At 43.7% G+C, this 141,277-nt stretch overlaps 3 protein-coding genes and 1 long non-coding RNA gene across 6 annotated transcripts in view; 3 read left to right on the top strand and 1 right to left on the bottom strand.

Annotated features, from left to right (window-relative positions):
• The window catches only part of TTC3 (tetratricopeptide repeat domain 3), a 53,614-nt gene extending 27,268 nt beyond the window's left edge, over positions 1 to 26,346 (top strand). The window contains exons 16-46 of the mRNA XM_066314170.1: positions 1 to 35; positions 724 to 834; positions 1,771 to 1,908; positions 2,400 to 2,483; positions 3,409 to 3,521; positions 5,592 to 5,718; positions 7,878 to 8,000; positions 8,135 to 8,236; positions 8,588 to 8,680; positions 9,065 to 9,129; positions 9,708 to 9,844; positions 11,160 to 11,471; positions 12,310 to 12,573; positions 12,813 to 12,859; positions 13,592 to 13,648; positions 14,653 to 14,729; positions 14,841 to 14,993; positions 15,197 to 16,037; positions 17,140 to 17,205; positions 17,648 to 17,797; positions 18,656 to 18,795; positions 19,495 to 19,563; positions 19,837 to 19,933; positions 20,260 to 20,360; positions 21,004 to 21,097; positions 21,651 to 21,749; positions 23,293 to 23,696; positions 24,209 to 24,314; positions 24,403 to 24,615; positions 24,809 to 24,898; positions 25,424 to 26,346. The exon at positions 1 to 35 is cut by the window's left edge and continues 88 nt beyond it. Of these exons, the coding sequence (XP_066170267.1) occupies positions 1 to 35; positions 724 to 834; positions 1,771 to 1,908; positions 2,400 to 2,483; positions 3,409 to 3,521; positions 5,592 to 5,718; positions 7,878 to 8,000; positions 8,135 to 8,236; positions 8,588 to 8,680; positions 9,065 to 9,129; positions 9,708 to 9,844; positions 11,160 to 11,471; positions 12,310 to 12,573; positions 12,813 to 12,859; positions 13,592 to 13,648; positions 14,653 to 14,729; positions 14,841 to 14,993; positions 15,197 to 16,037; positions 17,140 to 17,205; positions 17,648 to 17,797; positions 18,656 to 18,795; positions 19,495 to 19,563; positions 19,837 to 19,933; positions 20,260 to 20,360; positions 21,004 to 21,097; positions 21,651 to 21,749; positions 23,293 to 23,696; positions 24,209 to 24,314; positions 24,403 to 24,615; positions 24,809 to 24,898; positions 25,424 to 25,531 (4,616 nt within the window). The 3' untranslated portion in view covers positions 25,532 to 26,346. The remainder of the gene's footprint in view (positions 36 to 723; positions 835 to 1,770; positions 1,909 to 2,399; positions 2,484 to 3,408; positions 3,522 to 5,591; positions 5,719 to 7,877; positions 8,001 to 8,134; positions 8,237 to 8,587; positions 8,681 to 9,064; positions 9,130 to 9,707; positions 9,845 to 11,159; positions 11,472 to 12,309; positions 12,574 to 12,812; positions 12,860 to 13,591; positions 13,649 to 14,652; positions 14,730 to 14,840; positions 14,994 to 15,196; positions 16,038 to 17,139; positions 17,206 to 17,647; positions 17,798 to 18,655; positions 18,796 to 19,494; positions 19,564 to 19,836; positions 19,934 to 20,259; positions 20,361 to 21,003; positions 21,098 to 21,650; positions 21,750 to 23,292; positions 23,697 to 24,208; positions 24,315 to 24,402; positions 24,616 to 24,808; positions 24,899 to 25,423) is intronic.
• Positions 26,347 to 27,071: 725 nt separating this feature from the next.
• Positions 27,072 to 44,605, bottom strand: VPS26C (VPS26 endosomal protein sorting factor C). The gene is made up of 8 exons (XM_066314179.1): positions 44,455 to 44,605; positions 39,598 to 39,741; positions 37,753 to 37,902; positions 35,924 to 36,004; positions 34,093 to 34,167; positions 33,156 to 33,306; positions 30,386 to 30,538; positions 27,072 to 27,504 (listed from the first exon to the last, which is right to left on the bottom strand). The coding sequence occupies exons 1-8, from the start codon at positions 44,509 to 44,511 to the stop codon at positions 27,422 to 27,424; spliced, it is 894 nt and encodes a 297-aa protein (XP_066170276.1). The 5' UTR covers positions 44,512 to 44,605; the 3' UTR covers positions 27,072 to 27,421.
• A 58-nt stretch (positions 44,606 to 44,663) lies between these two features.
• Positions 44,664 to 45,723, top strand: LOC136358225 (uncharacterized). 2 transcript variants are annotated; one of them, XR_010743029.1, is made up of 2 exons: positions 44,664 to 45,081; positions 45,164 to 45,723. It is a non-coding gene; the product is annotated as an uncharacterized lncRNA (long non-coding RNA). The 2 variants fall into 2 exon arrangements; XR_010743028.1 differs by having other exon boundaries at positions 44,664 to 45,088.
• Positions 45,724 to 62,440: 16,717 nt separating this feature from the next.
• Positions 62,441 to 136,669, top strand: DYRK1A (dual specificity tyrosine phosphorylation regulated kinase 1A). Of its 2 annotated transcripts, XM_066314172.1 has the most exons (12): positions 62,744 to 62,884; positions 86,178 to 86,256; positions 114,476 to 114,681; positions 125,515 to 125,607; positions 126,635 to 126,823; positions 127,502 to 127,649; positions 128,976 to 129,262; positions 130,384 to 130,530; positions 130,844 to 130,984; positions 131,211 to 131,517; positions 131,960 to 132,084; positions 133,133 to 136,669. In XM_066314172.1, exons 2-12 carry the CDS (start codon positions 86,247 to 86,249, stop codon positions 133,754 to 133,756), a joined length of 2,277 nt encoding a protein of 758 aa, XP_066170269.1. In that variant the 5' UTR covers positions 62,744 to 62,884; positions 86,178 to 86,246; the 3' UTR covers positions 133,757 to 136,669. The 2 variants fall into 2 exon arrangements, with proteins under 2 accessions (XP_066170268.1, XP_066170269.1); XM_066314171.1 differs by lacking the exon at positions 86,178 to 86,256 and having other exon boundaries at positions 62,441 to 62,884.
• The last annotated feature ends 4,608 nt before the right edge of the window (positions 136,670 to 141,277 follow it).

The following is a 141,277-nucleotide window of genomic DNA, read 5'->3' as shown; positions in this document are numbered from 1 at the left end:
CCCTGGTGAGAGCCTTGAGTACTCCAGAAGTAGTGGTGAGCTCTGAAAAACAACCTGGCCTTTAGGAGAAACTCAGATTTATGCATTCAGCACCCTCCTTCCTTTCCCCAATCCTGATGATTATTATTATTAATTATATTATATTATTACATTACATTACATTACATTACATTACATTGTTACATTATGTTATTACATTAGATCAGATTAGATTATTACATTATATTACAGATATAATATATATTTATAGATTATATATAAATAATAATTTTTATTAAAATAATAAAAAAATTATAAAAATAATTTTATTATATATATACTTAGATGTTATTTATATTGTATTGCATTGCATTTTATTGTATTATATTGTATTGAATTGTATTGTATTATATTTTTAGATAATATTTATATGTGCTACATATTTAAAATATATATTATAGCTATTTTATATTTTCTATGATGTTATACTGTATTATATTAATTAGATTATTATAATACAGTGACACTGGGCCAAGCATTTTCCTGCAAATTATGAGGAGAGGGTGGAAAAACAACCCAGCAACAGCCCAGGACGTGTTTTGGGTGCAGTGTAAAAAAATTTTTTTTCAATTTTTAAAAACGTTCAAATTCTTTTAAAAATATAATTATTAAAAAAAAAAAAAAAAAAAAAAAAAGGAGAAAATGTTATTTTCATTTGAATTTCCTGTCTTTTAAACACTGCAGGGGGATTTGAGTCCAGATGGCCTGGAGGGTGATGGATCCTCAGTGGACAAGGATCAACAGAAACCCATTTTATTGCCCCTGATGAGAGCCTTGAACACCCCAGAAGTCACGGTGAGCTCTGAGAAACAGCCTGGCCTTTAGGAGAAACTCAGATTTATGCACATTGCCACGATTTCCTGCAGGAATTCATTGGTGCTGAGCCCAGAGGAGGAGAATTTCCCTTCAATATATGAATTTTGTCATGTTTCCAACAGCCATTCCACAAAATCGGGGTATTTCCAAATGTTTCCAAACTGGGAAATAACCAGTTGGAATAAACTCAGATTTATGCATTCAGATTTATGCCCTCCTGCCTTTTCCCAGAGCAATCCTGATTATTATATTATATTACATTATATTACATTACATTACATCACATTATATTATATTATATTATTACATTACATTACATTACATTACATTACATTACATTGTAACATTATGTTATCACATTAGATTAGATTATTACATTATATTACAGATATACTATGTATTTGTAGATAATATTTATAAATAATGTTTTTATTAAAAATAATAAAATTTTTTTAAAAAGAATAATTTTATGATATATATTTAGACGTTATTTATATTGTATTGTATAATATTGTATTGTATTATATTTTTAGATAATATTTATATGTGCTACATATTTAAGATATATTATAGCTATTTTATATTATGTTATACTGTATTATATTATATTAATTAGATTATTATAATATATTGACACTGGGCCACTTGACCAAGTGTTTTCCTGTAAATTGTGAGGAGAGGGTGGAAAAACAACCCAGCAACGTGTTTTGGGTGCAGTGTAAAAAAAAATATTTTAAATCTTTAAAAATGTTAAAATTATTTTAAAAAATATAATTATTTAAAAAAGAAAAATAGAAGATTAAAAAAAAAAAAAAAAAAAAAAGAGAGAGAGAGAGAAAACTCAGTTTTTGCTTTTTTGGAGCACTTTTTTTTGCTTTTGGAGCTTTTTTTAACTTTTTGCTTGCCTAATTCCAGGTGGATTTCAACTCTCTGCCAGAGCAGGTGAAGTCCCTGGCTCGGGTGGGCTGCAGTGCCCTGCTGGAGCAGCAGTGCCACGAGGCTGAAAAAGCCTTTTCCCACCTCCTGAGCCTCCTCTACAACTCAGGATTTTCGGTAAAATCAGCAAAATTCCCTCCTTTGGAGGATTCTGCCTCCACCCCCCTGTGCCACTCTTCCCTTCTCACCAAAATAATCGTGATTTTATTGAGTTTGTTGGCTTCTGAGCCAGATATTTTGGGGGTGTTCCACACACTCACACATATTCCTAAATATTCCAAATTAAGGTTTTTGGAAGGGTGGTGCCAAATATTTGGGTCAAATGTTGTGGGTTTTTTTAATTAAAACAAAATTGTTGGTTGGGCTTGATGATCTTAAAGGACTTTTCTGGGATTCTCAGAGGGACCTTGATTCATGAAGGGTAAAAAGGATTTTGATGGCAAATTCTGGGAAGTTTGGTGCCTGTGCATCTGAACTCAATCAGCTGCTGACCCAAAAGTCATCCTGCATTTCTCTTCATTAATTTATAGTATTTTTACTGTGTTTTTGTTGTGCTGTGCCTATAATTTAACTGGATTTTTTGTGGTTTTTTGTTTATTTTTTTTTAGCATTATATGAATATTCTTAATATTAATTATGTTATATTCCTCTATGGACATGCCAGTGCCCTCCTGGGAATAGGACATCCTGCGGTAGGATATGAAGTTATTTTGTATTTTCATTTATATAATTTTATTTAACTTTTTTTTTTAATTATATATATATTATATTATAGAAATAAATATATTTTATATAAATTTAAATATGTATACATATATGTGTAAATATATAATTATATAAAATAGATACGAATTTATTTGTTTATTAATTTATTTTTATAGATTTGTTTTATATTTAAATACTGCCTTAATTTCAATTTCTAGCCCAGGCAGTTTCCCATCCAGTTTTTGTATTTTCATAACTGAGAGGATGAGGGGGGGGAAGGAAAGCTCAGGACACATTTTGGAATTGTGCAGTTAAATATTTGGGACTAAATCCATGATGGTTTGGGATGATTTAGGCTATCAAATAAAATTTCCTTGGTAAGCCTTCAAATGAGCATCACAAATATCAAGAAATTACACTCAATAATTTTTATTTCTGCTCTGCACTGGTGTTTTGAACGTAAATATTCTGCTCCTAAAACAAGAGCCAGGAATTGCTTTGGGCCCTGGAAAATGCAAAACCAGCACTGGGTGAAGGTTGACTTTTTTGGGATGTTTCTTCCTGCAGTGTTTGGGAATAATAATAATAATAATAATAATAATAATAATAATAATAATTATTATTATTATTATTATAATCAGTGTCTTACACTGAATTTAGAAACCTGAGCTCAGTCATTTAATTCCTTTACATTACCCCGAGTCTGTGCTCACAGAATAAACAGGTTTTTTTGGAAAAACAGAAAGGGAATTTCTGCCTGTGATCACAAGGGTGTGTAATTCCATTTACTGTTCCTGAGGCTGATCAAGGAGCAGCACACACTGACCCAAACTAAAGGAGGATAAAAGACCCAGGAAAAGTGGAAACATTCTGCCAAAACTCCCATGTATTTGTGTCTGATTTCTTTTGAAGGCATTGGCAAAGGCTGAAGATCAGTTTAAGAAAATAATAGATGAATATCCAGAAGAAAGTTGTTTTTGTTTGGCACACTATGGAATTGGAAGGGTTTACCTCAGGCAAAACAGGTTGGTCTGATGGAAAAGGTCAGGGTTTGTTGGGAAAAACCTTTTTATTTGAGGAACTTTGCTTTGGGTGAGGGGAGGGTGGGCTTTCATTTTTCTGTGTTATTCATTAAATCCATCCATCAGGTGGATTTAATGCAGTGGATTTAATAGAATGGATTTAATAGAATGGATTGAATACAAGGGGAGGTTTGTTGCTGATGGGAGCTGCTGAAGGGAGCAGATTCGAGAGAATATTTGGGATTTATTCCAAATAAAACCCAAATATTTGGGCGTGGGGGAGAGCTCAGAGGAGAAAAACAAACCCTTTTTGTTCTGGAGGAGGAAACCATCCTAAAGAAATCCGAATTTATCTCATCCCTGGGGAGCTGGAGAGTGACCTTGGGCTGAGATAAGGCTCCAGGGAGTCCCAGATTCCTTGGAGCAGATAACCAGGGATAATTCCCTGAGCTGGCACAGCCCAGAGGAGACAGGGAGAGCCTCAAATTTAGGGACAGGACAAGAAACAAAGTGAGAGCAAAAAAGCTGGAGCTGCTCCCACCCATCCAGGGATTCCTGGGGGAGTTTTGGGAAGTGTGGAGAGCCCAGGAATTTTGGCTGCCCTGGGGGCAGGAGCTGTGAGAAGCTTGTGGAGGGATTTTTGGGATACCCCTGGGTGCTCCTGGAGGGATTTTTGGGATATCCCTGATGCTCTGTGGGATCCAAATCCCCCCTAAAAGCTTGTAGTGGTTGGTGGGAGCTCCTTATCCAGCTGTGATCCTGCTCTTCTATGAGAGAGAGGAGAAATTCCATGGAAAAGCTCCAAAGTGGAGGTAAAAACAGGGAGGCCACTTCCTAATCCTTCCCAGGAAACGCTCAGTGTGAGGAAAAAGAACTTTCTTGTCCATGAAAATAGAATTGGAGAGTGGGAAAACAAGAGTAAAACAACTCAAATCCCCTCTCCCCTCCCCTCCTTTAGGCCAGGCTGGAATTTATTCCCTCATTCCCAACTCCTCTCCCTCTGAGCTGCCCACAGGGATGGGGAATTGGGGAGGTTTTTTCCCCCACTGCTCCTCACAGGGAAAAAAAAAAAAGAGGATATTTTGTGCAGGATGTTTTTCCTTTTATCCCTGCTTTCCTTGGAGGTGCCAGTGCCTTGTGCCTGGCTCCAGCTGGAATTGGGGCTCTGCCATTCCTCAGGGAATTGTCCCCACCTCCCTGGTCACCTTTGGCCAAAATCGTGCCAAACAAAAAAAGTTTTGATGCCAAATAAAGAAGTTTTGATGCCCAATAAAGAGGTTTTGATGCCAAACCTTCTCCCTTCCTCTTGTGGAATGGCTAAAAGCTCCTGCTCAGAGGGAATTCCTCCTTCCTGGATGCACTCTGGGATTCCTGTGGGATTTTCTTGGTAGTCTTGACCCTCCCCAAAAAAGTCCCTGCAGAGGTGACAACACCTTTGGGCAGCCTCATCCAGACAAAGCCATTCCCAGTCTCTGAACTCAGGGAAAACCCAAATCCAGGCAGCAGAGTGCTGTGTCCCACCTGTCCCTGGGGGCACAGGCACAAAGAGAAAGCAGAAGAAAAGGACAGAATAAATCAGTGTAAATCAAAATAAACCACAGAATTTCTGCCTCTGATCAAAGCCACGCAGTTAAATTTTGGAATGAACCAAGATTTTGTGCAAAGCTCCTAAAAAAAAAAAAAAAAGACAAATCATTTCCAATTTCAGGCTGAATTCCCATTACCTGTGGCACAGCACAGAAACTTTTATCTTCCATGGTTTTAGACTCTCTCTTCAAATCCACATGATTCCTACAAAAAAAACCCAAAAACCAGGACAGGGGCACCAAGGGTTTGTAAAAGTGCCTGTTTTGACATCTCTGGACAGGTTTTGACATCTCTGGAGAGTTTTTTTTTTACCTCAAAGACAAACAGAATGTTAGGAGCCAGCTGTTCTCTCCTCATCCCTCATCCTCTCAGTCACCACTCCTTGCTCCTGGGAGGAGAAAATGAATAAAATTTGAGGAAGTTCCTCCTAGGAGATCTGAGTTTTGGTGTTTTTTTTCTTTTTTTGGGACCTGTTCCAAATTCCAGGTTTCTTCATGCCCTTGACCAATTCCTGAGGTCAAAGCTGATGGCTGATTTTATGATTGTCCCTGGAGTTTTAACGTGGCCAGGAACAACCCAAGTCATCGAGGAGACACGAATAGAGAATTTACAGGTAGGATTAAAAATAAAAATAACCAGAAAATTTCTGCAGCTGCCTGGGAGGATCCAAGGGAGGGTGGGAATTTGGGAGCTCTGAGACTTTAGAGGGATTTCAGAGCACACTGAGGCTGAAATTGCAGTTGGGTAAATTTGCAGTTTTATTTTTTTCCACAATGGGAACGGTGCAGGGGATTGGAGGAGGAGCAGTCTGTGAGCTCACCACGTGTGGAATTTGTCATTTAGCATTTATTGTTTGTCACTGAGCGTTTTTGGCATTGATCAGTTGTTATTTATTGTTTTCAAGTGAATTAATTTATCGTTTTATTCAGTCAGTTTGTCATTTTATCCATCAATTTTTCATTTTTTAATTGATCGGCTTTCATTTATCATATTCAATTCATTAGCATTTCTTCAATTTATTTATCTTTTTAATTTATAAGTTTTTCCATTTATCATTTTAATCATATTTATATTTTTCATTTATCGTTTTTAATTTATAATTTTTCAATTATCATTTTCAGTTATAATTTTGATTACATTTTACTTATTTTTAATTTATAATTTTCATCTTTATTTACATTTATATTTTTATTTATGTTCTAATTTTTCATTTTTATAATTTTAATTATAATTTTTCATGTATATTTTTCATTTATAATTTTTATAATTTTCAATTCTCAATTTTCATCTATCTTTTTTAATTTATCATTTTTGTCATTTTCATTTACTTTTTTCTTCCTTTTTTTAATTTCTGATTTTTTTCATTTCTCTTTTTTTTTTTCATTTCTTCAACTCTCATTTTTTCATTCATCATATATCAGAAGTGTCCAGACAGTGACCCTGAGTGTCACTGTGGCACTCAGTGACAAGGTGGGGATGTGTCACAGGTTGGATTTTGAGGCTCTTTTCCAGCCCAAATAATTTCGGGATAACATTTGCTTCCCTTCCTTGCACATTCCCAAACTTTTAGGTGTGAACACAACAATTCTGGGGAGAACCAGTTAAAACTCTGAGTTTTGAACTTGAAAATTTAAAACTAAAATAACTTCTCTTTTTCCCCGTGAGATAAAACACTCACACCAAACAAATTTAATAATTTAAAAAGGAGAGGAGGTAAAAAAGTTACCAAATTAATCAAAATTTATAATGTACAAATAAAAATGAGGGGTGGCAATGTGTAATTTTAAGTTCAGCAGTTCTTTTTGATTTTAAGTAACTCTTTTCAAACATCCTTAGGAGCAGAGAAGAGATAAACCAGAGTGACAAACCCAAATTTTTAAGAAAAATAAGAATATATATGGGGAAAAAGAGAACTTTCACCAAGTAATTCCTGGATAAAACATTGGGATTTACGTGGTAAAATTCCCAGTTTGACTGGAAAAATCTGGCCCCAGGAGCTGCTCTGCACAGAGGGAATTTTGGATCTTGGAAAGTTTTTCTGTGGATGGATTTGGCCAAAATCCCCAGAGCTGCAGAATTTGTGGTAGAAACAGCATTTTTGGGGCTTTTTCCTACCAAAAAACACCAACCTCAGGATTTCTCCCAGTCAATCTGGACACAGCAATCCATCATCTGGGATCTCTGGATAATGCAGATTTCTGCCAGGGTTTTTCAGGGTTCTGCTCTTGGTGATGGTTTATTAATTTGGGCTCAATTCCAGCCCTGCCCTGATTTCACTCTGGTGGGTTTTTCCTCTCAGAAATTATCCTGGGAAACTTCCCTGGTTCCCTCCCAAGGTCTGAGCTTCATCCTTAGCCCAGATTTCCAGGTGGGACAGTCTGGGAATCTTCAGAAACGCCCAAAAAAAACCCTTCATTTTTTTTTTTTCCCATAATCACTTTTATCATTTGGCCAATGAAAAAAAAAAAACCCTTTGGAATGGGTGAGGATGTGTGGGACACTGGCTCAGGATAAACCTGCATTTTTCTGTGTGTGTGAAGCTGCCAACACTTTGAGAAATCCCTGGAATATTTTGGCCATAAAAGGCCAATCTTCCCTGGCTTTCCCTACAAAAAAAGTTGGGGTTTTTTTGGGAATTAGTCACTGCTTTTCCAAAAGGGATGTGTTTCGCTGCAGTCCCCAGGAATTTTGTGAGTAGAAGTTGAATTTATTTTTTTCTCCCTCTCCCTGGTTTCTGTGCAGTTTGTCTCTCAATAATTCTGTGTTTTCCAGATGGCTTTAAGGAATTATATTGAGGAATGTAAATTCCCTCCAAAGCCAGATGCTGTCTGTCGATACCAGCAGTGCCATGGCTACTCCAAAATCCAAATATATTTTACAGACCCAGACTTTAAGGTAAACTTTCACTTGGGGAAAGGTTTGAGAGGTAAAACTTGGGGTATTTTCTGCCTCTTTTTATATGATCTGCTCAGCTGAGCACTGCTTTTTCTCGTGGTTTGATTTAAAGCTGTTCAATTTCTCATTTTTAGGGTTTTATACGTATTATTTGCTGCCAGCAATGCAGAGTGGAATTCCACATCAGCTGCTGGAAAAAGCTGAAAACAGCAAGCTACAGTGATAAAAATGATAAGGTGAGGCTTTTTCCAGACTGGAATTTTTAATTTTAATCATAGCATTGAGAGTTGTAAAAGAATTCCACAAAATTCAGCAGCCAGAATAAAACAGGGAAATCAGGATTCTGGAAGTTGACTCTTGGGTGGGAAGTTGGAGAAGGGAGTAAAAGAATAAAAGATGCCACAGATTTTTTCCATGATTTTTGATTTTCAGCCCTTCCCAAGTAAGCTCTCAGGAAGAATTTATGATTGTGATTCCTTTAATTTCTTTGGTCACCTCAAATTAAGGAATGAATTTGTGTCAGGGCATAAATGGTGTGTGGATTTCAATGCCTTTGTTGAGTTGAATTTGTCCTTTTTCTCCTGCAGGATTTCCTTAAGGAAATGTGTTTTACTCCTGATTGTAAAGGCCTTATTTCAAAAATAGTTATTTTTGATTCTTCTGGGGAGATAAAATGTGAAGTAAGTATTTTAAATTACTGGTCATCTTTTAGATGAAGTTATTTATAATATTAAGGGGGATAAAGCGAAGGTGAGAATGTAACTGCAAAATACAAAAAAGGAATTGGGCTGCCTTAACTCCAAAGTGTGAAGATAATTTAGGAATATTAATTTCCTGTTCTAGTGGAGCAGGAATTGCCTTCTGGTGTTGGTCAGATTGTCATGGATGGGGACTGAAATGAATTCAATAAAGTCAATAATCCTTCAGGAATAACTCCCCAGAGCCACAGGAAGATGGAGGATTTTCCCCAGGGCAATATTGACCTGAGAGGAGCAGAAATGGTTGTGGGGTTTGTTGTGTCATAACCCAAATTTTAATTCCTGTCCTATCCCTTACATTGGTAGTGTGAACAAAAAATTCCCAAACCCAAGGAACCACCAAAGGCTTGTGTAAAACAGAAAACTTCAAGGTAAGGTTTTGTCCTGTTTAAATCAATCTGGGAGCAAAGCAGGAGGGATTTTTATGCCTTTTTACAAACATTTTGGGAAGTTCTCCTTGCCCTTTGCCTGATAAACCAGGTAAAACCCATTATAATCCAGTGGTAAAAGCATTTAAATTGCTCCACAAGATTTTTTTTGTGTGGATGTTTAGAAAGTGTAAATAAAAATGTATTTCATGCTGCTGCTGTAGTGATTGATAACCCAGACCTTTGACATAACTGAGTTTGCAATATTTTGGTCAAGTGGCCTTTAAATAATGAGGACTGAAGCTGAGAGGACAAACAAACCAGATTTTAAAAAAGCAAAGGAATAAAATGTTAATATTTGGTTGAAAATGCTGAGTTATAAATTAAGACTCAGACTATTGAAGCCAATCCTAATTTTGACATCTTTAATGGGAGTAAAAGCTGTCACATCTTGATATTTTTATGAAGTTTTGGCTTCTAAATGAAGGCCACATTTATTCTATTTGTACTTTTCAGTGTGATATTTCACCTCAACTTCTGCCTCGCTGCTGAATTTTGGTGGGCTTTTTTTTTTTTTGCAGTCTTAGGAAGATAAAAATGAAGCAAGAAAAAAAACAGCAGCGAAAACGAACGCGAGAAGCGAAGAGGAATTCTGCCAGGAAAAATGCTGAGGAAAACCAGGAGGAAAATGAGCAATCCCAAAACAGTCAGCACAGGGGTAGGTGGAAATTTAGGGAATTTTTTTGGGGCTGATTTCTCCATGGGAAAATGGAATGGGAGGTTTGGAGGTGTCTAGGGAAGGAGGTGGCATTCAGAGCTCTGGGCTGGGGACAAGGTGAAGATACAAAGTTTGGAGAAGGTGAGGATCAAAGTTTGGGTTTGATGATCCTGGAGGCTTTTTCCCACCTCAGTAATCCTGGGATTGTGTGATTCTGAGTTAGCACAAAGCAATGGGATCAACATCCTGAATATCCCAAGTTCAGTTACAGCACAGTCCTCATACTGAACATCACCCCTCTGTGAAAAATCTGCGTTTTTTACTTGAGACAAATTTTATTTCAATTCTGTTTTTATTGTCCAGACAGCTGGGGGATGTTACTGTGTGGTTTAATTACTGTGTGGTTTAATTCCTTGTAGAAAACTTGGATTTTTTTTTTTTTTTTTTTCTGGAGAGGGGAAAAGCTCCAATTCTAAGTGAGCCCATTGAAAAGGAATTTCAGGAAAAGCACCTTGGGAAACTGTTAGAGAAAAAAAACCAACCTGAAATTAAACCAGATTGATCTTCTACCTGCAAGCGACTTGAAAAGTACATTTCAGATGATTGGGGAAAATCAAAATATTTCAGTCTGTGACTTTGTAGGCATTTAAAGCTTCATTTTTTGTCTTGCTGGATGTTGGCTCCTCCACATTCCAGAGCTGGGAACTTTTCCTGCAGCTTCTCAGGGCCAAGGAAAAGGGGAGATGTTGGAAAATTTATTTTTTTGTTTGTATTATCAACTTGGGATACAATCAGTTTATAATGTTCTGGGTGTATGTTTCTTTAATCCCATGCTTGGGCTTCTCTGGGTGCTCAATGGCATATCCTGAAAATTTGGGAGATTTTGGCTTCCCTGTGGGTTTGTAAAATCACATTTATTTATTTGTTTTGTTTTAAATCTTTGCTGTCTCCTTTTCTCTGGCTCACTTTTAGTTGTGACCCTTGGAGCCAGGGCAGGGCACTGTTGACACTGTGACTTCAGCCTAAAATCTGAGCAAGTTGTTTGTTTCTTTAAACAAAAACTAAAGTTAAATAAAAAATTTAAAAAAAATTTAAAAAAATTAAAGCAATGTTGGATCAAAATCACAATGCTCAGGACAAATGGCAAAACCAATTATTTAAATCCTGATTTTTTTCAGTGTAAAGCAAATAATTAGAAACACCACTTCATCCAAATTACCTGTGCTTTTAGGTTGATCTGAATTGTGGTCAGGACATGAAATCTTGCTGGTTTTGTGCCTTTTTTTTTTTTAATTCCATCATTTTAATTTTCTAGGTGGTGGCCAAGATTTATATGCTGGGGACCAGGTCCTGCAGCACCTCTGGCGGAATTCCCAGCAGATCAAAGCTGCTGTCCCTGACTCTGCCAAATTATTAAAGGAATTCCTGGCCTGGGGAGTGATCAGAGAGGAGGATTTCAACTCTTATTCCCAAATTAACACTTCTCAGGAGGTGCTGGAGCGGCTCCTCAGCTCCTTAATGCAGGAAAAATCCCGAGTGAGGACCAGGGGCTTCCTGCACGTGCTGAGCCAGCTGGGAGAGGTGGATCCCAAAGTGCACAAGTGGCTGCAGCACCTGGATAACCTGGGTGGGTTCTGGGCAGCAGGAGCCCCTCTATTTTCTCTTTTATTTTCTCTAAAATTCTCTGATTTCCTACTTTTCTGCCTTTAAAACAGCGAAAGAAAACTCCTCCTCTTCGTCCTTTTCCCTGATTTCCAGAGGGAAAAGACAAACCTGGGTGAGCCAGGAGCTCTGCCAAGGGTTTGGCCATGCAGGAAAGAGAAAATACAACAGTTTTAAAATCATCTTAAAATTCCAGAATGGGCAGAAATGCTGATGTTTGTAACAATAATCTGGTTTTGGAGAGTAAATAATGGTGGTCCATTATCTTGACTCTCATGTGTTACTATGCATTAAACTCCCAAAATCTAAATTTCCAAAATTCCAACAGTGGGGTTTTGCCATTAGACTTGGAAATAATTTTCTGCTGGTGCTCTGCAGTTTGCTGTTGGATTAATAATAATAATAATAATAATAATAATAATAATAATAATAATAAAGTGGAATTTTGGGGTTTGAGGTTCTTCCATTTTGCTCTGTCACATCTCTGTCCTTCCAAGAATTTATAAATCCAAATCTTGTTGTTACTGTGCAAATAATAATTGGTGAGAGTAGAGTTTATATCAACCCTTATTCTTCATTTTTTAAAATTTGCATTTCCAAGACACAAAAGCTCTCACATCATCTGTACATTTAATTTCTAGACCGAAGCCTTCCCCTTTGAAGAGTTTCGTGTTTATAAAATGAATATAGCATTAAAATGAGATATTCCTCTTCAATAAAATGAAGAGGAATATCACATTTTAGGCGCTAAAAATTCAAAGCTGGAATGAAATATTGGGATATTTTTTTTCCATCTTTTTCAGGTCAGACAGCTACAAAAAACTTTCTCCTTCAATATGGCCAAGTTCTAAAAGAGCTTGATTTTTCTATTTTAACCCCACTGTGGAACCAGAAATATGGCAGTAAATTTGATTATGTGGCAGCTGATGGTGAAAAGCAAGAAATTTGTGATTATTTCCTCACCCCTCCCCTAGAGAAATCCCGTTGTTTTATATGGCTTTTAGAAGAAAACAGAGAACATTTTCCAAGCCTCCATCAAGCTTTAGATGAATTCTTTGATAAAATGGGTGAGTGGCAAAAAGGGGATCAGACAATTCCAATAAAAATTCAAATTTTCCAATAAAAATTCATTTTTTTATTGCCCAGTTTTTAAGGTTCAGGTTCTGCAGCTGCAGTTTTGGAGCTGCTTTGGTGGCGTTGGGTAAAGGATTAGAACAAATAATTTCTGTGATTTCACAGTCAGATTGTAAATTAAATAAATGGTTATTATTTCCATCAATCACCATGACTTTTATCCTTTCAACAGATGACCCAGCCATTATATTAAAGAAGCAGGGAAATGAAAATTTATCAGTAAGTGAACTTCATTTCTGTTTGGCCTCAGCTCAAAAAGAACTTTATTTGCTATTTCAGAAAAGGAAATGTTTTGCACCCTCATCCTTCAGACTTATTGGAGATTCAATCTCTTGCTTTAGCTCCCTTTTCTTAAATTATTTGATATTTGAATTATTTAATAATAATTTCTCAAGTGAGCCTCCTTCTGAGTCACTTTTGGATTGGTGTCAGCATTAAAATCCATCCCAATTGGCCGAAATAGATTTTGTATTTCAGTTAATTCTGTGTTTGAGGCACCCTCATTTGAAGTTCTTGCCTGCAGTTAAATTTACCTTTAGAAATCCAAGATTAACTTTTGATTCAGAATAATGCTTTAGAGTTAATTAATTTAGCTAATAATAAATGCTGTTTTAATGTACATATTAATAAAATTTAGAACTTTTAATATACCCATAAATAAAATTCACATTTTTAAATGTACACAGAAATAAAATGCAGATTTTTTTTTTTGGTTTTTTTTCTAATTTTTCATTTCATGAATTGGGAAAATCCAAGAATGAAATGAAAACCAGCACAATGAAACTGCTTTGATTTCAGTGTTACAGCCTAAAAAACCTGTATTTATTCTGTTCCTGTGATACTCCAATCCTGTTAAAGAATTCAAATTCCAGTTCCTTCATCTTTTGTTTTTCTTGGAAAACTGAAGCAACATTTGCCAACCCTGTGCCTTCATTTTATTTTCTCTTCCAGAATAATGAAATCAAAGTTAAAAACAAAAACAGGAAGAAGAATTGTAAAGATTCAAAGGTCAGTCACTTTGGAAGCTGCTAAAGCAGATATTACCAAGCAGATACCACTTATTTTCTGTTAAAAACTCACCTAAAAATTGGGATTTTTTTACAATTTCTGGCTTTCAGATGGATAGGAGCAGTTTCTGTAAATACCTTGAGGAGACTCCTTACTGAAGTAGCTTTTCCTGCAGTAAAATTAAGCTGTGAAGACTCAAAATGATACAGTTTTATTAAAACTTATCACTATAAAAGCTGTTATTAAATTTATTTATGACTAACCTTGGCTCTGATTAGAGGCACGTTTCACTGGCTTAATTCTGAATTATTGTTGTCATTTTAATGTGGGAAGATGAGAATTCAGTGCAAAAATTCCATTTCATGCTCAGAAATATTAGTAATCATTCATTATTTTATAGATTTTATTGGAATATTATTCTACCTGAATTTTCTGCTGCCTTTTGGAGTATTTTAATTTATTGAAAACCTCAGATCCAGCCTCATGCCCTCACCTTTTTATCACTTTCCTAAAATTTCAGGAGTAAACTTCAGATTTTTCCTCAGGATTTTTTTTTTTTTTTTACTTAGGTGCATTTATTTGTGCATTTCTAAATTATTAGGTAATAAAAAGGAAGACAACTGAAATGTCTGTAATCGTGTGGACAATAATAACCAGAGTCACATGTGGAATTAGGGATAACTCCTGCTTGTGCTAAATTTGTTATAGCCTCAAATTTTAAAGAAAGTTCTATTAAATTTTGATGAAACTGGTAAAAAAAGAGGGATTTGGGGCTGAATATCCCAATTTCTTTCCCCCAAATAAGTTCTGAAGAAGAAATTAATAACTTTAAATTAGGAATTTTGTTGCTGTGGCTTAGCACTGATAATTTTACAGTGGAAATTTTGATCAATGAATTTAAAGAACAAATTTCAGTGTAAATAGGCTCCTCCTGGTCTTTGCAGCGGATTATTTTACACGAGCTTTTGTGAGGTAAAAACTAAAAGAAATCTGTTTTTAATTAGTCTATTTTAGTATTATCCAGTGGAGTTAGTACAGCACCACGAGAAGAAGAGAAGATATTTATAGAAGAAAATAATTTGTGAGTATTTGATTCTCCTTCTGTTGCCTAAATTCCAGATTGCTGGAGAAGAATCCCTTAAAAACACCAAGGCTGTGTTAATTTTATTTTTTTTTCTTTCTGATTTTTAAGGTACAGAGATTTACAAAATGAACCCTTTGCAATCCCAGAATGTCTCCAGGAACAACTGGAGGAATTCGAAGCTCTCTATAATGTTTCAAATAGTAATAATTATCAAATAAATAATAATAATAATCCAGATCCAATCTGTGAGAGTTTATATGAGTGAGTATAAATTTCTGTACTCAGCAGCTTCGGGGAGGGGGGGTGATTTTACTTCATAAATTTAATAATTTTTTGCATTAATTGGAATCCTCGTGGTCTGATGTGTGTAGTGTGTCCGCGAAAGAATGGACTAGTGTTTGTTTTAAAAGTACATTAAAATTTTTTAATTATAACAATTCTTTTTTTTTTTTTTTTTTTTTAAGTTATTTCTCTCAAATCTTGGATCAGCATGGCCCTTTGGAAATTAATAATAAATTACTGGTTGGGGAATATGAAAATTTCCCCGAGGAAACTCGGAAGGTGGTGGAAGACCAAGGCGGCTTGGAGCCCTTCCTGCTGAAATCCCTTCGGTTCATCATGGTGGATAATCTCATTGGTTTAAGGAAGCACTCGGTCCTTTTTGAAGGAAATCCAAGCAGGAGTGACCCCACGAATAAAGAGGAAGATGATAAAGCTGGGGAATTCCAAGGGAATTCCTCCCACAGCAAGCTGCCCTTGAACCCCTACGCGCAGGAATTCAAGCCTCAGTCGTACCCTTTGGAAGCCCCTTTATCAGCATGTCCTGATTTAACAGATTATGAGACTCTGCCATATTTACCCTCCTCCTTCCCTGCTTCCTGCCCTCCTGGGGATCCTCTGGAGAATGAGGATTCCTTGGGGAGCCAGGAGCCGTTTCCTGCTGTGTTATTGAACGGCTTTGATCCCGCTGACCCGGCCGTGTTCCTGCCCCAGAGCTCCTGGGGTTATCAGTATGGAATTATGCCCCTGGCACAGCCTGCAGTGATCTATGCTGCTCCTGCAGCTCCTCAGGAGCGTCTGGGATCAGCCATTCCACCTGGAAAATACAGCCCTGAGGGGTTTGTGCTGGCTGGAGTCCAGGATTCCCCCGTTTGGGGCTGGACAGGGAACTCTGATAAGGAGGATTCTGCTTTTCCAAAAGGGGCAGATAAAGCTGAGAGTGGTAAAATGGCTGAAAATAAGGAAGGAAAGAGAAATAAAGCTGGGATGAAGAGCAATCCTCACACCAGGATGGTGGCTGTTCAGGTAAGGGGTAAGAAGGGAACAATGCTGGGGAGATTTTTGAGGCCACTGGGATGAGCAGAGGGCTGGAGCAGCTCTGCTGGGAGGAAAGGCTGCCACAGCTGGGATTGTTCAGCCTGGACAGGAGAAGCTTTGGGCTGAGCTCAGGGTGGCCTTGCAGAGCCTGAAGGAGCCCCAGGAAACCTGGAGAGAGACAATTCCCAAGGGCTGCAGGGACAGGACACAGGGAATGGCTTCACACTGAGAAATGACAAGTTTCAGTGGGATGTTGGGGAAAAATCCTTCCCTGGGAGGGTGAGGAGAGGCTGGGCTGGAATTCCCAGATTTGCTGTGGCTGCCCCTGGATCCCTGGCAGTGCCCAAGGCCAGGTTGGACATTGGGGTTGGAGCAGCCTGGGACAGTGGGAGGTGTCCCTGCCATGGCAGGGGTGACACTGGCTGATGTTTAACTCCCCTTCCAACCCAAAGCATTCCAGGATTCCTGAGAACTTTCAGTTTCAGTTGCTGCCACTTTCTGGGATTACTCACTGTTCATCTGTAACTCTTCAGAGCCGCTCACTGAATTTTCTTGTGCCCAAAGTTTTTGCAGCTCTTTTCCCTGTGTACTCACAGAGGGAATTGCTGCACGTAGGATTCAGCTTCTCTTTAGAGATGAAGTCTCTAGAAGAGACACAAACTCCTCCTGTGTCATTATTTTTCCTTTTGTGATGAGTTCAGGGATTTATTTTCACTTCCACAACATCTGAGGATTTGGATTTGTGGAGGAGGCTCAGGGGGGACCTTCTCACTCTCTACCAGTCCCTGACAGGAGGGTGAGACACTGCAGGTCTTTATTTTTTAGACTTTCAGAGTATGGCTTTGTTTAAAGACTCACAGAACTCCCTGAAATTGCTCGTGGACAATGAAATCAGGGAAAGAATAAAAAAAAATCCTTTTCAGAATCACCTCCACAATGTTTCCCTACATCATTTATAGGCTTGGATTAGAGTTTGGATTTGTAAAACCCCTTGGTAAGGTACAAAAGTTGCAACCAGAGCAGCTCATCTGTGACCTGAGAAGATTTTTAATCAAATTTTAATTATCTTAATTTTTATTTTGTGTTGTAGGTAAATCAGGAAGTCACTGATAGGGAAACCAATACTTCACCTTTCCATCCATTTGAAAATCAACAAGTAAGTTCCCTGTCTCCTGGTTTACATTTCTCATGAAGGATCTCAAAGGAATGCCCAAAAACTGAACAGAGAAGAAATGAAAGTTCTCTGAAAACAACAAGGTTTTAACAGATATTTTGGGTTGTTTGGCTGCTTTTTGTGTTCTCTGATGTTTTTGGAAACATCACCCAGCCCCACAAGGAGATGATTTTTCAGCTTTGCTCTGCTGTTTGATTTTTGTTCTGAGAGCTTTGTTCTAAGCTGTTCAGACGTTGAATGTTTATGAAATATTTCCTCTCTCAAAAACCTGGATCTAAATACTGTGTTTGGGCACAGAGCCAGCTCAGAGTGGTGTTAATGGCAGGTTTATGCCTGTACCAGGAGATAAAAGTGAGAAAAGGTGGCCTTTGAACTGGTGACAGGTACAAATCCAACTGGTTTTTTGTAACTGATTAATTTTCAGGGCGATATTCTCCGCATGGAAAAGGAGCACCAGGTGTTGAAAGAGCAGCTCAGAGAAGCAGAGGAGAAATTTGAGCAGCTACAGAGCAGGAGCTCGGAGGAAATTAGTGCTTTGGAAGAACTCCTGAAAAAAAATATTGAGGAGACTAAGGTAAAGCTTTTCCACGTGGATCAGAGGTTGTGGAATCCCCTGGAAGTGTCCAAAGGCAGGCTGGACAGGGCTTGGAGCAGCCTGGGATGGTGGGAGGTGTCTGTTGGTTTGGAAAGACAGGTTTGTGCTGAGGAATGAAGGCAGGAGCCTCCCTTGGAATGGAGAATGTAAATCCCCTCCCTCTGGATTATTACAAATTTGAAATTAAGGGGCTCTCGGGCAAAGATATGGGAATAGGAATAACAGTTTTTTACTAGGAATATTAAAAAAATACAGTAAGACAAAAAAACCCTGCCAGAGTCAGAGCACAGCCTGAGCCCTGTTGCTGTTCAGGGTGTTGGTGCCAGCCCAGCCCAGTCCTCCTGCAGTGACAGATGTGGTTCTGTTGGAGCAGAGATGATCCTGTCCCAGGGTGGAGTTTCCCTCTGAAGCTCCAGTGGTGCTGAGCTGGGGCTGGTCTCCTCTGGGAATCCAGTGCACACAGGCTGTGCTGGGTTCTGAACCCCAGGGCTGATCCAGGGGGGAATGCTGGGCTTCTCCCCCTGGGTGGAGCCTCTCCCCGTGGGATGATGGGATTGTCTGAGCCCTGCAGTGAGCCTGGATGGCCCATGGACAGCAGATACCCCTGGGGGAGGATGGGTCCTGGCAGGGATAAAGAAACACTTTTAAAACTGGTTTAACAGCTGGTGATAGGATACAAACTGCTGGTTACATCCTGCATTGCAACCCAAACATCCTTCCCACCCAAACCATTCCAGGATTCCCTGATTGAACACAAATATCTTCAGTCTGCTCCAACTTTTATTTGAATAAGCCACAATTTTCAGGATTTTTTTTTTTCTTCTTTTCTGCCCTCAGGTGTCCCAGAACGAGCTGGATTGGTTCCACCAAGACTCAGAAACACAAAAGAAGAAATGGCAGCAGGAGAAGAAAGAAAATAGAGAGAATTTAAAAGCACTGAAGGGCACAGCTAAAAAACACTCAGACACCAATGACAGGTACAGCTGTAAATAGATTTACATCCCCTCATTCTGACAGTCTAAAAGACTTCAGAGCTCTTTAAGGAGATTTAATCCTTGGCTGTGAAAGCAGCCAGACATTTTCTCCCAGTGTTAGGCTGAAGTATGAACATGGCCACTCCCTTATTTTGAATTTTTTGTCAAATTGCAGGTAAACATTTAAAAAATATCTGTTAGATAAGTGATAAAACTGATTCAGCAATAATTCTCTTAATCAGATTGGACAATTCCTACTGTATTTTAATGTCCTCTCTCAGTTTTCAGAGCCCAGACCTTGCTCCTTGAATGCCTTTGTTTCATCTTCAGTCTTAATTAACTTGGGCCAAATCTCTCCTGAGAAATCATCAGCTTGTTTTTACATTAATTACTGCTTTATTGGCAAGAAACTAAAATTTATTGACAAGAAATCAAAATTAAAAATAAAATAAATAAAATTAATTTTATTAGCAAGAAATTTAAATGTATTTAGAACAGAATCCATGAAGAGTTTGGGTTGGGATGGATCTTAAAGACCATTTAATTCCACCTGACACTTCCAGGGCTGGGAATTCCATAATTCCTCTGGGATTAAACAGGATCTAACCCTACAGATTGTCCTGATGCTTACAGAGGAGCACATCCCATATTTGCCAAGAAACCTTTTCCACAAGCAGCTCAAGAAATGTTTCATTCCTGCAGGTATTTGAAGACCATTGATGACAAGGAAAAACAATATAATGCTTGTTTAAATACATTTCTGGAGACCAGGTAAAACTCACGTCCCTTTCAGCAATATTTACATTTTTTCTGCTTCACTTGGGGGAAAATAAAACCACTTTAACCATATTTCTTACTCTAAGTTTGCTTTTACTTGCCACGAGTAAATATTAATATTTTTAACAAAGAAACCATTCCCTCATCCATTTCCTCTGATTGCATGACACTGAGTAGCTGTAAAAAACCCCTCTAAAATGGCATAAATTTTAAATACTGCTCTGCTGTCAGTGGCACTCAAATATTTTATTTCTTTTTCTTTCACAGTAATAAATTTGCTAATGAGAAAAGCAAATTGGAAGAGCTGATAAGAAAGAGTCAAGGTGACAGCCAGGAGTGTGAGAAAAGAGCTGTTAAAGCAGAGGTACAACCCCCCAAAAAAAATCCCTTCAAAACCTTTTGTGGAGTTGTGCTGATTGGAGATGGGAAAAATGATACCAAAAATATTGATTAAATATTGGAAATACCAGGATGGAAATTCCACTTGAAAATTCCTCACTGTCAGAGCTGTTTGTGCACTTTGTATCCTCAAACTCTTCTTTAAATTCTTACTAAAATCTGGTTGAAGGTTTTCTCCCTTTTTTTTTTTTTCTTGGATTTTAAACTTTCTTGTTGGTTTCTTTTGGGGTTTTTTTTTGTGGGTGTTTTGGTTTTTCTTGTTTGGGTTTTTTTTTTTTTCTTTCCCCACAGATCTCAGTGCTCCAGACCTGGAAGGAAACTGAAACCTGGAAACTCAAAAGCAACATTGCCAAGGCAGAAGGAACTCTGAGGATACTGAAGGCACAGAGCAGGTACTGGGAGTTCCCACCAGGAATTCCTCTATTCCTGCTTGTCAATTAATAATAATTATTAATCATTGTTAAATAGGTAATATTTATTTTGTATTTTATAATGACACCAAATACAGTTTTTATTTTATCTTCTCTAGCTAATTGAATTTTAAATTAAATATTTATATAATTTATAAATTAAAATTGTATTTTAATATAGAAATTATATTTTAAATTAAAATTTAAATTTTTAAAATTAGAATTTTATGTAAAATATTACAATATTATTATTAAAGTACACAGAGTGGGGGGTAAAGAATTTTGCCCCAAACAAAATGTAGCTGGAAATTGAGTCTCATCCTTCTCCTTGTGTCTTTCTGAGCTGGGAAAATCAGATTATCTGGGTAATAATAATAATAATAAATTATTGTTGTTGTTATTATTATTATTATTATTATTATTATTATTATTATTATTATTATTATTCCAGTGATTCCTGCCCAGTATCCCTGGAAAAGGGCTGCAGTGGAACTGATTTCCACCTGAAATCCCTTGAAAACTTGAACTGGGATTAATTGTTGTGGGAGGAATTGTTGGGACACCAGCACTGGTGTTAAAAATATTGGGAATGTTGGAGTTTAACTGTAAACCCTCAATATCCCAGCAGCTCACCCTCAGCAGCTCCTGTGTTGAAGTCCCAAGTTGATGCCTGGGAAATATTTATTTCAAATGTCAAGAAACAACTGGAAAAAGTCGAGGTAAAGTTTCATTTCTCTCCACGAGCTTCTCAGTTAAACTGGGAAAAGGAAAACCTTAAGGAAAACCTTGTATTTGTTTCTTAAAACAACAAAAAATCTTTTTTTTTTTAATTACAAAAGAAAGAAATGTTGGTCATTTATATAAACGGATAAATTCAATTTTTTTAAAGGTAGAAATCTGCCCTTGCTTCAAAATTGGGTCCCGCTTCCACAGCCCTGGAAGTGTCCAAGGCCAGGAGGAACTAAATGGTCTTTAAGATCCATCCCAACTCAAACTCTTCAGGGATTCTATTCTAAATACATTTAAATTCACTGCTAATAAATTTAATTTTTTTTTTATTTTTAATTTTAATTTATTGCTAGTAAATTTAACAACTCGATTTTTTTTTTTTTGGTGGTGGTGACCTTTAGAAATCCACAGAACTTGTCAAAAACAAAACCAACAGGAAACTGTCTGAGAAGTTCAGCTGTCCAGTGTGATTTTTAAGGAAGAGGGAGCTCAGGCTGATGCTGGTGTGGAGGATGTTGATGGTTTGGTTTTCCCCTTTTGCAGGCTGAGTATGAAGAAAAAATCGAGCTGGTGAGAAACGGTGCCCGGAACTGCCTGAGTAAAGTGGAAACTGTGGATTTCCTTTTTCCTCAGGGATTTGTGGTGAGTATCCCACCTCCCAGAGCAGCCCCCAGGCCTTGGAATGTCCCTCAGCAGTGCTGGAGGTGGCCAGGGACAACTGGAATGTGCAGCCTTGGACACTGCCTGCAGCCAGGGGATGCTGCAGAGGAGAAGGGGCTGGGGAAGGGCAGGGAGCAGCTCCTTCCCACCTCCTGAGAGGGGCTCCAGGTCTGTAAATGACACACTGATGGTTTTGGCCATTGTGGGGTTCCTGTAGCACCAAAATCCTGGAATTTCAGGATGGTTTGGGTTGGAAAGGACCTTAAAGATCACCCAGTTCCAACCCTCACACCTCCCAATGTCCCAGGCTGCTCCAGCCCCAGTGTCCAGCCTGGCCTTGGGCACTGCCAGGGATCCAGGGGCAGCCACAGCAAATCTGGGAATTCCAGCCCAGCCCCTCCTCACCCTCCCAGGGAACAATTCCTGCCCAAGATCCCATCCAGCCTTGTCCTGCTTCAGCTCAAAGCCATTCCCTGGCTCCTGTCCCTCCATTTGTTGTCCCAAGTCCATCTCCAGCTCTCCTGGAGCTTTTTTAGGTACTGGAAGGAGCTCTGGATTTTTCTTGAGATTCTCCAGGTTGAACAGCCCCAAATCAATTGGGAGAAGCTCCATGATGCAGAATCCCAGGATCCCTGAGGCTGGAAAAGCCCTGCCAGCCCAGGCTGTCCCCCCTGTGCCCACCTTGTCCCCAGAGCTCTGAGTGCCACCTCCAGGGGACACCCGCAGGGATGGGCACTCCAAAGCTCCCTGGGCAGTGCCAAGGCCTGGGCACCCTTTCCATGGGGAAACTTTCCTGAAGGAATTCCTGCCCCACCGTGTGGCACTGACTGCAAACACCACCCTGAGCTCCCAGTTCTGGGAATAAGAACAGCCCCAAAAATCCTGGTCACAGATATTTTCTCATGGCCCAACAGCTCCACCCATTCAAAGTTCAAATCCACTCAAATCACCCCTCTGATTGTTCCTTTAAATTTTTTTTTTCCTCTGAAAATCCTGGTTGATGGGTAGGGTTTTTTGTTTGTTTGGGTTTTTTTCTGGGTGTTAGTTAAATTCAGGGCTCTGGTCTGTTTTTTTATTATTACTATTAATAATAATTAATTATTATTTAAGATTTTTAAATTATTATTTTAATATATTTTTTATTTATTTATTATTTACAATACACTTTTCCTAGGCTTCTGCAAGTCTCCTGTGTAATTCCCCACTTATTTTTAGGCCTGTCCCTTTCTATTTGTTATTAACACAGAATATGGAGACAACTTAATCACCACCAATTTAGTGGGAGAGAGCAACTTCTGTGCCTCTTGTTTTGCATTTAGAATCTCTTTTTTCCTGCAGTGAAACCTTTTAGGAGAGAAATAACCGTGAGGTCAAAGCCCTGATGTGTATGTAAGGGAGTTTTTAAGATAAACTGATGTCACCTTTGAGATCCTGGGCACAGCCAAAGCTGTCACAATTTCCACTGTCCCAGAGTCGATCAGGATTTGTTTTTCATCATTTCCCTGTGAACTGTGTTTGTTTCTAGGCAGTCCCAGGCAGACCCCCCATGTGTGACCCTGCCATTGTCACCTACGCCTCGGCTCCTGCACGCCCCAGTGCCCTTCCTGCCTTCTCCAGTGCTGATGGAAAAGCTCCAGCCCAGCCTCCTCTGCAAGCCCAGACTGCAGCTAAACCAGCACCTGCCACCTCGGAGGCTGCTTCTGCCGCTGGGAAAACGCTTCCCAAAGCTGCAGAGGGCTCACATTGCAGTCAGCTCCCACCATCCCAGCCCTCAGGGAGAGCTGGGAGTGACTCCCAGCGTGTCCAGCACAGCCAAGGTCCCTCAGCCCTGCCACCGAGGCCACCTGGAGCTCCAAACAGCAGCAAGCTCCCTCCAGAAGTTGGAAATATTTTAGCCCAGCTCCAGAGTATATTCCCAAACTGCAGCAGGTACTGGATTGGAGGAGGTCTGGGATGAAGTGGGAAAAGGATCGATTTTGTTCTGATAAGGGATGATAAAGGATGGTAATCTGCTGATAAGGGGTGGAGGGACAGGACCCAGGGAATGGGTTTAAACTACCAGAGGGCAGGGCTGGATGGGATTTTGGGAATTAGGAATTGTTGGCAGGGTGGGGAGAGCCTGGAATAGAATTCCCAGATTTGCTGTGGCTGTCCCTGGATCCCTGGCAGTGCCCAGGGTTGGGCACTGGTGCTTGGAGCAGCCTGGGACAGTGGGAAGTGTCCCTGCACTGAGGGTTGGAATGAGCTGAGCTTTCAGGCCTCTCCCAACCCAAACCATTCCATGATTCTGGGGATTGTTCAGTTTTGTCCTGTTCAGCTGAGACTCATTGAGAGCAGCCAAAGTTCCTGGGAAAAGCTGGTGTGTTTTATCCTGCTGGGATCAAGCAGGGAGCCTGCAGTGCTCTCCAGGGACCACCCCTGATCCTTTCCTGTCCCTCCAGCTCCGACCTCGTCACCTTCATCAGGAAAGTGCAGAGCAGGAGTGGGAGCAGCCTGAGCCCCGAGGAGACCCTCAGCCGCACCACGGAGCTCATCCTGGACCACCAGGTACTGGGGCTGCAGCTGCTGCTGCTCTGCCCGTGGGCAAGGCAGCAGCTCAGCCCCAAGGCTCACAATTCCTCTGCTCCCTGTGCAGGCAGCAGCTCCAGCAGGCAGAGCTGCCCCTTCCCTGGGCTCTGCTGCCCCAGCCAGGAGCCGGGAATTGCCCGCGGCAGGAACCGCTCCCGGCTCTCCCCGGGCAGCACCAGCCCCTAAAAATTCCTCCAATAAAAACCCTTCTCAGCCCAACCTGCAGCCCTGGGGAAACGCTGGAGCTACACCGAAAACCAAATGGAAAAAGCAGGACAATGTAAGTTTTTCTGCTGTTTGGGTGGAATTGTTGCCACGAGCTTTGTACGAGACGTGAAATAATCTCAGGGGGAAAAAATTGTTTATTTTGTGTACAAAAGCTTGGTTAAAGTCGGTGAGCTCGTTAGTTGAGTGGAATGTGCAGGTTAATTGCTGATGGCTGTTAAATAACTGAGCATTCCTTTGCTGGCCAGGCCTCCAGTGAGGATCCCTGCACCATCTGTCACGATGAGATGGGCAGAGACTGCTGTGAGCTCGAGTGTGGCCACCACTTCCACAGAGAGGTGAGCTCGTGTTCCTCATCTCCACCTCCTAAAAACAGCCCCTCGACCCTCCCCTGACCCTTCAGTGCCTAAACAACAGGGCACAGTTTCCTTTTCCAGCCTCTGGCCCCCAACCTTCACCCCCAGCCTGACTGTCAGAAAACTTCAGGTATTTTTAAAGTGAAGTGATTCTTCAGAGATTTGAATTTGGTTGGGATTGCTGTCAGCACACTCAGGCATTGGGTTCTCCCTGAAAACTCTGTGTTTGCCTTCTGATGCTGGAAATTCATGAAGTAGAAACACCAGGATTATGTTGGAGTAACTCCACTTTGCTGTGACTTTTCTCCTTTACCTTTTTTTGGTTTTAATGCTGATCCGTTCTCGCGGAATTAAATTTGATTAGAGCAGGAGAATTGTTCTCCACCCCCAAATTTCAGTGCTGTACAACTTGCTGAAGAGCTTCCCCATCAGCACCAACAATTTCTCAGCCTCCAGCTGGATTCCTCTTCCCAAATTCCCCCTCTGAAGTTTTCCCTGTGCCCGCAGTGCATCCGAACGTGGCTCAAGCAGCATTCCACCTGCCCCATGTGCCGTGTCCACGCTCTGCTGCCCGAGGACTTCCCGGAGCTTCCTGCCTGGAACAAGTACAGCTGAACCTGCTTCTCCTCCTCCACTTTAGAATTCAAGATGTAAAAAGGGGCTGCAGCACAACCTCAGTGCTGGGGGCACAGGACAGAGCCCTGGGTTTACTGGCCGTGGGGACAGCCTTGGGGTTTGACTCCCACATCCAGGATTTCTCCTGGTTCCTGCCTAAAGCTGTGGAGTTCAGGGCTGGCAGCACACAAAATGGGTGCATTTTTGGCTAAGGGCCATTAAAAGTACCAAATTCTGTTACCTGAAAGGCCAGTTCATCATTCCTGTGAAGATCCCCTCAGATTTATCCCAACAGCAAACAAACAGAAGGATGCTCCAAAGGATGGAGCAATAGAATTGGAAACCAAGACATTCCCTTCCTCTGGCATAAACAATTCAGGATTCAGGCCCTGTGTGGTGTTTGCAGTTCTTCTCTCTGCAGAAATCCACAGCTGAAAATTCAAATTGTTTAAATGATGACTTTTAGTCACATTTTAAAGTGAGAATTTTAAATTTTTCACATGGATCTTTCATCTCGAAATAGGGTTGAAATTTGAATTTCCCCCCCTTGATCTGTTTAAATAGGAAGGATTTTTTTTTTAAAAGGATTTTTTAAGTGACACTTCCTCTGTGTTTTGTGTAGGAATGGTCTTAATTAAAGGAATTGTCCTAATCCAGGGAGCATCACGTGGATTACGAGCTCTTGGCTAATTCCAGGGATCACCTGTTCCCCACACTATTACATCTCCTCCAGCTGAAGTTTTAAACTCTTCTCTCATTAATCAGTGTATTAATTACTGTTTGATTAAAAAAATAAAATTCCTGCTGCAGTCAAACACGTTGTTTTTGTGTTGTATTTCTGCTCTGAGTTAGGAGCGAGTAACTACTCTGTGCTGTAGAATTAAGGCCTAAAAATTCCAGTACTGGAATCCTTTTTCAGCTTCTAGTCTTTTTGGGGGGCTGCAGCTCTTCCCCAAATCCCCTGTATTGTCCCTGGTCTCAGAGGAAAGTGCCAAGTTCCAGTAAATCACATTTTCCTCCCCCTTTCCAGACACTGAAATGAAAATTTCAGTTTTTTCTTCCCAAAACACCAAGGCCCAAACTGGAATTACATTTTCCTGCTCGGTGATGCTGCTGGATAAACCAAAGGAAATAACTTTTCTTCATTTTCTTAATTAATTCTGCCTTTTTAGGTGCTTATCTACATTTCCAGTTTCTACAATACAGACTGAGCTTGCCTCTATCCCACATGGAAAACTAACTGAAAAATCCACAAGTTGTGGCTGTTCCCTTAAAACAGCATCAAAATCCACAACCTGATTTTCTGTGTTGGGAAGGTGATTTCTTACTGAATTACTTCTCCTTAATTCACAAACACATTAATTTATTCCTCCGGCACCAAAACTGTCCTTGGTGTGATTTGAAATCGCTCATTTCCCACCCACCTTTGGGCCAGATCCCACAGCAGCACCTGCCAGAGCTGGAGCATCGTTTTTTAGACCTTCAAAAAGCTTATTTCCCATTCTGGCACAATTCCCATCCCCTCCCAGAATGGCTCTAATGGGATTTTTGAGTTTTAATGGGTCCTCAAAAGGGACTTTGGAACAAGTATTCCAAAATGAAATCAAGAGAGAAACTTTCTACATCCTTGTACAAACTGTAGAAAGCTACAGAACGATTCCTTCAGGATTTACCTGAGGAAAATTGGGGGAAAACCAGAGTTTTTGAAGGCAGCAGGATTGGGAAATGCAGAGAGGCAAAGTCTTGGCCACGTTTCCAGAGCAGTGGAAGCACAAGTGCCCACAGGAAGGAAGAAGTGAGGAGGCTCCAGCTGAAGTCAGGCATGGATAAAGTTCCACTTCCTCTCCCAGGAATTCCCAGGAAATCCTTCCCTGCTGCTCCTGTGGCTGTTCACATCCTGCAGAGCTTCAGGGGGAAGTTCTCTGTGATGAGATGGTCGTCGTGCAGCAGCACCACGATGTTCACTTCAAACTCTGGGGGAGAAAACAGAATTCCATGGGAAGCTGCATCCCAGCAGCAATCCTACTCCAATTCCTGAGGAAAACTGAATCCCAGCAGCAAACCTACTGCAATTCCTCAGGAAAACTGAATTCTAGAAGCAATTCTACTTCAATTCTGCAGGAAAATTGAATCCCAGCAGCAACAAAAAAATTGAATTCTAGCAGCAATCGTACTCCAATTCCATAGGAAAGTTGAATTCTAGGAGCAATTCTACCTCAATTCCACAGGAAAACTGAATTCTAGGGGCAATCCTACTCCAATTCCTCAGGAAGGTTGAATTCTAGGAGCAATTCTACTTCAGTTCCTCAGAGAAGTTGAATCCTAGGAGCAATAAAGAACTGAATTCTAGCAGCAATTCTACTCCAATTCCACAGGAAAACTGAATCCAGCGGCAATAAAAAATTGAATCCCAGCAATAAAAATTGAATCCTGGCAATCCTACTCCAATTCCACAGGAAAGTTGAATTCTATCAGCAATTCTACTCCAATTCCTCAGGAAAACTGAATTCTAGAAGCAATTCTACTTCAATTCTGCAGGAAAATTGAATCCCAGCAGCAGCAAAAAAATTGAATTCTAGCAGCAATCCTACTCCAATTCCATAGGAAAGTTGAATTCTAGGAGTTCTACTTCAATTCCACAGGAAAGCTGAATTGTAGGAGCAATTCTACCTCAATTCCACAGGAAAGATGAATCCAGCAGCAATAAAAAATTGAATCCTAGCAATAAAAAAATTGATTCCTAGTAATTCTACTCCAATTCCACAGGAAAGCTGAATTGTAGAAGTAATTCTACTTCAATTCTACAGGAAAATTGAATCCTAGCAGCAATAAAAAATTGAATTCTAGCAGCAATCCTACTCCAATTCCATAGGAAAGTTGAATCCTAGGAGCAATTCTACCTTAATTCCACAAGAAAACTGAATCCCAGCAGCAATCCAATTCCACAGGAAAACTGAATTCTAGGGGCAATTCTACTTCAGTTCCTCAGGAAAGTTGAATCCCAGCAGCAATTCTACTCCAATTCCACGGGAAAACTGAATCCAGCAGCAATGAAAAATTGAATCCTAGCAATAAAAATTGAATCCTAGAAATCCTACTCCAATTCCACAGGAAGTGTGAATTCTAGAAGCAATAAAAAATTGAATTCTAGCAGCAATCCTACTCCAATTCCACAGGAAAGTTGAATCCTAGGAGCAATTCTACCTCAATTCCACAGGAAAACTGAATCCAGCAGCAATAAAAAACTGAATCCTAGCAATAAAAAATTGAATCCTAGCAATAAATAATTGAATCCTAGAAATCCTACTCCAATTCCACAGGAAAGCTGAATTCTGGAAGCAATTCTACTTCAATTCTACAGGAAAACTGAATCCCAGCAGTAACAAAAAAATTGAATTCTAGCAGCAATCCTACTCCAATTCCACAGGAAAGTTGAATTTTAGGAGTTCTACTTCAATTCCACAGGAAAGTTGAATTGTAGGAGCAATTCTACTCCAATTCCACAGGAAAGATGAATCCAGCAGTAATAAAAAATTGAATCCTAGCACTAAAAAATTGAATCCTAGCAATAAAAAAATTGAATCCTAGTAATTCTACTCCAATTCCACAGGAAAGCTGATTTCTAGAAGCAATTCTACTCCAATTCCACAGGAAAACTGAATTCTAGGAGCAATCCTACTGCAATTCCTCAGGAAAGTTGAATCCTAGCAGCAATAAAAAACTGAATTCTAGGAGCAATCCTACTTCAGTTCCACAGGAAGGTTGAATCCCAGCTGCAGGATGATGCAGGAGCTCCTGAAATATTCCTGGCAGAACCTCACCCAGCCCTTGGAGCATTCCTAGAAAATCCTGCTTTATTCTAATCCTTGGGATTCCTCTGGATTGTTTTCTCACTGATAAATTATAACAAGGAAAAGAAGATTCAGACATCAAAGAACAACATGTTTTGGGAAAGACACTTCCACCAGGATGGTGTTTAAAGCTTGGAGTGGGAGAATTCCAGGACAGATCCATTCCCTGGTTCCAGCAGGTAACAGCCTCAGGAAATGAAACACTGGAATACAACAGGCCTGAAACTGGGAAACAAAAATTCCAGAGGATAATCTGCTCTTAGATACCACATTGTGTCCTTCAAAATCAGTATCAGATCATTAATCCTGGATACAGAAGAAAAAGCCAGGCAGAGTTAATAAATGAAGGGAAGCAGAAATCAAAATAAATTCAAATTCTCGCTGCAAATTGCTAGTGAAGAGCTTAAAATGGCAAAAAATTAAAGAATATTATTATTTTGGGGAAAACCACTGCAGACAGATTTTGTGCCAAGAGATTCCAGCAGGATGAAAGGAAAAATACAAACCGGCCAAGTGGATTCTTGCAGTACTTATTTGAAAAAATGAGAAAAATATTTGGTTTATTAATAAAAATCAATAAAAACACTGGATTTTGACACTGATCAGCTGGGAGGAGCACGTGGTATAGATAAAAGAAGTCACACCCTGACCAACCCTGCTGCTTTCAGCAGGAGAGTGGGGAACAAAAAGGAGAAGAAATGGAAAGTGGGGTTCTCAGTGGTGAGGAAAAGGAGGAATTTTATCCTTGGACTATTCCTCAGGTGTTTAACCCCGTGACCTGCACTCCACTGCTCCTCCTGTCCCCTCATGATGGAATTTTACTGTGTTCAAGTGTTGGGGCTGTGTTTTCTCAGTGGGAAAGGAGCAGGATTTGGATCCAGGGCAGCACAGGGATGCCCTGAGCTCCTCCTGCAGCACCACGGGATTTATCCCCTCACCTGCCCCGTGTCAAGGGAATGAAACGTGGCCACTCCTCCCAGGAAAACGCCTCCCCAGCACTCACCCACTTTGAAGTTGGTGGTCTCCAGGGTGGGGCAGGTGAAGAGCCTGGGGAACACCATGTGGATGGGGATGGGGAGGCCCCTGCAGACGTCACCATCCGCGATTTGGATGTTCTGGATCTCGGTGGCGTCCCTGGCGTAGCCCTCGGCACAGCCTGGGCAAAGAGGGACAGAGAGGAGCTGCTGGAATGTCACCTGAGCCCCTGGAAAAGGCTCCCAAAATCGAGTGGCAGCACTGGGGTTGGAATAGAGGTGGGGGATATCACACTGTCGCTAGAGGACGTGAAAAGAAGGACATTCGCACGATCAGAGTGAAAAAGAAAGGAAGTTTATTTGGGATTTTGATTTATGTAATAATCTTTGGAGTTTGGTCAGGGATTGGAGGATGAGGCTGCCACCTCTCCAGCCCCACTGGCCAAACTAAATGTCTATCAATTTGTCCTTCCTCCAGGAAAGGAAGACAAAAAGGTTTTCGAAACATCTTTTTTTTTTTTTGTTTATGTTACGATGCACGAAAACTCTGGTGCAAAGATGTAAACGTCAGAAGGCTGGAAAATTAAGAGTGACATCACATGGAGCAAAATTTTAATTAAAAGGCTTTGGATTATAGTAATATCTATAATGCAAGATGGAGGGTTTAGGGTGTAGGCTGAGTCCTTCTTTTTCACCTTCTTCTTCATGGGTTTGGATGGTGTATTATCATTTTATTTATAATAAAAAATCGGCCTTGCTGACCACGGGTGATTGGTTATTGGGTTAAAAGTAAAAATAATTTAGGTGTCATCTTGTAATTGGACAATTTATGCTTAAAAGACTTTGGACACAGAGACCCTTGTTAGCTAGAACTGACAACTTGTGAGTTGTACTATGGATAAGAATTAATAAACATCTGAGTCCAAACACGAAAACTGCATCTCCTGGGCCTTTAATCCCAGCTCTAACAGAAGAAAAGAGGATAAAAAACCCACAAGGAGGGAAATGGAGGGAGATGAGAGAAAGCAGCAGCCAAAACTGACCATGGAGATAGACCAGGATTAAGGGGGAAAACTGAAGTTTTCCCAGAAAACTGGACTGAAGGTCCAAGTTCTCCCAGAGTTAAAGATCAGAGTGATAATTTAAATTAACATTGGGGCTGCTCCTCCAAAGTACAAACCCTGCAAGGCCTCAACGCTCTGGCCTTTCTTTCATGCTGTTCCCTGTTTCAGTTTAAGTACTGCTCAGTTTAAATTATGTTGGTTTAAGTTCTGTTAAGTTTAGGCCCTATTAAGTTTATGTTAAATTTAAGTTTTAAGTGTTGTTAAATTTAGGTGAGGTTACTTTTAAGATCTGTAAAGTTTAAGTGATATTTAGATTAATGTTCTGGCAATTGAAAATCCTGTTACATAATATGTAAGTTTTATTAAGTTAATGTAGTTTAGCATTTCCTTTTGCCAAAATTTATCCATATTGAGGTTACGTATTTTTTAATTTAAAAATTAAATGGGTTCAGGCTCCAAAGTGGAGTGATGTCATTTAATGCATTTTTAAAACAAAATGCATTCAATCAATTTTTAAAACATTCTTAACAACAGCAGTTAAGAGATGCTTAAGCAGCTAGAAAATAAAAGGAAGGATCTTGAAATGACACATGTCTTTTGGATAATTAGAAAAGAGATGTTAAAGCATGTAAGAAGTCAACTATAAATATAAAAAATTAACAATTTCACATCATGTAATCAATATATCAGCACTAATCATCATAGGAAGTTGAGATAACACCTTTCTAAACTATCATGTGGTTATGACTTTGAGATAATAACACAAAAACCCACTAAAACAGTTCACAACCAATAACAGCCATGATGTAGAGTTGTAACTGACTCTTCTGTGTTATCTATGGAAGATAAAACAGCAGAGATTGTAACGAATGACAGAACTTTCCATGAAATCCAGGGCACAATAAACTGTATTTTCTTGTATCTATAAACTGCCCATGCCCAGTGAAGGGATGCAGGAATTCCTGTGGGCTGTTCCCTGCCCTTGCCAGTGTCTTGGGTTACACTCAAAACGTAACAAAAAGTGTGTTCTGTTATCATCTGCTGAAACCCCTTGGGGAGGAGTTTTCCTTTATCCCTTCCATGAGCCATTCCTCATAAATCCAGGGTGGTATCCTCTGTCAATGGGCAGCTGTTAAACCAGCTGGGGCCGTGTTCTTTACCCCTCCCAGGCCCCATCCTCCCCCAGGGGTATCTGCTGTCCATGGGCCATCCAGGCTCACTGCCGGGCTCAGACAATCCCATCATCCCACGGGGAGAGGCTCCACCCAGGGGGAGGAGCCCAGCATTCCCCCCTGGATCAGCCCTGGGGTTCAGAGCCCAGCACAGCCTGTGTGCACTGGATTCCCAGAGGAGACCAGCCCCAGCTCAGCACCACTGGAGCTTCAGAGGGAAACTCCACCCTGGGACAGGATCATCTCTGCTCCAACAGAACCACATCTGTCACTGCAGGAGGACTGGGCTGGGCTGGCACCAACACCCTGAACAGCAACAGGGCTCAGGCTGTGCTCTGACTCTGTCAGGAATTTTTTTGTCTTACTGTATTTTTATATTAATATTCCTAGTAAAGAACTGTTTTTCCTATTCCCATATCTTTGCCCGAGAGCCCCCTTAATTTCAAAATTATAACAATTCAGCGGGAAGGGGTTGACATCCTCCATTCCAGGGGAAGCTCTGGCTTTTCCCTGGCAGACACCTGTCCCTCCAAACCCAGAGAGACCCCCAGGGCTGGGCTCACCACAGGTCTCCACACGCACGAGCTGCAGCTCGATGCTCTTGACGGCCGCCTCGGCGCTCTCCACCACCAGCTCCCCCGTCAGCGGCTGCGTGATCACACAGTTGGTGGAGTTCAGGTGCCCCCTGATCAGGAATTTGGGAAGGGAGGCTCTCTGGAAAAGGTTGGAGGGAGGAGAAAAAAGATGCCACTGTGAAAGATGCCTTATGGGAAGTTATTGAAACAAGTGGGAAGTTCCCCGCAAGTTCTGAAGTTGAACTCAAGTGTTGAGAAATTTTTCGTGCAGCTTAAATTTATTTCTTTCACTCTGTATCAGGATTTCTCCTACAGTCTTCCCCCTTGACATGCATCCTTTCTGCTCTTCCATCCACCCCATGGATGGACTTTTCCTGGGAAGAACTGGCAGAATTTGGCTGCTGGAATTCATCCAGGAGCTGGAGCTGTGTAGGGAAGGAGGTGGGGACACCTTCCACTGCTCCAGGCCTCAATGTCCAACCTTGGACACTTCAGGGGCAGCCACAGCTTCTCTGAGAATGAACAATTCCTTCCCAATATCCCATCTCAGCCTGCCCTCCTTGAGGCTTCCCAAAGCCACAGAGGGCTGTAAAAAAAGGCACAACCAAGGTTCAAAATGCACATTTTTCAAGGCTCTTGCCTGTCCATGCTAGGGAATGTTTTCCCTTGCTCCACTCCCATCTTTCACTCAGAAAAGAGATAAAAATATTTAACCACTCCTGAGCAAAGTTCCACCTTCAATTGGTACCCACAGTGCAAGAGATGAGGCAGAATCACTGGATTGCTTATAAAAGTGAAAAAGGAAGTGGAAAAATAAAATAAAAGAGCTAATTATCTATGAGGCAGAATTCAATCACTCCTCTGCTCTCACTCAGAAACACACAGACTTTACATTTGAAATAAAATAGTAAGAAAATCCTTTTACCTCTTTAACATTTTGCAGAGTTTCTGGAGTAATGGTGAAGTCCACAGGGCTTGGCAGCAGCTTCCCTTTCTGTGACTGCAGGGAATGGAAGGGTTAAACTGAAATGTGATCCCCAAAACACAGAGAAAATATTAAAAACCGCAACAGCTGCCTGCTCTAAACCCCCTGGAAAAGCAGGAATACCCTCCCCATCTGAAGCAGAGAGAAAATAAAAAGTTCCATTTCCCATTAATGTAAAAATAAATTAATTTTACATGTCCCTTGGAACGTTTCCTTTCCTTATTCCATTTGGGGAGGGGAGATCCTAAATGAACTTGTGTCCATTGCTTCAAATCTGCTTTATAAAATTCTTGTTCTCCACCAGCAAGGGGCTGATCTGGAACTCTGAGTGAGGATCTGCCCTCACTGCTCAAGAATTCAAACCAGCTGCTGCTGCCCAGCTGCAAGATGGGAGAGATTAGCAAAAGATTGGCTGCATTTTCCCAAAATGACAAATTCTGGCACGGAATAAGCTGAAGGGAAATGGTACATTGAGCACTGACAGTGAGAATTATATGTTCAGTAAAACCTCATTAATTCACCCTGACTGAGGGATTCATGATTTACTGAGTGGTGAGCTCGGAAGTGCTGCAGTGGGAACAAGAAACAAACCCAGGAAAACTGCAGGAGATGTGATTTGTCACTCCTCTGACAAGTGTGGCTCACTTACAAATGTAATAATGGACCAATAAAATGTAGCATCAGATATTGCAGAAAACATTGAAACCTTACCAATTGTTTCTAACTCGTTTCTAACACCAAACTAAATCTTTAAAAAAGGTACTTTAGAACTAAAATAACACAAGTCCTGAGTAACAGAAAGGATTTTGATATTTACTGTCCCATTAAGAGTTCAAAGGAATGATAGAAGCAGGATGTTCCAGCAAGTTACAGATGGAAAAAGGGACATTTCCTCAGCTCTGTCCTGTGCTCAGCTCAGTCTAAACCAACCCCAAATCCAACACAGGAATTTCTCTAACAACCAGCAAAGCATTTTCTGGGAGTCCAACCTCCTTCCACAAGGATTAGGATTAGAAACAAGTTTTCCCTGCAGGAGTGTTCAGGCAATGGAATGAGTTGCTCAGGGAGCAGCTGGAGGTGTTCAGGAGTCTGGAAGTGGGACGTGGTTTGGGCTGAGGATGGGACTGGATCATCCTGAAGATTCCATCATTTCCACCTTGATGCAGACCCAGCTGTGATGCTTTTGAGTCTCTAAATCGGAACTCCTCATCTGAAGAGCAGAAATCAGATATTTTCACCCCCCAAGTCCCATTTCCAGGGCTGTGGGAGCCTGGAATCTTTGGCTGAGAACTCCTGGGATAATTCAAAACAGTGTTTGGAAAAATGACTTCATATTAATGTGACCACCCCATTGTCTCAGAACTCAAAGGATGAATAAGAGAATAAACTCAGGGTACTGTAAAAACATCTGAAAATCCAACTCCTCTTTGTCCTTTAAAATTAATGGGTTTTTCTCATCAGAAGCAACAGCTCTTTGGGGTGGTTTTGTTGTGGGAGAGATTTCCTTTACTTCTACATTTTGGACAAAGGTCTCAGGCACAGGGTGGGATTTTGGGGTGGCCTATGCAGGGCCAGGAGTTGGGTTTGATGATTTTTGGGGCCTCTTCCAACTCAGCATATTCTGATTCTACACATCTCTAATTCCTCATGTCACTATCACAATTTCCACAGGTTTTATTTTGTTGGGTTTTTTCCCTCTTGAAGTGGAGAAAAAAAAATCAATCAAAAACCAAATTAATTAGTTGCAAAATGAACAGAACCCACAACTCACCAGGGAATGGACAATGAATTCACAAGTCTTGCTCAGGTCCTTGGCCAGCAGGGAGCGTCTCATGTCACAGCGCAGGGTGTACTGGGGGAAGGGGTGACAAAGGGGGGAAAAAAAAGAGCTTTAATTCAGATTTCCTCCCTCCTTCCCAACTTTTCACCTCCCTTCTGCCCCTGTGCAGAGTGGTGCTGCTGCTCTATTGCAGTTAAGGGTGATTTTTCACCCTGTTTTGGTTTAAGGGATTATCAGTGTGGTGTATGCTCAGCCCTCCCTTGAATTTTGATTTTCTGGTGGGTTGAATTCACAGTGGGAAGAGTTCTTGGGATATTTCACGGGGAATTTCAGCCACAGAGCTGGGCTAAGAGCAGCACTAAAATCAAACAAGGAGGGGAATTTGCTCCCAATTTGCTCCCCTAAAATTGAGCCATAAACCAGTGGATGAAAAATAGTAAGAATTTGGTTATCCCAGAAATCCTACACTTCCAACAAACTTCATCTCAGTGTCCTTACAGGACAGGGAATTGGTTGGGATGGGAGGTTTTTTTTTTGTACTGTTTGATTTTTAATTCCTCCCTGAGAGCAGGGATTTGGGTTCCTCACTTCTGGTTCATGGCCACAACCCTCCAGCAGTGTCTGATTCAAGGTTTGTGCATCAGAACAGAGACTTGGACCCACAATGAATGCCTAAATCAAGAAAGAGAGGCTCAATGAAACTTCCCAGAGGTTTAGGAAGTGTCTCTTAATCAGCACCTCAGTGTTACAATTCCCTCTTCAGGAGAGCAGGATTCCCTAAATTTGGCTGAAATTTAAAGGATTAAATATTAATGGTATTTAATCCAAGAAAAGCTACACAGAGGAGAGATGGAATGACAAAATAAAACAAATTATAAAAACTCCTGATTAGAGTGCACCTCAAACTGACTGATTGATCACAGCAAGTTATTTGGGGTATGGGAAGCAACTCAACCAGTGCTGCACCATTTTTGACATCCTACCACAAACAGCAGCTGTTACACGAGGGAAGAAGCCAAAAGGGAGCAAATAAATGGCAAGGGTTTAAAAATCATCCAGAGACAAAAAAAAAAAAAACCAAAAACCAAAAAACCAAAACCAAACCAAAACAAAACAAAACAAAAAAAAAACCCAAAAGATTCTTTTCTTTTCTTTTAGTTCCTTTTGATAGGCTTCTGGGGATGGTGATTTGGTTTATTAGGTTGTTTTCCTCATTCCAGTGACATAAAACTTCTCTAAGACAGAATTTACCTTCAGGAGATGGCTGAAGAAAGACTTTCCCCTGAAAAAAAACCCACCAAAAATCACCCAAACCAACCAACCCACCTATGCTAAGGAAATTTTTAACCAAAAGGGATCAAAATTCAAAACTGTATTTCCACAAGATTGTGTCCAAGCAGGAATTCCACAGAGATCTGAGCAGGGAATGTTACTGCTCCTCACCCCAGCAAAGCAAACAATTTGTGCTGCTCTCAACACTTGGGAGTTTTCCTTATGAAATTCCACAAATTTATCTGGAATAAAACCACACCGTGGTGCTGGGTTGTTTTTTTGGGGGGATTTTTTTTTTTTCCAGGAAAGGAATGGAAACAGTTGCCTACAACACCAGGATGGATCAAATTTAAGTTAGAACTGCTCTGCTGAGGTATTGCAGGTAAAACATCTTCGTTTGTGTCATCATTCCTTAAAGATTGACTGGAGAAAGGGTGGAAAGGTGAAAAGAAACCACTTCATCCTCCATTTCCATGGATTAAGAGCCGCTTTAGAAGAGATTGTGGAGATGAAATTCCCTATTTTCTCTCCAGACAGGACCTCCTCACCTGGATATTGACAAAGACCCCGTGATATGTCTCATACAGAACTTTGTTGCCCTTCATTTGCAGTGGGAATTCAAAGGGAATTTCTGTCTTGCCACTGGGGAGCTTCCCTGGTTTCACCATTTCGATGGTGCTGCTGATGATCTGAATGGGCTGCAAGGATAAATATTAAAAGAGTTTTAGGTTGAGACAGAGAACTAACAACATCTAAACTCCACCAGAATTCCTGGATTTTCCAGAATTTCAGGGACTTCTTCAGGACACACAATGCTGGGAGATTTTTTTTTTTTTTTTGTTACAATGAAAAGAAACAGGAATATATTGCTAAAATTTCTATTTTATAGCTGCATCACATTAATGACTAAAGACATTCAAGGAGCTCAGCAGGAGCAGCTCCAGCTTTGGGAAGTGGAGCTTCATTTCCTAAATTATGACCCTGAAGAGCAGCAGGAATGACCAAGGCTGTGCAGGTGAGCATTGAGCCATCCCCTCTGACCTCAGAAGTTTAGTACCGTTTAAGGGAAAAATTTATTATTGTTTAGGCAAAAGTTTATTATTATTTAGGGGGAAATTTATTATTATTTAGGGGGAAATTTATTATTATTTAGGAGGTCTCTCACTGGAGTGAGGGTTGACTGTGGTTTGACTGGGGAGTGGCTTGGACATGACATTTCTTTTCTCTCTGCAGTTTTACCATTATTGTCCCCAACTCTTGGGCTAATGGATGCCAGGGCTGGAGCAGCTCTGCTGGGAGGAAAGGCTGCCACAGCTGGGATTGTTCAGCCTGGACAGGAGAAGCTTTGGGCTGAGCTCAGGGTGGCCTTGCAGGGCCTGAAGGAGCCCCAGGAAACCTGGAGAGAGACAATTCCCAAGGGCTGCAGGGACAGGACACAGGGAATGGCTTCAAACTGGCATAAATAGATTTATTTTGGATGCTGGGAAGAAATTTATCCCTGGCAGGGTGGGCAGGAGCTGGGCTGGAATTCCCAGGTTTGCTGTGGCTCCCCCTGGATCCCTGGCAGTGCCCAAGGCCAGGCTGGACACTGGGGCTGGAGCAGCCTGGGACAGTGGGAGGTGTCCCTGCACATCCAGGAGTGGAATGGGATCATCATTAAGGTCCCTTCCATCCCAAACTTTCTGTGATTCCCTGATTCCAGGCCATCATCATTTAACCAAACCATTTTCCAAGTGGAGCTGCCTCCAAACAGAGCCAGCCCTGTCCCTGTGGAGCCTGGGAGAAGTTTCCCTGCTGGGATCCAGACCTGGGGAGCAGCACAGAGCCCTTCCACGAGCTCCACAGATCCCTTTTTCTCCAGAGGAATCTGGCAATTTTTGTCCCATGAACCCCTCCAAGGCCTCCACAGACAGTGACTGATCTGGCACAAAAGTCCAGTTAAACCCTGTCACTTCAACAATAAATAAAATAACATCCCACAATTCCTTCTTTTTCTTTAAATCACAGCCCTTCAATGCATCATGTGAAACCTTTTTTGAACTATTTCTGGCAGAGCATTTTAGCCTGAAAGAAAATTCTCCCATCAGTGGGAGTTACTTGCCCAAAATATCCTGATATATCCTTCCCTGGGGATATTCCAGAGTTGTGTGGACACAACCCTGTGCCCTGGGATGGAGCAGGGAGGTGACAAAAGTGACCCTTTGTGGTCCCTTTCCAGCCTGACCCATCCTGGGCCTCTGAGATCTCCACAAAAAGCTGAGCATTTCCCTGCTTCCCATCACTTCCAACACCATGAGCAGCTCTGATCACCTCAGAGCCTTTAAGGAAAGGTTTAATTGGAGAAAAAAAAAGGGGTTTTTGTGTTAAAAATAATTCACCTGTGCAGCTCTTACCTTGGCAGTGTTGCAGAAGGCCTCAAACACACCCACATTTTTGGCACTGAGCTGCAGATTTACTGAGCCCTCCATGGTGAGGGAGATCCCCTGGTGCTGCACCGTGTCCTTACTGGTGATGACCACCACTCCAGAAAGAATTTCCTACGAGGAAAAGGGGGAAAACATTTGTTTAAATTCATTTTTTTTCTCAGACTGTGGAATTCTTGAGATCTCCAAACTGAAAAAAAAAATATTATAATAATAATCCTGTTCCCAAAGAATGGTGTAACTTTGTCAGGATAGACAAACACCAATGAAGGAGTTTTAGGATCAGAGCTCTGCAAATTTTGATTTTTGCCTTAAAAATATCATCCTCCTCTTGGCTGAAGTGTTAACCTGAGCTTCTAGATCTAAGTAGCAAGGTTCTAGTCATAGCTGTAGAGTGATGCAACTGTAATCCAAGAGAGAATTTTGAACAGAAGAAAATAAAGATTAAAAAAACCACCCTCTGCTCCCAAGGAAAATGAGACCTCTGCTCCTTAAGATAAAGGTAATTTTAGAAATAGAAGAAAAAACCACTTTGTTTTAGACTAAAAAAGCATCCTTAAACATTACCCTAAAGAAGCTAATGAGCCCATGAGCACAGCTGAGAGAAAATCTGTCAAATGGAAAGAATTTCACAGTTTACAGAGTTTTTTTCCAAGCAGCTACAAATTTATGAGAGCCACCAAAAAACTGTTTTCTTATAGCAATGTCTCCATAAAAGTTCCAAGAGAAACTTCTCTCTCTAAAATCTGATAAAAGACTATTTTAAGTAGTGAAACTAACTACAAATCACAACTTTTGTCTCTTTATGCTGTCAGTGAGACAGCAAAGAGTTTGTAAAGAGAAAAAAAAGTATTTTTAGCAGTTTCATTTTGATTCTCAATCTTTTCTGTTAGTGTTTATTAATAAATCAATCTTTACACCTTTTAAGATTGAAACTTACTTTACTTTTCTCCTAATCCTCAGAAATTGAAACCTCCTTTACTTTTCTCCTAATCCTCAGAAGAAGAAACACTCAAATCACTAAACAAATAACACAATAACCGAGAAATAAAGATTTAAAGAAATAAAGATTAAAAAAAAAATTAAAGATTTTCCTGTCCAGGAAGATGGAAAAACCCTCTCATTGGGTCAGGCAAGTTCTGTTTGATGTGTTGGAATAAACTGCCAGGAGGAATTGCTGCATGAAAATTGGGATGATCAGCCAAGGGAAGAGAAGGCACAACTGGAAAAGGTGAAATTCACCTCCAGAATGGAGCAGAAAAAGATTTAGAAGAGAAACTGAATATGAAGAAAGAGTTTCAAAGTGAATCTGAATGAAAGGCAGGAGCTGTGTGACTCCAGGGATGTTGTCACTCATCATCCCATGAAAGATGTGCTGTCCATAAAATATCCTTTGCACAAAAATGCTGCATCCTCAAGGTTTTTAATGCTGAAAAACTGATCAGCTGCAGGAGAGCAACACACAGCTCCCCTCACACACCCCATGGTTCATCCTGCTCTTCTCCCACACTGGGAAATCTGCTTCAATCCTGAAATATTCCAGGCTGGAAAGGGCAGCAGGTGACTGAGAAGTGCAGAGTTCCCTCCCTGGGGATAAATCTCCTCTCCTGCTCCATCCCAGGGCAAACAGCTCCCAAGGCACAGCTCTCTCCAACCAGAGGAAATCCCAATCCTCACTCTGCACCAACCACTCCAAACCAGCATCTCTCCAGCAGTCTGGGAATTTTGGCAGATTTTTTGTCTTTCCTGGTGGGACAGGATGGCAAAAATGGGGTCAGGGGGGTTGAGGTAGCAGGAAAACATCCTGGAAAATGTGCTTCAATCCTGAAATATTCCAGGCTGCAAAGGTCAGCAGGTGACTGAGAAGTGCAGAGTTCCCTCCCTGGGGATAAATTTTCCCTCCTGCTCCTTCCCCAGGCAAACAGCTCCCAAGGGACATTGTCCAACCAGAGGAAATCCCAATCCTCACTCTGCACCAACCAGTCCAAACCAGCATCTCTCCAGCAGAGAGGGAATTTTGGCAGATTTATTTGTCATCTCTTGTGGGACAGGATGGCAAAAATGGGGTCAGGGGGGTTGAGGTAGCAGGAAAGCATCCTGAGAGCCTGGGAAGAGGATCTGCAGCGAGTGGGAAATGCCGGAACAGGAGGCACGAGCACAAAGGGACAGCAAAGAAAAGCTGACCTAAATTCTGCACTGCTCTGCTAAAGGGCCTTAATTAGCACAAGCAATTAGGTTATTGCTTAAAAAAAAAAAAATGAGTCCAGCTCAATTCTGAGAAGCAAGGACAGCTCTGACCATGTGAACTGCTCTGACAAAGGAGAAGTTTCCTGTCACACAGCAGCACACATTCCAGAGCTGCTCCCTGCACGTGGGAAGGGTGAACGGGCTGGGAGCAGGAAAACAAAGGATGAGCTGAAGTTAAATATCAATTTTTTTTTCAGTATTTCTTTAGGAAAAAAAAAAAACAAAAACCAAAAAAAACAGTTTAAAATTCTGTCCTTCTGCTCAGGTGAGAGCCCAGCCCTGGAATTCCCAGCGCAGGGAGGACGTGGAGCTGCTGCAGAGAGCCCAGAGGAGGCTCCAGGATGAGCAGAGGGCTGGAGCAGCTCTGCTGGGAGGAAAGGCTGCCACAGCTGGGATTGTTCAGCCTGGACAGGAGAAGCTTTGGGCTGAGCTCAGGGTGGCCTTGCAGGGCCTGAAGGAGCCCCAGGAAACCTGGAGAGAGACAATTCCCAAGGGCTGCAGGGACAGGACACAGGGAATGGATTCAGCCTGAGAAATGACAAGTTCAGGTGGGATGTTGGGAAAAAATCCTTCCCTGGGAGGGTGAGGAGAGGCTGGGCTGGAATTCCCAGATTTGCTGTGGCTGCCCCTGGATCCCTGGCAGTGCCCAAGGCCAGGCTGGACATTGGGGCTTGGAGCAGCCTGGGACAGTGGGAGGTGTCCCTGCCATGGCAGGGGTGGCACTGGATGGGATTTAAGGTCCCTTCAATTCCTTTCTGTCCCTACAAGATCCCCATCAAAACCCCATGTTGTATCCCTGCTCTTCCATCCTGTTTTCATCCCAGCCTTACAGATTTCAGGCCTCGTTAATGAACATAAATTTCAAACCTTTCCACATGGAGTTAAAGCAGAAGGTAAAAATAAAACTGATACATTGACTGACCAAAAAATATCCTAATTTCAGCTTAAAACAGAAGGAACATTCCTTTCCATACAAAAAAAAAATCAATTTGAAAGTGATATAAAGCAAGTCAAGTTCAGTCAAACTGAAAATGGATACAGCACTGAGAAACTGAAACAGATGAATAAATTAAAGCCTAATAATTTATAAATTCATAATGCTCAAAACGATACGAAAGTGAGACAGAGACAGTGTTTCCCACTCTGGAGCCATTCCTAAAGGGAATAACTCAGCTTTGCCAAAGCCATTCTCTAGATAATCTGACAATTGGAGGACAGATGCTGCATGCCCTTCCTTTCAAATCCAGTTTTCCAGGATTAAAATCATTCAATAAACGGAATTTCAGTGGATGGAAAGGATTTTTATGATACAATCGCAAGGGGGAAAAAAAAAAAGAGACTTGAACACTCCTGCTGAGCAACTCAGGATTTCTAAGTAAACAGTGATAAAATAAAAATATTCCTTCCTTTTTAAGCCACATCGGGCTCTGCAGAGCTGGGTCAGGATCTTCCCGCGGCACCCAGGAAAAGAGGAAAGACAAAAAGCACCGCTGAATCCCAAAGGCAATGCCCAAAATCCCGGAGCTGAGCACTGCTGGCCGCGGGAAGGCGGCTGGGATCGGGAAAGCCCCGGGCAGGGATGGGGAAGGGTTCGGGGCAGGGGAAACACTCCAGGAAAGGGACACAAGGACAGGGACACGGGGAAAACTCCGCGACACAAAGGGAACACGCCGACACCGCGACAGCAGCGACAGGAGAGGGAAAGGAGTCCGCTTCCCGAGGGATCCCCGCGGCCAAGGACACGGCCCCAGGGTCCCCGACAGACACAGGGCATCCCGGAACGGCTGCGCTTGGAAGGGACCTCTGGAGATGGGTCACCTGGAGCAGGTGACACGGGAAAGTGTCCAGGTGGGACTGGAATGTCTCCAGAGCAGGAGATGTCACATTGTCCCTGAGCAGCTGTTCCAGGGCTCTGCCACCTTTTCTGTGTGGAGAAAAGCTGTGCTCCTGTGCAGGGGAATTGCTGGGCTCAGTCCCTGCCCGGGGCTCTGGGGACATCGCTGGGCCTGGAGCAGAGCCTGGGGCTGCTCTGCCCTCCCTGCACACAGGGACAGACATGGGGACACAGGGACAGACATGGGGACAGACATGGGGACACAGGGACAGACATGGGGACACACAGGGACAGATATGCGGACACACAGGGACAGACATGGGGACACAGGGACAGACAGGGACAGACATGGGGACACACAGGGACAGACATGGGGACACACAGACACAGACAGGGACAGACATGGGGACACTCAGTGACACCCAGGGGACACCCAGGGACACCGAGGCCCCTCTCCCTGGGGCTCCTCTCCAGGCTGAGCAGCCCCAGCTCCCTCAGCCTCTCCTGGGCACGGAGATGCTCCAGGCCCTTCCTCAGCTCCAGGAGCTCCTGTCCCTGCTGGGCTGAGGAGCCAGGGCTGGGCACAGCACCCAGAGGTGCCTCCAGGGCTGGGCACAGGGGCAGGGTCAGCCCTGACCTGCTGGGAATGCCCATCCCCATGTCCTCCAGGACAGCACTGGCCTTCCTGCCCGCTCGGCCCCCGCGGTACCCCGCGATCCCGGCAGGCGCTATCGCGACAGACGCACCCCATCGCGATAAACCTTCCCGGCGCGCTTCACCCGCACGTCCAGCGAGGTGCCCATGGCTCCGTCACGTGACCACACCCTCACGTGACCCAGGGGCGGGATGCGCTGTAGCCCCGCCCCCTCCACATCCGGGTCCTCGCCGCCGTCACTTCCCAGCCGCTGACGCCGCTTCCCGCGCGGCCCCGCCCACTGCCCCGGTTGTCATAGCAACGCGCGGGCGGGGTGAGTGACGCAAGGCCGTCAATACCGGAAACTGCAGAGCCCGGCGTGCTTTGCGCGCCGCCAGCGCCCGCTGCGAGCTGGGGCGCCGCGTGGGCTGATGGGAGTTGTAGGCGGGCCCCACCACGGCCTGACACGGCCCGCGAGTGTCGCTTGTCGCGACTGTGGGGCCGCGCAAAGAACAGGGCGGCGACAATGAGAGCCCGGGAAAGGCCTCGCGGCCCTGAAATTTATCCCTCTGACTACATCGTACAGCCACAAGCACCGATGTAGAGGAGGAGCGAGCTTATCTCTGTTCTGATTCCAGGCGGGATTCATCGCTTTGAATTTCCAAACACGGCCCGGCCTCGGTGCCCAGAGTTCCCCGCAACTTGTCCGATAAGTGCAGGAAGGAAATGCCTTGCAGTGGTACGCAGTGAGGATTTTTTCCTTCAAACCCCGGAGCACGGAAATGTCCGAGTGCTGAGGGAAATGCCTCCATCTCTTCCAGGTGTGGCCTCCGACGGAATTCCCGTGATTTCAGCGGAACCAGGAATTGTCCTTCGGGGGAATTGCAAGTCCTGAAGGAAGTCTCGAAAGCAGGAATCGAGTTGTGAATTTTATTGCTTGCCAAAGTCATTCTTTTCACCTCATTCTTCACACGTTATTCATTAAAAGTAGTTTTGCTTCAGGTTTACATGGTTAAAATAAACGCAGCCCTGTCAGTGGTTCTGTCCTCTTCCTCCTCACCCCTTCAGTACTGAAACCCAGCCACGGCCCTTCCTCCTGCAGTACGTATGGAAAACTCGGCAAACCCCACTGCACGCTCCTGGTTTGGGGAAAAAAGTGAGATATCAAAGCTGTTCCACATTTCAGGGAAGAGAGGGAAAGTGGTCATTGTAAAAAGAAAGCAGCATTTAGCTGGGATCACTGAATATTACTGGCAGGACTCAGGTAGTTAATTACTGTCATTAATTAGTGTGGGACAGATAAAGAGGGTTTTTTGGGTTTGATTTTTTTACCCCATCCAAGGAGAACTCAAAAGAGGAAAATAAAAGCCTGGACAGCACAGCTGCTTCTGAGCAACTAAATTTTGTTTTTCCATCACTTTCACAATCAGCTGTTTTTCTTGGGAAACTTTTTCCAAGGTACTTCAGTTACTCATTTCTAGGAACTGGAGCCTCGTGTCCAGAAAAAGCTCCTGTTGGTGCAGGCAGGAGCTGCCCCTGTGCCTGGCAACACAGAGCCCACAAACAAACCCAGGGAACACCCAACTTCCCGAGGAATCTGTGTCCAAATCTGGTCTCTGCAGTGAGAGCTCAGCACCCTCAGGGTGGTTCTTCTGTAGGAAGAATCCCAGGATGGTTTGGGTGGGAAGGGACCTGGAAGCTCAGCCAGTGTCACCCCATCCATGGGCAGAGACACCTCCCACTGTCCCAGGCTGCTCCAAGCCCCAGTGTCCAACCTGGCCTTGGGCACTGCCAGGGATCCAGGGGCAGCCACAGCAAATCTGGGAATTCTATTCCAGCTCCTCCCCACCCTCCCAGGGAAGGATTTTTTCCCAACATCCCACCTGAACTTGTCATTTCTCAGGCTGAAGCCATTCCCTGTGTCCTGTCCCTGCAGCCCTTGGGAATTGTCTCTCTCCAGGTTTCCTGGGGCTCCTTCAGGCCCTGCAAGGCCACCCTGAGCTCAGCCCAAAGCTTCTCCTGTCCAGGCTGAACAATCCCAGCTGTGGCAGCCTTTCCTCCCAGCAGAGCTGCTCCAGCCCTCTGCTCATCCTGGAGCCTCCTCTGGGCTCTCTGCAGCAGCTCCACGTCCTCCCTGGGCTGGGAATTCCAGGGCTGGGGCAGCTCTGCAGGTGGAGTAAATAAAATTATTTAAAAACAAAACAGAAAACCCACAAAAACAAGCAAACAAAAAACCACACCGAAGAAACCCCGCAAAGAAACCCCCAACTAACCAAAAAAAGCCCCAACAAACCAAAACCAAACCCAAAAATGCAAAACAAACCCCTCCCATACAAACAACTCACCCCCAAAAAACCCTTAACCCAGAAAGCAGGAGGAATAAAACAATTACTTCAAGGAGAGAAATATCCCCTTGTGGCACTGTTGGCCCAGCTGTGCTGACAGGTGAATTCCCTGCCCACCTCCAGGCATCAATATTCCATTGAGAAGCCCCTTTCTCCTTCAGTTATGATTTTCTGAAGGAATTCCCATTCCCAAAATGAAGCCTAACATTGTCAGTCTCACCATTTGCCCAAATTTGGGGAGGATTTTCCAAGTGGATGAAGGCAGCAGGCTCCTGACAATGAGAGGGCTCAGTGCCAAAAATTCCAGCCTTGCTGTGACGCTTCAACTCTTTCACTGAATTTGCTGAAATCTTCCAAAATAATTCAGTGGGAGGTGGATACAAATTTATGATTGGGATCAACCAAAAGAAATCCTGTTACTGGAGAGGGAATTTTCATAAGGACAAGAGGGATGGTTTTAAATTGACAGAGGGCAGGGTTAGGTGGGATCTTGGGCAGGAATTGTTCCCTGGGAAGGTGAGGAGGGGCTGGAATAGAATTCCCAGATTTGCTGTGGCTGCCCCTGGATCCCTGGCAGTGCCCAAGGCCAGGTTGGACACTGGGGTTGGAGCATCCTGGGACAGTGGGAGGTGTCCCTGCCATAGCAGGGGTGGCACTGGATGGGATTTAAAGTCCTTCCCACCCAAAACTCTTCTGGGATTCTGTGATTGAGGAGCTCTGAATTCATGCAGACATATTGTAGCTACTGTGGTTGGACAGCTCTTAATCACCTAATTTCTGTAATTGTTACTTCTGTTGGTTCATGCACTGCTGTGTTCAGCTGCACAAACAGCATTAAATAAATATGTTCTGATTCTTCTTGAGAATCACAAAGAGCTAACTGGGAGGGTAAAGCTTTTGCTCAAATCCATTTTGGATGTAATTCCATTTGTAGAGTCAACCAGATCCAAACTTGACTTGGATCTTCATTTGTTGTCCTCGAGTTTTGCTGAGCCAGAACTGAATAAAAGAACTCCAGTAACAAATGAACCTAAACTGAAAGCAAAGGGAAGAACTGTATGAACTTAGAATGCTCCATACATTTGTTTTTGTTCCTGGTTGTCAGAGAATCCTTCTGGAATGTTTTGGGTTGGAAGAGACTTTAAAGATCATCCAGTTCCAAACCCCTTCCCCTTTTCTACCTGATTATTTCTTGGACCTCATTTAACAAACAGATTTTTAATTGTTCAGAATAATTCCATTTCTATATTTACCTCATCCCATAGCCTGAGTGTATGGATTAATAGAATGACAACATTCCTCATTTGGAATAACCACAGGGAAGCTGGGGTTACCCAAACTTTTTTTTAGGATACTCAGAACCTGTTTTTCTGGTCTTTTGTGGTTTTTTTTTTTAATTAATTTTGAAATCTTTGCTTGGTGGACAGTGATGCAGAATCACAGAATGGTTTGGATTGGAAGGGATTTGACTTAAGGAATTCAGTGAGAGAAGTTTTACAGTTTATCCAAAGTCATGAAAACTACAAAAAAACCCTCCACTTTAAAGGAGCTCAGAGATGATTATGTCTAATAAAAAAGTAATTTTAAATTTGTTCCTGTGTTGGACAATCTTGAGGTCGTTCCATGGTTTCTGGAAACACATTTGACAAATTGTTTTTCAGAGCCCCTGGGTGGAAAAGCTGTTCTCTAACACCCAGGAGGGAGGAGAAGAAAGAAGTGATGCCCTGAGCAACAGGAAGGAAACTGGAATCCATTCTTTTTGGTGCAGAAATCAGCAAACCCCAGCTCTGTGCCACACCAGTGATGGTGTTCCTGAAAGGAGGAAGGTAATCAAAAAGAAATTAAAATCTCTGCACCACGTAGAGGGGCTGCAGACACGTTAAATCTCACCAGTGTTTTCTAAGATGTTTCCTCACTGCACAGAAATTCCCTTTTTGTTCAAAATTATGCTTTAAAGTAGATCAGGCTTCAGAAAACTAATGAGAAAACACTACAGAAGGCAACAAAATAAACTTATTTACCCACACAGCAAGGTGAGAAAAGCTGATTGAGATGAAACAAAGCTGGGGGAACATTCAGGAAAAAAAAATCTAAAGGAAGTGTTTTAATTGAGAGAGGTACAGTAAAAGTAAATAACCCCATAAAATATAATATTGGTCAAGGATTTTTAAAGGTATTTAAGAATGAATTAATTTTCCAGCCAAGATACATAATTTTGAAGGGAATGCCCTCAGAGGAACTGCCATTAGATACTTTTAAAAGGGCTTGAACTGAGTGAAAATTGCACTGAGCATCACTTGCCACTGAAGAGAATTAGCAAATAAGGAAAATGATGTTATAAAACGTGTAGGGGTGACAAAAAACAGTGGGTAAAACAAAACAAGTGGTTTAGACATTAAATATATATGTATTTATTGCAAGAGTTTGGCAGGGAAAGAAAATATTGACCGAAAATCCTGAATAAAAAGTACTTAGGAATCAAAAAATAATTAAAGAAATAAATAATTAGGTATTAATTAGGTAATTTTTCCTAGTAAAAAGTTGCTACTGGGTGTTGAGAGATTCTGAAGGATGATGGGCAAGTTGATATATTTTAAAATGTGGAAAAAACCCCTCCTCTTAACAAAATAGTGAATTTTGCAGTCCTGTGTGTGAGAACTGATGGATGTGGAGGAGCTGTTTGGGAATTTGGCAGGTAACCTACGGTAGGATACATATGGAGAATATGTATAATATGGAGAATAAAACCACAAAAAAATACAAAATAAATGCACATTGCAACTAAAACTTGTATATTCTGCCAGCAGCAATGAATTGTAGTAGTCAGTGTTAAAATAAAAGGTGTTTTGTTAGAAGTATTTTCAAATAATATTAAAATAAGCAAGAAAAATTAATGTGTAAAATTGACTGATTCTTTAAGTGCTGATAGCCCTTGAAGAACAATTTGGGGTTTATCCAGATATTGAAAATATTGATAGTTGTATTAAACAAAAATTGTGGTGCCCAACATTTGTGTGGAAGCAAAGTTTTGTGGTGACCTCAAAGGGGTCTGGAATGGAACAGAACTTTTTTAATTTAATTTTTTTTCAATATTGATTTGGGACCAGTGGGAAAAAAAATTGTACCAGTGAGTGATGTCCACACCCTCAGCTGTTTACATTTTCCTGTAACATAAATAGCTTTTGAAACTCCAAGTGTAAGATTACAATTCATGGCTCAGGTTTTGTTTTTCCTCCTGGTTGTAAGGAGTGTGTAACTGGGGCTGCAGTGGGAGGTGTGTTAATGGCAGGATATTTCCATCCTGACTGCTCAGGTGGTTGGACCTTCCTGAGGCAGGGAACAGAGATTTTTTTAGTTTTTTTTTTTTTTTTTTCTTGTCAAATAGGAGGAAATCTGTGTAACTCAGCCCCTTAAACAGATTTTTCCATTGGTACATTATAGCTAAGAGACACCAACCAATAATGTTTTGATATAACGTTTTTAATGATATCTTTTTGGTATTTTAAATTGGAGTAAGGGACAGTATGGAAATTATTTTTATCTTTTATAGAAGGTTGGGCATTGGGGCTTGGAGCAGCCTGGGACAGTGGGAGGTGTCCCTGCCCATGGCAGGAGTGGCACTGGGTGGGATTTAAAGTAATTTCCAAACCAAACCATTCCATGGTTGTGTGATTTCTGAGCTGAGCTTGAGGAACGACTCACAAACCCAAATCCTTTCTGTCAGGATCAGGAACAGAGTGGGCAGGACTCGAAGCCCATCAAGGTGTTAAAGGAACACTCAGGGAAAGCAAAGTCACAGGGAAGATTCCTATTCTTGCCTCCGAGTTCACAGTGCAACACTTCCACAGAATCCCAGGATCCCTGAGGCTGGAAAAGCCCTCCCAGCCCATGGAATCCAAGTTGTGACTAATTCCCACCTTGTCCCCAGCTCAGAGGTCTGAGTGCCACCTCCAGGTGACACCTCCAGGGATGGGCACTCCAAAGCTCCCTGGGCAGCTCTTCCCAAGGCCTGAATTTCAGCAGTAAAGGGATTAGGAAGAGATGACTCTTAGGGATGGCACCTTCCTTTGGGGAAACCCATCCAGGGCTCTCTGGTCAGATCAGGGAACCAGAGAATCATGGAATCATTTAGGCTGGAAAAGAACTTTCAGATCATCGAGCCCAACCATCAACCAGCACCACCCCCATTGTCCCCAGGTGCCACATCCACAGAGCTTTTGGGAATTTCCAGGTGTGGTGATTGCAGCACCTCCCTGGGCAGTGCCAAGGCCTGAGCACCCTTTCCATGGGGAAATTCCTGCTGCTGGCCGAGCTGAGCCTCCCCTGGGCCAGCCTGAGGCCGTTCCCTCTGCTCCTGTCCCTGTGCCCTGGGAGCAGAGCCCGACCCCCCGGCTGTCCCCTCCTGGCAGGGACTTGTGCAGAGCCACAAGGTCCCCCCTGAGCCTCCTTTTCTCCAGGCTCAGCCCCTTCCCAGCTCCCTCAGCCCCTCCTGGGGCTCCAGCCCCTTCCCCAGCTCCTGCCCTGGACACGCTCCAGCCCCTCCAGGGCTCTCCTGCAGGAGCCACAACTGACACAGACTTGAGGTGAAATCCGTGTTGTCCCAAATCCGTGTTGTCCAAGAGCTGAAGAACTGCCTGCAGTGTGTTCCCCATTAGCCAGGTGAGGAAGACAAACCTGAAGATCCATGTTTAAGTGCTCCCAGGATTTTCTGGGACAATGAACTTCCCAGACAAAGCATCACGTGGAAAATAATAATTTAAATAAAAGCCTTTATGCAAAAGAAGCAAGAGAAGAATGGATCAAAACCTGGCAGGATGAGAGGAAATAGAAAGGAAAGAGGACTCAAAGGTCAGTTTTCAGAGAAGGGGAGATCACAGGAGGAGTCTGCAGGGAGCTGTGCTGTGGCTGCTTCATGAATTCCTCAATGATCTGGAGAGGGAGACACCACTGCTGAAGGTGTTGAGGTATTCAGGTAAAGGAAAGGTAGAGGACAAACTGAGGGATAGTTAAAGGGCTGGAGAACTGCATAAAGACCTTACAAGGCTGAGTGACTGGATAGTAAAATGGCAAATAAAATCTGATTTAGTAAAGTAGTGCCCACGGGGGGAAATTCTGTGTACATAAGGATGGGCTGGAAGTTGTTTTCCCACTCACAAATGAGATCTTTGGGTTCTGATTAATATTTCCATCAAAATATCAGCACAATGTTCCCTTTTACTGAGAGAAACAAATCAAATATTTGGAATTATCAAGAGGACAAAATAAAGAACAAACCAGAGAACATTGTAGCACACCTACCCTGGTATAAATCCATAGTTCTCTGTTTGCTGAGCAGTGTGTGCAGTTCTTTTCCAGACATCTCAAAAAGGCTTCCAGGACCCGAAGGAGTGGACAAAAAAGATGGAGAGAGACAATTCCCAAGGGCTGCAGGGACAGGACACAGGGAATGGCTTCAACCTGAGAAATGACAAGTTCAGGTGGGATGTTGGGAAAAAATCCTTCCCTGGGAGGGTGAAGAGAGGCTGGGCTGGAATTCCCAGATTTGCTGTGGCTGCCCCTGGATCCCTGGCAGTGCCCAAGGCCAGGTTGGACACTGGGGCTTGGAGCAGCCTGGGACAGTGGGAGGTGACACTGCCATGGCAGGGGTGGGATGGATGATCTTTAATGTCCCTTCCCACCCAAACCATTGTAATATTCTATAATTACAGGGAAAGGAGGAGAGACTGTTCTGGGACAATCTTATGTTACTTAGATCCTACTAAGAATATAATTTTTGTATCTATATATGAACACACACACACACACACACACATATATATATATATATAAATCCTCCAAATACTTATTCCCTCAAAAGCAAAATAAAGAACAAGAATGTCTTACCTTTACCTGGGACAGTGGAAGGTGTCCCTGCAATGGCAGGGGTGGCTCTGGATGGGTTTTAAGGTCCTTTCCAACCCAACTCATTCTGGGATTTCTGTGTTTCTGTAATTCTGTGGTTCTGTGAGCTCCATGTGCCAATCCTGAAAAACCAGAATTTTGGAGAAAGCTTCTCTGATCCCAGCATTCCCTTCCAGGGACAAGGACAGCTGGAAGCTGCTGCAGAGAGCCTTGGCTTTGGAGTTTAGGACACTTTGGAAAAGGAACAGCAAATGCTTAGAAACGTTCCCCACTTCAGAAGTAACTTCTAAGGAAATTTTCCCCCGTGGAAGAGATCCATGTTGCCTGTAAAAACTTGGTGTTGTCACCCCTTTGGCTAAGAAGGTGATGCTCAAAATCTGGAATTTAGGTAAAAATTAATACCACAGCGTATTTATTATAATTTATTACATATCAATTTCACTGCCTTGAAAAGCAACATTAAAAAGACAACAAAAAGTTCTTTCTTGCGACAATCTAAGCAAGAAATATTTTTTCATGCTGTTTTCAGCCTTTGAAACTTGAAGTTGCTTATAAATTTCCCTGACCAAAATATTACCCTTCCAAAAAAAAAAAAAAAAAACAAACCAAATTCTCCTTGTTTCTTCCACTTAAAACAGAAAAAAAATTAAAAAATAAAAAAGACAGGGGAGGTTTAAAGAATAAAAAATCAGCCTGAAGCAACACCCAGGACAGAAAACTTCTTCCAAGCAGTTAAAGCTTGGCAAACCTGCAAACAATGGAAAACAAACAAGGATCAGCTGAATGTTTGTCTCAGCCTGAATGGTCTGGACACACACAAAACCTCCCCAACGATCCTAAAATCCCCAAAATAAGGTCAGGAAGTGTTGTGTTCCTGATGCTCCATGTTTGAAAACCCCCTGTGTGCTCTGTCCATCCCAGATATAAAGTTCCTCTGTAAATTTGAGCATTTTTTACATGTATATAAATGGTAATAACTAGTATTCAATTAATTGAATTCTTCAATAGTGTATTAATTCAGACTTTTATGTGTCAAAGATGAGATTTACATTTGATACTCCTACACCTAGAATGGACTAGAGTTTATTCTAGCAGAATAAATAAAATTAATATCCAGAGTAGGTTACATACACCTAGAATGGTCTAGATTTTATTCTAGCAGAATAAATAAAATTAATATCCAGAGTAGGTTACATACACCTAGAATGGTCTAGAGTTTATTCTAGCAGAATAAATGAAATAAATATGCAGAGTAGGTTAAGTCACATTGATTTTTAAAAATATTTATATAACTACAGGTACATTTGGCAACTTGGAATTTTCTCAATGCTTTTCATTTAGCTTTGTTTTAATTTTTAACTGGAAGTCTTTATGTTCTGCCTGAAATTTGGGCTCAGCAGTCCAGTTTCACCTATTTGAGGTAGTCCCTTTCAAAAACTCCTCTGTCAATATATCCAAATTCAGCTGAGGTTGATTGTGAGAAGACTTGCTGTTGCACATAGGTTGGAAGAGGGAAAAAACAATGGGATTGAGGTGATTTTTTCAGTTTTTGTTTTCCATAACTGGGTTTTATAAACCAAGAGAGAAGCTCTCTGTGCTGGGAGCACGAGTGTTGTGTGTCCTGCTCCAGGATGTGAGTGCTTAGGAGAGGAGAGGATATTTTAGTGGAAAGAGATCTAAACCCATCATCTAATCAATCATCATCATCTAATCTAATCAAATCATCATCTAATTCAATTGTAGTCATCAACCTGATGGGCCTTGCACACAAAAATATCAAATACCTGGCGTTAGGGTCATTTCATTGCCCAGAAAGGGAAGGATTTATGGGCAATGTCAGCACAGAGCACAGAAGTGGTTTGGTGGAACCTCTGCCTTGGAGAGATCCTTGTGCAGCTGCTGCTCAGTGAAATCTTTTCCATCTCCACAGATCTGCCAGCTTTAGCAAGGCCACTGGGCAATTTCAAACCTGACAGATTTCTTAGGAAATAATTTAACTATTTATGTAATTCCACTTAAACAAGCAACACACTTCATCTTCCACTGTGCTACCAGTGCCTGCCAATTAACACCAACTTAAAGCCATTTTTAAATATTCCTGTTATCAGGGAATCATAGATTTGGGTTGGAAGGTCATCTAATCCCTTGCCATGTCCTGCCATGGGCAGGGACACCTCCCATTGTCCCAGGCTGCTCCAAGCCCCAGTGTCCAACCTGGCTTTGGGCACTGCCAGGGATCCAGGGGCAGCCACAGCAAATCTGGGAATTCTATTCCAGGGCCTCCCCACCCTCAGCAACTGTTCTTGATATCCCATAATCTTACTTTCTGTCAGTTTGAAGCCATCCCACTTTGTCCTGTCACTCCTTTATGGTCCCTTCCAATCCAAACTCGATCTTGGGATTTTACCCCAGATTTGATTTTGGGGGTGCTGGATCCTTTGCAAAGTTTTCTGATGTCCTGAGACCTGAAAGCCAGCACTTCTCCATGGTCGTTTTTTAACTCACCCTGGCAGTTCTGCAGCTGGGAGTGACAGTGACAGCAGGGAATAGGGAGCCCTGAAACTTCTTAAAAAAGGATGGAGAACTGTAAGGTGTGGACTCCTCCAGCCCTTCTCACCTCAGAGGGGACTGGGGCTGGATTTACCCATGGCAGAGTGGGCTGGTTCCAGCTCCAAATGGTTTGTGTGTCATTGTCTTTTCCACAGCACTTCCCCCTCAGGTGCCCGTGGTGTTGTGTCCTCTGCAGAGTCCCAGCCAGCCTGGGGAAGCTGCCCTGGGAATGCTCCAGGGATATCCCCACCCTGGGAGCACAGCCCTGCCCAGCAGTTATTTTAGGAGCTCCATCCTGGCAGGACTGGGCCCTGCAGGCCCAGCTGGTCCCTCTGGAATTTCAGCAGAAAGGTCAGCAGTGACCTTGCCTTCCCAGCTCCCTGGAATAGCTCACGGAGGGGAAATGCAGGCCCCAAAAACGGTGCCCTACAAAAGAGGAGTGTGCTGGCCCACAGAGCAATTAGCCTACATTAGTGATGCCACAGAACAGCTCCAGGGCTGGCAGTGGGCACACCCGGGGAGCTGGGGCTGAAATGCAGCTCCTCTGCTTTATGTGCACAGCACAAAAGACAAACTCTTTATTCTGGGTTAATAATGCTGAGTGTGTCACCCCTCGATTAGATCCTCAGCTCTTGTCATGGTTTTTTACTCCTCTGACAGACACACCTTGGGCAGAGGTGGTGAATAAAGACATTCAGAGAGGTTCTGGAGGCTGGGGGCTGGGTGGAGGATTGATCCTGGCTAAGCACTAAACCATCTCTCACTCTGGGAAAAGCTGAACTGTTCTGGGAAGTTTCACTTGAACATCAGGAAGAACTTTCCTGTGCAGTGACCGAGCACTGAACTTCTCTGGGTAACCTGTGCCAGGGCCTCAGAGTAAGGAATTTCATTGTGATCTCAAATTTAAATTTACTCTTTTTCAGCTTCAGGCCATTCCTCCTTGTCCCATTAAAAATCCCTCTCCATCTTTCTTCTGAACTGGGCTGGGATAGAGGATCTGGGAGGGAAAAAGGAACAACAAAGCATCCAAAGCTTCTATGGCTTCTGCTGAAGAATGACATCTTAGCCTAATGAAGCTCCATAAGTGACAATTTTAGAAAAAAATATTTAAAATCCATCACAATTTCATTTTCTTATCTAGCAGGATCAGGTGGACACCAAGCAGAACGTACTTCTGAGGACTTTCTGGAATGGATTTGTGTCAGGATCCCACCAATATGGGCTGGAATTTCAAGAACAGAATCGCTGTGGAAGCTGCACCAGGAGCTTTCTCCTGACAGCAAAAACCAAAGTTTTCATTTTGGCCAGCAAAGACACCAATGCTGCTGCACAAGACAGCAGGGAATTGCTGTTGGAAAGGGAAGGAGCTGATTTTAATGGAATTGAGGACAGTTTTTGACTCTTCCAGGAATTCCAAGAGAGAAGCAAAAGCTGGGCATTGAACAGGTGTAGATCCAATGATGTTACAGTCAGCAGAACCAAAGATTTTTAAAGAGACATGGATTGTAGTGCTCCCTTTGGATGTGAGGGGAACTTTGGGATTAAATTATCCTCTTTTTTTGGATTGTTTTCCATATTTTCTAACACAGGGAAACCCGATTCCTCTAGAAGTTGGAAATTGAGGGTGTAGAGAAGCTCCCAGATGGGAAATACTTGATTTACAAAAGTTTTAAAGAATCACAATTCTTCAGAACGCCTGCTTTTAACAGGAACTGCTCTGCATTCCCACAAATGTATTTATCATGGAAAGTGATCTTAGGAGGACTTCTGGGATACAACTTCCAAGTATTTCCCTTGGATAACTAACACAGCCTTTTTCTTCCCCAGAAAACTCCGTGGTTTTGGGGAAGGATTTTCACAGAATCACTGAGGTTGGAAAGGATCTCCAAGACCCTCAAGTCCCAGCTGTGCTCGATGCCCACCTTGTCACCAGTCCTGGTGTTCCTTGGACACCTCCAGGGATGGGCACTCCAAACCTCCCTGGGCAGCCCCTGCCAACACTTAACAACCATTTCCATGGAAAAAAACAAAACAAAACAAAACAAAACAAAACAAAACAAAACATTCCTCTTGATGTCCAGAAATTCCTGCCTGACGTTTTACACTGGAGAAGAAACTTTTCACACTCAGGAGCGCGACATTCACCCTGAGCGTGAACATCAAGGAACACAATTCCAGAGAGGATCAGGGACAACTCAGAGAGGTGAAATTTTTTTATTTTTTTGGGAACAAGCCTCATCCAGCAGCAATCCCAGGACCTTCTGGTCCAGAGGCGTGCCAACCTACACAGTGTGCAGCTCTGGCTGTCAATCCGAAGCCGGTACTATCGAAGCCGGCGCTGATGATGACTCAAAAGCCGATCTATCTCCATCCGAATGGGTTTCCATGGCAACCCCTCTGGCCTAAAAAGAGCTGGACCACATGAGTTCCTTAGCAGCACCTTTTTGACAGGCGAAACACAAGCTGCTCCCTCCAGATGATGGTTTCATTTAGAGCTGAGGCTGTCTGGGAGCTGCCACGGGGCGCTGGGAAGTGTCGGTGATGTAACTCATGGAGGAGAACTTCTGCTGGGACTTCACTTGGGCTTGGGGCCCAGCACCAGAGGAGAAACACCAAAGCAGAATCTTTCTTTCTGTGTTTTGATGGAATTCTCCCCGAAGATCTTCCAGCTTGGGTCTGGTGGCCTTAAGAAGATTCCTCTTCCAGTGGGATACAGAGAATTATTGGAATTGCTGCTGGTCCAACACAGCACCTACATCAAAACTTGTGGCCAGAGTACAAATGTTGAGCCCTGGAGAACTCAGGGTGCCCATGGCTGCTGTGAAGGAAGCCTGGAGTTCATCAGGCAGAGATGGAAAGGCTCCAGAAGGAAAACTGCAGGGCTACAAGAGCAGGGTGGGGCAGGGAGTGAAGCCTTCCAGAGCACACAGTGAAGAGACAAATGGGCCACTCTATTCCATGTAGGAAAGCTGAAAACAGAAAACATGGGACATATACCCATCATCACACTCCACTACCACAGAAGGGACATTAAAAACCACCTCCCACTGTCCCAGGCTGCTCCAACCCCAGTGTCCAACCTGGCCTTGGGCACTGCCAGGGATCCAGGGGCAGCCACAGCAAATCTGGGAATTCTAGTCCAGGGCCTGCCCACCCTCACAGGGAACAACTTCTTCCTACAGCTAACCTAAAATTCTCCTTTTCAGTCTGAAGTCACTCCCCTTGTCCTGTCACTCCAGTTCCTGATGAATTGTCCCTCTCTGGTTTCCCTGTAGCCCCTTCAGACACTGGAAGGTGCTGTGAGGTCTCCACACAACCTTCTCTTCTCCAGTGGAAGGTGTCCCTGCCATGGCAGGGGTGACACTGGATGGTTTTTATTGTCCCTTCAAACCCAAACTATGATTCTGTGGTAGTGGAGTGTGATGATGGATAATATATCCCATTTTTTCCCTTTTCAGCTGTTTTGTTACACCTGTTCCATTTCTGTAGACTGCTGTACATTATTTTCTCTTTTAGATTTCATTTCTGCACTTTCCTCCTTATTTTAATGTCCTTTTTTTCTTATTTTTTCTCAAATTTTCAGCTTATTATTGTTCTTCTTGGCTTCCAATATTCTGCTTTCTGAGGAGTGGTCTTTTAGGAAGAGAAACCCAAGTATTTCTTACAAGCCTGTCCACTAATTCCTATAGAATGTGCACAAACTCCTGTTTTCATGTGCTGCAAACCTACTCCAGGTGGTTTGTAATGGAGAGTTAAAAAAATAAAACGACTCTCAAATCTTTCCTGTCTTGGCAGTCCCTCCCTTCCTAGAGAAAATTAAAAAAGAGTAAGATTTGATAATTTTTGACAGGCAACAACTTGGATTCCCTTCATCCAGGTCACAACTGGTGTGCAAAGTCTCCAGGTGAGGCAGCGTGCTGGTGGAATCCCTGGAGAATCCCTAACTGAGCCCTAAATCTCCAGCACAGAACACAAGTTCAGTGTCTGACAACCCTTTCCATGTAGAAATTCCTCCTCATGTCCAACCTGAACCTCCCCTTGCTTTTAAAGGAAATGGATATTGAAGAGAACACTTTTGTACAAGGGAAGAACCATGCAGGGTATTCATTATTCAAATAAAATTAACAAGCCAAAAGTATCTGTCTAGTTGTTTGTGCCGGAAAATAACATTTCAGAAAGATGCCATCACTTCCTAAAGGACATTTTATCTCTGCCCATGGTGCCAGAGCTTGGGTATAGGCAGCAAAATAAAAGTAGAGGATGACTAAACAAATGCACAAACTCTTGAAAACTCTGTAATATTTTTAAGTGTTAGCAAAAAAACCCCAACAACCTTCAAAACCTGACAAAAACAAGGAACCCCAAGAAGTTACAGTAATGCAGTGAACAGTGTAACAAATTTCTGGGAGTTTTGTAGTTACCTACACTGAGCAACAGAGAAACTATTCTGTCACTGCACTCACACAGGCCAGAAGGAGATTTTAGAGGGGAAAAAATCCTCAGGGAATAACCTCCCAGAGCAGAGCTGTCCTTCCTGACTGAGAGATTGGGCAGAGGTTAGGCTTTGATATCTTGGAATGCCCAAGGTGGGAAGAGCCCCTCAGGATCCCCCAGGGCCACCCCAGTGCCACCAACATCAGCCCAAGGCCTGTCCCCAAGGGCCACCTCCAGACTGCTCCTGAACACTCCACAGACAGTGACTCCAAACCTCCCTGGGCAGCTCATCCCAAGGCCTGACCACTCTGCCAGGGAAATTTCCTTGCCCAATCTCCCCCCTGAGCCTCCCCTGGTGCCATTGGAGCCATTTCCTCTCCTCCTTTCCCTGCCCCTCCTGGCAGGGACTTGTGCAGAGCCACCAGCTCCCCCCTGAGCCTCCTTTTCTCCAGCCTCAGCCCCTTCCCAGCTCCCTCAGGTGTTGCTTTCCACATGCCAGGACAAAACTCACGTTCTGGCCACGCTCAGAGTCAGTGAGAGAAATGTCAAAAGCAGCTCCAAGTGACCTCAAATCCTTCTGGGGCTGAGGGAAATGGGAAAGGACCACTTCAATCATGATGCTTCCAAGCACCTCCCATTGAAGGTGCAATTTCAACTCACCTGGCCCCTCTCTGTCACTCCTGGAGTGGTCCCACGATCTCCTCCTTTCCTTGTGCACCTCTGTCCTTGGAGAGAGGGTGACAAGACAAATAGGAATGGCCTTAAGCTGAAAAAAGAGAGGTTTAGATGGGATATCAGGGAGAAATGCTTCCCTGGGAGGGTGGGCAGGCCCTGGAATAGAATTCCCAGATTTGCTGTGGCTGCCCCTGGATCCCTGGCAGTGCCCAAGGCCAGGTTGGACACTGGGGTTGGAGCAGCCTGGGACAGTGGAAGATGTCCCTGCCCATGGCATCTGGATGGGCTTTAATGTCCTTTCCACCCCAAGCCACTCTGGGATTCTGTGATCACACAATTTAAGTGAAATTCTCAACCCTTCAGTTATTTGGGGGGCTTTGGCTGTGGCTGCATCCGTCTGCCAATCCTTGGCTGCTTATTTCCTACCTTTTAAGCCGTGATAAAAAAAAAAGAAAAAAAATTAAAACAGGAAGAAAAAGCAAATGGAACAAGTAACATGTCCTAATTTCTCCAAGGAGGCTGGCTGGGAACTGAAATGACTAGATTAAAGTATCACACGTCAGAATTAAAGTATTAGATAAAGGCCAGACTCTTACTTTTTGATCTTTGTGGGCATTCCAGAAATTAAAATAATAATAATAATAAAAAAGCCCATTAAAACCCTCCTGTCACAGATTTAAGGCTGAAAGCACCGAAATGGCAATTCCAAGGGGAAAGGAGCCTTCCATCAGCAGCTCAAGGCTCCCACACTGGGCTACTTATGGAGCACGTTTTAAGTCATTTTTTGGGGGGAAATATATTGACTTTTTGAAGGGGATGAGGAAGACCCCTGGATGCAATTCCCAGGGGAAAAGAGCCTTTCATTCCGTGATTCCCTCAGCACCTCAAGGCTCCCACACCAAGCTACTTTAGAGTGCATTTTAAAACTCATTTTGGAGAAATATATTGATTTTCCGAGGGGGATGAGAAAGACCCCTGGATGCAATTGTGAGGGGAAAGGAGCTTTGCCTCAGCAGCTTGAGGCTCCCACACCTAACTCACTTCTGGGAGAGTATAGAAATATATATATATATATATATATATAAATTTATTTTATTTTTATTTTTTTTTCTCCTGAGGAGAATCAGGAAAAACCCCAGACAGAATTCCAAGGCAAAGGAGCCTACAAGCCTCAGCAAGACTCCCACACAGGGTGACTTTTAGTGCGGCTTTTTTAACTTATTCTTGGGCAATATATTAATTTTCTGAGGGGACGAGAAGAACCCTTGAGGAAAGAAACCTTCTAGAACCCCGCGACTCCCTCAGCGTATATCGGGGACGCCTTTTTAGCACATTTCCCAACTCGTTTCGAAGGGGCGATATTTTTCCGCGGCTCGAGAAAGGAAGAGAAGCCTCCCCTCGGCAGGTCGGGACTCCAACTCCAGTGTCCGGGCAGTGCGTTTTTTGAACGCTGGTTTCCGAGGGGGCCGTGCCCGGCCCTGTCCCTCCCCACAGGCGGCGGCGGGAAGCTCCGGCGGCTCCGGGCCTCCCGCTGCCGGCGCCCCCTGCGGGCCGCGGCCTGCCGCCGTCACCGGGAATGGCGGGCGCTCCCCTTCCCCTTCCCCGCCCCGCCGGGGCCATCCCGGCCCGCAGCGCCGCCGACACCGTCACACGCCGGAGGGCGGGCGGCCACGGCTCGGGAAGGAGGGGGAAGAAGGGGGAAAGGAGCCGTTGCCATGGCGAAGGCGGGCCCGCCCTTGTGTTCCCCACGTCAGCGCCGTCTCCCGCCCGGCCGCCGGTGATTGACAGTTGCCACGGCAACAGGCTCGCCCCCGCCGCCATTTTGTCAGTTGGCTTTTTTTTTTTTTTTAAATTTAAAAAAAAAAAAAAAAAAAAAAAAAAGAAATCTAATTAAACCAAAACAATAATAATAAAAAAAAAGGAGCAAATAGCTCTGTTTTCGCCAGAATCTCGCGGGTTGTTATTTTTTTAGGTGGTTTTTTTTTTTTTTGTTCTTCTCCTTCTTCCGACCTCCACCGCGAAAGGAAAAGAAGAGACGCAAAAAAAGTGCGCTCCGAGGGTCCCGCCGAGGATCGGCGGCCGGGCTGGAGGCGGCGGCGGCGGTGCGGGCAGAGAAGCCGGTTCGTGAGGGAGAAGGGAGGGAGGGAGGGAAGGAGGAGCGGGCGGGGAGGGAGGGAGGGGGAGGAGGTAGCGGCTGGCAGGCGGGGGAGGGAGGGAGGGAGCGAGGAGTTCCCGGGGGCTCGGTACGGCGCTGCGCTTCCCCCCATCCCCTCCTCCTCCTCCTTCTCCTCCTCCTCCTCCTCCTCCCGCTCCTCCCGCTCCCCCCGCCGCTGTCCCCGCGCTCCCGGCCGGGGCTCAGGCCGCCGATCGCAGCCGAGCCGAGGCGAGGCCGAGCCGCCGCCGGGCGCTGCGCAGGTTTGGACCGCGCGCCATTTTGTGAGGGCAGCGAAGAGCCGGAGCCCGGCCGGGGAGGCGCCGGGCCGCCCGGGCTCCGCTTCCCACCGCGGGCACAGCCGCGGCCCGAGGGACGAGGAGGCGCCGCCGCCGCCGAGGCCCCCCGGGGAAGAGCGGGAGGACGCGCCCGGCGCTCGCCCCGCCGCGGGAGAAGGCCTCGCCCCGGGAGAAGCCGCCGCACGGGTGAGTGAGACGCCGCACCGCGGGACGAGCCGGGGCCGCCTCGCCCGGGCCCGCGGCGGAGGGGCCGCAGCGCTTCGCTGCCATCTTAGAGCGGGAGCGGCGGCAGGGCCGGGATCCATCCCCGCCCGCCCCTCCGCAGCCCGCGGCCTTTTTCCCCTTGGAGGGCGGCTGTGCCTTCCCGGGCCTTGGGAGCGGCGATGGAGGAAGGGAGCTCGCCCGGAGCCTCTCGGTGTTATGCGCAACGCCCTGCGGTGGGCGGGTGCGAGGGCTCGGGCCGGGCCGGCGGCGAGGAGGGCGGCAGGACTCGGAGCATCACCTGTTGTAGGGGAGGATTGGGATGCCCCGGCACCTGTGAGGGGCCGGTGGGGCGGCTGGGGGAAGGTGCAGGGAGATGGGGAAGGAGTTACCTGAGCGAGGTGCCTGTCATCCCTCCGGTGGGGGTGGGGAGGAGGAGGGAGCAGCGTTGGGAATAGGCACAGGGACACGCAGGGACACACGGGCGCAGGGACAGACAGGGACACACGGGCACTCCCCGGGGAGGTGGCGGAGGCGCCGTCCCCGGAGGTCCTTAAGGAAAGGCTGGACGCGGCTCTCGGTGCCTTGGTCTGCTTGACAAGGCTGGACTCGATGATCTCGGAGGTCTTTTCCGTCGTTAATGACTCCCCGGTTCCATATTTCAGTCGCTGGCCGCAGCCTTTTAGGGGTCCAGCTTTGTGTGGCTGGAGGAATCGGAGCTCCTCTCGGGTGCACTGGCTGCTCCTCTGGAGTGACCAGAGTTCTCTCCCGCCGCCGCGGGATCGCCAGACGCATTTAAAACTCCTGGAATTGGAAATTTAGAAATTGGCGTGGTTTTGGATCGCAGTCGCCTTTGAAGTTTTGGGTTTAGCCCGTCCAAAGCCCACGGAGGGGTTCTTTGATCATGCCTCTAGGTTGCTGCTGGTACTGAGTTCTCCTGTTACTCCACAGCCATCGGGGGAAATAAACATTTATTGTTATTTCAAATCAACAAAGACGGAGTAACTGACTCCAAAATAAATCGACGAGCGTGTTTTTGACAACCCTCCTGGTTGAATCCGATCGAGGGTGTGCTGTTAACTTTTGCCAGGAGGTGCTTGCAGTCACACTGAGGTGGATGGAGTTTCATGGGGGCCTGGATTTGTCCAAGTTAACAACTTTGGGGTTTTGATCATCCTCTTGGCGTTTCCTCACCTTTTCCTCAAGGAAGGTGTGTGAAGTTGAAGAGCACGTAGATGATATCTGGTGATAAATGAGCAAACATTTAATTTCTTGGAAGTGTTTAATGCCCTGCCTGTAACCAAGCAGAATTTCACTTCCCTCCTTGGAATAATCTGTAGCCCTTAAAAGTTTTGGTAAACTTGTTTCTCTCTTTCTCCACGCCCCTCTACCCCCAACTCCTGTAGGTTGGATATTTTTGGAAAATTAATTATACTTCATAGAATTAGAATAATAACCCTAAAAATAACTCGGAGCTAGTATTTGTTAACTATTATCTATATATATTTGGTGTGTGTGTATATATAGATACTTTTGTAGGCTGCGCTTCATGTTTTTGGCTTACATGAATTATTTAGAACTAGACTTTTTATTTGCAGTCTGAAGTAGAATATGTGTGTGAAGCCTTAAATTTACATTTTTTGCTGCTGCGAATTAAAAATTCCGTCCAACTTCGCGAAGCTTTACTGAGTTGAATCCGTGGCTTTGGGATATTCCTTGGGTGAAGCGAGAACATCTTGCTCCGGATTGAAGAGCCAGCGGGTTTTTCTTAAGGCAGGAGGGCAATAGGTCAAGAGTTTGATATTGTTTCCAGGCTCCCAGGTAGGCTCGCTGAGGGCAGCAGCGAGTGTTACAGTTCCTGCATCAATCCTTGGGTGGATTTAGGACTTGTCATTGGTGTCCCCTCCCCCCAGCTGGACAGTGACAAGGATAATTTTACCTCGCAGCAGCCAAGAGTTCTCCCTTCCAGTGCCGATTTATGGGCAGGGTTCCCTTCCTCGTGTCCAACAACGAGGGACTCACCGGGAATTTTTTTTTTTCCAGGTTGGAAACCTGGGGGAATTAAACACGTGATGGCCACCAGCCACTTCTGCAAACTGGTTGAGAGTTTAAACAAAAGTAGCAGAACATCAGCGGTGTGATGAAAATAACTCTGCCTTGTAGGAGCTTTTGGAGTGACATTTCATTAGGACAGGCTTGCTGACATGTGCCACATCTTAAAGTCACGTTTGGAACTGCCCCACCTGCTCAGGTGGCATGTGAAAAGAATAAACACACAATAAACCGGAGCCTTTCTTTGCCATGCAGGCGTTTCACAGCCTCATCTGGGCTCAGATGGGTGCTGATTCGAGGACTAAAACCTCCTGGTCCCCAAAAAGGCACTTTTTGTTGCTATAATTAGATTATCTTTGGGGCATTCCTCTGAAAACCTGTTCATTTCAGGTGTTTTGAGGCCTGGCTGTGGGGCTGCAGGTTGGGAGTTGTGGTGACAGTTCGTGGGTTTGGGTGAGGATTGCAGCCTGGGATCTCTTTAGCCTGTCCATGGTCATTTGGAATGTCATTTGGAGAGCTGCTCTCCACACTGAACTACAAAACTTTCTGATACCTCTATATTATGGGAGTTGTATAACTTCTGAAATCCTTTTGTAAATAGATCTGTTGTTGTAGAATAGGATTATTTACAGAGAACTGCTGCTTTTGTCTTTATAACTGAGCACAATACATTATTTGTTGAGTTTACAGTTTCATCTTTACTAAGAGGTTGGTAAGAACTACATTTACACAGAAATTATGTAATAACTCTGTCTGCTCAGACTCTGATGTTTATGCAGTGAAGGTTCTTTTTTTTTTTTTTTTTTTTTTTGGTTCTAAGACTATCTGAAATAATACCAAAAAACCTCGCTGAGCTTTTCTTGTGAGCTTGTGAGGGGAGAGAGGAGTAATGAGGAGAAAGGGAATGCTCTTCCTTCCCTTCCTCACCTCCATGGGTCCTTCAGGAGGAGGCTTCTGGGAACTGTAGTCTTTGCTTGGCTCAAAACCACGGGAGCAACTTTGGGAAATGAGGGATTGTTACTTGCACAAAGACATGTTCCATATGTGCTCTCCAGGGCTGGCTCTTCAAGGTGACACCAATATACCAACAGAACTGCAGTGATTAGCCATTGTTTTATCCATTGTTTTCTCCATCTTTTCCTCTTTTGGGGAAGGAAGGTGAAATTCTGCATTTGATTCTCATTTATCTCAGAAGGGCTGGATAAATAACTGCACTGCTTTTGCTGCTGCCAAATGGATTTCATTCCTTCAGAGCAGGGCTCTGGGTTCTCCTAACCCTTTAAAAGGTTTTATCATCTCCACATTTATTGCAAAGTGTCCTGTCCTTAGGAGTTTTCAGGGAGAATCCCCACTGAAGGGCCAGGGAAATGTGGGAGACAATTCCCAGTCAGCTCTGCCTGCATCCATTCCCACAGTGGGGAAACTCTGGTGCTGCTTCAGTCGCCTGTATGAAAACAAAGCCAGTGAAATTCCGGCTGGGAGTTTTGGAAAAGCAGGGAAATGGCTCTGGAGGTGAAACACCAGAGCTGACATTTATTTGTAAACACTGTCCAGGCTCTGGGTACCACCAAGTACCTGAAAGTGAAACTGAGTAAATGAAAGTAAAATTAACCTTTAAGTGTCGGTTTTGTTCCGGATGTGAGAGACCAAGCTTTCAATTGATGTTCCATAAAGTTCCAAAGCCTCCAAGTATTCTTGTTTTTCTCCCCCTTTTTTCTTTTCCCCCAGAGGCGAATAAAAATAGACTGTGTTGTGAGTCAGTTAAAGGAATAGTTAATAATACATTAATACCTCTTTGTGTTGAAAAGTTTCCTCTTTCTTTTTCGTAACTGTTTGGACGGGGAACTAAGAGAGGGATGGAAATGTACAAATCGATGGCAGAGTCATTCCTTCAAAAAAATAATGGGGAAAAAAATTAGACTGAATTTTGTTGAGTTGCTGGGAAAAAAAAATCATCAAATTAGTAGGATGACTAGTTCACAGAAGCAAAAGTAAATAATTCTAATGATTAAATTGAACTTGCCAGTGAAACTTTTAAATCTTAGAATCCCAAACTGGTTTTGTGATTTCTTGACTGCAAACACATTTCATTCCAAATCTCCTTTCCCTGTATGTTTTCAACTCATGGTTTGTGCTTCTGTGAACTCCATAAATTGCTAATAACTCATTTACTGTGGTGCTGTTGGAACATCCTTTCCAGAGGGAGCAGTTTTGTGTCCCTGGTGTCAGTTTGAGGTCTGAGTTCCAACTGGAGGGAAGGGTTAAAAGAGGAGAGAAATACTGCCAGGGAAGTGAATGTGTTGGTGCTTCCTCAGTTCTGTATTTCCCTGGTCACTGTGAGTTCCCTCACACTGTGACTGCAGCTTTTCCCCTGCAAACAGCTGTAGAACCACATATATTCTTGTTTTTCAATGCAGTGTTAACAGGACTTACACATTAAATACATAGAGGGGGTGTGTGTGGTCACAGACAAATCAGCTTCCAGGCACTCTTTCCAAATCTGATTGATACTGGAAGCTCAGTAACTTTCCAGGATCATGTCTGATTCTGGCTTCTTTATTGTTATTCTTTCCAACTTGTGGATAATTAGGCATTAATGTAATGCTGTGCCAGAGTTAGTGTTTGAAATACATTGATTTCTTTGTTAATGTTACAAGATCTGGGTAGTTTTCATTTCTATACAAGTTACTCATCAGTATGACAAACACTGGGTCAGTGTTGTGGAATAACAGCTTAATGCACATTTCTCAACATCATCAGATGTTCCTAAGCTTAGAATTCTGTGCTCTTGTACTTGGGGTGACTTCCTGTCAATGTCAGAGGTGCCTTCAGAAACTCAGATTGTTGTGGCAGGCCCTGTGCAGGAAAAGGAGCATTCCTGCCAAAGCTGGATAAAATCAGATTTTATCATGGTGTCCCAGGATGGTTTGAGTTGGAGGGACCTTAAAACCCATCCAGTGCCATGTGCAGGGACACCTCCCACTGTCCCAGGCTGCTCCAACCCCAATGTCCAACCTGGCCTTGGGCACTGCCAGGGATCCAGGGGCAGCCACAGCAAATCTGGGAATTCCAGCCCAGCCTCTCCCCACCCTCCCAGGGAAGGATTTTTTCCCAACATCCCACCTGAACTTGTCATTTCTCAGTGTGAAGCCATTCCCTGTGTCCTGTCCCTGCAGCCCTTGGGAATTGTCTCTCTCCAGGTTTCCTGGGGCTCCTTCAGGCCCTGCAAGGCCACCCTGAGCTCAGCCCAAAGCTTCTCCTGTCCAGGCTGAACAATCCCAGCTGTGGCAGCCTTTCCTCCCAGCAGAGCTGCTCCAGCCCTCTGCTCATCCTGGAGCCTCCTCTGGGCTCTCTGCAGCAGCTCCACGTCCTCCCTGGGCTGGGAATTCCAGGGCTGGGGCAGCTCTGCAGGTGGCTCTCACCTGAGGGGACACAGGGACACAATTCCGCCTTTCCCAGCCCAGGGAAAGAAATTCTGAGCTAAGAATATTTTGAGCTTCTCACCAACCCACACCCCAATCCTCCTCCCCAGGGCTGGATTGTGGTTGGGATTCCCCATCCCAGGAGCAGGACTTTGGCTCTTGGCCTCGCTGAGCTCCGTGAGGGTCTCACAGCCTCTCCAGGCTGTCCAGGTCCCTCTGGATGTCACCACCTCTCCTCTGTGTCTGTCCCCACAGCTCTGTGTCTTGTCACCTGCTGAGGGTCCCACTGCCTCTGTCCCTGACAGAGTTTTTAAACTTTGGCTGAAGTCAAGCTCTAACCAAAGGCTCCAAACTTCCCTGGATCTTTGCCCCAAGATCAGAGGCAGCAGTAGGTGCAACTCTGGGTAGCAGTAACTGCCCTGCAACTACCCACTTACTACAGCTTCACTTGGAAAGACTCTTGTAGCTCCTCAAACTTTCTGTGATGGTTTATTATTTTTAAGAAGCTTAGTATATATTTAATAATTATAAAGCTTAAATTCTAAACGAATCAAAATCTTTTGTGAACTGTCTCTACTGGAGACAGCGTCACAAATGAGTCAGTTGAAGTCTGAGTGAAAAGAGCCTGTGTTATAAAGGTGAAGTTTTTATAAGGGCCTGAAAGAATTGCTTCAGTTTGTGTTAATCAGAGACCTTTCTTGGCATCTGATTTCTGTTTTATTTTGTATTTACAACATGGAGTAAGAATTATTTCTTTCTGTGTCAGATTTCCTGACTCGGAGATCTCTGTCCATTCCTCACGTGCTGCTCTCTACAGAATTTCTAGGACAGCCTTGGGGAAATCCCTGTGTTTGTGGTTTGGGTTTTCTCCTGTAAATAAAAAGGTTGTGAGTTCTGGTAATTATTGTCATTTGATAGTCTGCTGGACAAAAGCTTCATGATAGAAGGTGTAAAACTCATCATCTAGAGATGTGAATGGAAATCACTTCTCTGATGTGGCCCTTCAGGAAGGTTGATCCTTGCTCCTTGCAGGGCTGGTCTGGGGATGTTCTCAGCTGCGTTTCCCACAGTGCAGGGTCCTTGTGAGCCTTGCAGTCTCTCACCCATCACAACGCTCATTTCTGCCTCTCTGTGGAGTCAAATTAACCAGAGTCGTGTTCACAGCATGGACATTTTAAAACTTTATGAGCTCGGCGTTGAAACCTTGAGAAATCCAGGAGCACAGGTGGAGCTCAGGCTCTGCACTGCTTTCCTTGGTGCTTCTTGACAACTCTCACTGCTTTGGGTCTCCCTCGGGGGTCCACAGGACTTTGCTCCACGTGATGGGCACCAGAAATGCTTTTCTCCTGTAAGGAACCCTTAGAATTGGACACAGATTTCTAAAAGCGAGTTTGAAAGTTCTACCCAGTGCCTATTTATTGGATTATTGCCACACACTAAACCCAAACCCAAGTTTTTGCGACAATATTTCCATTTAATTTATTGCAGAAGTCCAATAAAGCAAAGAAAACCAGTCGGCCAAGTTGTGGTGTTATCAAGTTCTCTCTTCTGAAGTCTGGTTTAAAAAAAACCCACTTTTTTCCTCTTCTTATTATGCAAAGAAAGAGTTGTGTAACTATTGTATAATGGTTGTATTACACCTGCATAAAGCAAGTATTTCATTCTAGTTTTCTGCTGGATGTTTTTAATCAGCACCCAATTATTTCAAGAAACAACTTCTAAAAAAAAAGAGCTTCTAAAAAAATCTGAAAATAAAGGAAAGGCCACACTGGAGTAGTTCATTAAACCTCCTCCTGGTGCTGAGAAGTTCATGGTAGGCTCACATGCTGAGGCACAGGAGGTTTTCAGTCTTGGGGTGGTTTGTTTTGGGGGTTTTTTCCTTTCTTTTATTCCTCCTTTTCTGTCCAGTGTAACAACTTCCAGTTCTTGGTTTATTTTTATTTTTAAATCAGGAACTTGTTTTGACTGAGATCAGCCAATAATTTTTTTGTGTGTGTATGTGACAAAGATTTCCTCACTTTATATTTGCTGTCCTTCAATGTGTATTTCCAAAGTCTGCTGAGAGAGAGGGGGGATTTAACTGTCCTTCCTCATGTCATTCCTCATTTTTTAAATATTTACCACTATTTTTTTCTGCCTCAGAATTATAATCCTAGGCCTAAATACTATAACTCAGTATTTTGTCTTGGCCTCACTCTTGTGTTAAGATTTTGAGTCTTGTAATTCCTGCCTAATTTTTTTGGAAATATGAGAATGTGTGATTATTTCTCTATAAGACTTTGAATATGGGATGAAGAATTTGATGTTCAGACTTCCATATTAGAAAAAAAAAAAGTTCCTTGATATTTTCTGATACGAGTTTCTTTAACTGCTTTGCTGTTTTGGTTTTGTTTTTTTTTTTTTCTTTTTCCTCCTCTGGACCACTGCTACTTTAAAAGCCAAATCTTAACTTTCATCTTTGCATGATTTTTGTTTGCATAAAACAAAAGAATCTGAGGGTCGTGGTTTGAAGCTCGAGCTGCATTTTTAGCAATCACAGAGTGGGCCCAGAATGCAATTTCTGAGTTTTGTGTTAGTCATTATGTGTGTTCTGAAACCTTTGAACTCCCAACCTGACAGTGCCAAATACATAAACTTCCTTGATGTAGCTGAGAAAACAGGTCTGGATTATATTCCATAGGTTGGTATCATGGTCTTCCTCCCAACATTTCAGTCTGGACTGTCTCTGTGGAGTTACACTTGACTTTATTCATTATTTCCATAAAAAATCCCAAACTAAATCAAGCACTCAAACACCAACAAAAAAAAAAAAAAAAAAAAAAAAAGGGAGAATTCTCTCTTGCTTTTGGTGCTCTGAAGTGTCTTTTATCATGTAGTTAATAGATAAATGTAATTTTTTAAAGTGAAAGGTAGTAATTGATCACTGTCCAGACCCTGCACTTGGTTTTAGGTTTGGGACTTTCTCATGCCACTTTTTAGTATCTAAATCAAGTAAATTCTAATGGATTTTTCTGGTATTATCCATGGAAAAGTTTTTCAGTGATTAGGATCTAACATAAAGAAAAAACTCCACCCACCCAAACTTTCTGTATCCTGTTGACAGCCTGACCTAAGGCCCTGAGCTCCTGGTTTTTGGGGTGAAGAGGGGGAATTCAGGGATTTTTGGCATCTCACAGAGCTTGGTGTGCTTTCCATGCACAAAGCACGAGATAAAGAATTCCCTGAGCTGCTCTCCAGCGAGGGAGTGAGAGGCAAAAGGTGAGGTGACAGGCCAGAGTCACCTGGTGGGTGCCCAAAGTCACCCAGTTGGTGCCCAACGTCAGCTGGTGGGTGCCAAAAATCACTGGGTGACACCTCAGAGTCACCTGGTGAGTGCCCAAATTCACTTGGTGGGTGCCCAAAGTCACCCAATGAGTGCACAGTCACCTGATGAGTGACCAAAATCACTGGATGACACCTCAGAGTCACCTGGTGAGTGCCCAAAATCAGCTAGTGGGTGCCCAAAGTCACCCAGTGAGTGCCCAAAATCGCTTGGTGGGTGCCCAAAGTCACAGAATCACTGGGTTGGAAGAGAACTCTAAGATAATCAAGTCTTAACCCAGCCCCAACACCTCAGCTAAACCCTGGCACTGAGTGCCACATCCAGTCTTTATTTAACCACAGCCAGGGATGGTGACTGCACCACCTCCCTGGACAGACAATTCCACTCCTTTATCACTCATTGCATAAAAACTTTTTCCTGATATCCAACTCGTATTTCCTTTGCTTACCTGGTGAGTGCCCAAAGTCACCCAATGAGTGCCCAAAGTCATGTGGGGGTGCCCAAAATCACCTGGTGGGTGCCCAAAGTCACAGAATCACTGGGCTGAAAGTCACCTCCAAGATCATCAAATCCAACCCAGCCCCAACCCCTCAACTAAACCACAGCACCCAGTGTCACATCCAGTCTTTTCCTAACCACATCCAGGGATGGTGACTCCACCCCCTCCCTGGACAGACCATTCCAGTCCTTTATCACTCATTCCATAAAAAACTTTTTTCCTCATCTCCAGCCTGTGTTTCCCTTGCTCACCTGGTGAGTGCCCAAAGTCCGTGGGTGACGCCGCGGGCGGAGCTGAGCTGAGGGATTTCCGTGTCTGAGGCTTCCAGAGCAGGATGCTCTTTGCATTTGCAGTTTCATTTGCCTGGAGTTTGTATTCTGAGTGCTCTGTAACTTGGAGAAGCAGCCTCTTAAGGTTGGAGAGTGACTCAGCACATCCACATAGAGGTCTGCTCAAGGAATTTAGGATTTACTTGGAGATTTGGGGGAATTAGGGTTTGAACTCGTTTTTTTCCCAAGCTGAGTTTGTCTTAAAAAAAAATGCTGATTTTTAATTTGCGACCTCTTTTCCCATTTGATCCTCATCCCTCAATTTTGGGAGAAGTGATGGGGTATTTCAGTAAATGGTGTCATTTTGGGCTAGCTGGATTGATTGGATAGGTTGTTTTCTGTGTGCTCACCTCCTGGTATGTGAGAATGCAATGAATAAACCTGAATTTCAATGGATATGACATTTATAAAACTTCTTCTATATGGAAGAGGAAGGAGGCATTTATGGGATTTGTCCACTTTGTGTGACTGGAACATGGAATTGTGGAATAGTTTGGGTTGGAAAGATCTTGAAAGACTGTCTCATTCCAACCTTGGGCAGCGACACCTTTCCACGTTGTTCCATGCCCCATCCAGCCTGGCCTTGGACATTCCCAGGGATGGGACATCCACAGCTCCATTTATTGGTCCAGAAGCTCCAATTTTTCTGGCAGGGCTGAGTTCTGAGTTCTGAGCCTTAAGGAGTGACCACTCTGGGGAACAGAGAGTTCCCTGTGCCAGTGTCCACTGGGGATGTGACCCAGCTTCTTCTGTGCTTCAGTTTGCTTGGGTTTTAGAGGGCAAATTGGTTAAATGTCTTAAAGAAAACTCTTCTAAAATAATGAGTTCTAGTTTCAGCTGCCCAAACTTGTGCCAGAGTCCTGAGACCCTGCTGGTGGTGCTGGCAGTGGAGGGAAGCCTGGGAATAAAGATTGGAATTGTTGGGTCTTCTGTGGCTACACCCTCTTAAATTTGGGGGAAATTCAAGACGACTTCATTGTCTTTTTTTCATCCAGATCAGTCTTCTAGGATGAGATAAGGCCAGAGGCTGGTGCAGAATTCCAGTGCTGGGGGGATGCTGAAGGGCAGCACAGCAAGAACAGGATTTTCAGAGAAGATCTCAAGCAACATTGATTTTCTCCCCCTTTTTCCTTCCACCCACCCAGATCTGTCCAGGGACTCCTGCAAATGACCTTGCTCTCCTCAAACCTGTACCTGTGCCCAATTTGAAATAACAGATCCAAAAGCAGCATAAAGATGAAAAGAAAGAATTAGTTTTGTGTTTCATCTACCATCTAGAGGTGAGGGCCAGCATTAACCTGATGATGTTACAAGTGTTGGCAAAGTGATGGGAAGTTCCTGCACAGGGCGGAGATCATGGCAGCACTTGGAGGGAGATGTTTGGAAGAGTTGTTCAGGGCAAAAGAGTGCAACCAGGAGTTCTTTGAAGGCAGTGACTCCTTGGGCAGCTCCCGGTTCCCTGCCTTGGGGCTCTGTGCTCCCAGCTGCTTTGTGCTGGCCCAGCAGTGAATCCGCCTCTCAGGGCGAGTGGAAATAGCCAGTTTTGTATTTTGGGGCTGGGCCGTGTGTGGGGGCGGGAATCGGGTTACTCCAGCCCAGGGATCCCGGAATGGGCCGTGTGGGTGGGCAGGAGCACAGGCTGCCCTTGGATAGTCCTGGCAATTCATGGGGAGCACCATCCCAGGGGTTCCTGCCACCCCTGCTGTGGTAAATCATCCTCTCTGACTCTCTGTCCCCTCCTCGGGGACTTTTGGCTGTCTCAGACTTGGAGCTCTCTGGGATGCTGCTCTGTGTGTCCATCCCAGCTCAGCCTCAGCTTGGGAATCATCTCTGCCTCCCACTCTCCTGGTGCTCCTCTTCTTGCTCTCTTTTCTCTTCTGCTCCTCCTCGAGTTTTCCCTCAGCTTTTAAACAACTTTCTGACTTCTCTTTGTGTCCTTTTTCTCCCAAGTCATTGCCAGCACCTCTCTTACTGTAACTTGCTCAGTTCTTGTTCTTTCTCCTTTCCCTTGCCAATTTTAAACACTAAAACTTCTTAAGAAACCCCAAGTTTTTAATTTTCTGTGCATTCCCCCCAAAACATTACCACAGACCAATACAACATCGAGGTTTCTTCTCTGTCTCACGCACTTTTGAATTTTCACTTGAATTCTGTGTTGCCTTAAGATAGACATGCACACACCAAATGTGTTTTTCCTTTTTGGACACAGTGAAAGATGAATTGAAGTTCCCAAAGTTAACTTCTAAGAAAAGGTATTTTCACAGTATAAGCTGGGAACAGAACCTCCTGATACCAGGTGCTGAATTGTGAAGGTGCTTCATTTTCTTCTTCTTCTTCTTGCTCTACGAAGGAGGCATAAAGAAGTGTTTCTATTCCACACAACCAGCAGCTGGGCCAGTTAGGTTAAAACCCAACCCAAACTCTTCTGGAAATTCCATGCTTGCTTGTCCACTTCAGTAGGTGACCAGTTTCACATCCATTCAGATACCCAATATTTTAGCCCAAATTATTTAAATCTTATTGATCGTTATTTACCTGTTAGTTGGGAAAGTAAACAGAAGTGTTCATGCTTTGATATCCAAATCCATCCATTTCAATGTCCATCACATTTTAACAATCCAAAATGACTTCAAATAAAACTGGAAAATTGGGCAATACACTTAGTCTTTATGGCAGGAAAAAAGCAATGAAATTCTTCTGCCCATCCACCTTGGATTTTTGGGTGGACCGAGGGCAGGAGCAGGGGAAGTACCCAGCCAGACCTGCTTTCTCCAGATGGGATTGATTTGGAATTCTTACATGATAATAAACATCAGTGAGAGTGTGAATTACGATGGTTGTCTCTTAGTAAGTAAAATTACTCCTCATAAATGCTGTATCTATCTCTGGTGACTTGCAGCTTGCCTGATGATTTTCTTCCTTAATTTTCTTAATCCCTTTGAGTAGTTTCCCAGTGAGCTCTGTCCATCCTGCTTGGATATGGAATAAACCACTCCTTTTGAGAGTGTCTTCAACCACTTCTTTGAGAGTGTTTCATTGTCTTGTGCTGACCAACGTGGCACTGCTCAGTTCCAGGAGTAGCTGAGGTTCCTTAGGCACAGAATTCTGTAGCTTGGTGCTTGTCTTCCCCCTTCTTTGGCATTCCATGGCACTTCTCCTCAAGCCAAATTTCTCTTTTCCCCGAGTTGCTTTGGGTTGACTGTGACTGTCCATGAAATATTTCAGACAAAAAGGTCTGAGAAAAAAAAAAAAAAAAAAAAAAAAAAAAAAAAAAAAAAAAAAAAAAAGGCAAATTCCAAGCCTTGGCTGCTGGATCAGAGACTCATGAAATCATTTGGAAAATGGATGGGAAAACCCTCCAAGGTCATTGAGTGGCTGCTGTGCCCACCTTGTCCCCATCCCAGAGCTCTGAGTGCCACCTCCAGGTGCCACCTCCAGTGATGGGCACTCCAGAGCTCCCTGGGCAGCCCCTGGAATGTGTCAGAGCACACCCAGGACCCTCCTGGTGACTTATTTCACAGCAGGGGAACAGGAGCAGCTCTGTATCAGAAGTTCCCTTTTCCCAGCAGTGTTTCCTGAAAAGCACAGCACATCATTCCATGGGACACACCAGCTCAGTATCAAAAGTAAAGAAACAATCTGCTGGGAAAGTGGCTTTGTTTTGGAGTCTTTCCATCCATCCCAGGCTATTCTTGGGAGTGTGAACTTCAGTGGGACACTAAAGGTTTTCTTGCCTTTATTATTTCCTGGATACCTTGAACTTGGTGATTGTGAATGCTCTTTGGAGGGTTATAAGATCTGGATTTAAAAGACTTTTTTTGGGTTTTTTTTTCTTTAATTTGTTCTCGTTTCCTTCCTGCAACTTGCCTTACTAAAACCATTTTACGAATTTTTATCAGAGAAAAAAAAAACACCAATAACTTCAGGAAACCAAACTTTTCTGGTAAGGCCCTTATCAACTTCTGATACTGGCAGAGATACTGTTATCAAATAAAATTGTCTAGTCTTACCATGACCTAGATACTTAACTGGATAAATTTGTCAAAGATTTAGTGCAGCATCTACTTCTTGAACAAATGAGAAGTATCTTGGGGAGAGAACATCAGACTGATCAGTGTCAGCTCCACTTTGGGATGCTGGAATTGGTGAAGTTCACATCAACTTGTCCCAAAGGTTCAACTTTTTCTATTTCTCCTCATAAAAGTCGAGTTAGACCAAGTGAATATCACCTCATGGCAGGGGAGCTCCAGCCTCTTGTTGGATTCCTGAAGCTCCAAAAAATCATTGTTTGCCACATTAATAAACAGGAGATAATGAACTTCTAGGGGTGATTGGCAATCATTTCACTTGAAAGATTGTCGTGGCTTTTTGGTCACTGAAGGTTGATAAATGATAATTCTATTTGGAGGTATCCATACATGGATATGAAGAATTCCTGGAGGAAATCCTAAGGAATTTGGGTACATATCAGATTATAATTAGTACATTCTGAGCTTTTTTTTTGTTGTTGTTGGTTTTTTTTTTTTTTTTTTTTTTTTTTTTTTTAATGGCTTTATCTAGGAGAACAAATATTCTGGATTCTCCAATGGGCTACCAGTAACTGTATTTTTGGGGGTGAATATTTGATGAAAATAAATGTACCCAGTAAAGCTTTTGCTGCTTGATCTGCACCCAGTGTCTGTACTGGCTTTTCTCCCTTACATCCACATGCTTTTATCACTTGGGGAGGATGCCTGAATTATTCTTACGGATTTTAATACCACTTAAAAACGGAGGAATTTGCAGCTTATTACCTCCCCCTGCCTGTATCTCAGTACACCTTGGGATATACCAAGATTTGCTTGAACATTCTGCTTAACAGCAGGGACGGAGGGAAGCTGAAAAGAGAATGCAACGAGACCTTGGAACTGTGAGTGTGAGGAAGGTGTTTTGACTCCATCCCCAGCTGAGATGAAAATTTCCTGAAGTTCATTAGTTTATCTCCTTCTTCAATGAGAGTTTTCTAGGTCAGCACTTCCTTAACCGGGGAATAAGGCCATGGCAAATGTGCTGCAGATGGAACAGAAACCCATCCTCAAGGATGGGAAGTTAACAAATATTATCCTAGGGATGATTCATTTTTAGTGAAAAAAACCACCAAAAAACCAAACCCACCACGTTTGGAGCTGACAAGGATGTGTGTTCTGAGAAATGGAAGGGCTTGGAGTGAACAATGGGAGGGAAATGTGGGAGCTTTATTTATTCATGGCTTTCACGTGCTCTGAATCTCCCCCTCTGCTCCGGGGAGATCCCACCTGGGATGTTGTTCCAGCTCTGGGGATCCCAGGATCAGGCTGTGGAGCTGCTGGAGTGAGTCCAGAGGAGGGACAGGGAGATGGTCTGGGCCCCTCTGGACTGGGGGAGCTGGAGAGGAGAAGCTCCAGGGAGAGCTCAGAGCCCTGCCAGGGCCTGAAGGGGCTCCAGGAGAGCTGCACAGGGACTGGGGACAAGGGATGGAGGGACAGGAGCCAGGGAATGGTTTTAAGATGAAGAAGAGCAGGGCTGGACGGGATCTTGGGCAGGAATTGTTCAGCCTGGACAGGAGAAGCTTTGGGCTGAGCTCAGGGTGGCCTTGCAGGGCCTGAAGGAGCCCCAGGAAACCTGGAGAGAGACAATTCCCAAGGGCTGCAGGGACAGGACACAGGGGATGGCTTCAACCTGAGAAATGACAAGTTCAGGTGGGATGTTGGGAAAAAATCCTTCCCTGGGAGGGTGGGGAGGGGCTGGGCTGGAATTCCCAGATTTGCTGTGGCTGCCCCTGGATCCCTGGCAGTGCCCAAGGCCAGGCTGGACACTGGGGCTGGAGCAGCCTGGGACAGTGGGAGGTGTCCCTGCCCTGACCCTAGAGGAGCTTTCAGGTCCCTTCCAAGGCAGGAATTGCAGAGGTGTCAGTGAGGCTGAGCCGTGGAGCTGGGCAGTCAGCAGCAAAGCCCACAGCAGTGAGGGGTTCAGTGCTGCTGAGCTGCTGCCTGACTCACTGGTGTGGCACAGGAAGGGCTGGGGACAGGGACAGGGACAGGGACAGGGACAGGGACAGGGACAGGGACAGGGAGGGCTCTGGGAACACAGCAGCCACATCAGCATCACCTCTGGCTTTTGGGAGACTTCAGCTTAAAAAGAACGATTTTAATCACATAATTCTGTTTATTCCCGTGGAGTTGACTGCATCTGATTCTCTTGGAGCCTGAACCTGAGCACTGTCAGTTTTCAAAGCTGATGAACTTCATAGGGATTGCTGTTTGTGTGTTGAGCAAGGATTTTAAACCTGGTGCTTCTCTCCTGACATGTCTGGAGAAAGCTGGAGCTGGTGTGGTGTTTTCCAAGTTAAAAGCAGCTGGAGGAGCAGTTTGTCTGTCCAGTCTAAATGTGGATAATGAAAGGCAAAGGTTGTGGCATTGCAGTTGTCAGTGGGAGCTGCCAGAGGAGCAGCATTTAAACAGCAGCTCCTGGTGTGTTTGAAAAGCTCCAAAAGTCCTGAAAAAATATCCACAAACCTATAAATGGCTCAAAAACCCCCCACTAAGCCAAAATCTTACAAATTATCACCATTTCTGTACAGAGCCAGCCAGCAGCTACACCTTGGTGTGGTCGGTTTTGTGTGTTTGGTTATTTTGTAGTGGGGTTTGTTTTGTTTTAATTTGGGAGACTAAATCTGTGCCTATCTCCGTGTATTTAAAATATTTTGGAAACTTTCAAGATTAAAGGTGCTGCCATACCAAGGCAACAAACATCTACATTGTTATAGTTGAAATAAGTGATTTTAAATCTTTGAGAGCAACACCAGAACTGTCAGTGGAACTGGAGAAATTGCTTTATTTCATTTAAAAGTGGGACAGCAGCTGCACAGGATCTTCATAAATATATAGAGTATTTTTGTTTGTTGTGGTCTGAGTAAGGTTGATTCTGATTTTTTCCAGCATGAATGAAAAAGTTCAGGTGGCTGCACCTGAGTCCCCTCCTTTGCCAGGTCTCTGAGTTTATAAATAAAGAACACAACAAAAAATGAGGCTAGTAGTAGTGTGACCACTAAATTGTAAGAATAATCAGCTGTAGTGTAATATCAAGGTTGTAGTAAAAATCTGTAAATTGAGTGGTTTGGCCACGTTCTGTAGAAACTTGAGGCAGTTTTAGGTGTTCCTGTAATTCTTCTTCCTTTATGGCTCCGAAATTGAGGGAGAAGGAGGAAGGTTGTGCTCCCTTGAGACTCCTGAAGTGCTGAATGCAATTCTGTAGCAGGGCATGTTTGGCTTTGCATTTCTCAAGTTCTTTTCCCAGCCACCAGGAACAGAAACAGGTTTTGTCCGTGGAATTATTGGCCTTGTTGAGGACATCTGTAGGGGGGAAAAACCCAAAAAAACCTGCAAAAAAATCTCAGCTCTGCAAAACATTTCATATTCCTCTGGATAAATTTAATTTACAGCCTTCATGTATGTTCCACTTTGGAGTATGACTTGATTCCCGTGCTCCTGGTATTGCAGCATCTTTTCTTTTGTTTGGTGGTGGGAGGGGAATGCAAATCCAGTGGTTTGACTTTTGTCTGACATTATTAAGTGGGTGGAAAAAAAGAGCCACTCCCCCCCCCTCTTAATTGGAGGTTCCTTATAAGGTCAGTGGACTGCAAAATATTTGAAGTTTGTGCTTCTAAAATTAATATTTTTACTCAGTGAGTAAGTAAAAGCATCAGATGCAAATTATCTAAAAAATCTCAAGTATTTCAACCTTTTTTGTGGCATTTATTCCCCTCCTCTCCCCCCCCTCACTGTGTCAGTTTAATTCCTCCTAAAACCACAGCCTTTCTTCTGGGGTTCACATGAAGGAATGAATATTTAAAAAAACAAATCCTGAACTTCTCGGGCTGGATGGGTCAGTTACAAAATTAACATTTCAGTTCCTTCAGACACCTGGGAAGCAGCACATGTTTAGAACTGTAAAAAAAAAAAAAATTATGTCTTATAAAACAACATTATAAATCAGGTATTTCAGAGACTCAAACTCCAATCTGAAGTTAATTAATCCTGGTCTGACTGATCAAATCACACTTGGTTGTATTTTAGGAGCATTTGAGGGTATTTTGGCACCACCACTGGCCACAGCTTAGAGGACTGAATTGGGATTGATAATTGTGGATTAATAATTGTGGATTATTAATTGTGACCTTGCATTTCTCCTGCTTCCCAGTGCCCCAGTGCAGTTGGCTGAGTGTCCCATTGCAGCAGCAGCAGTGGGAAGGGCAGAAGCTGCTTCAGTTCTGCTGCTGCTGCTGGGAAGAAATTCCTGCTCTGCTGCAACTGCACTGCTGCCTGTGCCAGGCCTGAAATTGGGTGAGAAACTCTGATTTCAGCAAAGCTGCTTCCACAAGCTTTCACACCTCACCCATGGCTTCTTGCATCACGTGGTGTAAATTTAGCATGGGAGCGAAACCATTCACAGCATCTTCTTTCCAGAGGAACCAAAAAGCTTTTTGGAATTCCGAAAATCATTTCCTGCACACACACACGCACACATACACACACAAAAAACCACCCCAAAAAACCAAAAAAACACCCCACCAAAAAACCCAAAACAAACAAAAACCACAAACAAACTATATATATATAGATATATAGATATAGATATATATATATATAGATATAGATATATCTATATAGATATAGATATATAAATAAAATAAAAAAAATTAAAAAATCGTGTTTGGGAATGTTTTAGGTTAGGCTGGGCTTGGTTCATGAGCATCTCACAAGTCCTGATCTGGAAACTCCCAGTGCACATTGCAGCTCCTCAGGAGGGTGAGGGCTGTGTTGGGGAAGTCAGTTTTATAAACTCAATTTTGCTTCTTGTTGTCTTTTCCCCAGTGATGTAGGGAAATGCTCAATTTCCAAATTTTTTGAAATTTTCCTCCCACGTTGAGGAAGGAGAGAGCTGCACCCCGTGCCTGAGGATGAGCTGCCAGAGAAAGTGGCTGCTCATGGTTCTGTAAGTTACACAAAGTCACCTGAAGAGAGATACTTTATTTTTACTGAAAACCAAAAGATGGGGAGTTTTAAAAGCTTTTTCCAGAGAAGCTGCCCCATCCCTGGGAGTGTCCCAGGCCAGGCTGGATGGGGCTTGGAGCAACCAGGGACAGTGGAAGGTGTCTCTGCTCAGGGGTGATCTTTAAGGTCCCTTCCACCCCAAACCATTCCATGATTCCCTGATTTTGTGCTCTTAAAGTAGTTGTTGTTCCAGTGAAAGCGTTCAGCTAAGAAGTGTTCCAGAATCCCAGAGAAATCAAAGCTGGAGAAGGGGATCTGTGACTTCTTTAGGAACAGGACAGATGTGAGTGATGCTGACCACAAATTCATTTACCTGTGTTTTAGTACTCAGTGTCTTTGCTGTGGGGTACATAAGAACCTGCAGGTGCCCACAGAGGGCAGGAATATATTGGTTTTTAATGCTGGAATAATAAATTTACCTTTAATTTTCTGCTGTGATTTTGCAGGTGAATCCGAGTTGTTGTACAAAGCAGAGCTCAGTACAGCATGGCCATTTTTTTTCCCCCATTTTCATTCTTGTGAATTATTCCTTAGCTTGATCCTCACCTGTGTTGGTCACAAGAACAGCAGAGAATTTGAATTTTGGAGGTGATTTTAGCTTTCAGATCTGTGTTGATTTAGACACAAAACACATGGAGTTTCCCTGTAACAAAGCGCTGCTGCCTGTGCTGGGTGCTGGCAAAACAATGATTCTGGAATTCCTCAGCTTTGTCCCTCTGGGAAGCTGTCAGTCACTGAGCCCCCTGTCAGATTTATTAATCTAATTCCAATTGGATTGATTGTACTTCACATTTCACCGTGCAGGGTTTGAAATAAAACACCAAACCCGTGTGTCTTTGAGGAATCTTTTTGCTCAGTTTGTCTTCCATCAAACCTCATCACTGGGTTGCCTCTGCATAATTCAGATGTCTAAATCCATTCTGTTCCAGCGTATTAATAACCCCCAATTTCATGGTGGGTACCTCAGGATAATTTCCCTTGTAAATAATTTTTTTTAAAAAAAGAGGTGGTTTCTAAGTAAGTATTTATATTTGATGTTGCTAGCAACAGGCCTGCCCGTGTTCACCGAAGGTCAGTGACCTGAATTATGTTCAGCTCTGCCAGCAGTGTGTGTAGCCATGAGAAATGCAGGGGTTTCTCTCTGTTCCATGCCTGTGACTTTAAAAATTACAAAATAATCGTTTCTCAAAGGAGAAAAGTTGAACCTGGCTTTGCAAACAGAATCCGTGTTGAATCCTATAATACAGTGATCCTGAATAAGGAAAATAAGTCCCTCTATGGAGGGTTTTAATTAGTAAAATGTAAAAAGTAAACCCCTCCCCAGCAGACTTCTCTTTTCATTAAATTTTCATGTTCATAATGGTTTTTGCACTTTAACTTTTAGGGGTTTAGAGATCTGATTGCTCTGAACCCGACTTTGATCTGCTCTGAACCTATTGATGTGTGGTGGGTATTGAGTTTTGCAGGAAGGGATGGATGCTCCTAAGGAACACAGGGAGTAAAGTTTTAATTTTCAAAGGGAACAGCAGGGAAACCAGGTTTGGGGTGGGAGGAAAAGTCCAAGTTTTGTTATTCAGTGTCACCATCTCCATGATATCGTGGCTATAACCTGGACTAGAAGGAGCCTGGGCTGGGCAGGGGAGAGGAAAACAGGAAACAAAAGCACCAGGTAAACTTCTGGCACAGGTGATTTCTAAGAATTTCTCTCTTTGTTTAAATAAAAGACTTCAGCTTTTATTCTCCTCTTTGCTCCACCACTTTCAATAATTTGCTTTTTCCCACCTTTCCTGTCATCTGTTCCTTCCTCTCCTCCTTTATTTCCAATTCACTTCTGTCCTATACCGGCAAGGAGATGAAACTGGGTTCTTACAGTCCAGTAAATGTTATTACTGAGGGGATTCTTCTAGTAATGATCTTACAGACTGTGCCATGAGTAGGATTTGCTCTTGCCTCCTCTTATCATCAATTTATTATCTAAACCAGGAAGCCTTTGTGCTGGTTGTGTGAAAGGCCTTTTGCTTTAAGGGCTTGGCAATGCAGACACGGCTGAGGACACTGAGTTTGGGCCATTGGGTGCAGTTTGGTTGTATCTGTTTAAAAAAAAAACCAACCCTAAAATTGTTACCCTTTTGTGTTGTGTGTCTGTGACACTGTTACTGGCACAGGGCTTTGGGCTCTGCTGAGATTTCCAAGCCCTCCTTGGAAAACGGGGCTTTTCCACTCTGGAATTCCACTGGAGTTCTCCAAGGTGGGCTGGTGGAGAGTCGGAAAGAGGATTGAAGCTGGGGTGGATCCGTGTTCCTGCTCAGCTCTGAAATGTGTTGATTCCTCTTAATCACCTGTTAATGACTTTCTCACATCAGCAGCTCTTCCTTAGTGTTGGTAGCTCTTAAAGTGTCTCCTAAATTCTAAAATAACTCTGTGGTTACCTCTGCAGCTGCTTTGGGAGCTGAGCATTCCCAGTGTGGAACGGGCAGCAGACAATGGTTGGACACTCCACGATAATTTTGGCTGAAAATTGCTCAAACTCTGCTGATAGTTTGACCTAAACTGGATTAGGATTGAAACTGGTCTTGCACTGGTGGCACTGGGAGGGGATCAAGCTGGAGGGTGGTAAAGACAAGAGGGTGATGCCTTCAGTCCTTGAGCTGCTGCTGTGCTGGCAAAGGCGTCCTGGTTTAGATAATAATTTGATGATAATCAGTTAATCCTGGTGTAAACCCAGAGGTGCTGCAGTTCAAGGCAATAAAGGATATTGGCCAGAGAGAGATTTCAGAGATGGGAGTGAGGCTCTGCAGCTTCAGGGACCTGTGTGGGATGGACAAACCTGGTGCTCCAGGACTGGAGCTGCTGCAGAGAGCCCAGAGGAGGCTCCAGGATGAGCAGAGGGCTGGAGCAGCTCTGCTGGGAGGAAAGGCTGCCACAGCTGGGATTGTTCAGCCTGGACAGGAGAAGCTTTGGGCTGAGCTCAGGGTGGCCTTGCAGGGCCTGAAGGAGCCCCAGGAAACCTGGAGAGAGACAATTCCCAAGGGCTGCAGGGACAGGACCCAGGGAATGGCTTCAGACTGAAAAATTAAAGGAAAAAATCCTTCCCTGGGAGGGTGAGGAGGGGCTGGAATAGAATTCCCAGGTTTGCTGTGGCTGCCCCTGGATCCCTGGCAGTGCCCAAGGCCAGGTTGGACATTGGGCTTGGAGCAGCCTGGGACAGTGGGAGGTGTCCCTGCCATGGCAGGGGTGGAATGAGATGGGCTTTAAGCTCCTTTCCAAACCACTCTGGGATTCCATTGTCAGTTTGTTTAAATAAGAGTTTGTTCCTTCTTTCTTTTTCCCTGTAGAGCCCCAGGGCTGCCTGTGCTGGGTCAGTTCACTCAGACCAAACCTTCCCCTCAAACTGCAGAGATTTAGGCCCCAGAGTGTCCAGTTTATAGGAGCTGCTGTGGCCTCAGCAGAGCTCCTGGCAGCTGTGGATGTGACAGTGCCAGAGAAATCCTGTGGGTTCGGGATATGGGATCACCACTTTTAGGGTTTCACTTTTTTGGGGGGGAGGCACGACAGCAAAAATCCAGCTGCTCCTAAAACCCACCAACACAACCACCGCAACACCTGCACCTCCATGGATGCAAAACACAATTCCTTGTCCTCCTGCCCCCTTCCCTTTGATGTGTGTGACACTGGAGTGGCACAGGGACATGGCAGGAGGGCCCAGGGTGGGCTGGGCAGGGTTTGGACTCTCATTGTTGGGGGGAAATGGAGCGAACGGCGCCGGTTGCTGCTCAAATTGCAGGGTCTGAGAGCATTTTAGGCTGCTCACACTCGCCTGAAGTTACATATTTCAGGAGGTGTTTAAATAATAATAACTCTCCAATTCCAGCTGGTCAGTCATTTGCAGAGAATTCTCTCCAATTCTCAGGAATTCGAAGTGGGTTTGATACTTCCATAGGTTACTGATGATTATTTGTTGGAGAACAAGTGACAAACAAATGCTTGAGAAATGCTTTGACCACTCTTAGTTGCTGGATGTTGTGGTTTGGGTTTTAATTGTAATTTTTTTTTTGTTCATAATTGTTCATATTTGTTCATAATCCTGAAAAATAAAACATTTTATTTTTCTGAGTGTATTTTAATTATTTGCAGCAAGGTGAGCCTAATTTAATTTCATCAGGCTATGAGGAGAAACTTTAACATTTAGGAATTCATATGCATTTAGAATTCTATAGCTTGTAGATTTAGGAAAATCCCTCAAGTTCAGTTGTGTTTTAGAAATATCGTCCTGAATTGCTGTGAAAATCCACACATTTAAGGGCTTGGCAAAGAGGGGTGACTGACAATTTGTTGGGATGATGTTAGTGTTGAGATTGATCCAATGCCCAGTTGAAATTTAAGTTGATCCTGACCATTTTGACACTTAAAGTTTTTTTAAACCCAGGTACCATTGGAGGATAAGTCTTTATCATGCCTGTCTCTGCTCTTCCTTTTGGAAAACTTCATTTTCTGTTGGGATTTCCTTGGTTTAGCTCGGGGTTGAACTGAGCAGTTGTGGCTGCACTTTCAGAAGTTTATTCTTTTTTCTTTCTGTTTTTCAGTGTTGTTTGCTGCTGGACTCCCCCTGTCCCCACAACCCTGCAGGATGATATGAGACTTGAAAGAAGACGATGCATACAGGTGATTTGACATTTATAATGAAAAATGTTGGATGTTGTTGATGTGCTCTTTGTTGCTGTTCCATTCTTTGTCTCCTTAAATGATGTTGTTCCAACTCGGCAGAATATTTAAGAACCTGCAGAATTTTGAAATCTTTCTTTGCCCTTTCAAAACTCTCCTGCAGCTCAGAAAACTCTTCCTTCTTCTAGGAAGAAAACAGTTTTCCTGAATGGGAATGTTGTTTCCAAAGTTTTAATGGGAATGCTTCTGAAGGTGCCATTTAAACGGACTGGTTGATATTTTAGGAAGTTCTTCCCTTTTTTTGGCTAATCAGAAATGATGGAAGTGCCAAGAGTTATTTGGAGGTTCACTGGCTGGTTTTTACTTTTTGCTGGAAATACAATTCCTATTTCGACACGGAAAAATCCCGAGCAGTAGAAATAGAATAAAATTCAGTTCATCCAGGAGAGTTGCTCTGATTTTTTAGCCCCAAATGTCCTTACTTCAACCAGATCTTCGGTTTGCTTGTTCAGCTTTAAACCCCAGGAATCCTTGGGGCTGGAATAAAACAAAAAAAAAAAAGCTGGGCAGATTTCCGTGTGCATCCAGCTCATCTCCTGACTGACAGTTTTCAGTTGCATCAGCTGTTGGTGCATAAACAGCTTTGGAGGGTCTGTTTACATGGAGCCTTTGGATTAGGACCAAGATGCTGGAAGTGGAGATTTCATTCCCTGAAAACCAAACAGCTCTCATTCCACTCCCCTGTTCGTGTGAGTTGTGTGTGCTGAAAGCTCAAGTCAAAGCAGGTCTAAAGAATTCTAAGATGAGGTTGGGCAAAGATGAGGAGAAGGAAATAAAAAAAACTTCTCCGAAGGGATATTTCATTTTTTGTGTTTTCCTTTTAAATATCTACATCTAGAGGAGAGGCATTAAAAGTCTAGAAAATTGATGTCCCATCAGATTCGGGGAGCTCTGTCTAGTAGGCAGTGACAGATTAAAATAGAACCTAAATATTGAGGAAATGTTTTGAAAGCTTTAAAAATACTCATCCCACAGCTGAAAGGAGAGATAATGTTATGAAATTGTACCTTATGTATGACTGTGGTTGAGAGAATTCAGTTTCACATTGCAATGCATTGATCTGATTTAAAACTTCCAACTTAAGCACTTTCAGTCTTGGTCAGAATTTCTGATGGTCTTGAGTTTGTAGAATTACGAGTTTGCAGAATAGAAGTGGATACAAGATTTAGGAATATAAGTGGTAATTCTGTCTTCTTGCAGCCCAAATTCTTTATTTACAAGTCCCTTGATAAATACAGATCAACAAAAACCAGGACAAAGACCTTTCGGCCTCTGATGTGTTGGAAGTTAAAAAACTCAGATTTGTTTGCATTTTCTATTTATTGGGAGGGCCAGGCTTGGTGTGCTGAGGTTCTGAGAATGAACAAAATTTGCAGGCCTCAAAATGAGACCCTGCCCTGTGAAAATTCTGTGGGGCAGTGACAGGAGGAGTCATTTGGTGACTCTGCTGATCTCGGTCTCAAGTAGTTCAAAGTACCTGGGGAGGGCTCAGACCCCGAAATTGAAAGGTTTTGTGGTTTTTAAGGATGGCTCTCTTGCATTTTCAAGAAGGTTTCTTGAAGGTGGCTGATCAGAGGTGCCTGGTAATGTCTAAACCACCTTTGGTTAAAGGGGGGAAGCTTCTACAGGGTCAATAAATTCTTTGTTATAATGGACTTCATTGCCCTGGAAGCTGCTCTAAAACCCTACAATTAACCACAGCAGAACTGGGGAAACAATCCCCTAAAGAAGAAGAGTTTCTCACTTCTACCATGGAATACTTTAATTTTACATCACCACTTAGGCTGAAAACACAGAAATGTATTAAGGTCCGCTGCTTTAAAAAAAAAAAAAAAAAGAAAAAAGACAGGAAAGTGAAAATTTGAAGAGATGGGGATATTAAAAGCTGTTTTCCAGTTTGACTCACCAGGAAAACAAACTTGCAGCACTTTGAACTTCTCTTTCTGCCCTGTATCAGATGTAGGACACCCAGCAAAAGGGCACTTTAGGTGCTGTTTGGGGAACTGAAAGATTTTCAGTAATTTTATCGGTGATCTGGAGCAGGGGATTGAGTGCACCCTCAGCCAGTTTGGCAGCACCAGTTTGGGCAGGAGTGTGGATCTGGAAGGTTCTGCTGAGGGATCAGGATCAGGACAGGCTGGATCCATGGGCTGAGGCAAAAGGTGTGAGCACCAACCAGGTCAAGTGTTGTGTCCTGCCCTTGGGTCACAACAGCCCCGTGGAGCTCCAGGCTGGGCAGAGGGGCTGGAAAAGCTGGAAAAGGCCCTGGGGGTGCTGGTGCCAGGGGCTGGACACGAGCCCAGGGGTGCCCAGGTGGGCAAGAGGCCCCTGGGCTGGGTGAGGAATTGTGTGTCCAGCAGGAGCAGGGCAGGGATTGTCCCTCTGTGCTCCAGGGCTGTGTCCAGTTGTGGCTCCTGCAGGAGAGCCCTGGAGGGGCTGGAGCGTGTCCAGGGCAGGAGCTGGGGAAGGGGCTGGAGCCCCAGGAGGGGCTGAGGGAGCTGGGAAGGGGCTGAGCCTGGAGAAAAGGAGGCTCAGGGGGAGCTGGTGGCTCTGCACAAGTCCCTGCCAGGAGGGGACAGCCGGGGGGGTCGGGCTCTGCTCCCAGGGCACAGGGACAGGAGCAGAGGGAACGGCCTCAGGCTGGCCCAGGGGAGGCTCAGCTCGGCCAGCAGCAGGAATTTCCCCATGGAAAGGGTGCTCAGGCCTTGGCACTGCCCAGGGAGGTGCTGCAATCACAACCCTGGGAAATGTTCAGAAACCTGTGGATGTGGTGCCTGAGTTCATGGACAAGGCAGAGTTGGGGTAGGGTTGGAGTTGTGATAATGGTTGGACTTTGATGACCCTCGAGGTGTTTTCCAGCCTTAATGATTCTCTGATTCTGTGTTTACTTGGGAATTTTGAAGGATCTGTTCTGATTTTCTGTAAAACACTGCAATGAGCAAAGCTGGGGTTCAGTTGGTCACAGGAAAAGCCAAGTTTGTATTTCAGTCCTGTTGTGCTAACACAGGGAATGCCTTAGAAGGTGATTTGTGACAAAAAAGTGTTTTCAGAATGGGAATTTTTCATTTCTTTGTCCTTTGCAAGTCCCTCAGGACCTTTTGGGAAAGCAAGGAACCAAACAGTTCTGGGTGTAGTTGGGCTGGTGGTCAATTATCCTACCCACACTCACTTTTCATGGTGTGGTGGCGTCAAATTTGGGATCATCCTGGGCTCCTACAAGCAAAGATTCATCTTGTATTGAAAAGTTTGTGTTTCCAGAGTTCTTGCTACACCTTGTCCTGCTCCTGTGGAGCTCAGTGGTTCGTTGTTCTTTTTTTTTTTTCTTCTTCTTCTTCTTCTTTTTTATTGAGATCCCTTATAAAAAATCATTTGGCTTTGATTTTTGTAGTTTTGCTGGAGTCTTAAGGAATATGGATCTGAAAATACTGAGTTGTCTGATTTTTAAGCTTTTGAAGAGCTCAAAGTTTCTTTTTTGTAACCTCTGTTAAGAAAACAGAGTAACATAATGGTTACAGCAAATTATCCTCATCAATGTGGAATTCTCTTGGATGCACCAGAGATGTTGAGAACCAAGGAAATGTGATAATGGTGTAGTCAAGTTTGATAAGACATTGGAGGTGCTCATATTGCTCTCAACTTGAAAAAAAAAAAAAAAGGTCATTTTTGGAAAAGACAAAAAAGCCAATCCAATACTCTTCAATAAGGATACTGCAAGAGCAATTAAATGGTCAGTTCTCACACAGATACCTGTCCTCTCTCTGTATTCCTTATTAAAATATAACAAATCCACAGGAAGGATTTCTGGGAATTCCTGGGCTGAGTTCAGGTGTGCAGGTGTTGATTTGATGGAAATGGAGAATTGGGCCATGGCTCTCACATCTCCTATTTCATGTTTTTGTTGCTGATTTCATTGAGCCTGTGGCTGTTTTAAAGGATGTTTTGATATGTCAGTAGTTAAAAAAACCCCCACAAACCAAAGCAGAAAACCCCTCTGTTGTTGTGCAGTCAGAACAAAGTGCTGCTCTGTGTTTGGAGCTCACCTGTGTCACCTGAACTGCTTCAGCCACAGCCCCTGCAAGTGGAAAATCCAGAAAATTCCTGGCCCAGCACCATGTTTTCTCTTCTCTGGATGTGGCTTCACAGGAATGTGGCTGAGGGAGATGCTGGTCCTGGTTCCACTGAGGTGATGGCGCACCTGGGCACCTTTGGGAGCTGAAAGTTGGGGACAGAAAACCAGGATTGGAAGGAAGTTGGCAGAAAATGAGGCTTGGAAAGAGCAAAAAAAGGTCCAGGTGCTGCCTCCCTGCTGGGCTCCCACTGGTTTTGGTTCTGATGGGGCCAGTGGTTCCAGTTGGGTTTTGTCCAGCTGGATCTTCCCAGAGAGTTTTTGGTGGACATTCAGGTCCTGGCTGAGCAGATCAACACAAGTTTGCCATAAATAGAAAATGCCACAAAAAATCACATCTGAGACAAAACCACTCATTAGGAGGGAAGTTTGAAATCCAAACAGCTAATGAAGGCTTGGAAATTCCCAGGGCTGAGCTTTGGTTTTCCATGGAGAAATCCCTTTGCAGCAGGGCCATCCCCTGGTTTTCCATGGAGAAATCACTTTCAAACAGGGCCATCCCCTGGTTTTCCATGGAGAAATCCCTTTCAAACAGGGCCATCCCCTGGTTTTCCATAGAGAAATCCCTCTCAAACAGGGCCATCCCCTGGTTTTCCATGGAGAAATCACTTTCAAACAGGGCCATCCCCTGGTTTTCCATGGAGAAATCCCTTTGCAGCAGGGCCATTCCCTGGTTTTCCATGAAGAAATCCCTTTAAAACAGGGCCATCCCCTGGTTTTCCATGGAGAAATCCCTTTCAAACAGGGCCATCCCCTGGTTTTCCATGGAGAAATCCCTTTCAAACAGGGCTTGCTGCTGGTTTGGGGGAGTTTTTGTGTGAAATCAGTGGGGAAGGGCAGAGCTCCTCAGACTGCAAGTGGAAGTTCTGCTTTTCAGAGATGGAGTCATTGACCTCAATGAATGATAACCTTGAAGTCAACAGACTAAATTAATGCTCCACTTTCTGTATTTGAGAGCAGCAATGTGAAAACCTGGACAGCTAAAGTTAGATTCGTGCATCCATATTTAAAAAGAAGTTGCCTATTTAAGAGAAAAGGGGTTTGGGTGTTTTGGTTTTTTTTTTTTCCCTTCCTCCAGAATGGTTCAGTAGCTGTGATACTGAAAATTGAAGTTTTCAGCCTCAACCCCCATCTAAGAGGAAATAAAAAATCCCATTCCAGGATTTTGGCCTGGAATTACAGCCTGGTGGAGGATTCTGCTTTCCTTATTCAGGAACAGACCAGAGCATCTGAATCAGAAAATCTTTAGATGCTGCTGTTCTTTTATATAGTTAATATTCTGGAAAAGTTATTTCTATTTGTTTTGCCTCCCAATGCACGTGATCCTCTTTTACAAACCTTTGGAGGTAACTTCCAATGAAGTTTTAAGTTGTGAGGAGATTTCTTTTATTGCAGGGCTGAAATTTATTTCTGTTGCTGATTTCAAAGAGCAAAGAAAAACTTTGTTACTAACAAAACCAAATTAAAATTCAGATCAAAAATTGCAATAGTAACTATTAAAAATTATTTTCTATTTCTTGAATGATTGCTCAGCTCACTGGGAATGCCTCTAATGAACATAACACTGCAAATACAGAGTTTTTTTCCTGCAGCTTTTAAAGTCAGCGTTCGGTGTGGGAACAAAAAGGGAATGTTCTCTTGGGCAAGGCAGCAGTGGGATGGTGAAACTGAGTTTGGAGCTTGGGATTGTGCCTTGTCCCAGGGATTTACTGCCTCAGGTGCCTGCTGGGAGTGGCCCTGCCTTGTCCATCCCATTTTGTGTCCTGTTCCTGCTGCTTTTGGCAGCAGATGTTCCTGGATTGCTCCTGCTGGCCTGGCCTGGGAGGGTTTGGAGTGAATTTTTGGGAGTGAGGGTGAGTGTTGAAGGGAATCTCAGCCCTGGGCTCCAGGGAAAGGCCCTTGGTTCATATCCACAGGGAGTTTCATGCCCTTGGCACGGGCAGCACCAGTTCAGCAGCTTCTGCAGCTTTCCAAGGATCATACCTGAGATCAGTGAGGTGTGATTTCACCCTGAAGGGCTCCCAGGGTGCAGATCTGCACCCAACAGCACTCCCTGGGTATTTATGGAATCCCTGAGGCTGGAAAAGCCCTCCCAGCCCAGGCAGTCCCCCTGTGCCCACCTTGTCCCCAGCCCAGAGCTCTGAGTGCCACCTCCAGGGGACACCTGCAGGGATGGGCACTCCAAAGCTCCCTGGGCAGTGCCAAGGCCTGAGCACCCTTTCCATGGGGAAATTCCTGCTGCTGGCCGAGCTGAGCCTCCCCTGGGCCAGCCTGAGGCCGTTCCCTCTGCTCCTGTCCCTGTGCCCTGGGAGCAGAGCCCGACCCCCCCGGCTGTCCCCTCCTGGCAGGGACTTGTGCAGAGCCACCAGGTCCCCCCTGAGCCTCCTTTTCTCCAGGCTCAGCCCCTTTCCCAACATCCAAAATTCATTATCACTGGAGAAACTTGATATAAAATGGTACCACTTCAGTTCCTGAGCATATTTTGTCTTGAATCCAGAAGCAAGGCAGCAAATGTTTGTAGGAGCCATCCTTCAAAAATGATGGAGCCAGGTGGAAATGACCTCTGCCCCCATCCCTGGAGCTCTGTTCCTTTGGGGTTAGGTTTTAAAAGACAGACAGACACCATAGGATGGCTCCCTTAACATCCAGGCCTGAGCAATGCTTGGTGAGGATTCCATTATTAATACTTCATCAGGAAAGTGGAGGCAGGAACTGGTCAAATATTGTCCCTAAATCTTGCTGAAATTGGACATTCTGACTTGTAAGTTTTGTATTTCTCTTTTTTCAGTCAGGCTGCTGCTTCCTGTTCTATTCAATGAATCTGTGATATGTGGTCTGTAATGTTTCTGTCAAACCCTCTTGCAGACAGTGGTGCCCAGATGTGTTTGCTTGATGCCTAACTGGGATCAAACTACTCAATTCCGAACTTTCCAGAGCAACATGGATGTGCTCAGCTTGATGACAGAGTTTTTCCCTGGTCATACCCAGGGCAGTAAGTTCCTCTCACCAGGTTTTACCAGAGTTTCTGTGTCTCAGTTTGAGATCAGCTCTCCATGGATAGCTTGGATATTTCCATCAGGCAGCTCCAGGCCACATTTGTCAGCCCTCTGATGTCACTGGGTGCAGCTCAGACATCATCTGAGCACGGTCTGGTTAAACCCTGCTGGATTTAGGAGCACAATTCAGCCTGGAAAATGTAAAACCGGGGATGTTTCACTCTCACATTTCCGTTGTGACGCCACAGTCTCAAACCCACGTTGGCTGATGAGCTGTTAAGGACAGAGATTAGATTAAAGAGCAAGAACCATCGTTTGTTCCTAGCAGTGACACATCACATTTAAGGTTCTGACCTTCCAGTTGTCCTGGGAGGAGCAGGGAATACCCAGCCTAAGGGGAAAACCTGATCGCTGAGACTCAGCACTCCTTGACACTCACACCTAACCCCTGGTGACTTCTGGCTGAGTTAAATCCCAAAAATACCTTTGGGGACGTGGATTTGAGTTTATTGCACACAGAAGCAGCTGTTGAACATCTTTGCTGCAAAGGTGGAGCAGGTGGCAGCAGTTTAGTTCCAGACTGAGAAAAGAGATTTGTTCTTGATTTCTTCCTTCCCCCTGGGAATCTGTTGGTGCTGGCATTTTCCTAACAAATTGGCTATTGTAAATCCCTTAAAAAACTGGGGCTGAAAGCAGAGAGCAGAGTATGAAGTTGTTATTTTCCTGGTTAATTCTGGATCTTTTAACTGGTTTCTTTGTGTGCAATACTCTTTAACTTCTCCATCTCGCTGAATCCACTTCATGAACAGAGAATCCAACCTCGAGTTTGCCAAACCATCCAACACTTTGCTTTTTCTTTATTAAAATCACAGAAAAAAATTAAACTTTTGAGCTCAGTATTTTGGGGTGAACTTGCCACTTGTTTGTGCTCCCTCAGATGTGATGGAGAGGGATCAGATGTGCTGTGCCAGGAAATAAACAGGAGGAGGAGGATGATGTTTGTGAAGGTGTGGATGAAGCTGGCTTCATTTTTACCTGGTTTTGTAGGCACTGAGGCCTTAAAATAGAGGAAATACTTAATGCTGTGATTAAAGTCCACAGTTCCTCAGGACTGCCTTGCCCCCCAGAAAAAGAAATAATTTCTGGCAACACATGGAGATCCAGACATGGTTTTTTTGTCTTAGCTGTAACAGGACTGACATCTTCATGCTCCTCCAAGGTCCTGAAGATGCCTAAAAGGAATGAAGTGGTTCTCCAAGATTTTATGTATTGATAAAAGTATCTGTGATTTCACCTGCCTATTAATGTGAGTTCTGAGTTGCTGTTAATGCCTCTCAGTAGATCAGATCCTTCTCCACGAGTTGGGTTGAACATAAAACTGGGTTTTATCTTCATGAAGGGATGGAATAATGGTTTACACGTATTATATTAGCTTATAAAATAAAAAATAAATTAAAACCCCCAGCCAAATATATTTCCCAAGTTTTGAACCTTCCAGTAATCCAGAGGCTTTGTGCTAGTTTGGAATAAAAGTGGGAATTAGACCTTTTGAAATATTTCACTTACTGATGTTTAGCAAAATATTTGAAAGGCAGCAGATGTCCATCCTAATTCCATTTACAGCTTCACTTTAGGTGAGTTCCAGATGTTCATGGTAGGCTCTGTGTTAGGCCCTTCAAAAACCCAGTAATCTGGTAATTGATTTATTCTTGTTTCTTTAGTTTGTAAAACTTCCAGCTGTAAAATCCAAGTCATCATTTCCCAGTGCTGAGTAATTCCTGGAGATTTCCCTGAGTCCAGTGATGGATCCACGGTGTGGAGTTTAAGGATGTTTCTGGTGCTTAGGCTCAGACAGGGATGGAAAATAAAACAGTGTTTGTTTGTAGGCTTAAATATTCACATCTCTGGAGTTTTCTCCAAAATTCAGTTCTTCAGAAAAATTGACTTGTTGAGGTCATGGAATCCCAGAATAGTTTGGGTGGGAAGGAGCTTAAAAATCTTCTTATCCCACCCCTGGATGGGCAGTGTCACCTTCCACTGTCCCAGGCTGCTCCAACCCCAGTGTCCAACCTGGCCTTGGGCACTGCCAGGGATCCAGGGGCAGCCACAGCAAATCTGGGCAAGCTGAGATGTTGAAGGAAAATTTTGATCCCAGCATTAAGATAATTGTAATAAAAAATAGCTGAAAAAAAAAACCCAAACAAGTTAATCTTGTGTGCTTTAATTTAGACCAGTTTTGTGATGATCTTGTGTTTTGTCCTTGGTGATCCTCAGAATCAACTGATTATTCCTCAGCTTTAAAGCCCCTGGGCAGGTGTTTGATAAGAGCATGAACTTCTTTTAAATCTTGCAAAGAAAAAGGGTCACAGCCCAGAATGTGGAGGTGAGCAGTGCACTTATTGGCCCATACTTGTGACGTGTTTTCCTTTCTTTCCATCCCAGGATTTTACAAAACTCCCTTCACAGCTGAGCCTCTCCTGCTTTGCCATTTTCACTGATTGGAAGGAGGCTGTCTCAAGGCAGAGACTTGATGTGTAAACTGTGCCAGCAGAGAGCTGCAGGAGCAGATGTGGTCAGAGGAGATTTCAGAGCACCGATTCCCAGACAAAAAGAGCTGTTTCCCTGTTAGTACACGGAGCATTCCCCATCCCATGCAGCAGCCACACATCTGTGCTGCTTCCCTGTCCTGGCTGCTGCTGGGAAGGATTCCTGGGCTGTGCTGGATGCAGGGATACTCAGCTGCTGCTTCCATGCTTCCTCAGCCATTAATTCCACTGTTGTCCTTCAGTCCTTTTTCCTTTCCCTTTGGACTTCGGATGTCTCAGGAGAAAATGGCTTTTTTCCCCCTCTTGTCAAAGCAAAAAAAAAAAAAACCCAGGGTTGTTATATATACATAATATATAAATATATATATAGAAATGTATCTTCTTTTTTCTCCCTGACCTGCAGCTGCAGGAATATTCCTTTGCTTCCTTCTCCGTTACAAAGCCTGGGAGAATTTTGTGTTGCTTTCCTCCGAAAGTTCAGCTTTTCTTCCATCTTCTGAGAAATTTTATCTGTAAAGTTGTTCTTGTCCTCTGACTTGGGCTGACTTCCAAGAGCCTTCATGACTTCTCTTGTGAAGAAAAGAGATTTTCCTCAGGAAAAAAAAAAAAAAAAATAGAGGCCGTTTCACACCCAAATCAATGGGTCAGTTTTCAAGTTAAGATTCTGCACCTTCAGCTTAAATTCTGTGTTCAGCTTTGTTTTCCAACAAAGATTCTGGTAGCAAAAGGCCCCAGGCAACGACTGTTTGGATCCTGAGAAAGGCAAAAAAGTAGTTGTTGTGTGGTTTTTTTTGTTTGTTTGGTGTTTTCTTTTATGTCTGGAGGCATGTGGAGCTCCAGGGGAAGGCAAGAAGCGCAACTTCATTTTTTCTTGGGAGGAATCCAGGCTCTATAGGCTGCCATCCAAATGCAAAAATTCTGACACTTCTCTGCTCAGAAAAAAAAAAAAAAAAAAAAGTAAAAGTGCCACCAAAACGGAGCCAGCTGAATACTCCACTTCTTCAATAGAAGGCAGTTTCCTTAAATAGAATTTGGGAGCTAACTTCGTCTGGAGCAGGGATTTGGGTTCAAAACTCTTCCAGTGACGTCTTTTCACTTGAAGTCTTTCACTCTGGCTGCAGGTATTTGAGTAAACACTCAGTGGATGTTCAGACACTTTGAGGAATCATTTGTGTCCTGTAATTCCATGAATTATAACTTGTGCAACATGAATGAAAGTTCTGCTTCACTTCTTTTTTTCTGGGCAGGGTTGGTAGAGAGGAGAAGGGAATTCTTGGTTTCATAAAATCCTGGAATGATTTGGGTTGAAGGGATCTTTAAAACTCATCCCATTCCCACCCCCTGCCCTGGGCAGAGACACCTTCCATGATCTCAGGTTGCTGCAAGCTCTGTCCAGCCTGACCTTGGACACTTCCAGGGATGGGACATCCCCAGCTGGGTACCCTGTACCCAATTCCTTCCCTGCAAATCCCCTTTGCACAGATACACCTGCTCAGTATTTACAGGCTGGTTACAGTATTTTATTCTTTGACTTGGTGTCACACTCTCTCCCGTGGATCCCAGTTTATTAGCAATATCTTTTTGCCATCGAAAAAACCCACATTATCCTCGATAACAGATTAGCAGTAGCTGTGTCTTCCCAAGAAGCTGCCTATACCCATTAGGAAGATGGTTAATCTCCCTCCTGGATAAGCCTTTTGATCAATTTAGAGAAAAGTGAATCGGTGTCTTCTGAGCAAGTCTGGGTAGCAGCTACTTAAACAAAGCCATTTGGGCTCCTTTCAACATCAGCTCCTAATGAATCGTCGGAATCTCATCAAAGACCAGGTAATTAGACAGGTACTGCACCTTTGGATTAATGGCACCTCTGACAGGGGCCTGCCTTTCCTCATTCAAAGACAGGAACTGATCGGTCTTGGAGAACAAGAAATGCCTCGGGAAGTTTTTGGAAGCATCTGGACAAGATGCTCCATGGAGAGGCATCGCTGTGCTCAGCTTTGGAGAGTCGGGGAGTTTTTTTCTCCAGCCCTCTCTGGGAGGATCCTCAGCACAGTTAACAAAGGAAGGGACAAGCCCAGGAAATTCCAGGTGTGATTCTGTGCCTAATGTGGTTCTGGCCCTTAGGAATGAAATCCTGTGAGCTGGGAACACAAAATGATTGTGGTGTCTGAGCTTTCCATGGAACAGGAGGCTCTGCTCAAAGGGAGCAGGGACAGGAGAAGAGGAAAAGGCTTCAGGCTGTGCCAGGGGAAGCTTGGATTGGACACCAGGAGGAATTTTTTCACTGAATTTCTTCACTGAAAGGCTTGTTAAACATTGGAGTTCAATCCAGTCCCACCACCACCCCAGTGCCACCAGCATCAGCCCAAGGCCTGTCTCCAAGGGCCACCTCCAGACTCCTCCTGAACACTCCACAGACAGTGACTCCAAACCTCCCTGGGCAGCTCATCCCAAGGCCTGACCACTCTGCCAGGGAAATTTCCTTGCCCAATCTCCCCCCTGAGCCTCCCCTGGCAAAATCATTTAATCTTTGATGATGTTTTGAAACAGTGAAGTGTTGGCTAAAGGTGGTCAATGCCGTGACCCTCTGAAGGGTCTGCCATCATTTCCTCTCACAGATGATGGCAAAGACAATTTTCCACCTCTGTCCACTCCCTTTTGTTCGCAGAGATGTTGAGAAGTCTCCCCTTATTCTGAGGCAGAAAAAGCAGGGAAGTCCTCTCTGTCACCTTCTTCTCAGACATGGTTGGGCTCTCTGGAGCTGCTGAGAAATCCCAGCAATCCCACCAATTCCCGAAGAAGTCTTGAGGAGCTGTGTGAGCTTGAGTGACATTTGGAAGCAGTTCTGTGCTCTCTTGGCCAGCAGTGCCAGGGAACAACACCGTGGTGCTTTCAACCCAGATGCTTTGGCAGAGCACAGCCCCGAGTGTCGCCACTGCTTGGCAGAAAAACTGGTGCTGCAAAACAGGAGCAGGTGCTGCTTTGGGCTTTTTCTGCTCCTTCTGCACCAAGGCCCTGCTTCCTGCAGTGGTTTTGGAGCACGGGAAACAATATTGCTCTTTCTTTATGGAAAGGCTTTTAAACTCTTGGGTGGGTTTGGTAAAAAGTTGAGCTTCGTGGCAGTGGTGAGAATGATGAGTTATGTGGCTCTTGTTGCCTTTTAGAAACATCTTAAGAGGTGGCAGATCCTGGGCTTGTTTTATACTTTCTCCTCCAAATTCATGGAATCATAGAATGGTTTGGGTTGGGAGGGACATTAAAGCTCTTCCAGTGTCACCCTTGCCATGGCAGGGACACCTCCCACTGTCCCAGGCTGCTCCAAGCCCAGTGTCCAACCTGGCCTTGGGCACTGCCAGGGGCTTCTCTGGGCAACCTAAATCCCATTGCCTTGAGGACTGTTTGATAACTGCCCTCTTGGACTGTTGATGTCCTGCTGGGGGTGACATTTAATTGGGGTGACATTTCTTTGATGATTGGCCCCTTCTCCATCATCTCTTCCCACCACAGCCCTCACTCCAATGAGTTTTCACTCATGGCAGGAGGGCACTTCCAACTTCTTCCCTCTGCTCTCAGCATCTGCCTGCCAGGGAAGAGTCAGGCTGTTCCAAGACTCATCCTCACGTGTGTGTTCACTGAGTCCTGACTGTGCCATGCCTGGAGCTGGGTGTTCTGTTCCACTTTTAAAACCTCAGTGCTGAAGCTTTGAAGCTCATTGATACCTAAACTTTTCAATAAAGAGTTTGTGTGTTATTGTTTCACTTTGTTCGACTTGCAGTGACTTCACCCTTGGTGACATGACTTTGTAGGAGGTCATGGTTCCTTTGCACTGCAGGACAGTTGTGTCTGGGGCCTGTAAATGTGATGTTGACAGTGTCCTCAGGAACTGGGAACATTCCCTGACCAGACCAGGGCACAGCTTTGTTTGAATTAAAAGCCTTTAGGGGTTAGAACTTCATTAACATTTCTGCCATGAGCAGGAATTGGAGTGGTCCTGGTTGGACTTGATGATCCAGGAGGTCTCTTCCAACCTAATGATTCTGATTCTGATTCTGGTTCTGATTCTGATTCTGGTTCTGATCTTTTCCCAGAGTTGTTGACTGAACCTTGAAGAATTCCTTCTGTTTTTGGTGTTTAGATCCTGTAAATCATTTTCCATCATCACCTTCCCTTGGAAACATCCAAGTCTCTTTGCTCAGGTGTGGAATGCTTCCACTGCGCCTCTCTGGAGGTGTGGAAACCCAAACCCAAAACCAAACCATAGCAAATTATCCTTTCAGCTTTGCCTTGGTGTAGTTTATAGATCCTTCAGGAAATGCTGGAATGATTCCTTCCCTTCCTGCACCCCTTGGAAGTCACCTGCTTTTATTGGTGGCCACATGGATGCTGCAAGTGCAGGTGACAGGCAGCTCTCAGGGGCTTCTTCTGGGAATTGACATTCCAGAAAAACCAGAGATGGATGTAAGGAGAGGCTCAAATGTTGCAGCTGGAACAGGGTGTCTTTGGTTTATACATCTTCCATGATGTCCCTGCAGGGGACAGGTGGCACTTCTTGGGAAGGAGGAGCCCAGTCAAATGGCCAAATGGGAGTTTTTGTAAACTGGGAATCAGATTTATGGATGCAGAGCAGCTGAAGGAGGGCAGGGCTGGATGGGATCTTGGGCAGGAATGGTTCCCTGGGAGGAATTCTGGAATCTGGAATTCCCAGATTTGCTGTGGCTGCCCCTGGATCCCTGGCAGTGCCCAAGGCCAGGCTGGACACTGGGGCTTGGAGCAGCCTGGGACAGTGGGAGGTGTCCCTGCCCATGGCAGGGGTGGAATTGGATGATCTTTAAGGTCCTTCCAACCCAAACCATTCTAGGATTCTGTAAGATGCAGACGTAATTTGCTTTTTAAAATTTGCCCAGCTCTGATACTTGGGTAGTGTTGCTCTCCTCGTTATTATTACTGTGAACAACCCCCAAATTTTTATTGTTAGCTTTAATATCCACTCCTTAGTTTGTGCTAGGAACAGTAAAACCTTAGGAGAAAAAATGCAAGTTATACTTCAAAAATAATTTTCTTAAATCACAGTATTACCCTAAAGGAACAATGATATTTTTCTTTGTTTTGTGGATGGTTTTTGTTGTCGTGTTTAAAGTTTTTCTGGGTTGAAATTTGTGTTATTTGAGAGAAATCAATGCAGTTGACAGTGAGCCCCACTTTGGGGTCATATTTTTTGGATTACTGAACTTTGGCATCCCCAGTTTTTGGTGGTTTCCAGCTGAAAGTGCAGATTCAACCACACTTAAGTTGTTTTTTTTTCTCCTCAAAAGCTGCTACTTCAAGGTGAGACAAATCAAAAGAAGTAATTGCTTCAACTTAAAAGTGTGTGTACTAAATACAGGAATTATTACAAAGGCAGGAAATTGGGCTTTCAAATGAATGCTTTGGAATTGTGAGGTTTCAGTGGACTTGTCAAACCCCTTTGCCTGGATTTATTTCAGATTTTTTTTTTTTTTTTCTGTGATAAGGATTAAACTGGATATGGAAGAAACTTTTTCTTGGGGAATTATTTTATTGTTTAGTGACTTGAGAACTCTGAGTGGAGTTTGTCAGGACTGGCTTCGGATTCCTGCTGTAAAATGCAGGTGTCAGAATATCAGTTATGAAATCATTGAAAAGTGGTTTAGGTACAATTCAGGACCTGTGAGGATTTTATGGAACAGTTCTGGTGCTTCCAGGCATCTTTGGAGTGAGGAAAAAACCTGGAATGTTTTTATTTTATGAACTGTGATATGGATTAATAAGGACACTGTGCGTAAGAGTTTTAAGTACTCTGATTTTTAGGAATTCCATCACAATTTGTGTTATTACTACAAAATATTCTGAGTTTTAGGAACTCTATCAGAATTTGTATTATTAATACAAAGTATTCTGGGTTTTAGGAACTGCATCACAATTTCTGTTATTAATACAGAGTATCAGAGCAGTGCAATGTTTTCAAATGCAACAGAACTGCTCTGTAGACAAAATTTAAGTGCTATAAATTTTCCTTGGAGTGACATAAACTACTTCAAAATCATCCATGAAATCAGCCCGTGAGGGAATTCCCTGGAATCATCACACCAGCAGCTTCCCCATAATCGAGGTGGAATTTATAATGGTGGCTATTTCTTTGTAGTTCAGTTTTTCACTTAAAAAGCCTCTGTGTGTGTGTGTGCAATCTCAAATCCAATCCCAAAAAAATCCAGTTTGGGATTACTAAAGGGAAAAAAGACTTTTAATATCAACAGGGCTGTGCAAATCCTGCATGTGGAAGGAGGGGACAGCCCAAAATCTGAAAATACACGCTCGCCTGTGTGCCAGGTTATTTTATTTTGACAGTTGGTTTTATTTTAAAATTGTCATCAGCGTGTTAGATGAAATCCACTTTTATTTATGGTAGACACCAGAGCTGGATGGATGTCACCCAGCGAAATAGTTCGAAAATACACGGGATTATTTAACCGAGTTAAAAAGATTCTGCATCAATTCCTAACCCTGCCTGTATTCAAACTACAAAAGTACTTTGAGATCCTCCCCCTCTCTCCTGAAAGCTGTTCTCTTTGGTCAGGTATTGAATAATTTATATCATGTGAGACTCTTGCACATGATGTATTCATCCCTTGTTTAGCTCTTACATTCATGGTTTGGCATGCTGGCTGTACATTGATATGGGAGATGCTTCCCATTTTTGCTCTACCAACTGTTTAAATATATCTTGTGCCTCAGTAACTACAAATGGGAAATAGAATAATTCAAGTAATTTCCCTTGATGGGTTTTATGCCTAGGAAAAGATTTCTTTTTAAATTCTTTTTTTTTTTATTATTTTTTAAATACATATCTATTTGTCCAAAAAGGAGAGCTTTAAAAACGACGCCGATATTTATGCTAACTTTTATGTTCAGCTGCAAATGCCTGAGCCATCAGGCCGGGTATTGATTTGGGATAAAATATTGGGTGTTTTTCACCTCTCGTGCAGTTTTGACGTGCTGCCGTGCAGCAGGTAATTTATTCCATCTCTAATTAGATTTTTTTTTTTTTTTTTTGCGCTGCAAACTGCAAATTGTGAGTAATGTTCTTTTGGAGGTGGGGGAAGGAGGAGGCGCTGCACCAACACGAGGAAACTCTTGGTTAAGTGCTGATAAAAGTATTTCCCTGACAGGACAGCGGGACAGCCCAGCACAAGGATTAGTGCTGCAAAGTCCCGGCCCAGCCCGGATTGTTGGAAAATCTTGTAAGCCCCTGGTCAGGTAATGCTTCTGCTGCTGCTGCAGGGGCTGCGAGATGAGCACGGAACAAATGCAATAAATTGGTTCAAAAAGCTGGATAAAGAATGGGCGGCACTGATTTTTGGGGCGTGTAGCGGGCACACACTGAGGTGGTTACTGATGTTTTAGGGCATATAGGAGAGATTTCAGGAGTTTCACTGAGGTGGTTACTGATGTTTTAGGGCATGTAGGAGAGATTTCAGGAGTTTCACTGAGGTAGTTGTTGGTGTTTTAGGGCATGTAGGAGAGATTTTGGGGTTTTTAGTGAAGTTACTGGTGTTTTAGGGCACGTAGGAGAGATTTCAGGGGTTTTAGTGAAGTAGTTGCTGGTGGTTTAGGGCATGGAAGGAGAGATTTCAGTAGCTCACGACTGCGCTAGAATGTCCAAAATGAAGTTGTCGAACGAGAGGGAGCCGCTAAAACTTTCAAGTTCTGTCGGAACTGACAGATTTTGGGTGCTTGGCAAAATCAGATTCCCCGCTGCAGCTCTGAAAAGTTGAGCAGTCCTCGGATCCCTCTGGAAAACAGAGATCTATCCCTTTATTATTTTATTCCCCATTTCCCCGTGCCCATGTGCGCGGCCGGGCTCGGGCGCTGTCGCAGGGCAGCGAGGCCAACCCGGGCAGGTCCGGGGGGTTCCATGGCCTGTCCCCCGTGTCGTGACACCTTGTCCCGTGTCCGGTGGCACCTTGGCGGAGCCCTGAAGAACAGGAAGCTCACCCCCCACCCCGTCGGCAGGTGAGTGACTCGCAGCGGCGCTGGCACATCGCTGCCGGGCTCGGCAAAGTGCAGTAAAAGATGCCCGGCATCGCTGCGGCCGCCACGGCGTAGAGACACACACAGAGAGACACACAGAGGGGACACAGTGCTGCTGCGACAGCCGGGGGCTTCCAGAGTAAGTCTGTCTGTCTGTCACTTTTTGCATTTCCAGCCGCCGGTTTTTTTTTTTTTTTTTTTTTTTTTTTTTTTTTTGGGGTTTTTTAATTTTTATTTTTTTTTTTCCACATCCGCATCTCCCCTCTGTGCGCGTGGGAAGGGGATCTCCCCACAGCAGCCCTGCCAGCGGTGCTGGTCACTGATGGATTCTTCACTGCCGTCACACACCGATATGCTGTCACATAATCTGATTTATTATTATTATTTTTCCTTTCTTTAAAAAATCGCTCCAAAGGAAAAAAAAAAAAAAAAGAAAAAAAAATCTGCTTATTTCTCGTAGGATGCTTTCAGCTTCGCTCATGTTTCAGTCGTTTAGCGGCGGTGGAAAGAGCTGAAATTTCATTTGCTTAAAATCTGTCGGGAGGGGGTGAATTATAATTATAATAACAAGAATAAAGGATGTTGTGTCTTGAGGGTTAAACCCGAACCAACGAAACATAAATTCCGATCCTTTTGGGAAACGGGGAAGGAAAGAAGGGAAGGACAGGAGTAGCCTGACACAGTAATTTTAGGAGGTGACCTGCCTAAGGAAGGCAGCGACAGGGAACTTTAGAGCTTTTTAAAGCCTCGGGAAGAATTCCAGCCAGGCTCTCTCCCACCCGCCACCTCTGGGGCATCTTTCGCATCCCAGCCCTGGAGAAGGCGTCCCGGAGCCGGGCAAGGCGAAATCCTAACGCGGGCGCGCTTAGCCGTAAATCCCGTGTATCATGGCTGCGCCGCCCTGCCCTTGCTGTGGGGGTGAAATGTAGAACATGAGCCTGATCCTCGGGAGATGGAGCTAATTTCGCCCTAAACTGGAAAGTGTTAACAGCGCCCGGCGAATGTGACAAAGCTCAATCGCGCTCCTTGTTTATGGAGCCCGCGCCCATTGGCCGCCGCGCGCCAGCTCTGCCCTGGCAACTGCGCGCCCGCATTTGCATAGCGCGCCGCCATTGGCTGGCTCCGCGGCGCGGCGGGCCAATGGCGCGGCGCGGCCCGGGGTGGGCTATGCTAATGAGGCGCTGTTGCTGGGGCGCGCTGCGGCAGGCGGGGATGCGCTGAGGGGAGCGCCGGGATCGGCTTCCCCCTGACGCGCGGGGCCTGCGCGCTGCGGGCCGCCCTCACAGCGGGCTTCGCCTCGGAGCCGGCCACCCCCCGCACCTACCGCATTTCCCCCCCGAGTTTTAAATTGCTGCTCTAATAAAATGGCCTAAAGTCGCCAGCTTTCCCGCAGAAAGCGCCGCTGACGCGCTCGCCTCGCCCCTTCTCGCTGTCCGAGATGAGGATGTGAAGCTGGTTGTTCTTTAGAGCGATCTGTTTCTGGGACACGCACACTCACCTTTCAAAAAGGGTGTGTTCGTATCCACCTGACAAAAAAACCAAACCAAAACCAACCCCAACACCCCCCAAAAAAACTCCACACCAAAAACCAAGCCCCTCCTCAGCTGTAAGTTGAGTCCTGCTTTTTTTTTTTTTTTTTTTCTGTCCTAAATATCATTCCTGCCTAAGAATATTGGGGAATCTGAGCTTAAAATATATTCTGTTGCTTAAATCTGCATCTATATCTGTCTTTTTTTTTTTTTCTTTTCGCTGCTTTCCCAACCAGCTTTTTCTGCTCTTCAGTGATGGATCACTTTACCTCCTTCAGTCCTGTTCCCCACTGTCTCCCTCTGCCTTCCTTCGTGTCCAGTTCCCGTATTTTCTGTCCATCACTGCTCACATTCTCTCCTTCCAACTCACTAAAACTGACCCTAAGCCTAACAAATTGGTTAACTAAGTAAATCCAGCTACAGTCCATCCTATTTTTGTTTTTTCTTCTCTTCAGCATAAGTATTGCTATGTATCTGTGGTTTGATACCACCCAGCATTTGCTAGTAATGGTGGGAATTCCTGTCAGCGGCGGATTTTTGGTTAAATCTGATTTTTTACTATGGTGGAATTTTTAATTTTTGGACTGTTTTCTAAACCCTTCAGAAAACTTCAGGGAGATTTAGTTTCTCTTGGATAAAGCCAATGTTTTCATAGAGAAACTCAGTGATTTCTAGAACTAAGAGCTTAGATTTAATAAAAATCGGGTGTACTTGGAGTTTGCTTGAAGCCTTCTGAAGAGTAAGTTTAGAGGTTCTTTTATAGCATGTTTAAGAGATAAAATCACGTCAGTTTAAACTTTGTGTCACAAATTTCTGCTTTATTAAGAGACTACCATGGTTTATAAAAGATTATTTACTGAATTTGACAGAACTTTCTGTGTTGTGTTTGTATTTGTGGTTTTCACTCGGAACTGAGGGGCAGGCGTGGGTCTTTCAGCAGGATTAAAGATGCAGAGATAGTTGGAGTTAAGTAATTATTGGAAAGCCTGTGTTTGGAATAATATTCACACTTCACTCTTTATATCTGCTTTAAGAGCTGTTACGTTTGTTCGGTCAAAGGTTGGACTTGATGATCTTGGAGGTCTTTTTCCAGCATTATTGTTTCTGTGATTCTTTGAACTTTCACCATGATCATAAAAAAAGTTTATCTCCGTTTCCCTTTCTTTATATCCTCTCTTTTTAATGGCAGGCTTTTTATTCAATTAGAAAAAAATTATAAACCTTAGAATAAAGTGGTAGGGGGACAGAAAAAAAAAAAAAAGGCTCAGAACCTCAACCTTGACACATTTTCACCAGCATCAGTGACCTCTGGAAAAGGAGGATGTGGGTTATTTTTATTTGCCAGTTTTGAAGCAAATGTTAGGCCTCTTCTTGAAATACAGGTTCTTAAACATTCAGTAATAAAGTATTGACTGCTGAGATATTGTTTCACTCACTCATTTGTCATTAAATAAATAAATACACGCAGAGGTGAATCACCAGCCAAAGTACTTGGGTTTGACCAGTGCTCCTGAGGAGCTGGACAGAGTTCCAGTGTGGCAGGAAAACTTGGGAAGAACTTGAACTGTGTATGAAAAGGGGAAAACCTTCACTATAACTCTGTACAGTTGTTTCCTCTCTAAATCCTGGGATATCCTCTCTTGGAGGATCACATGAGGGCAGTGCTTCAAAAAGGAGCTTTTTTTTAACCTAACCTGTAAAGCTGCTCCCGTGTGGAGCTCTGTAAAACAGAGATTTACCTGCTAGGTTGTCTTTGCAAAGTCCTGAATGTACAAAAACTTAAATTATTTGTGTTTATCCCAATGTCTCGCCGTTTTTTTCCTGCAGAAAATCCAGAATTCTACAGAAGGAAATGATTGTTTGTGAATTCCAAGGATGCAAAAACAATGACCACTCTATAGAATATATATCTATATGCAGCCAGGAATAATTTTATTTGGAGCACAGTCTGAAGAGTGGCAAAGGGATATTATGTTAAACACAATGAAAATAAAAAGATCTATTGTATGGCCACCTATTCAGCGGGCGCTGCTTCCATCCTGCCCCCTAAAACAAACAGGGCATTCATGGGGCTAAACAGAATCATAACTTATTGACATGGAGGCACAGAATTAAAGCTGGGGAAGGACTCTGGGCTTTCCTCATTTCTGGCCACAGCTCTCTTCATTTTCCTGGGTTTTCAGTCCATTCAGTCCTTTGTAGGCCTCTCCTTGTTTCCTCGTGGAATTTCAGGTGATTTTTAGCTGTGCTTTCAAGCAGCTGCTTCACCAGGGCAGAAATGGGAAAGCAGAGGTCTCACAGAGCTTCATTTGGACTTTGAAAGTTCAGAGTGCTTGTGTTTCCTGTAGGTTTGAGCTGAGAATTCTGGCAATCTTGGGCTTCGTTTATTAAAAAAAAAAAAAAGTGGTTTCACTTTCACAACATTTTCTCAGTTCTGAGATTCTCCAGAGTGTACTCAAAGTCATATTTATAAGTTAATAAAACACAGATTTATATACTGTGTTGCCAGTGGATTAAATGAGTTTTAGAAACTTCCTCCTCTTGTAGTGGGAGAATTACAGTGAGCAGCAGCCTTCAGTCCTTCTGCTACCAGATTTTTGAAGTGGCTTTTTTATTTTTGGAGATATTTCCCAGAGTCTTTCCCTGTGACAGGCCTGAGCCCCACTTTTTCTCCAGGAAAAGGAACTGGTGTCCTGTGATTGCACAAAAGCCACAGACCACAAGCGCTGCCCAAAGTCCACCTCCTGCTGCAGCTCATCCAGGGAAGAAACCGGCCGAGACAGGCTCAGCACTGGCAGAACAGTTCATGAACCTGCTCTTGGCCTACTTTCTTCTCCAGCCTGGGAAAAGATGGCATCAGGAGTTTGATGTCACCTCCTGAGCTCCGTGACCTCCCTCAGCTCTGGCCAGTAGGGAAGAGCAGGAGCAGGAGGAATCCGTGGGTGTGTTGGCCCATGAATGGGGCTGGAGAGTGAGGTTGTTTCTAAGTTTAGGGTTCCATTCTGCTGGGAGGGGAAAGCAGAGTTTGGCATTTCTGTACAGGGAAGTTGGCTGAATAGTTATTGTAGGATAACTTCTGAAGCAGCCATTCTTAATAATTCCCCCCACAAGAATAAAGTTCCTCCAGAGGAGGAACTGCTGTGGGATATTTATAACGGGATTGTTCTCGGGTAGCTGCCACAGGTAATTTCCCTTTGTTCCCTGAGTTCTCTCAGCTTTTCCCTGCGTTCTCTCAGCTTTTCCCACTCCAGAGCAAGCAGAGTGAGGTCCCTGTCCCCCCACGTTCTCATGCAGCCACTCCAAACCCCGTGAGCGGGGACAATGGGCAGAGCAGGGCTGCAGGAGTTCACTCAGAGTTCAGGTTTATTGGCTGAAAGATGATTGTTCCCAACTCTCCAATCCCCCCTGGCTGATCTTTGGGATGCTCAGGCAGAACTCTGGTAGGTCTAACTCACCTTCAGGGTGGGTTTATTTGAGCAGAGAGTTCTCAGACACAAGTGCTTGTTGCTGATTGCTCCCTGTCTGTTGTAGGATGTGCTGACACGCCTCAGAGGTGGTTGGGTATTAGAGCAGGGCAGGGATCTGGCTCTCTTTTCCAGACACTCTTCAATAGCTGAGCTATCACAATGCTCATGGATGCTGAGAGCTTTTCCAAGCAGAGATTTGGAAAAATAAAGTTGACCAGAACTCTGCAAAACAATGAACTTGGAAAAAAACCCAAAAAAACCCCAAACAAATAAAAAAAAACACCAAAAAACCAACAAAACCAAAACAAAAACAAGCCCAAAAATCAAACCCAACCCCCCCCCCCCCAAAAAAACTCAAACAAACAAACAAAAACCTAAAAAAAAACCCAAAACAAAAAAACCTCCACAACCTTCTGTGGAGGAAGAGGGTTGTACAGTTCCTCAGCTAACCCAGGGTTTTCTTAGAGTGAGCATTGGGCTGCTTTCACATCACTAATTTAAACATAGAAAAAAGCAAGGAGAAGTGCTTGCCTTTACCTGCGGAGGCTTAGCAGGGGTTGGGAATAAAAAGGTTTGAGTCTGAAGCTGTGGTGGGCAGGAAGAACCGTGCTGGTTCTGTGGTGTGGCCCCACAAGGGCTTGAACTCAGAGTGTGGGAAGGAGAACACCCTTTGTGGGGAACGAGACACTTCACACTTCTATTCTCTGCTCGTGTTTTCTGGCAGGTTCTCACTCGGCTGCCACCATATCCCTGAGAGGGAATAGAGGGAATATCTGCACATGGCTGAACAACCCAAACCTGGAAAGGGAGGCTGGGATAGGAGGGAGAGGTGGGGAAAGGAGCTCGAAACGTTTCAGGTCAAAGCAATGATCTTAGGAGGGAAAATGTTGAAGGGAAGGAAGAGGAGTTCTAGCTAGGCAAAGAGAATGGAAATTGAATTGTGCAAAGAAGTTTCACACTTCAGCCTGAGATCGTGGAGCATCTTAATTCCAGCCCTGCCATGGGCAGGGACACCTGCCACTATCCCAGGTTGCTCCAAGCCCTGTCCAACATGACCTTGGAGCTTCCAAACTTGGGGAATTCCTGCTTTTAAACTTTCAGGAGTGTGAAATAAATGCTGATGGGAATTTCACTGCTTTTACCTGCTTCATCTCACCCAACAGTCAGCAGGCAGGGAAGTGTTTTCAACTGTTGCAAACGTTCTGTAATCAGCAAGATAACTCTTTATCATGGAACCAAGATCTGCTGCTGCACTTGGGAGATGCTTTTGTCAGTCCTGAAGGCAGATTTGCATCACTCAGGGTCCAAACTGTCACAGTGGTCCTTTTTGAGGGGCTAATTTTTTATTGTGAGGTGAGAAGTAGGAAGACATGTTAAGGAAATGTCACTTTTTTAATGCTCTAATGATTTTTGTCTGACTTTGCCTCCTTTTTTATCTTTCACTATGAATACACCTCAGTAGAACACTTAGGTAGAAGTGTGACAGAGAGACAAAGAGAGTCACAAAGATACTTTGAGAAGCAAAGTAGATCTTTAATGAGCTGGGTGACAGCAATGCAAAGAAACCTTGGAATTACTGCTGGGATTTTCAGGTGCAGTCTCACCTGGCAGAGGAGCTACTCTAACAACTCCTGATCCAGAGAGAAATCTCACTTTGTGCTGGCTTTTGTGACACAGAAATATGGAAATGTTGAGACTGGAAGAGACCTTTGGAGGTTGCTCAGTGCTGTGGCCAGTTGGGCTTTGGCTACAATCCACTGATTTTTTCTGGATTGATGATCCACTCTTGGGATCACTCAGTCACCTGCAGCTTTTCCCCATCCGTCAGTGAATGTTTGTGCCTCACTGTGGCTGAAAGGAGAGGGCCAGGGATGTGTTCTAGCATCAAAAAAACTTTTTTGGGGAGGAAATTTAATGTCTAAATGAGATATATGGACTGTTGTCAAAATGGGAATAAGAGGATCTCAAATGGATGAGGTAGGAAATTGAATCTCCATTGAGTTCTTAAAAATCCATGCAAAATTTTACACAAACTTTTCCAATATTGCACCAATTGTAGGTCATTTATAGACTCCTCAATAATTCCTATCTCAAATATTTGTTATGCCTGGGGTTAATAATTTCTTCGTTGCTTGGAAAAATCATAAAAATCACAGAATTGTTTAGGTTGAAAGGGATCTTAAAATCACCCAGTTCCACCCCCTGCCATAGGCAGGGATAACTTCCATTATCCAGATTGCTCAGAGCCTCTTCCAGGCTGGCCTTGGACACTTCCAAGGATGGGAAGGCCCCAAAACATCCATTAAACACCCATAAAATCCATTTAAAACCCAGCTATTTTGATTGCCAAAAATATTTTCCATCCTCACCAAACAAATAAATCTACTCTTTAACTTCTTCCACTATGTTGAGATGATTCTTGAAGAAATAAACCTTCTCCTTTATGAGGGGATCCATTTTTGCAGCGTGTCTATTTTCAGAGAGTTCTGAGCTGTGAGCCTCTTTGGAGTGCAAATACACATCAAGGTGGGTATTTTTATGCCTCCCCTGAACTAACATTAGGTAAGGCCTATTTGTAAGATAATTCTACCCACTCCAAATCCATAATCTTTTCCCTTAATGTACTTCATGCTTTGAGATCTTGGCATATGTTTTGGGTTTTTTTTTTTACTTCGTTTTGTTCCCAAGGTGTGATCACTTGATCCCGTAGTGGTTAAAAAGGAAAACTGATGATTGACTACACCTCGTTCACAGATATTTCTGTCCTGTGGAAGTTCTGGATGTGCTGTGAGAACAAGTGCTGCTGGATTTTAGCCCTGCCCTGGTGGTCAGCAGATCCCTGATTTTTTTTTTTTTTTTTTTTTTTGGCTGCCTGCAGCTCTCCAGAAGAGCCAAAAAACAATTTCGGAGCTTTGTGAGCCTCATTTAATGGCTGTGCACAAATGTCCCTATTTCTGGAGCGACTCCTCGACCTAAAACTAAAGGAGGTCAAGATTTCTATTCTAACCAGTCCTTCTTCCCCCTCTCCTTTCTTCCTGACGTGTCCCTGGGTGTTTCTAGGAGTGTTCTCTTGGGATTAGATGTCCTGGGATGGGATTGCAGGTGGCAGCAGCAGAGTCTGGGATGTGGCAAAGGCAGGGGTTCCATCAGGGCCAGGAGCTGAGCGTGACTTGTGTTGGTGGCCAGGGCAGGGAGCTCTGGGGCCTTCCTGGCAGGAATAACTTTGGAAAGATGGAATCCCTTGGATCCTGGTGGTTACAGGTCCCAAACTCCTCACTCAGGTGGTTGTCGCTGGTTGCTGACGTGAGTGAGGTCGGTCCCATTTTGGATATGACTCAAATGCCTTTTCTTTTGGGATGAGAACACAGGGATGAGTTGGCCAATTCCCATCCATCTCCTTGTCATCCTTCACGTCATCAGACTGGTCAGGCTCTGATCTCGTCCCTTTTTCTGAGATTTGCTGTGGAACCATTTCTGTTTCTGGTTTAAGAAGGTTCTTTCTTTGGATTCGTGGCCTCACATTTGGTTTGGGACTTCCTCCAAGACAACAGGGACCTATTTGTTAGTCAGAAACAGCAAATTCCAAAAAAAATTAAACTAAAAAATTAAAATTCATGGACTTGAGAGTCAAGGGTCTACAAGCATTTGAAAGCTGCAAGTTTGAAGCCGAACCAAAACATCAAATTACAACTGTTCTTTTGTGGGCTAATTATACTTTTGACACTCTTTTACTTTCTTTTTTTACTTTATTTTCGATGTGTGTAGTGGATGACTCAGTTTATCCTCAGATTTGTTGTGATTTTTGGATTGTCAGAAGATCCTATAAAGTCAAACTGTAAATGAGAACCCCACGGTGCCAGGATTTTGGGGTTTATATATTTGAGCTTTCTGCTTTTTTAGGCACGCATGGAAGGGCAGAATTTTTTAAAATAAAATCGGTTTTGATTAAGTTATGTAATTGGCCAGGTATCTCTCTGTTGGAAACCTCTGGCCTGGGGTAAAAAAATACAAGATTTAAACCTTTGAAAGTAACTGGCTCTACACTTTTGAATTAGTGGTATTTTTGACTCTCTGATTTAAATATTGTTTTGACTTTTACTTCAGTCACCATGATGTTGCTAAGTGAGATTATGATTTTTTTTTTCAGGTTAAGCAGAACCTCAGAAATTAAAAGAGCAAAAACTAGAGATACTGGATGATGCCTTACATATGTTCAGCCATTCTTACAGGAGTGTTCAGTGAATCTTGAAATGTTCACTGAATCCACCAAGTTGTAGAGATGGAAGATTAACTCTGAGGCTGTTTTTAATGGACATTTTGTAGAAGAGTTAAAAGTGATTTTCTCTGCAATGGTTAACATTTTAATATAATCAGTGTATAAAATGGTGTTTGATTTCATCCATGCAGTTTTTCTGTTGCCCTGATAAATGTGTTGAGTCAATGGTGCAGTATCAATTTTAATATTTGAGTTTTCTTTTGGCAGTTGTTTTTAGGAAAGCCAAATCCTGGCTGTACTCATCTACTGTTTTCTACTGCTTGTGTTTTCTTGCAAGGTTTGGGCTGCAAAGGAAGTGGGGATTTCCCTTTGCTGGTCAGGTGCTTGGCTGTTTAACACCTTCCTTCTAAATTTAATCTTTAGTGATAATTTTGCTTTCAGATTGCAGCTGCTCTTTGTTTGCTGCACTTTGTCGGGAGGCAATAACACAGAGGAGAGGGAATCAGAGATTCACAGAATCACCAGGGTTGGAAAAGCCCTTTGGGATCATCCCAGTCCCACCAGCATCACCCCTAAACCTTATCCCCAAACAAAGATGAGCTGCTGAGGCTGGACACTGGGTTTTCTTCCGGTACAGTCAGTCCAGAAAGCTGCTGGGAGCAACCCTGAAAGGCAGAACTTGTGTGTTTTTCTGGCTGTTGTGGAATCCATCCATGAAATTCGTGTGTTTGGAATAACCTCTGTCAAATTCTGAGTTATGACACCGAAGTGGAGATGTGAGGAAAGGGATGCTCAGGGTTAGAGTCTCAGAATGGTTTGGGTTGGAAGGGGAAAAAAGATGGAGTTCTGATGGTCAGGGACACCTTCCACTGTCCCAGGCTGCTCCAAGCCCCAATGTCCAACCTGGCCTTGGGCACTGCCAGGGATCCAGGGGCAGCCACAGCAAATCTGGGAATTCTATTCCAGGACCTGCCCACCCTGCCAGGGAACAATTCCTGCCCCAGATCCCATCCAGCCCTGCCCTCTGACACTGAGAAGCCATTCCCTGGGTTCCTTTTGAGAAATCCTTGTCCAGCCCTTCAGATAACCAATCCCTGACGATGATTTTGGGATCACTCCCTCTGGAATCTCCCGTGTGTGGAGTTGCCGACGAACTCCAGGATCTGTGAGTCTGACCACAAGGCAAGATTTCCAACCCAATCACCTGCTTAACCCTTGACCTTGTCTTTGCAGGAGGAGAGACTTCAGCATGCAAACCTTCATCTGTTCGGCTTGCACCATCGTTTTCATTCCATGCTGCTGGCCTTCAGATGGCTGGACAGATGTCCCATTCGCATCAGCAGTACAGTGACCGGCGGCAGCAGAACATCACTGACCAGCAGGTCTCGGCCTTATCCTACGCTGACCAGCTCGAGCAGCCACTCCCATTGACTAACCAGGTACTGGGGAAGCTCCTCCTGCACCTGGGAGGTCTTCACATGTGGGGTTGTGCAGTGATTTGGGTTGGGAGGGGCATTTAAAGATCCTGTTCTACCTCCTGCCATGGCAGGGACACCTCCCACTGTCCCAGGCTGCTCCAACCCCAGTGTCCAACCTGGCCTTGGGCACTGCCAGCGGTCCACAAATCTGGGAAATCCATTCCAGCCCCTCTCCACCCTCCCAGGGAACAATCCCTGCCCAGTATCCCATCCAGCCCTGCCCTCCTTCAGTTTAAGGTCATTCTCCCCATGTCCTGTCACTCTAAACCCTGGTGAAATGTCTCTCTCTGCCCCTCCCTATCTACAGCCATAAATTACAGGATCAGGACATTCATTCTTTTAGGTTAGTTTTTTTAAACTAATTAACTCCCAACTCCGTAAGAATGGTGTTAATATATCATAGTACATTCAAAAATATTTATATTTGTGTGTATATATATATATATACATACACATATATATATGTACATATACATGTATATATATATATACATATACATATATATGCACACACAAATACATGTATATATATGTACACATATATATATATTTACACACATACCTATACATATAATACATGTATATGCACACACACGTATACATGTATATATACTATGACTTAAAAAGTTCTTGAAGTTGTTTCTAAACTTCTGGAACGTATCTATTATGATTATTCTACTTGTAACTTTTTTTTTCTTAAGTAAGGGGAGAAAAAAGTTGGCCAAGTGGAGAACTGTGAAAAGCTCTTTTTAAAAGAATAACTATTTGTTAAATTTTTGTGCTGTTTGTTAGCAGCTGATTGCTTTATTACTTACCCTAATGGACAGTTTTGCAATGCAGAGTCACTGGTTGGTGTATTTGGAATACAGAAGTTTGCACAAAATCTATTTCATTTGAGTAGGTAGGAGTGCTGAAAGAGCTCCCTGACTCAGAGTGCCAGTGGCCACAAGAGCTGCTGTTTCTCTGGATAAGTGGGAATTCTGCTGGTTTTTAAAAATTCCATGGCCCAGCTGTGGAGACATAAGGGCAGATGACTTCCAACAAAACCTGTAAGTCAGAACTTGAAAATTCGCTGCAGACTGATGAGGAATATCTCATTAAACAGGATGAAGTGTGTTTGCTGCTCAAGATTAGGTAGAAAAGTCTCCAGAACCATCAAGAGATGCTCTGGTGCTGTGGGAAGACACTTTTGCAGGAGGAGGAAAAGATTAGAGGGGATGAGAATGGCCAGGATGTTGAGTGCCAGGATTTGGAGATCTCCAGTGACTGGAGCAGCCCAAGGATGGGTTTCCTTTCCTGAGGGCCAGTCAGGAGGAAGAGGAAATCTCCTATTTAATATTATTTAGCTTGAGGATCTACAAAGGCATTTTTGTGAGGTTTTTTTAGGTTAAATGTCTCCCAAAACTTCTACAATGAGGCTGGTCAGTCAAGAAAGTCACACCTGAATCCTTTCAAGGCACTTTAGAAACAAACTCGAGGAATTTTGGGTTGTGTGGACACGATCCATGTGAGGCAATAATCAGCTGCCCACCTTGACCATGGCCATCAGGCTGTCTTTGCACCACCAACACAATTTTACAGAATCAGTGTTCTTGGTTTTGATGGTGGCCAACTTTCTGAAGTCTTCTAACTGCTTTCCTTCCCTGCCTCTTTCCTCCCTCAAGTTCTTGTGCTTTTCCCATCAGCCAGTCCTGCCAAGAGTTCTCCTCACCAGGCCCCTGCTGGGAGTGGAGGTTCTGTGTGAGCCTCTGGGAGGAATCTCAAAGGCTTTTTGTCTTTGCACTGCACTTCTGATTTTATCTGCACAGCCAAATCCAGCCGAGATGTTCCTGCTGGTGGCTCAGATCATCAGCTCTAGGCCTGGTCTTTCTGCAGAATAAATTCCTTGTTCTTTCTTTTGGATTGACCTTTTACAGCTCTTGTTCGTCTGGATTAAAAAATAACATTTTTTCTTACGAAAAACCTTGACCTCTGTGGTTGATGGCTTTGTGCTTTTCTCTCCAGATGTGATCTGCAAACATCTGGGGGGTTGTGTCCCATTGATCCCTACATGTTAGAGATTCTTTCTGTATGGCATTCCTACAGGAATCCTTTTGATTCAAGGTATTGCCATGGATATACTGCCACTTGTTTCTCTCTAGCCTTGATAAAGGCAGTTCTGTCCTGTAAATGGCAATTCTGGAACCTCACAGAGAACATTGTTGGAACCATCTTTGGGTGGTCGTTTCATTCCTCTGGTGGAATCCCACCACTTGTTGTCTCTTTCATCTCCTTGTAGAGCTTCTAACATCGACCAGCCTTTAATAATGGCAAAAAGCCACTCACAAAAGGTGATGTCTGCCTTTGCAAGTTCATACCACACAATTCCAGGATCATTTAGCTTGGAAAAAAATCTCCAAGATGAGTCCCAGCTGCATGATGCCCACCTTGTCACCCTGAGTGCCACCTGCAGGTGACACCCGCAGGGATGGGCACTCCAAAGCTCCCTGGGCAGTGCCAAGGCCTGAGCACCCTTTCCATGGGGAAATTCCTGCTGCTGGCCGAGCTGAGCCTCCCCTGGGCCAGCCTGAGGCCGTTCCCTCTGCTCCTGTCCCTGTGCCCTGGGAGCAGAGCCCGACCCCCCCGGCTGTCCCCTCCTGGCAGGGACTTGTGCAGAGCCACCAGCTCCCCCCTGAGCCTCCTTTTCTCCAATGTTTATCTTCCCCAAATCCCATTTTTAATATGCAGCAAAAGGAATTGGCTGTTGGAGAAGCCTTGATAGTTTGATCTTAATATATCCATAAAAACAGGAGGAGGAAAAAAGTGAATTCAGGTGGATTCAAGAAGTTTGATCCGTTGAGGTTGGATCTTTTCAGTGCAGTGGCTCCCATCCAGTCAGACTGACAAGGATTGGGTCTGGGAGCTTCAGTTTCCTGGAGTTTCCTAACAGCTGGACCATTGGGACAACTTGGGTGCCACAGCCTGAAATAATCTGCTTGGGTGCCCTAAAAGTAACTTCTGAGTGTGCCCTGAAAGTAAACTGTTTGGGTGCCCTGAAACTTCTCTGGGTACCCTAAAAGTAACTCATTTAAGTCCCTTAAAAGCAACTTCTTTGGGTGCCCTAGAATTAAACTGTTTGGGTGCCCTAAAAGTAAGCTGTTAGGGTGCCCTAAAACCAACCTGCTTGAGTACTCTAAAATAATTTGCTTGAGTGCCATAAAATTAACTTCTTAATGTGCCTTAAATGTCAGCTTTTAGGTTGCCCTAAAACTTCTTTGGGTACCCTAAAAGTAACTCTTATTTTGTCCCCTAAAAGCAACTTCTTTTGGTGCCCTAAAGCACCCCATTTGGGTGCCCTAGAAGTTAGGGTTAGGGTGCCCTAAAATAACCTCTAAAAGTAAAACCCTAACCCTAAAAGTAAACTGTTTGGGTGCCCTAAAACTTCTCTGGGTACCCTAAAAGTAACTAATCTAGGTCCCCTAAAGCAACTTCTTTGGGTGCCCTAAAACACCCCATTTGGGTGCTCTAGAAGTAAACTGTTAGGGTGCCCTAAAATAACCTGTTTGGGTGCCCTAATAATAACTTATTTGGATGCCTTAAAAGTAAACTGTTAGAGTGCCCTAAAACTTTTTTGGGTACCCTAAAAGTAACTCATTCAGGTCCTCTGAAAGTAACTCCTTTGGGTGTCCTAAAGAACCCTGTTTGGGTGCCCTAGAAGTAACCTGTTAGGATGCCCTAAAATAACCTGTGGGTGCCCTAAAAATAACTTATTTGGGTGCCCTAAAAGTAAATGTTTAGGGTGCCTTAAAACCAACCTGCTTTAGTAACCCTAAAATAATGTGCTTGAGTGCCCTAGAAGTAAATTGTTAGGGTGACCTAAAAGCAACTTCTTAGTGTGCCCTAAAAGTAACCTGTTAGGGTGCTCTAAAAAATAACCTCTTTGGGTGTCCTAAAAATAACTTGTTTGGGTGCCCTAAAAGACCCTGTTTGGGTGCCCTAAAAATAAATGTTTAGGGTACCCTAAAACCAACCTGCTTGGGTAACCTAAAAGTAACTCGCTTAGGTCCTCTAAAAGTAATTTCTTTGGGTGCCCTAAAAGTATACTGTTAGGGTGCCCTAAAATAACCTGTTTGGGTCCCCTAAAAATAACTTCTTTGAGTGCCTTAAAAGTAACTTCTTTGGGTGTCCTAAAACACCCTATTTGGGTGCCCTAAAACCAACCTGTTTGATCATCCCAAAATAATCTGCTTGGGTGCCCAAAAAGTAAACTGTTAGGGTGCCCTAAAACTTGTTTGGGTGCCCTAAAAATAACTTGTTTGGGTGCCCTAAAATACCCCAGTTGGGTGCCCTAAAAGTAAACTTTTAGGGTGCCCTAAAACTTCTTTGGGTGCCCTAAAAATAACTTCTTTGGGTGCCCTAAAAGATCCCATTGGGGTACCCTAAAAGATCCCATTGGGGCGCCCTAAAAGCGCCCATTTGGATGCCCTAAAATACCCCATTTGAGTGCCCTAAAATACCCCGTTTGGGGTGCCCCAAAATACGCCATTTGGGTGCCCTAAAAGAGCCCATTTAGATGCCCCAAAATACGGCATTGGGGTGCCCTAAAAGAGCCCGTTTGGGTGCCCCAAAATACCCCGTTTGGGTACCCTAAAATGCCCCATTTGGGTGCCCAAAAAGGGCCCATTTGGATGCCCTAAAATACCCCATTTAGGTGCCCTAAAATACCCCATTTGGGTGCCCTAAAATCCCCCGTTTGGCTGCCCTAAAATCCCCCGTTTGGGTGCCCAAAAAGGGCCCATTTGGATGCCCTAAAATCCCCTGTTTGGATGCCCTAAAATACCTCATTTGGGTGCCCCAAAATCCCCCGTTTGGGTGCCCAAGAAGGTCCCATTTGGATGCCCTAAAATACCCCGTTGGGTGCCCTAAAATACCCCATTTGGGTGCCCCAAAATCCCCCGTTTGGGTGCCCCAGAATCCCCCGTGTGGGTGCCCTAGCAGTGCCCCGTGTGCCGGCAGCAGCTGGAGCCCCTTTGCTGCCGTTCCCTGGTGGCTGGAGCAGCCGGAGGACTCGGGGAAAATCGGGATTTTCCCAGCTCGGCTCTGCCGGGATTCCAGCGGAGCTTTTCCCGAGCTCCAGCCCCCCTCTGCTGGTCACAGCACCGCGCTGCTGCTGCCGGCAAAAGTCTTCTCTCCCCCAAAAATCCCGCCCGTGCCACCATCCCTGAGCTTCAGTCATTCCCTGATTATGTTCCCACTGGTTATTTGGTGTCTTTGCTGCAGACTGACTCCTTTTTATTTTATTTTTTTATGGAGTGCCTGCTTCATGGAATCATTCATGGAATGATTTTAATTCATAACCAGGGAAAGGGAATTCAGGTTTTGAATGTGAATTTATTTGGTTTATTAGTTTATTTTGGTTTATTCCTGCTCTGGCCTGCTTGGATTCGGGATTGTAAGTGGTTTGCAGGCCATATTCTGGTGTTTGGGGAATCATTCACAGTTGCAGATTAAAGGTTAGGAAACAATAATGACAATTTATGTTCAAAATGATATAAAATCTATGCATTTCAATGACAATTTATATCCAAATTCTGTAAATTCTATGTATTTTAATGACAATTAATGTTCAAATTATATAAAAACCTATGTAGTTACATTACTTGAAACTGATACAAATAATTACATATAAGTTGCTCTTAAAAGATTATTTACATAATTTTCTCTTGCACTTATTGTTTTCTGGCTGTGGTCCCCAAACCCATCAGTGACAAGGATCAAAGAATTCTAGGGAGATACTCCAAGACCAGCCAGATTGTTTTGTTCTTCACTTATTTATGAGGTTTTAAATTACAATTAAAAACTTCCAGCTCTGTCTTTTTAATTTTTTTTTCCTTCAGGAATTATTTTTTAAGGCTTTTATTTCCCAAAAAGTGCTGGCAGGATGAGCCCCTGCTCTTGGCTGTGGCTGCTGAGTGCTTCAGTTCCAGGGAAATGTTGGGAGCACATGGTCCAGAGAGAACAGAAAATTTGGGATCTCTGGGGTCTTTCTCCTGTAGTAATAATAATAAATTAATATTTCTCTGCCCAGTTTTAACTAGTTCCTTCTTGTGAGTTCAGTACAGCCTGATGGGGATAAAAGCTTAAAAGTTGTCACAACTTCAAAGTTTTTGGGTCTTTTTTTTTTTTGCTGCTTTGTTTATCTCCTTCCTGGATGCTCAGATTGGCTGAAACTTCTTTTAATTTAATTACAAAATTATTAGAAAAATGATTTGCCTGCTAAAGGAGCTGAGGTGAGATTTTGGTAACAAATCCCAGCAGTTCAGCTTCCATGAAACACCTGGAATGGGAAGGTCGGGCTGGCTGTTCTTTCACTCACTTTTCTGTCTCTGTTTATCTGAGATCACTCTTACTATTTTGAGGTTTTCTGATTTTTAATTTAATTGTGAATTTTTTAATTGGAGGTTTTACTGACCAGATCTTGGCCAGAGATTTTATTGATCACGTCAAGATCGTTGCCAAGTTCATGCTGTAGTTTAAAACCCTTAATTCAGGTGTTCCCACTTCCTGATCAACATTATTGTTAATAAGGGTTGAATTTCAGCAGTCTCTGTCATCAGTGGGGCCATGCAGGCCAATTAAACAATTACACTGGGGATTCTTGCTAAAAGTTGCCCTGGCACAATGAAATCTGCGTTATTTATTCTGTTTGTGAAATGGAGCATGTGCTATACACAACCTGAGTTTATCTCTTTTTCCTTTCTTCTTTTAATGAATGTGGGTGGTGGTGGAGCTTTCTTTTTCTTTCTAAAAGAATCTGAGTTAAAGCATCCCACAAACAGCTCAGGGTTCCACATAATCAAAATAAAAAACAATTTTAAAATTAAACAACGCCATCTGTTTGGACAGAAAAGAAAATGTCCATAAAGAGAGAAGTTTGTTGTGTGTTCCATGGCCAAAGACTGGGAATTCAAGCAGCACACCTGAGCTAAAAGTCACAGTTCCCATAAAATGTGCTTCGTCACCAATGTGTGAGGACACATAAATGGGGCCTTTTTATGTGGGCATTTCCTAATTATTTAATTAGAATTTATAATTTTAATTAAAGTGGCTTCTTGTCTCTCAGACCTGAGATGTAGCATCTCTTTGATTTGTTTTCTGATTTTAGGGAGATTTGAGCTTGCAGTATTGCTATCTGGCCACCAGATAGAGACTGAAGCTTGTGAAATGGGAGTTTCCTCCTTTCCTTTCCTTTCCTTTCCTTTCCTTTCCTTTCCTTTCCTTTCCTTTCCTGTCCTTTCCTTTCCTTTCCTTTCCTTTCCTTTCCTTTCCTTCCCTTCCCTTCCCTGCCCTTCCCTTCCCTTCCCTTCCCTTCCCTTCCCTTCCCGTCCCTTCCCTTCCCTTCCCTTCCCTTCCCTTCCCTTCCTTCCCTTCCCTTCCTTCCCTTCCCTTCCCTTCCCTTCCCTTCCCTTCCCTTCCCTTCCCTTCCCTTCCCTTCCCTTCCTTCCCTTCCCTTCCCTTCCTTCCCTTCCCTTCCCTTCCCTTCCCTTCCCTTCCCTTCCCTTCCCTTCCTTCCCTTCCCTTCCTTCCCTTCCCTTCCCTTCCCTTCCCTTCCCTTCCTTCCCTTCCCTTCCCTTCCCTTCCCTTCCCTTCCCTTCCCTTCCCTTCCCTTCCCTTCCCTTCCTTCCCTTCCCTTCCCTTCCCTTCCCTTCCTTCCCTTCCCTTCCCTTCCCTTCCCTTCCCTTCCCTTCCCTTCCCTTCCCTTCCCTTCCCTTCCCTTCCCTTCCCTTCCCTTCCCTCCCTTCCCTTCCCTTCCCTTCCCCTTCCCTTCCCTTCCCTTCCCTTCCCTTCCCTTCCCTTCCCTTCCCTTCCCTTCCCTTCCCTTCCCTTCCCTTCCCTTCCCTGGTTGAACATTCCTTGAATCCACCCCAGAAATCAGAGTAAACCCCAACAATAAAGGATTGGAGACTGTTCTTGTAGAAAATAGATAATGACTTTGTTCCATGACCTTTCATCATCAGAGAGAAAAAAAAAATCTCTCTTGGAAAAAGAAGAGAATATTACAAATTTGACAGTATAAAAGTGTGATAAAAAAAAAAATCAACCTAAAACTTTATGAACCCAGAGGAGCAAAATAGAACCTGTGGAAAAGTTCATACAGGTCCAAGAATGTGCTCAGAAATGTGTGACAGTCAAAATGCACAGTTTTTAATAAGGCACTGGCTGTAGTAGCCTGCAGTATTTCAGTTATTTGCAGTTTTTGGATGGCAATAAATCAGATCCTTTTTTTTTTTTTTTCCACCAGGCTGTTTATTTCAGAGTGGAAATTAGATCTTTATTTTTGAAGCTAGCGAGCAAATTTCACTTATAAATTAGAAAATTAACATGAAGTTTTGTCATACGAACTCCCTTTCCAAATTAGAGGGTTTTTTTGTGGGAATAGTTGGTCTGAGGTATGGAATTGTTCCATTTTCCCTCCAGAATCAGGTCCCTGTGACATCCAGCCCAGGACAGAGACTGGGCTCTGACAAAACTCTTGATATTCCTCTGCCACATCCTGGTTTCTTTCACCAGCACCACCCACCAGTGTTCCCATATTCCAATACCTTCTTTCAGTCAGAATTAAGGAATTTGAAGGAACTATTTGGATTTGAAGATGCTTTAACAATAACAGTTGGATCAGGACTTGCTGCTGCGGGAGAGAACCAAAAGATCCCCTTTAGGTGGGGTTTATTTCATGGGTCACATTTGTTTGCCAGATGAAAGGAAGGGACAAAAATGTTTTGTAAATGTCTGATAGGTTGTTTAGGAAACTTTCAGACTGTTTCCTGATGTTTACAAAGTGCTTGTACTTGTAATAAAATAGAATTAATGACTTTTCGCCCTGCCCACACAGGAGGAGAATGAGACTTTGGCTTACTAGGGTGGTCCCTCGAGTACCTCAGTGCAGGTCCAGTTTCAGAAGCACAAACACTCTATAATTTCTTTCTGTGAGACCTTTTTTGGGTCACTTTGATGTGATTCTTTTTATTTTGTTATTGAGAAAAAAAAGAGTTGTTTGTACAGCAACGATTATAAGCCTTAAGTTATCCTATAAAAATAGAAGAGCAGGTAGACTTGGTGATGGCAAACTCTCTTCAGTCACAGGAGGTGATTTCTGCTTTTTCATGTTCATATCACAGAATTCCAAGATCTTTTAGGTTGGGAAAGATCTCCAAGATGAATCCCAGCTGTGCCCAATGCCCACCTTGTCCCCAGCCCAGAGCACTGAGTGTCACCTCCAGCCTTTCCTTGGACACCTCCATTTAATAACTCATTTATTAGTTCAGAAATACTGACAAAAAACATACACTGAACAAGCTTTTCTCCAGTGGAATTGCTTAAACTCACCCTGAGGGTTTCTCTCCCTCACCTGGAGGGGAACAACCCCAGGGAGCTGCTCAGGCTGGAGGTGACCTTCTATGGAAGGACCTGAGGGACATGGAGCTGTCCCTGAGCCAGCAGAGTGTCCTGGGGGCAGGAATGATCCTGGGGGACATGGGGATGGGCATTCCCAGCGGGTCAGGGCTGACCCTGCCCCTGTGCCCAGCCCTGGAGGCACCTCTGGGTGCTGTGCCCAGCCCTGGATCCTCAGCCCAGCAGGGACAGGAGCTCCTGGAGCTGAGGAAGGGCCTGGAGCATCTCCGTGCCCAGGAGAGGCTGAGGGAGCTGGGGCTGCTCAGCCTGGAGAGGAGCCCCAGGGAGAGGGGCCTCGGTGTCCCTGGGTGTCACTGGGTGTCACTGAGTGTCCCCATGTCTGTCCCTGGGTGTCCCCATGTCTGTCCCCATGTCTGTCCCTGTGTGTCCCCATGTATGTCCCTGTCTGTCCCTGTGTGTCCCCATGTCTGTCCCTGTCTGTCCCCATGTCTGTCCCTTTGTCCCCATGTCTGTCCCTGTGTGTCCCCATGTCTGTCCCTGTGTCCCCATGTCTGTCCCTGTCTGTCCCCATGTCTGTCCCTGTGTCCCCATGTCTGTCCCTGTGTCCCCGTGTCTGTCCCTGTGTCCCCATGTCTGTCCCTGTGTGCAGGGAGGGCAGAGCAGCCCCAGGCTCTGCTCCAGGCCCAGCGATGGCCCCAGAGCCCCGGGCAGGGACTGAGCCCAGCAATTCCCCTGCACAGGAGCACAACTTGTGCCCTGGGCAGTGCCCAGCCCTGAGCAGAGCCCAGAGAGGCTGGGGAGTCTCTCCCTGGGATATTCCAGAGCCATCCGTGTGAGAGGATGGAGAGAGGAGCAGGCTGAGGGATCAGCCACTCCCCAAAGTCCCCATCAGACTCTGGCTGGGTGGGACAGAATTCCCAGAGCTTGTCCAGCAGGGGTGGGCACAACCTTTGGAGGTGGTTTGTCTCTTGGTAGTCCTGGATTTTGTTTTTATTTGGAATTTAATGGAGTTGAAGGTGGTGAGCTGGCCCAGTTCTCCAGCAGTTCCTGTGAACTTCCTTTGGAGCTGTACCTTAAATATGGTGACAGTTCATGTGTCAGTCCTGAGGGGGAGGAGAGTCTTTGTTGTCAGAGGAAATTTGGATTAAACCTGTTGGTTGTAGTGAGAGGAGAGGTAGAAATCTTTGAATTTACTCCTTTTTGAAAAATCCTTAATAAATTAAAGGTTATTAATATTTTAAAAAGTAACTAAACTGAGTGTGGGATTTTTTTACTGTCAGTTAAAAAAAACCTGTTGCATTTAAATATCTCATTTCTGTAAGGAATTTCACAATTTGATGTAGTAACTATAACCATTAAATTCCTTTTTTTGTTCTAATTTCTGCCATTTTCCCATTCCAGAGGCGGATGCCCCAAACTTTTCGTGATCCAGCCACTGCTCCATTGAGGAAACTCTCCGTAGATTTGATCAAAACTTACAAGCATATTAATGAGGTAATGACTGCAGCTGTCTTTAATGTGCACTGATGTTTGTTACAAGACATGATTTAAATGGATTTTCTATGAATAATCTCATCAAGAGCTCCAAAAAAAGTCGAGTTTTCTCTCAGTTGTTCACATCTTGTTTGAGGTCATGGTCCTGCTTTCTGTCCAGCACACAGGAAATCTTTTATCCTGGGGTTTATTTTCTGTTGTTTTATAAACAAATGTTGAGCTCACAGGACGAGGAGACACGAGTGGCACAAGAGCACTTTGAGCTCAGTAAAACCTTGTTAATATTTCTAAGAGCTTTCAAGGAAAATGCTGAAGTGTTTGCCCTAAATTATGGAATTCAATGTTATTGACAAATGGAAAATACAAAGTTGTTCGGGTTAATACAGGAAAGCATCAGTTTGTTTCAAACTTTGGCAATCAAAGGGAATGTGAAGGGATTTTCATGGTGATTAATGACTTCCTTGGAATTCTTTACCAATCTTGTGGGAAGATCAAGTAACAATTCTTGTTTCCAGGCTAGTTAGCATTTTTAATTTTACTGTGTGCACAGTGTGCTGGGATGTTTCTGTTCCTTTGGCACCTGAGATCAGTGTTATTACATTTATCAGTCTTACTATTATTATTTACAACTGTTAGTACATTTGTCAGACTTATTGCTATTATTTATTAGTGTTAGTACATTTATCAGTGTTATTACTATTATTTATTAGTGTTAGTACATTTCTTTAGCTCTGCTTTCTCAGTCCTTCAATTACTGAAGATCTTTCTTTGGAATTCAAACAAAGCAAAGATGCTCATAATCAAGATTTTATTGTGCCAGAAAGGGCAGTGTGTTGCTTTTTCTCTGAAATGTTTCTCTTATTTCAATTTTCTTCAAATCCATCAATAGGAGGAGATTGCTTGGTTTTCCACTTGTAGAAGTTGCACTTAAAAACCCACAGTATGCTGAAAAAAAGTTGATTTTCCTCTTCTCTTGAGCTTCAATTCTAAGCAGGGCTCTTAAAGAAGCTCCTTTACCCCCCTCCAGGTTTACTATGCAAAAAAAAAACGGCGGCATCAGCAGGGCCAGGGAGATGATTCCAGTCACAAAAAGGAGAGGAAAGTTTACAATGATGGGTATGATGATGACAACTACGACTACATCGTGAAAAATGGGGAGAAGTGGATGGACCGCTATGAAATCGACTCTTTAATAGGCAAAGGATCCTTTGGACAGGTAATGGCTCATTATGTGGTTATATAATTTCTTATCATGTGGATTACAGCTGTATTCAATTGGAAGTGCTATTGCTGCTTCATTTCGAAATTAAAACTCTTTTTTTTCTCCCTGCTGTTATCCTGACACTCAGGTTTTGTGCTATTTCAGGTTACTTCAGAAAACATTTGAATATATTTTGGTGTTGCATTTTACAATGGGAAATCCTCCACCTTTTGTCATTAGTTCACACCTTTAACCTGAGTTTGATTTTAGTTCGAGTTAGGTTTTCAGTTTGTGTCAGGTTTTTAGTTTGAATTGTTTTTTTAAATTAAAACAATTGTTAATGCTGAATCTTACCTCTTATAAATGTCATTAGCAAATGTCATTAGAAATGTCATTTCTTTTGACTGGTTGCAGCTTTAGCCAAGGCTGGAAGCAGAATGGAGCTTTTATTTTGTTCTTTTTAGTTTTTCTCAGATCTACTAATCCTTTTACAGTATTGGTTTAGATAATTCTATTTGCATATGAAGTGATGTCACTGCAATAGACATCACCAAATCAGTTGTAGCTTTATTGTTGTATCATCAGAACAAATAGAATTAAAAAGGAGAATTCTGAATTCAGAAAGGTGACAAAGGGAGTTTGGGGTGGGTTTTGAAAGTTGGATTTTGCTGATGGATTTGGCTTCTCTTGCAGGTTGTAAAGGCTTATGACCGAGTGGAGCAGGAGTGGGTGGCCATCAAAATCATCAAAAACAAGAAGGCTTTCCTCAACCAGGCCCAGATTGAAGTGAGACTGCTCGAGCTGATGAACAAACATGACACTGAGATGAAGTACTACATAGGTACTGAATTCATTACTCCTCTTTATTATTTTATTATCAGTGGATGAGATCTTGCTGTCGAGCTCAGGCTGCTTTCAGCTGATTTCCAAATCTATTTTGGAATATTTGTGATGATATTTGGTGGGTCCAGTTAGCTCAGGAAGTGTGGGGAGGAGTTGGAATCAAGTGTAGGAAGCCCAGCAGGACATGGAATGGTGTGAGGAGAATTCCAAAGGTGAGAGAACAGGAATGTGGAGAAGGATGTGGGGCAGGAAATGACCACAGGGTGGGAGGAAAATGTGCCATCTCAGGTGAGTTGTAAAAGACACAGAAGGAACTGCTCTGGGATAATGGAGAAAACAAATCCATGGACACCAAGCTGACCAAAAATCCACCTTAACTGAAAGTCTGAATTCTCATGGTGCTCATATTCAAGGTTTTGTTATGCCAGAAAGGGGAGAGTGTTGCTTTTTCCTATTTCAGTTTTGTGGCAACCTGGAGGTTTGACAATTGCAAACTCTGCTGGCCTCTGAACAGAGGAATGTGATGAATATTTCACTTATTTAATGAAAAAACAAAGCTTAAATTGGTTCCTTTCATAGACTGAGATTGTGCCTGAAGGAAATGAACACAATTCCTTGGGGATATCGATGATTTTATTAATTGAAGTAATCACCTTATAAATTGCCATGATGTCATGGTGTATTCTAAATTGTTCTCATAATTAAATATTTCCTCTGTAAATGTAAGGGAGTGATAACTTGTTTTGATAATATATCCCTTCAGAAGTCTTTGGTTATTTCAGCTTTACTGAGGTGCACCTGAGGATGTGAAAATGTCCTCTTGTCCTCTGAGAATGGCAGGAATATTTTGTAAATACCACAGAACCAGGAAAAATCTCAGTGCTCTTATTTTACGTAGCACTCAGCTTTCTACACACTGATTGAAGTATTTAGAAGATTCCACAAGTTTTTGCACCCAGGGATGTGTAAAATGTCCCTCTGTACCCCAGGCATGGCAGAAATATTTTGTAAATAGCACAGAACCAGGAAAAGACCCCAGTGCTCTTATTTCCCTCAGTGCTCAGCTTTTTACACGCTGATTAAAGTATTTAAAAGATTTCACAAGGTTTTCCAGTTTTACTCAGGTGCACCTGAGGATGTTAAGCTCTCCTCTTGTCCTCCAAACATGGCAGAAAGATTTTTTGTAAATCCCACAAAATTTTTTTCTTTCCCAGGAAAGAAAACTGCTGCACCGTTATTTTATTGATGCTCCTTCCCACATGCCGTGTTGTAATTAACCCGTAATTCTCAGCGTGTTTTGATGACATTTCCCCTTTTTCCCCAGTGCATTTGAAGCGCCACTTCATGTTCAGGAACCACCTGTGCTTGGTGTTTGAGATGCTGTCCTACAACCTGTACGACCTGCTGAGGAACACCAACTTCCGCGGCGTGTCCCTCAACCTGACGCGCAAGTTCGCGCAGCAGATGTGCACGGCCCTGCTCTTCCTGGCCACCCCCGAGCTCAGCATCATTCACTGTGACCTAAAACCAGAGAACATCCTGCTCTGCAACCCCAAAAGGAGCGCCATCAAGATTGTGGATTTTGGCAGTTCGTGTCAGCTTGGGCAGAGGGTGAGTTTGGGAGGAACATCGGCGGAAATTCCGTTTGCGCTGGTGAAAAATGCAAGATTTTTAAGTCGTAATACTTAACCAGCTCACTGAAACTTCCTTCATGGTGGTTTTAAAACAATAGCTCCATTTTAATTTGAGATCCACAGTGTAGAAGAGCTGTAAATATGAGTGTCAGAATCCCAGAATTGGCAGGGTTGGAAAAGATCAACCATGAACCAGCAACACCATGTTCACCATGAAGCCAAGTCCAAAAGTGTCAAATCCACACCTTATTTTGAACAGTTCAATCCACCACTTCCTTTAGTGCCCCAGTAGATAAAAATCCACAATATGAGAAATTTTCCATGGTTTTTTATTTCTCCTTGGCTCTGTTTCTGTGCCATGTCAGTGGAGAATGTATCAGCACTTGGTTGGAGAAATCTACTTTGCTAATAAGTAAAACAAAAAATCAGGTAAAAAATAAATAAGTAAATAAAATATTTTTTTATTATTATCTTATTCCATCTTTTATTACTCTATCCATAAGCATTCCTTTAGCATGTCCACTCTTTATGATTAGTGACACTGCAGATTGGATCTTTAGGGAAAGAATTCAGGAATTCATGGACTAACTTCACCAAAAAGGCCTCAGTTGTCTCTTGAGGAGTTGGTACTGGCCAGTAGCACCCTGTTGCTTTTTCCCAGAATGAATTTAGGAAGAGTGGATCAGAATATGGAATATCGTATTGAAAGCAGCAATGAGACAAAGATTTAGATTAATAAAAGAGCGTTTTGCTAAAAGCTAAAAGGAAGGGCTGAAGGAAGACATCAGGAGATGAAATGACATTTGAACTTTTTATCCAAATCCATTATTTATCAATAATAAGATAATTTTGAAATGTTAAGGATCACAAAAACATGACATGACTCCTGCTTTTCTTTCCTAAGCATCGTATTTTCCTAAAAATTAACACTTAGATACTTTTATTACTGTAATAAAGGTATAGATTTTATTATCTCTGATACCTCACCTTTCCCAGCGCCAAAATGAAAGTTTCATGGCATTTGTGTTTTGTCACTTGGAATTTTCATTCCCTTTGGATGCTGGATGTGGTTGTGACTTTGAGATGCTTTTCTTGCAGATATACCAATATATCCAGAGTCGTTTCTATCGATCACCAGAGGTGCTACTGGGAATGCCTTATGACCTTGCAATTGATATGTGGTCCCTTGGGTGTATTTTAGTCGAGATGCACACTGGAGAGCCTCTCTTTAGTGGGGCAAATGAGGTAAGTTGTGTACCAGGAATTGGGTTTTTTTGTTGTTAATCCTCACCCTGATTTTCATCTGTTTAATTGGAATGTATAAATTAGGGAAATCTGGGAATTCTGAAAGGATTAAACATAAATAACACGACTTTTCTCAGAACACAAAGTTGCCTGTTCATAATTGTCTGTGTCTTCCTCTTACTCCTTATTTGTTGTGTCCATATTAAATTTTTCTGAAATTAATTAACTTAGAACTTGTGTGAGTGGCTGAAATTTTTGCCACAGCTGGGCTGGCTGTCACTTGTCCTTCACAAACCCATTTTATTTGGGACAGGTGGATCAGATGAATAAAATAGTGGAAGTTTTGGGGATACCACCAACCCACATCCTCGACCAAGCACCCAAAGCAAGAAAGTTCTTTGAGAAGTTGCCAGATAGCACTTGGAACTTGAAGAAGACCAAAGATGGAAAAAGGGTAGGTGAAACAATTGGGATAATAATACATATATATACAAAATGATGAGTTGTTACTTTGTTTTGCATCGGCAGCTTCGTTGTTTATTTTGTTCTGTCTTGTCAATTAAGTGACATTTCGTATTGTGTTGAATTGTCCTGACTTGGTTTGACTTTTGATGTGGAATCTGTGCACACAGCCCCATGACCTCCCACACTGATTCCAAGCCATTCCTCCCTCCCCACAGGAATACAAACCACCGGGAACTCGCAAACTCCACAATATCCTGGGAGTTGAGACAGGAGGGCCGGGTGGGCGCCGTGCTGGGGAGTCAGGTCATACTGTAGCTGACTACTTGAAGTTCAAAGACCTCATCTTAAGGATGCTTGACTATGACCCCAAGACACGGATCCAGCCCTACTACGCCCTGCAGCACAGTTTCTTCAAGAAGACGGCGGACGAAGGTACCAACACGAGTAACAGCGTGTCCACGAGTCCTGCCATGGAGCAGTCACAGTCTTCAGGAACCACCTCTAGTACATCTTCAAGCTCAGGTGGGTTTTGCTCATGAACAGGTGAGAAAATTCTGCTTCCTCGTGTTGGGCACTGAACGGGCTCTCCAGGGAATGGGCACTGCCAGAGCTGCAGGAGCCTTTGGACAGCGCTGCCAGGGATGCCCAGGTTGGGATTGTTGAGGGTTGGATGATCCTTGTGGGTCCCTTCCAATTCAGAGTATTCCATGATTCTGTGAAATGTTAATTTTTTTTCCATACTGTCAAAAATTATCAATCATGATCACTAAACAATTATTTTAATCAGCTGGAAGAGGTAAACAGAACCCCCCCCCAAAACCCAACTAGATGGGGAAAAATGTGAGTGATCAACATCAATCTCATACTTCTCCCTTGAATCACTTGATCAATCTTTACGCTGCCATTGTTTCACGGCTGTGAAATGTGTGTCCCTTTAGTTATTGAACACGTTGGGGTTTTCCAGGTGGATCTTCTGGCACGAGCAACAGCGGAAGGGCGCGGTCAGACCCCACACACCAGCATCGACACAGCGGTGGGCACTTCACTGCTGCTGTGCAAGCTATGGACTGTGAAACACACAGCCCACAGGTAATGCACAACATCTTTGGGCAGGACAGATACAGCTGTGAATTCTCCCCCATGTAAACAGTTAATTGGTGTGTAGATAGACCTTGCTCTTTCAGTAGCCTTTAATCGGCTGTGTTGTTCCGGAGGTTCCTCTAATGCTGTTGGCACCTTTCAAAGGTATGAGCTACAACATTTTAATTCTGTTTGCTTTGCTTGTTGTCTCGAGGCTCCTCAGGCAGAGGTCAGGGCTTTATTTTTCTAAGTTTTTTCTAAGTTTCTAATTTTCTAAGTGTTGTACAAATGCTGTTATTATTACTATAATATAAAGCTGCTCCTAAAGTTTTGACAGCAGAGTCACTTATCACTTTAGATTCTTTAACTTCCTTGAACTGCTAGAAAATAACATTCAGGATGTGCACTCATTTTTCTTAAGGTATATATAGAAAAGTATTGAAAAATTATTCTTAAACACATGCCTGCATTTCTAGAATAATTGTCAACTGTGAGGCTTGGTTAACATTTTAAAAAAGCATAAATACAAACCTAATCTCTCATATATTGTTCAAGATAGAAAAATATTGGAAATTGTTCTTAAGTACATGGCCTGCTTGCCTAAAATAATTGTGCATCTGCAAGGCTTGGTTAAAGAGAGAGGGAGAAGAGGCAGATGGCATTGCCATACTGGTCTGCCAGGATCTGCACCTCCAGGTGCCTGGACTGCTTGGGCAGCCTCATCAGAAAGATGGGAGAGCCTGGGACTTCAGTTCAAACCTGCAGCAGGGACAGAACGAACAGGCAGAGCACCTTGTGTAGGGTGGACCTTCAGTAGTGAGGTCTCACAGACACCCAGCACAGATCAGAGGGAAAAAGTTGGTTAACGTTTTAAAAAACTGACATAAATGTGAATAACTAATCTCTCGTGTGTTGTTCAAGAACGGACTGGATGTGACACTCAGTCCACAAAGTGCTCAGAGGTTGGATGGTCTTGGGGGGTCTTTTCCAAGCTATGTGATCCTGTGATGGGGTGAAATGGCAGCTCTGAGTGAGCGTGTGAATTTGAACTTTGCAGGTTCGACAGCAGTTCCCTCCTCCCATCGGTTGGACGGCCACCGAAGCTCCCACCCAGGTCACGGTGGAGAACCACCCGGTTCAGGAAACCACCTTCCATGTCAACCCTCAGCAACAGAACGCATTACACCATCACCACGGCAACAGCTCCCACCACCACCACCATCACCACCACCACCACCACCACCATGGACAGCAAGCCTTGGGCAGCCGGACCAGGCCGAGAGTCTACAATTCTCCAACAAACAGCTCCTCCACCCAGGATTCTATGGAGGTGGGCCACAGTCACCACTCCATGACATCCCTGTCTTCCTCAACTACTTCTTCCTCTACATCTTCCTCCTCTACTGGTAACCAAGGCAATCAGGCCTATCAGAACCGCCCAGTGGCTGCTAATACCTTGGACTTTGGACAGAACGGAGCTATGGACATGAATTTAACAGTCTACTCTAATCCGCGCCAAGAAACTGGCATAGCTGGACATCCCACGTACCAGTTTTCTGCTAATACAGGTCCTGCTCATTACATGACTGAAGGACACCTTGCCATGAGGCAAGGCATTGATAGAGAAGAGTCTCCCATGACAGGAGTTTGTGTTCAGCAAAGTCCTGTGGCTAGCTCGTGACTAAACTGAAACTAAGTTTGTTTCTTGTGTGTTTTTATAGAAGTGGTGTTTTTTCCAAAAAAAAAAAAACAAAAAAAACAAAGTGCAAAGCTGCTTGAATCAGAAGGAGATAAACTCCCTGAACCGCTACAGGAGGGCAAAGTTGACTATTTTTTTAAACTTGAAAAGATTGCAAAGGGACAATGAAGTTTTTTTTTTGTTTTATTGGTTTTTTGCTGGGGGGAGGTTTTTTTTTGGTTGGGTTTTTTTTTAAGAGCCATGTCTGGACCCACCTTAACAGATAGCTTAGTGGTGTTCACCTTTTGCTTCCCCCATTTTAACTTGCCACAACCTAGTCATAGTTTGGTTTATTTTTGAGGGAGGGGTTTTGATTTTTTAATTTTTAATTTTTAAATTTTTTTTGCTCTCATTCGACAGGGGTTATTGTTCAAACGTTAGTCATAGTTGCAAACTAGTTTCTTTTTAAAAGGCATTGCACATGATTTCTAAAAAAAGGCCCTTTGAAGTTTTTTGGGTGGGAGGGGGAGTGAGTAATATATATATTTTTTTTAGTTCCCCAAACAACCATGGGCACAGAAATGCAGTACTGTAAGAAAGAGGGACCTTCAGATTACACAAATATATTATTCTTCAGCTGTAAAAAGGGACGGTTGTGACGGAGTTTGTGAGGCACATTGAGCATGCGAAGTGGCGGTGAGCAGAACTCTCCTTTTCTGAATCTACTGAGGATCAAAGCAGCAATTGTGATGGGAATTCTGTGGGTGCCACCTTTTGGAGCCCACGGGCAGTTAGGATGGAAATCTGACTGGTTTCATAACTGAGGTGCACTGAGAAGCAATCAACGGGTCGGTCCTGGCCAGTCCTGGGGAGGTCTAAGTGGTGGTCTTTGGGATAACCTTTGGCCTTATGGATTTGGACTCTTAAGTTAGAAGAGCCTACCATTTCAGATGCAATCACTTTTGGACATGCTTTTGCAGACAGTCCTTAATGCTGAAAACACAGAGAATGGGTAATTCAAGAGGCCTTTCTTTTAAAATAGACTTTTGTGACCCACTTATTGTAAGGTATTGCAAGGTCACTTTGCGTGTGTCATAAAGTTGACTTTCCTTATTGGTTGAAGGTCACAGGAGTAGTGATTTGCGTTTGATGGAAATAGCTACAACTGTGTCCCTTCCTGCTTTTTACTTTTTTCTTTTGCTTTTTTCTCGGCACGTGGTTTTCTCCACCATTACTTCTGCACAAAGACGTCTTCTGTTCATCCTGAACATTTTTAAAAAAAAAAAAAATGCAGAATTTTATGTGACTGCTTTTTTGCCTCACAATTATGCTGTGAATTTTACAAAAATTTATTTTCTTTTTTGATAATTTATTGTACCAAAGCTGTTTTTATAGCACATAGATGTCTGTAACCAATAATGTAGCAGTTCTGCACTTTGACACAAGGTGTAACTAGACCATTTTTAAATGTCAGTTGAAAAATTATGGCTGTACTATTGCTTAAACAAAACTGGAACTGTTGTTGAATTCATAGCCAATACATTTACAGCAATCTGTGTACTGAAGATAATAGATTGACATCTACTTGGAGACTATAACATCTGTTACATTATCAATGTGTTCAGGCTTCTGAAGGTTAAAAGGGACACTAGATCCAGAAGCTATGAAACCAGCAGTTGATTCTTGTATTCCTTATTAACATAATTGTAAACTTGAAGGCAAAGACCTTGATTGCATGAACAGGTCCAAAAGAAAAAAAAAAATAATAGGCTGAGTAAAGCAAAACCCTCATGGGAGACCTGAGGTTAGCAGGCTGTATTTAACAGGTGCCTAATTTTTTGGGTAACGCTGCCTTAATATAACACAGTCAGCTTGGCAGTTGCAAAATTAATGGGCCCATCCAAGAGATTTTATTTTGGGTTTTTTTTTTTTGTGGGAAAAGGGGAAAAAAACAAAACAAAACAAAAAAACCCCGCAAAAACCTTTGGTGAAAGAATGAAGGTGAGTTCCTTGTTTGCCCATCCCAGATGAACAGTGTTGCCCATCCTCTCTTACAGAAGCAGTGATCTACCTCTGCCAGTAAGCCCTTGGAAAAAGTTAATTTTAGCAGCAAATGGTCAATTCCATGCGGCCAAGCCGGGGTTTTTTTCAGTCAAAAAGGTGGAATTTTTATACTGACAGTGGCAACACAGCAGCTGACTACCATGTAAACGAATGGGAACGAATCCTTGGGATTAGCATTTCTTTGTAAATCATGATTTTCTTAATCAGATATTTCTTTTCATACCGACATGTCAACCCTGTGGATGAAAGCGGATTTTTCCCCCTCCTTTTTTTTTTCTTTTAAATTTGGTTTTCTTTTGAAGCTCAGTAATTCAGAGAAGTTTACAGGATTTGGAAGGCTGTCACCTTAGAAAAAGGATATGCTGAGTTTAGCAATATCAAAAAAAAAAGGAATCCAGTTCTTACTGCTGTCTAGGAATATAAGGGTACCATGGAATCTGGGTAACACCGAGCGCCGGCTGCCACCCCTTAGCAAGCGCCAAAAAAATACAAAAATACAAAAAAAAACGCCCTCACCAAACCTAAAGCAGTTCAAAAAGAAATAACCTCTACATCAAGAAAAACAAAACAAAAAAAAACCACAACAAAAAAAAAAAAATCATAAAATCCAGTGCTTCTGCATACTGTGTTATGTTACAGTCCAGTTTTGTGTGCTTTACTACACAGTTTGGTTACAGGACTTCTGTGCATTGTAAACATAAACAGCATGGAAAAGGTTAAATACCTGTGTTCAGATTGTAAGATCTAGTCCGGACTTGCTGTGTATATTGTAACGTTAAATGAAAAGACAAGCCCTTTGTATTATAGTCATGCAGTCTTATGTATGATAAACAGTTGAATAATTTGTCCTCAGACTCTTTACTGTGCTTTTTAAAAAGGAAAAAAAAAAAAAAAAAGGAGAAAAAAAAAATAAGCAAAAAAAAAAAAAAGGGAGTAATTTAAGAAAAACAACAACAACAGCAAAAATGTAAACGTAGTAAGTCTTCCTATGCAATTAACCTACTCCAAGCCATGGTATGGTAGGTATAATTATACTCTAATATGTAAATATCAGAGACATTGAAACAGACTTAAAAATATGAAAGTAAAAGTTGGAGGCGTAACAGCTAATTTGGAGTTTTTAATTGAAAACCAGCGAGGTCTGCAAATCACTGATGTGTGAACACAGCTCTGCTTGATTCTCTTGGATTGTGCTTGTAGTTGGAGTTCTCTAGTCCTCATCTCTTACTCTGAGTGTCCTGATGTGCTTTGCAGCTCCCTCCCTATCCCAGAGGAGCTGGTTTTGAAGCCGTGGAATGGGATTTTGGGGCTGGCCTGCTGTTATCCCTAAAACCCAGCCCAGTTCCTCCTGCATCACCAACTTCCTGCCTTTGGGTGCAGCAGGAGCTAGTTTGGAAAAAAGCTGATTTTCCTGTAGGTTCTGCCAAGTGGGAGGAGTTTGTCAGTGATTCAGCCAGGTTATTTTCCAGACTCCCAGTTCCTCCTTCGGTTCTGGGATTGCTGAGTTACAGCTGGTGGCCACCAGAGCCTGGCAGAACGAGTCACAGCTCCAGTTTGAAACTATTCCACGTAAAAATACCTTAACTTGCTTAACCTCCTTAAATCCTTTTAACTGTAAAGCTCTTACTGAAACCTCAGATGTTTTCAAACCGGTTGTAAAAGCTGGAATTGCTGCACACAGCCCCTGGGAGTGGTGCCAGGCCTGCAGGAGGTGCAGCTACATCCTTGAACCTCTCACTCGGGTTCCTTGTCTGTTTATCCCTCCCAGGATTGCAGTTTTCAACCTCTCAGCCTCAGTTCTTTGCATTAAAAGATTGTAAATTTAGATGATTCTCCATCCTGATTGCTCAGTCCTTTGGGAATGGCTGCTGTGGCAGGATTTAGGCTCCCATCCTGTAAGTACAGTGGTGTCCTGGATGCCACAAGGGTTGGATTCACCTGGAAACGTGACTTCATCTCCATTGCTTATCACTCCGCCATCCTCGTTTTCATCACACCATCCATGTGCTGATATTTTATCCTGGACAGCTGAAAAAAAAAACCAAAAAAAGACTTCTGAAGATCCTCTGTGGAAGAATTGCTGTTGAAACCCATCAGGAACATCCTTTCTAATGAGGGAGTGAGTGAAAACTCCAGCCTGGTGACACAGAACGTGTTGTGTTGGTTTACAGAACAAATTCATCCCAATAAGATCAGCCTGGAACTCCTGGATAGGAAGGAATTGTCTTTCTGGTCAGAAATACACAAGGAAGTGACTGCAGAGTAGAGTTACTGCTGAGAGTTCATCTCCAGAGGGTATTTGGTGTTTAGTCTGAGTTATGGATAGTTTATTTATTGGAATTCTCTCAGGGGGGAGCTGGTGGCTCTGCACAAGTCCCTGCCAGGAGGGGACAGCCAGGGGGTCGGGCTCTGCTCCCAGGGCACAGGGACAGGAGCAGAGGGAACGGCCTCAGGCTGGCCCAGGGGAGGCTCAGCTCGGCCAGCAGCAGGAATTTCCCCATGGAAAGGGTGCTCAGGCCTTGGCACTGCCCAGGGAGCTTTGGAGTGCCCATCCCTGCAGGTGTCACCTGGAGGTGGCACTCAGAGCTCTGGGCTGGGGACAAGGTGGGCACAGGGGGGACTGCCTGGGCTGGGAGGGCTTTTCCAGCCTCGGGGATTCCCAGATTCTGTGATATTTTACTTGGAATGATTGATGTTAAAATGCACAATTCCTGCCCAGCAAAGAAAGGCACCTGGTTAAACAGTGGATTTTTATTCCATATCCCTGTTTTTGTGGCGTTCTGCAGAAACTTCATGTTGGAAATGCGCAGTTGATTTTTAGTTTTCCACCTCATGACGACTGTGGAGCTGTTCCTTCCTCACTGATGGAGATGCCTTGATTTGATTTCAGCAGTTCTCCGTAGGAGCCCTGCCAGATTTATGGGATCTGAGGAGGTTTGGAGTTGCTGCTCACTATGGTCAATGTTCTGGAGCATCAGAGTTAATCACAGCTGGGGTTGTTCAGCCTGGAGAAGACCTCAGAGCCTCTTCTGGTACCTAAATGGTCTCCAGGAGAGCTGGAGAGGGACTTGGGACATGGGATGGAGGGACAGGACACAGGGAATGGCTTTCAACATTAAGGAGCTGGATTTAGGTTAAATATTAGGAAGACATTTTTTAATGAGAGTGGTAAAACACTGGCAAAGGCTGTGGCTGCCCCTGGATCCGTGGCAGTGCCCAAGGCCAGGTTGGACATTGGGCTTGGAGCAGCCTGGGACAGTGGAAGGTGACACTGCCATGGCAGGAGTGGCACTGGATGATTTTTAATGTCCCTTCCACCCCAAAGCTTTCTTTGATTCTGTTAAAAACAGGTTAAAAACTTCTCAGATCTGTTGTTGTGTTATCACTGGCTCCTGCTGAGCACTAACTTATGAATCTCTTGCAAAATCACAGGGATTTTAATTTTTTGAAACTTCAGGTTTAATGGGTGTTGCTTGTGGTGTTGAGTAATAAAAGAGGAGCGTGGCTAAGGTAGGAGAAATTAATAACCAAATCCCCCTCCTGTAGGCCTCCCCTTGGGAAAGGAGACGGATTTGATGGATGTCAATTGTCCAAAACCAGTGAGTTAATGATTGGAAAATGATATATGGAGAATTAAATACAAAATTAGTTTGTTCTGAAGAAACTAATGGAAGATCTCAAGCAGAAAATCCAAGAAAAAAAATCTTTCTTCATGATCTCTCTTCCCCATCCCCCAGCTGGGGATGTCTTTACCACTCCCTATCAGTTTCAAAACTCTCTTTTCCTTCAGATTTTCCTGCCAGGCAGCTCAGGCAGGAATCCAGGACTCCTTCCCATCAGTATCAGCAGCTGCTAGATGGAATTAGAAATTCTGAGACTGCAGGGATCATGATGACGATGATGATGATGATGGAGATGATGATGGAGATGATGATGATGGAGTTCCCTTTACCCAAGACAGGAAGAAAGGCTCATCCTGAACAGAGCACATTGAGCTGAACTCAACGAAGCCTTTCCTAATTTGTACTCTTAAGGTAAAGTCCCATTTTGGAGACCTTTGGAGTCAAGAATGAGCTGAGGGAATTCAGCCATAAAACCATGGGATGTCCTGAGCGGGAAGGACGCACAGGGATCATCCATTCCAGCTCCTGTCCCTGCCCAGAGCCCCAAAAATCCCACCCTGGGCATCCCTGACAGCTCCTGGAGCTCTGGCAGCCTCGGGGCCGTGCCCATTCCCTGGGAATTGAGTTCTCAAAGCTTGAGTGTCACAACCTCAGTGACCTGGGAGAAGAAATCCAGGAATCTCAGGAGCCAGGGCTTGGAAAAGCAGAGATGTCCCAGAATTCCTTCATGGGAACAGTGACAGAGTTTTGTCAGGAGTCCAACGTTGTAACTTTGACTAAAAGAATTTTAATGCCCTTTTCATTTGCTTTTAAGTTGAAGCTGTGATTCATTTCCCTCTTCAGGAACACTTCAAAGTCTTTTCTCCTCCCTTCCCAAATTCCTGTCCTTTCTCAGTGCTCCTCTATCCCCTTCCCTGCTTTCCACTCTGACCTTTCTCCCATTTCCTACACTTTTTCTCTCTTTTCACATTTTCCCCCTCCTTTTCCCTTCTTTCAGCTCTGAATTTTCCCTTTTCTTTTTTCCCCTTCTTTTTCCATGTCTGTCTTTCCCTTCTTTCCCCACTGCTTTTCCCTGCTTTTTCTCCCCTGCTGCTTTCCCAGTCTTTCTGCTTTTCCTTCTCTCTGTATTTCTTTCCTTTTCCTGCTTATTCTCTTCCTCTCTTTCCACAGCCTTTCCTGTGTCTTTATTGCTTTTGTTTTCCTGCCATTTTTTCCCTGTTTTTTCTTGCTTTCCTTCCCCTGCTCTTCCCTTCCTCTCCCGCCTTCTTCCCCTTTTGGTTTCCTCCCAACTCGTTCCTTTTCTCCCTTTTTCTTCTTGGTCCTTTCAAATTTTTCCCTGCTTTGACTTTTCCTCCCTTCCTATGAGTTCTCTTCCATTATTTTTTCAGGATCTTTCAACACCCTCCCACTTTATTTTCCTTATTCTTCCCTCTGTTTTCTTTTCACTTCCCATCTTCCCTGCTTGTTTTTTTCCTGCTTGTCTTTCCCACTTCCTCTGCCACCCTTGATTTGCATTTGCTTTCTCTCCACTTTGCTTTCCCTTCAGGTCTTTTTACCCCTCTTTCTTCCAATTTTTTTCTCTTTTCCTCTTCTTTTCTCCCATTATTTCAATACTTTTTGAGTGCTTCTGTGGTCCTTTCCCCACTTCAGAGCTTTTCAAATTTCTTCCTCTTTCTTCCTCATTTTTCCCAAATGTTTGCCAGGTGCATTTCTTCTTGCCTTTGCTCATTTTTCCAGCCCCTCTCTGTTTTTCCCTGCTTTGACTTTTTTTCCCATTTATTCCCCATCTCTTCCATGCTTTTCCTGAGCAATTTAATTTCTTCCCCCCCTTCATTCC

This window comes from Sylvia atricapilla, chromosome 2, assembly GCF_009819655.1.
Source record: "Sylvia atricapilla isolate bSylAtr1 chromosome 2, bSylAtr1.pri, whole genome shotgun sequence".
Taxonomy (NCBI): Eukaryota; Metazoa; Chordata; class Aves; order Passeriformes; family Sylviidae; genus Sylvia; species Sylvia atricapilla.
Note: the sequence above shows the minus strand (reverse complement) of the source record. Positions and strands in the feature narration are given on the sequence as shown.

Excerpts from the sequence above, each read along its gene's own strand:
- VPS26C (XM_066314179.1), bottom strand. The coding sequence starts at position 44,511 with ATGGGCACCTCGCTGGACGTGCGGGTGAAGCGCGCCGGGAAGGTTTAT. Across the intron at positions 39,742-44,454 it reads GGAAGGTTTATCGCGATGGG|GAAATTCTTTCTGGAGTGGT; the intron begins GTGCGTCTGTCG and ends TTTTCCTCGTAG. Across the intron at positions 30,539-33,155 it reads CGTGCGTGTGGAGACCTGTG|GCTGTGCCGAGGGCTACGCC; the intron begins GTGAGCCCAGCC and ends CTCTTTGCCCAG.
- DYRK1A (XM_066314172.1), top strand. Across the intron at positions 125,608-126,634 it reads CTTACAAGCATATTAATGAG|GTTTACTATGCAAAAAAAAA; the intron begins GTAATGACTGCA and ends ACCCCCCTCCAG. Across the intron at positions 130,985-131,210 it reads AGACCAAAGATGGAAAAAGG|GAATACAAACCACCGGGAAC; the intron begins GTAGGTGAAACA and ends CCCTCCCCACAG.